The sequence below is a fragment of the Nomascus leucogenys genome, chromosome 12 (genome assembly GCF_006542625.1).
Source record: "Nomascus leucogenys isolate Asia chromosome 12, Asia_NLE_v1, whole genome shotgun sequence".
Taxonomy (NCBI): Eukaryota; Metazoa; Chordata; class Mammalia; order Primates; family Hylobatidae; genus Nomascus; species Nomascus leucogenys.
The window spans coordinates 12,334,675-12,452,069 of record NC_044392.1 but is presented as its reverse complement, the minus strand read 5'-3'; the positions used below and the strand labels follow the sequence as shown (position 1 = coordinate 12,452,069).

The 117,395-nt window shown below is 49.8% G+C and overlaps 6 protein-coding genes across 20 annotated transcripts; 3 read left to right on the top strand and 3 right to left on the bottom strand.

The window, feature by feature from the left end:
• Positions 1-237: 237 nt before the first annotated feature.
• HYI (hydroxypyruvate isomerase (putative)) lies at positions 238-3,055 on the top strand. Of its 2 annotated transcripts, XM_003278623.3 has the most exons (8): positions 238-647; positions 728-839; positions 1,898-2,012; positions 2,202-2,280; positions 2,368-2,417; positions 2,496-2,565; positions 2,669-2,803; positions 2,902-3,055. In XM_003278623.3, exons 1-8 carry the CDS (start codon positions 449-451, stop codon positions 2,973-2,975), a joined length of 834 nt encoding a protein of 277 aa, XP_003278671.2. In that variant the 5' UTR covers positions 238-448; the 3' UTR covers positions 2,976-3,055. The 2 variants fall into 2 exon arrangements, with proteins under 2 accessions (XP_003278671.2, XP_030679537.1); XM_030823677.1 differs by having other exon boundaries at positions 2,202-2,417.
• SZT2 (SZT2 subunit of KICSTOR complex) lies at positions 3,054-63,656 on the bottom strand. 7 transcript variants are annotated; one of them, XM_030823670.1, is made up of 72 exons: positions 63,560-63,656; positions 50,584-50,709; positions 50,112-50,285; positions 49,341-49,511; positions 38,864-38,995; positions 37,972-38,113; positions 37,432-37,538; positions 34,128-34,338; positions 33,749-33,919; positions 33,091-33,325; positions 32,771-32,900; positions 31,840-31,982; positions 31,433-31,585; positions 31,200-31,314; positions 30,767-30,984; positions 29,710-29,925; positions 29,275-29,353; positions 28,930-29,024; positions 28,496-28,664; positions 28,189-28,303; positions 27,987-28,100; positions 27,599-27,769; positions 27,329-27,423; positions 26,959-27,082; positions 26,693-26,857; positions 26,404-26,608; positions 26,020-26,135; positions 25,652-25,898; positions 24,305-24,446; positions 24,047-24,139; positions 23,818-23,908; positions 23,436-23,729; positions 23,143-23,284; positions 22,858-22,965; positions 22,707-22,770; positions 22,331-22,516; positions 21,804-21,971; positions 21,639-21,726; positions 21,442-21,513; positions 21,051-21,252; positions 19,723-19,822; positions 18,883-19,012; positions 16,854-17,006; positions 16,651-16,771; positions 16,477-16,582; positions 16,275-16,386; positions 15,364-15,482; positions 15,088-15,252; positions 14,732-14,816; positions 14,405-14,569; positions 14,126-14,293; positions 13,593-13,726; positions 12,798-12,964; positions 12,579-12,676; positions 12,362-12,494; positions 12,050-12,180; positions 11,820-11,920; positions 11,570-11,746; positions 11,102-11,369; positions 10,921-11,000; positions 10,713-10,838; positions 10,394-10,593; positions 8,248-8,338; positions 7,973-8,053; positions 7,816-7,890; positions 7,064-7,277; positions 6,542-6,695; positions 6,267-6,389; positions 5,754-6,159; positions 5,510-5,626; positions 4,042-4,110; positions 3,054-3,882 (listed from the first exon to the last, which is right to left on the bottom strand). In XM_030823670.1, exons 1-72 carry the CDS (start codon positions 63,584-63,586, stop codon positions 3,739-3,741), a joined length of 10,329 nt encoding a protein of 3,442 aa, XP_030679530.1. In that variant the 5' UTR covers positions 63,587-63,656; the 3' UTR covers positions 3,054-3,738. The 7 variants fall into 7 exon arrangements, with proteins under 7 accessions (XP_030679530.1, XP_030679532.1, XP_030679531.1 ...); XM_030823672.1 differs by having other exon boundaries at positions 16,669-16,771; XM_030823671.1 differs by having other exon boundaries at positions 23,830-23,908.
• Positions 63,657-63,752: 96 nt separating this feature from the next.
• On the top strand, positions 63,753-85,703 carry MED8 (mediator complex subunit 8). Of its 6 annotated transcripts, none has more exons than XM_030823666.1 (8): positions 63,753-63,797; positions 65,131-65,249; positions 65,912-66,056; positions 66,561-66,701; positions 66,889-66,970; positions 67,335-67,583; positions 68,460-68,520; positions 85,177-85,702. In XM_030823666.1, exons 1-8 carry the CDS (start codon positions 63,792-63,794, stop codon positions 85,391-85,393), a joined length of 1,020 nt encoding a protein of 339 aa, XP_030679526.1. In that variant the 5' UTR covers positions 63,753-63,791; the 3' UTR covers positions 85,394-85,702. The 6 variants fall into 6 exon arrangements, with proteins under 6 accessions (XP_030679526.1, XP_012366780.1, XP_003278668.1 ...); XM_012511326.2 differs by lacking the exon at positions 85,177-85,702 and adding an exon at positions 69,014-69,643; XM_030823668.1 differs by lacking the exon at positions 63,753-63,797 and adding an exon at positions 63,805-63,839 and having other exon boundaries at positions 65,952-66,056; positions 85,177-85,703.
• A 60-nt stretch (positions 85,704-85,763) lies between these two features.
• ELOVL1 (ELOVL fatty acid elongase 1) lies at positions 85,764-90,440 on the top strand. Of its 2 annotated transcripts, none has more exons than XM_030823669.1 (8): positions 85,764-85,942; positions 88,239-88,298; positions 88,471-88,661; positions 88,839-88,919; positions 89,053-89,109; positions 89,200-89,305; positions 89,387-89,523; positions 89,710-90,440. In XM_030823669.1, the coding sequence occupies exons 2-8, from the start codon at positions 88,253-88,255 to the stop codon at positions 89,929-89,931; spliced, it is 840 nt and encodes a 279-aa protein (XP_030679529.1). In that variant the 5' UTR covers positions 85,764-85,942; positions 88,239-88,252; the 3' UTR covers positions 89,932-90,440. The 2 variants fall into 2 exon arrangements, with proteins under 2 accessions (XP_030679529.1, XP_003278665.1); XM_003278617.4 differs by lacking the exon at positions 85,764-85,942 and adding an exon at positions 86,213-87,594 and having other exon boundaries at positions 89,710-90,433.
• Positions 90,441-90,645: 205 nt separating this feature from the next.
• On the bottom strand, positions 90,646-94,900 carry CDC20 (cell division cycle 20). Its single transcript, XM_012511325.2, has 11 exons — positions 94,823-94,900; positions 94,433-94,662; positions 94,191-94,339; positions 94,008-94,104; positions 93,736-93,864; positions 93,444-93,640; positions 93,240-93,334; positions 92,872-93,100; positions 92,594-92,719; positions 91,528-91,645; positions 90,646-90,895 (listed from the first exon to the last, which is right to left on the bottom strand). Exons 2-11 carry the CDS (start codon positions 94,611-94,613, stop codon positions 90,717-90,719), a joined length of 1,500 nt encoding a protein of 499 aa, XP_012366779.2. The 5' UTR covers positions 94,614-94,662; positions 94,823-94,900; the 3' UTR covers positions 90,646-90,716.
• A 5,573-nt stretch (positions 94,901-100,473) lies between these two features.
• MPL (MPL proto-oncogene, thrombopoietin receptor) lies at positions 100,474-117,164 on the bottom strand. Of its 2 annotated transcripts, none has more exons than XM_030823663.1 (12): positions 117,055-117,164; positions 116,751-116,883; positions 116,262-116,440; positions 115,412-115,710; positions 114,855-115,017; positions 114,472-114,598; positions 108,277-108,461; positions 107,972-108,114; positions 105,901-106,060; positions 105,553-105,649; positions 102,629-102,716; positions 100,474-102,414 (listed from the first exon to the last, which is right to left on the bottom strand). In XM_030823663.1, exons 1-12 carry the CDS (start codon positions 117,131-117,133, stop codon positions 102,160-102,162), a joined length of 1,908 nt encoding a protein of 635 aa, XP_030679523.1. In that variant the 5' UTR covers positions 117,134-117,164; the 3' UTR covers positions 100,474-102,159. The 2 variants fall into 2 exon arrangements, with proteins under 2 accessions (XP_030679523.1, XP_030679524.1); XM_030823664.1 differs by having other exon boundaries at positions 101,592-102,414; positions 116,751-116,862; positions 117,055-117,133.
• Positions 117,165-117,395: the final 231 nt, after the last annotated feature.

Below are 117,395 nucleotides of genomic sequence, written 5' to 3'. Positions count from 1 at the left end.
ACAGGCTAGTGGTGAGATAACTGGCGGTATAAAAGTGCTTCTTTATTTGGTCATACAGCTTTCAAATGTTGCTTAACGAACAGATAGCATTTTTATAATCAGAGGAAAGACTCAGTATTAAAGTGCGCGTCCCATCATTGCAACCGGGCCCTCGGGCAGCCAGCTCTCTCTTGCCGCGCGCCCGGCTCTCAGGCCCTGGAGCTCGGCCTGCCCACCTTCTCCCGGCGCGGGCCCTGCTCCTTTTCCGGCCGCCCTCGCTCCGCCCCTTCGCCTCTCTCCGCGCTCCCTCTCTCGCTAATGGAAGGCGCTTTTCGTGAAGACCCGGGTTTTTACAGCACTTCGCTTTTCTAACCACCAACAGTGCACGTTTGTTCGCAGGGCCAGCAAGGAGAGCCCCGTCCGCCGCCTTCCGAGCCTGCGGACTCCACCCGGCCCGACCTCCCCAGGCATGGCGCCGCTGCGCTTCTCCGCCAATCTGTCCTGGCTATTCCCCGAGCTCCCCGGCCTCCCCGCGCGGCTGCGGGCCGCGGGCAGCTCGGGCTTCGAGGCCGTCGAGGTGGCCTGGCCCTACGCGGAGCCGCCTGAGGCGCTGGCGCGCGCCGCGCGAGAAGCGGGTCTGCGGCTTGTACTGATCAACACGCCCCCGGGTGCGCCGCGGGCCGGGAGGGCTGTGGGGAGGGGGCCGGGGAGTGCCCGAGCCGGGGGCTGAGGCCCGTTCTCTCTGCAGGAGACCAAAAGAAGGGGGAAATGGGTCTGGGGGCCGTCCCCGGGAGACAGGCGGCCTTCCGAGAGGGACTGGAGCAGGCCATGCAGTACGCCAAAGCCCTGGGCTGTCCCAGGTACCCCGCTCCACCCCACCCCCACCCCCTGTGACCCATGACCCTGCTGCAGGTTCAGGGAGTCGAGGACGCCAGATCTGAGACGCTCAGAAGTCTGAGCCCACTGGTTTATCTCTGCCTTTGCGGTCCTGGTCCTTTGTAAATTGCCTTTTGTATTTTATCTGTCTTATGCCAGTCTGTCTGCCACTCTTTCATGCTCACCCCATGCTGGGATCCCATGCTGGGAGCTCAGTCTGCCTAGGGAGATAGGAGAGTAAATATATACGGTGATCCATTTGAGGACAGGCCTATTCCAGGAAGCTGTGGGAGCAGGGTAGGCACCTAACTCTGTCTGGATCAGAGAAAGCTGCTTACAGGTAGTGATGCTTGGACGGTCTTCAAGGAGTGGGCATTGCTTGATGGGCAGGAGGTAGAGTATTCCTGGCAAGGGTGCTGTGGCAAGAGGAGGCCTGGTATATTTGGCAGCGTTCCTGAGGCTGGACATGTATGTAGCCTGTCGGGGTGGGGAGGCCTGGAATGTCTGCTTGGAGCTGAATGTGGCTGATAAGATCAGGGGATGATGGGAGGAGGTGGGCTGATTCAAATGTCAAATCCTGCAGAGACCAAACAGGCTCAGAAGGAACTGGCAAGAGGGGATCACTACTGGTCAATCATGGGGACAGAAAACAGATGGGAAGAGGCTAAGAAGTAGATGCTAGGAGAGGAAGTAGAGACAGCAGCTTGGAATACCTGAGAAGGGCAAGCAAAGGTCAGGACAATTTTTAAAGGTGAGAATTTAGCAGGTTATAGGTTGAGGAGAAGGACTGAGGGAAGGAAAGGTTTTGGGAAGTACTGGAGGCAGGGGGCGGTGGGTGGACGCTGAGGTGTCTGGGAAAGGGCTTGCCCCTCGGCCGTCACTGAAGTGTCTCTGAAAGTGCCGGGATACCTGGGCATCGTGACCCAGGTGCCATGGACTGGAGACCTGGGGAGACAGACGAGGGCTGGCACAGTCAGGGAATCCTGGAAGAGGTGCAGAGAGAGCCAAGGGAGGCAAGGCCTCCAGTCCATCTTCCCCGCAGGATCCACCTGATGGCTGGCCGAGTACCCCAGGGGGCTGATCGAATAGCAGTCAAGGCTGAGATGGAGACCGTTTTTCTGGAGAACCTGAGGCATGCAGCTGGGGTTTTGGCTCAGGTGAGAAAGGTGGAAACACACGTGTACTTACATGTCTCTGTGGGTGTGCGGAGGAGGGGGTGCACAGTGGGGACAGCATGTGAGGCTGCCAGCCTAGGTCAGAGGGACAGGTGAGGGCCTTGACCAGACTGACTGATGGGGGACAAACTTGGGAAGGAGCTCTATTCACAGCACCCGACATGCTGCTAGGAGGACCTCGTGGGACTGCTGGAGCCCATCAACACCCGCATCACTGACCCCCAGTACTTCCTGGACACGCCCCAGCAGGGTACGACCCCAGCCCTGTGTCTCCTTCTGTCCCTTTTGATTCCTGTGCTCTTGAGGCTCACGGTCCCCTCCCTGGCTTCTCTTACAGCAGCCACCATCTTACAGAAGGTGGGAAGACCCAACCTCCAATTACAAATGGTAAGTGGAAGGGGGTACTTCGCAGATTGGGAGGAGGGCAGGGCCTGTGGTCTCGGACTGTAGTATCCTCTTCCCTAGGACATATTCCACTGGCAGATCATGGATGGGAACCTGACAGGAAACATCCGGGAGTTCCTGCCCATTGTTGGTGAGAGGACCTTCCTTTGCCCTCCCACCCTTTCAATCCCCACATCTGTCCTTCAGGCCCCGGCAGGAGCCTGGACCCCACATTTGTCCACATCTGTCCCCAGGGCATGTGCAGGTGGCACAGGTCCCAGGCCGAGGGGAGCCCAGCAGCCCCGGAGAGCTGAACTTCCCCTATCTGTTTCAACTGCTGGAAGATGAAGGCTACAAAGGCTTTGTGGGCTGCGAGTATCAGCCTCAAGGTGAGACGTGGCCCTGGGGAAGGGAGCTCTGGAGGGACCTGGACAGGGGCTGTTTTCTCCTTGTGGGCTGAGGTGCCGAGGCCTCCCTCTCCCTGCAGGAGACACAGTAGAGGGCTTGAGTTGGCTACGTTCATACTGGGATAGGCGGGGCCACCCAGAGGCTGGCCAGTGAGGGCCTGCACAGCACCCACGTGCCTCCAGACAGCGAGTGAGATCCCATCTCCTCCTCTGCATTAAAGATGACCTGCTGAACATTGTCATATGTCTCTCTTATGGGGTGGTGGGACACATAGTGTCTAACACTTCAGTTTTTCTGCTGCTTCCCTCCCATTGAGAAACCAGTGCCAGGGTTGCTGTGAAGATGGGAGAGCTTCTGAACCCACCTTCTCATTAAAGGATGAGAAACCCAGGGTCCGAGAGCAAAGGGACTTGACGGTGGCCACAAGTGCTTCAAAGGCAGAGCTGGGATTGGAACCCAGGTGTCATCTCGATGGGAATGTCCATCAGTGACGTCCAAGTGGGAAGTGAAGACCCAAGGGCTCAAGGGATACAGGTGGCTGACAGTGATCAAAGGCTAGGGGGCAGGATTCAGGCAGAGGAGCTCTAGGGGGTGAGTGTTTGCCACCCTGTGTGAACTCCCGAGACTCTACTGGGGGTCCGAAAGGAGTACCCCAGAAGGGCCCAAGGGGTCCTCGGGGTTGACCTGACCCTCTGGAGTCCTGGATGGGTCAGTAGCTGTGGGTGTTTGGGAAGGGCGGTTCCTGCTGCCAGGCTGGGGCAGCAGACCCCCAAGACACAGTTACAAAGCCTTTGGTGTCACTCAGTGTCTGGCTTGCCCTGGAGCCCAGAAGGGCTGGTCAGTCCTGCCTCTGGCAGGCAATCTTGTAGGCCCATGATTCAAGGAACAGTGACATTCAGTGGTCCAGTCCACTCCCTCAGAGGAGGCGGGTCCAGAGGGTGAAACAGGCTGTGTTGATGACAGACTCCAGGTGGTGGTAGGTGGAGACCAGTTGGGCAGGGGGGCTCTCGCTGTCCTGGGGCTGTACTGGGAAGGGCTCTCGGAAAACCACTGTCAGAGACTGGGGAACACAGTGGGGGTACACTGGTGAGAGGAGGGCATGGGTGGGGACAGGAGGCACGGCTCAGGGTGGGCACCCCAACCTCAGCAGGCTCCGAGGTGGAGTATTTGGGGTACGGCCTCCCATGAGGCTGACACAAAGCCCCCCACTCATTCTCACCGTCTTTCCTAAGTGGGAGTCCAGAAACACTAGCACAAAGCAGTCAGTGAACTTCTGATTCAGCACAACCTGCAGTGAAAGATGAGGAGGGGCCTGAGGTCTGTCGCCCCTGAGGTGACACAGACCCTACAGACCCTCCCACAGGGCATCCTGAGGTGAAGGGAGGATGAGGAGAGGCCTACTTCCATCTCCACATCTCACCCCGCCTGCACCCTGAGGTCACATAAGACCATGTCTCCAAATTGAGCCTCAGTCCTCATCCTCGCTGGCTTGCCGGTCAGCCTGTCTGAGCTGCGTCAGAATGAGGGGTAACAGTTGATCCTGGAGGCCCCACACAGAGCCTGGCACACTGAAGCCAATCAATGGAGAGTGCTGTACCCCTGGCACAACCTCCTTGCCTCCTGTCCTGGGACTCCTCTCTGACCACCCCTGGGATTGTCCTGTCGTCCCCTTATGTCGTCTGCTCCCTAACACTCTGCTTGGTGATCCACCCCGGGATGATTTGCTCTCCCAAGGCTTCAGTTACCGCCTGTTCACAGAGCTGCTGCCTAGGACTCTCCTGAGCTCAAATTCCTGATGCCCACAGACCTTGCAGACAGTGAAGGGCCTTATGGACCCCAGACTCAGCTTGCCCCAAGCTGGGCTCGTCAGCCTTCCCCAAAACCCACTCCTGCTCCAGCCTTCCGATCACCCGCAGGGGCACCCCCCTCTATTCACAGCCGCCGACACTACTGCAGCCTCATCCTAACTGACCTCAACTTCTCTGGGAGACCCTTCCTGCACCCTGAAATGAATCCTCTGCACAAGCACTGTGCTGCAGGACCCCTCACCTGGCTCCACCTCCTACTTTCTCACTTGAAGTCTTCTCTTGTATTGCCTCCTCTCTTGAACCTCAGCTCTGGCCGGGCCCATCTCTGCAGGCTCCTTAATGCCCCATGCTCGTGTCCACCATGACAGCTCTCTCTACCTGTCCTTTACAGCAGTGCTTTCATGCCTCAGTGTGCACACGAATCACCTGGGGAGACTGTCAACCTGCAGATCCCGAATCAGCAGTCTGAAATGTGGCCAGAGAGCCTGCATTTCAGCAAGTTCCCAGGTGCTGCGGCTGCTGGTCTGTGGACCACACTTTGAGTAACAAGGCTTCAAAGCCCAAGGGGTCCTTTCTGGGGCTCCAGCCTACTGACGAAGTTCTGAGAGCTCCTTGGGTTGTCAGTGCCAGAGCCTAGCCCTCAGGATCTCAAGCCAAGGCTTGTATTCTTGGTGAGTCTTTGAGGGCAGAGCTGCTCAGAGAATCACATGCTGTAGCTCGACGCCCAGTACTGGAAGGGTTTTACATGTATCTGTGTAGTCCCATTCTGTCTAGGCCTCCCTCCAGAGCAGAGCTTGTTTGGTCAGGCTGAGGGGTGCATCTATTTGGTGAGGATTTCTGCTGTGTTTCCCTTTTCAGAGGAAGCTCAAGGGGACTTACCAGGTACTGAGTTCCCAAGTCTGGGCTTTGGAAATGGCGACAGCTCTGGGGGAAGCGGCTTAGGAGAACTTTGATCAGGCTCTGGTACCAGGAGACCGTCATGGATAGGAAGCAGTCCTGGGGGAGGAGCCACAGGCCTGAGTCTTCTGTGCCAGTCACCTCAGATTCGTGTGCCCTCTGCCCTGGCTGCCAGTGGAATTCCTGGCACCTATCCCAGCTCTTTCGGGAGCCCACAGTTCCTTACCAGCTGGGGGTCAATGTCCCCAATGGATTTGGCATGGACTGCTTCTAGGAGTTCCTCCAGCTCTGCCAGGGCCAGGCGCCCCCCTAGCCGCAGCCGATCAGGCCCTGGTGGCTCCAGCAAGAAGAGGCGCTTCCAAAGGGTGTCCCGACGGCAGTGCCCTCCAGCCAGCCGCACCAGCTGAGCCAGCCGTGCTCGTGCCATGCCCACCTCTGCAGCCAGTGGTGGGAACAGAGGAGCTGGTCCAGGCGCTAGAACAAGCCCTGAGGCCTCCCCAGGGCTGCCAGCTGAACTCCCAGGAGCCTCTGGCTCAGGGGGCAGTCTGGGTGGCTTCCGGAAGCGGCGCATGTCAGCAGTGAGCCTGGGGAAGAGCTCTCGCTGGCTGGTGAGCACCACGAAGAACTGTAGCCTGGGGTGGGGAGCAGGGCAGGAGAGTGGCGGTTATAGCAAGAGACACACAGGGCAGGGTGGGGCAGGCTGGGAAATGGGCATGTTCAAGGTAGGGGATCTGCTGACCGCAGAACGTGCCGCTCAGCCTCTCCTTGCTCCTCAAAGGGTGCAGCACAGTGACAGACAAGCAGAGACACATCAAAGTCATCCTGGTGGCGAAGTCCCTCAGAGTCCAGGTAGGAGCCAGAGCTGTGCAGGACAGGTTGGGGAGATGTCAACTCTGGGGTTCTAATGAAACAAACCTCACCCCTGCCCAAGAAAACACTGATCTCCCTACTGCAAGTATGTCCCAACCCCAGCTCCTGCAGTGTGCATGCTGGATGCCCCTCCCAGCCTTTTACCTATGCCATGCCGACACCAGGGCATACTCATTGTGTTCTGGGCCCCCTGGCCGCGCCATTCGCAATGGCTTCATGTGGTAAGAGCTGGCATGGTCAGCCACGTAGTTGTACAGCTGGTGGGCAGCAATGAGTGGTGTGGGGAGCTCCAATGTCCCTGAGGGATAAGTAACAGGAGACAGCAGACACTAAGCCTAGGAGAGACACACTGATCTGGTGGGGCACAGGGATGGGAGTCTTTAAGGCTCTGACTGGCAGACAGAGTGGGTCTGCTTTCCTTAGGAGCTCCTGCATTCCTGTGGAACACTGAGACGGGACAAAAGTGAGCAGGGGACATGTGACATGGGGTCCAAATTCTGGTAAGAAACAGACACAGGACAGAAACATGGGGACATGGTATGTGTGACATGAGATGATTAACAACATGGGACCACTTGTCCAGGGAGGTGGTCCCACCAGCCCTGACCCGGAGGCACCTGTGGCCTGTTCTTTTTTGGGTTCACTGGCTTGTCCTTGGGCACTGACCCTGGTAAATGTGATTGCGGCCGAAGTGGGGTCCGTCAGGGTGGTGGGCCAGGAAGTGTCGCAGGAAGGTGGTGAGGTGGTAGCCGTGCCGCAGCACCAGGTGGGCGCCTAGCACGTGCTGGTGCACGAGGCGCAGATGGAAGTCATAGCTGAACGAGTGCACGTGCATCAGGTCCCGCACCTTGTCACACTCCTCTGTGAACAGCATGGACAGCTGGGGAGGCAGCAGCAGGAGACAGGGTTAAGGTGTGGCTGCACTGGCTGCCCAATACACATTTTCCTCCTTCCGTGGGAAGAAGCGCAAGATTTCCCCTGCTGCTGTGGCCCAGTGGAACGCCCTCTGCCAGAATGATTTCTGTGGGAAGGCCTCCCCATTCTAGCCTCCCTTTTTCATACTGTATTTTAACTATTTCCATGAAACTAGGGCCATTGTCAGAAACTGGGCCATTTTGCTCTATCCCAGATTCCACCAGGGTCTGCCACAGACTCTAGATGACTACAGGCCAGACCAGGCGCTGTGCTGCCTCAGGGCTACAGCTGAACACGCTTTGGATGACCGATGGGGTCAGCCTGGTAGTGAGTGCAGTCACGGCACCAGGATGAGCACTGACCTAGCCAGGCCATAGCAGTGGATCAGTCACTGGGGCAGCCCGCCCACTGCATTACTCTACTGCCCAGCAAATGGGACATGGAGCCATGCTGCCCACAGCACACTGGGGTGCACTGACTGTGCCCGCAGCTCATCCACATACCTGTGAGTTGACAGCCTGCCCCATTGGGATTCGGGAACATTCCAGGGCAAACTGTTTGACACAGAAGTAACAGCCCTGGAGGGAAGGTGAAGATGAGATCAGGAAGGTGAGAGACAGGTGGGTCTGGTTGTCTCCACTCAGTGCTCCTCCTGCTTACCTGGAATGCCAGTTCCATGAGGATGATGCCCCCAGGCAGTGCCCGCTGCAGGTGGTAGGTGGTTACTGGAGAGCTAGTGCTCTGAAGAAAGGAAAAAGGGGGCAAGGTTTGGGGGCTCACCAGCCTCGAATCAGTAGGGTGGAAGTCCCCTGGACCCTGACTTTAATGGTGTCAGTCTGGGATCAGTGACCTCGGTACATCACTCAGGGTCAATGACCTCAGGCTGTGGGAAAGTAATTCAGCATCAGCAACTTTACCATTACATGACAAGTTACCTTGGGGCTCCCATCAGTCTTGGTTTTAGGGCAGGAGAAGGAGCCTCGACCCTCTGTTCCAAGGACAGCCATGGCCCGTGGCCGGCTGGTGCTGTAGAAAAGGAGGGATAAGAGGATGAGGCAGGCTAGTGGCATGCAGTCATGGTGATCAGATCCAGAATCCGTTTTATATGGAATCATTTTGCAAGGGAGGAAACAGGCCCACAAAGGTGCCACTGTGAGTGGCAAGGCTGGGCTCTCTCCATAGCAGCTGCTGCTTCAAGGGAGGCAAAAACAGTGCTCAGTGGGGAGGTGGAGACTAAGCCTCTCTGCTACTGAGAGGGTGCGTGCTGGGCAGGCGAGAGAAGGGGGAGGGTGATGCCTGTCTACAATTTGATTAGGAAAATTCAAGGAGATGCTTGATGCCTGCTTAGGTACTTTCCTCTGAGAGGGCAAAGCTGCTGTCTTTTGATTGGGGGATGGCAGTTCCAGGCTTTCAGAGGCCTACTGCTCGTCACAGTTTAGTGCAGAGGATAGGGGAGAAGGGAAGCAGGGAAGGGACTGGGAAGAAGGGACAGAACAGAAGGGGTTGGGGGGACCCACTCACGCCAAGGGGCTATAAACTGCCAGAATTCTTGCTGGTGGTCAAAACCTCTGGTGGAAAAAATGTCCCACTTAAACCTCAAGGAAACTGGGACAAGACTTAGTGATTGGTGATTGTTAAAGATTGGTGGGAAGGGAAGGCCTGGCTTTAAATTTTGCTGTAGAAACATTTTTTTTTTAACCCAGTGTCTAAAGGAATTCAGATTTGGGGGGAAGAGCATAACTGATGGCAAGTGTGCAAACTAAAGTCCTTTAGAGAAGCTCCTAGAGCTGGGAACTGGCTGTCAAGGTAGCAAGCTGGGCAGCTCCTCCCCAGGGTAGGAGGGGCCAGCCTGGCCTCTGAGATGGGATCACAGGAGGGGCAGGCACGCCTTCTCTTCCTAATGCCTGGAAGAAAGGGAAACCTGGGGAGTGGAGAGCTGGTCACAGAAACAAGAGAGAGTTGGAACTGGCATTTCTGGACTACTGGCTTGAAAAGGTTCTAACTGAAAACAGAGGAGGGAGAACATGCCTTGATAAACTCACAAATCTGGAGATAGGAAAGTAGCTGTGTGTAAGGTGAACAGCTCATTTTTCGCATACAGCCACTGGGAAAGGGCAGAGAACACAGAATCTGGAGAGGAACATAGAGCAGGGGCCACAAACACGGGAATCTGAGATTTGACGGTAGATGAAAAGGTGGCTGCAGAGTTGTCCCTGAGGTCAGGGGAGATGGAGGTGGCAACAGACAGGCTGCTTACTTCCCAAGACTCAGACCTGTCAGTACTGGCCAGTGGGTGAACATGACCAAGAACAGGCCAAGGACAGTGATGCAAGTAGGCCTAGCACAGAGGTCCTTGGTGAGAAAAGGACTTCCCTGGGCTGAGAACCACATCAAATCTCAGGAGAGGTCAGTGGGATGATGAGGACAGGAATCACTAAGGCCTAGATCCAGAGGCTTAGGAGCATGTACAAGATTCACATGTGCAGGCCAGGCGTGATGGCTCACACCTATAATTCTAGCACTCTGGGAGGCTGAGGTGGGCAGACTGCCTGAGTTGAGGAGTTCAAGACCAGCCTAGGCAACATGGTAATACCCCATCTCTACTAAAATACAAAAAATTAGCCAGGCAGGGTGGCGTGCACCTGTAATCCCAGCTACTTGGGAGACTGAGGCACAAGAATTGCTCGAACCCAGGAGATGGAGGTTGCAGTGAGCCGAGATCGCGCCACTGCACTCCAGCCTAGGTGACAGAGCGAGATTCCATCTCCAAAAAAAATTCACATGTGGGGATGTATGCAAGCGTGTAAGTGTACAAGATGTGTGTGGGCATGAGCTTTGTGAGAATGGATACAGTTGTGTACGAGTGTCATGAGTTCCACAAAGCATACAACTCTGCAGGACACACATGAGGGCTGTGTGAAAGTATCCAAGACCCTCACATGTATGTGAGCCTGGTGGGATGAACATGCAAGGCCCAGCCCAAATTGTCAACATAGGACCTTGTAAAGAGAGGAAGGGCCTATGGGGCCTCACTTGCACTGCAGGAGGAGAAGACAGAAGGGAAAACAGGGACGGGCTTACCTGCGGGCGGGTGAGGGGGGCCGCAGTGGCACCAGCACAAAACCTATGCTCTGCAGATACTGCACATACTGCTGCAGGAAAGCCAAGCTCAGCTCCTTCAGCCAAGGCTCCTCACGGGCTCCCGGGGGCGACACATCCAGGGATTCACAGCTTGTGGGGGCCTCTCGGCTCCCAGACCCTGACTCAGGGCGATGGCGCCGCTGTGAGAGTAAAGATCAGGGAAGACTCTCCCCACTATCAACCATCCTGCTGGGGATGGAGGAGGGGGGTCACTGTGGGGTAAGCAAAGGTCTGCTAGAAGTCTGGGAGTCAGCCTCACCTGCCCGTCAGGGGGTCCAGAGGTCTCTGGGGGCCCATGCAGCCAGGCAGCTGGGTCAAAGAGCATGGCTGTTGCACAGTAATGCACCAGGCGGGATGACTGCTTCAGGGTCTCCAGCTCTCCAGCCTGGGGAAACGGCAGTGAGCATGGAGCAGTGACGGGGCAGGATCACAGATCCTCGAGGAAGATGCAAGCTGGGGTCACTCACACTGATGGGCATGGTGGCTGGGGTGGAACGCTGCTGCCAGGTTACAAACAGGTTTTCCATCTTCATCTGGCGCTCCAGCTCTGAGGGTTGAAGGCACTAGTAGTAGCCCCAGGCATTGTTACCCCCTTCCTCCCAGACTCCACAGATTTCCTGTCCCCGCTGCCTGGCCCAGTATCCTCACCTCTACGCTCTGCCATCTTGATCTCTAGGAACTGTTGTCCATGGTAGGTGACAGGATCAGGAGGTCTGGGCACAGGACCAAGTATGGAGCTGGGGCGGGCAGCCGTGATATCCCTTAGGGCCTCGTCAAAGGGGAATGTGTCCAGGGGAAGAGGACCCCCACCACGAGAGGACCCACTCAGCCGGCCCTGCTCACGGCTCAGAGGGGGACTTGCACTCCGGATGAGGGTCTCCACTTCCATGGTCGGCAGCAGGAATGGGTTTGGCTCCTGAGAGATGGAGCATTGCAATGGGTTCATAGCCTTTGCCCTCGGACCCTCTCTCCCGTCCCAGGGCTTCCTCTCTCAGACCCTCCCTCCCCACGACCTCTGCCCTCAGTCTGTCCCATCTTTCCGGCTTCTGAGATGGTTTTTCCTTTAACTGACCCCTCAGTAGCCAAAACTATAGGAAGAGCCAGAGCAGCAGGCACCTTTTCATCTCGCACGGGGAAGTCCAACTGGCCATAATGATGGAAGAGTCCAAGCTTCTGGCTGAGTAGGCAGAAGATGAGATGTGCTCGTGCATTCTGCCACTGCACCAGGCGAACCAGTGCTCGGCCCAATGCTGCCCCCAGGTCTGGAGCCCAGTTATAGGTCAGCAGCTGTAGCTGGAGGTCAGGGGTCAGGGTCAGTGAGATCATGGAACCCCTCTTCCCACCCAGTCCCTGGCCCCATATTTACCTTCTTGTCCACCACCTCTAGTAGCAAGAGCCTCTGCCGGGGAGCATTTCGCCCTGAGTTCCCATCACCTCCTGGCTCGAAGCGCTGCATGGCTTTGGCAGCTACAGGGTAGGGGAGGGGCATAATAGGGGCCTGGGAACAGATCCCCCTTGATCCCACCCTCCCCTCTGCAAGGTTGGAGACCCCACCAGTTACTCTTAGCCTACCCGCACCCCCGGCCATGCCCTCACCCTGCTGTGTTGGTCTCCTCCACTGCAAGAAGTTCCTTCCCAGAAGCAGCAGACGCCGCTCAGCTGCGGGGCGGGGAGAGGGGCCCAGTTGCCCAGGGGAACAAGGGCCGAAGATCTCTGGCTCTGAACCCCTATTGAAAGGGAGGACAGACAGAAAGGCCATCCATGACACCACTCCCTGGCCTAGCCTTCACCTCCCTGGGCCTTGTTTCCACCTCTCCTAGCTCAACTTCCTCAGGTTTGGCTTCCTATAGGCCCAGCTTTTAGGAAGTCTAGGGGAGTTCCCTTCAATTCTATAGGATCTACACTCACAAATGCTGCTCAAAGATGCGGACACTGGTGTCTCCAGCCATTGAAGTGACCAGTGTGGTGAACTCAGACAGGATGGATGGAAGGAGGAACCGGGACACCATGTGGGCGGAGCTTCTGGACACTGAGGCACAACCTGGGAGACAGAGGAGTCACTGTGGAGCTGCAGGATGGAGGCCAGGCTGGGGTTGGGGGACGGGAGGGGAGGCTGGGGTCTCACCAATCTGAACCATAAACTCCATCCAGCGCTGAGCAACACGGGCAAACACAGGATGAAGGGTCCCCACCTCACCCTCTTCTAGCTGTGTTGTCCGGCGTCTGAAGACAGTGGGAGTAAGAGCCTCATGTCCATACATGACACTTGTATGTTTATACAGACCAAGGCCCATCTGACTTCACAGCCATATCCTCCCAGGGTACACCACCACCACACACATACCTTTGTCTCTGGGCTCCAGAATCGGAGCCTGGTGCCCGCTCAGCTCCACCAGGAGTCCGAACACTCTCGGTTTTGTGACGCCTCCGGCCCCGAGTGTCTTCTGGCCGATCCAGGACAATGTCATCAGTTGTTTTGGGGGAACCCAAATCCCCACATTCTGTTTTACTCTGGGGGCAATGCAGTGAATGAGGAAGGGCTACTAGGAAGAGGAAAGGTTTGGGATGGAGGCACTATGGAACAGCAGTGAGCTAGGAGGATTCAGAGGTCTGGGTTCAGACCCTGGCTTCCCCAGGGGCTGGCTAAGGAGCCTTGGGCAGGTTACTCAACTTTCCTGAGCCTCACCTTCCTCACTGTAAAAGCTCTACTTATCTTGCAAGCTGTTGTGAGGATCCGACAAGAAAAATGGAAGTGAAGGCACATAGTAAGTTAAGGCTCCCTCTACATCAGTGAGAACTGCCACATTCTACAAACTCCAGTCCAAAAGACAGAGCAGTTTTTGTTTTGTTTTTTTTTGAGACAGTGTTTGTGTGTTGCCCAGGCTGGAGTGCATTAACAGGCATGATCACAACGTACTACAGCCTTGAACTCTTGGCCTGAAGCAAAATCCTCCCATTTCATCCTCCTGAGGAGCTGGGACTAAAGGTACATGCCATGGTGTCTGGCAGGACAGAGCAGTTTTATATGAAAGGACACTGTGGCAAGGCCTATGGGGGACTGGGAGGCAGGAGGGAGTGTAGGAGGAGCTAGGAGGCAGGCAGAAAGATAGATGCCCACTTCACCACTTCCTCCCATTACCAGCATATCCCAGAAGCTACGCCGGCCCGCTTTGCTGGGTGGAGTCACAGGCTCCCCAGGGACAGGGGCAGGGGGAAAGGTGCTAGCTCGGCCTGCAGAGCTCTTAGTTTCCAACGATCCGTTCCTGAGACTTCCTGTGGACATCAGACATTACAGACACCCATCACTGATTATCAATCCCCATTCTAGAAAACTGAACCTCAAGAGTGGTATGACAGTGACTTGCCACCTACTCTACCTGTCAGTAAATGACAGTATATACAACTAACTGATAGTGTGCTGCCGCATGTGTTTGTGTGAAGTGAGCCTCTGATGCAATAGCCCTCTCTAAGTGGGTGAGCAGCTGCATCCGTTCACTGCTGCCAGTGTAGCACCTGGATGAGGCACAGACAAGCTCACGGACAACTGTGAATAAGTGGTTCTGATGTAGTAGTTCTCTGTCATGCTTCCCCTAAACCCCACCTTTGCACCCTCACCTGCCACACTGTCCTGCTTGGATCTGTGACATTCTCTGGGCCTCCTGACTTGCATACCTGTGGGTGTGTCCTCTGTACACAGTGAAGCTGGCAGCAGCTGAAGCTCGATGATGGCATCGGCCAGGGCCTGGCGAGCTGCTCCTCGGAGTTTCTCCTCCAGCTGCACAATACTAATGTTCCCCTTTTCCCACACATCCAGTCGAAGCCGTGGGGCCCCATTCTGAGCTGGAAGGAGAACGGGGACACTTGAGGGTGTCCCTAGATCCCACTGTACTCACCACCCTTACCTCCCACAGCAATAACTGAACACCTCATCCTCTGACCAAGCTGTCCCACCTGAAGCACTGTCCAGAACAACCGGGCAGCGGATGACCTGGGTCAGTTGCTCAAATTCCTCCTCTCGCAGTGGGTCTGGCGGCCCCGGAGAGGAGGGGGGCCACAACGCCAGTGACAAGGGGGCCCCTCCTTCATCCACAAAAGCTAGAGTGATGCAGGCAACCCCTGGGTAGAAATCCATAGGAAGGCTCAGCTTTGAGACTTGCAGACCACCCCTCCCAAGACCCTCCCCTCAGCTGCAAGCCTGGGAAAGGTCCTCTCAGCAATAGGATGACAAAAGGCTTTCCCTCACCTGGTGGTGCCACAGGCCCGTGCCCTACACCGTACCTTTGCCCCCAGTGCCCTGTCCACCAGGCTTGTTATACAAGTAGATGTCCAAGTCAGGGAGGCCACCCTGTGGTGGGAGTGGATGCTGGGGAAAGAACAGCCACAGAGCACTAAGACCAAGCAAATGGACAAAACCCTCAGGGATGGGTGCCCACAGTGGGGAATGTGGTGCAGGTAGACATGGGAGCACAAGAAGACACAGGCGGGTAATAATGGTCCCCGGGGGGGCATGGGTGTACCCAGGTCCATGGGCAAAAGTACATATAGGGGTATCAGTAGGAAAAGAGTAAGTAAGGGTGTGCGTGGGGCAGGGGGCAGGGGTGCACGAGTGTGGAAAGAGATGAGTGCAATCTCACTTGGAAGTGGTTCCGGCTGTTGCTATCTGTGTACTTGGGAGAGTGCAGGAAGATGAGCAAGTTCTGCCGTAGGTACCATGCCAGAGCTGGAAGCCAGGGCCTGCAGGAGGTGGGTAGGGCCAGATGCAGCACCTCTGAGGGGAGACTTCCAGGGGGCTGGATGAACTGCAGAGTGGGAAGAAGAGGGCAGAGCTGAATGCAGAAGTTCCAGCCTAGACTGTCCCGGCACCTGTGGCTGAGTCTGGGAAGGATGCTGCTGCCTGGAGGGGGGCTGACCTCCACATCAGCTGGTGTCAGCTTGCAGTTCCGAACAAGCATAACTGTGATGACGTCCAGCGTGGCCTCATCCAGGCGCCGACATAGAACTCGCACGAGCTCATCCGTGATCTCAGGACCTTGACACAGCCATGGTGGGAAGGTGGGGACACTGGTAGAGGATCCAGCTACCCCCATAGCAGCCCTAATATGCCAAACTCAATCCCCTGTATACTAGAGGCAGTGTTAGGAGTGCTGGCTCTGGAGGTAGCCAGCACTAGGTTCCAATTCTGCCAAACTACTCGCTATGTGACTGTGGACACTTGAGTTTTACTCTCAAAACCTCTGTGCCTTCATCCATAAAATGAGAATTATAATAGCATCGCCCTCATAGGTTTGTTGCAAGAATTACACTAGAAGTTATTTAATAGTCTCAGCCCAAGACCAGCACATGTTAATTGAGCTATAAATATTAGTTGGAAAATCCAGTTGCCTACTGGACACCTTGGACAAAATATATCCCGAATAACCATCCTCTTCACCCCGAACCCAGTCTGGTATCAGGCCGGTGGCACCACCAGTTCTCCAGCCACCCCAGCTCCGCTTCCCCAAGCTGTGCCTCAATCAACTGCAGTCCTAACCCTGAACATGGCAGAAGCCAGTCCCTTCCCATGCAGCTCCCGCTTGAGGAAAGCCCCGAGCACAGCAGGAACTAGAGGAGGGGCCCAGGACAGAGTAATAGGAGGTTCTAAGGGAAGTCCCAGAGGGTCTGGAGCCTCCAGCTAATATTTATGGCTCACTTAACATGTGCCAGGTCTTGGGCTGAGACTGTTACATAACTTCTAGTGTAATGCTTGCAAGGTTCTAAGAGAAGTCCTAGAGGGTTCTGGAGCCTCATGTGGCCACTCCCCTACCCCCTCCTCAGACCTTACCTGCCTGCCCAACACCATGGACCAGCAGCTGGATATGTCTGTCCACTTGGCCCACAGGACGAGCAGCATCTGAACTGCGGCTGGAGGCCATGTCTAAGGGAGAACGAGGACCCTACAAGGAAAACTGTGGTCAGGGCCCCGGCTCCAGAGAGCAAAGGGCAAGGGGCACACAGGGGCATCAGGGAGTGGGAGTGATACATGCCGAGGCTTCCTCAGAGTAGATGGGCTCTTGGCTTCGGGACAGAGCGAGGGAAGGGGGCAGCGCATCCCCTTTCCATGGCCGGTCACTGCAGGATGTCTCTAGGAGCCTGGGAAAGAGCAGCATGTCTTTGGACATGCCTCCTCCCATGCCATCCTTAATTCATGCCCTACTCACCTTCCAAAGGCCACATACCGAAGATAGTACACAGCCTTCGTTGCTCGCTCCTGGTAAACAAACATGTTTTTCCGGTTCACCACAGAGAAGGCATTGAGCACAGAGCGCAGGGCCTGGATGGCTGGGGGAATAATATGGGCTCAGGAAACTGCCTTTTCCAGATTCTTCCCATGCTCACCTGCCCTCTCATGCCAATCACATACCCCGAGAAACCCCCATGCTGGGCCCCATTTTGAGGCGTGAATGGACTCGGATCACAGTTCCCCACACAACGTCACAGGAGAAATGGCCAGGGACAAACTGCATTGTGGCTGCCAGGTACCCTCGGGGTGCACAGCTCTCATCAGCAGCATAATCTGGGTGAGGGGGAACAGGGATTAGAAATGGGACACACTGCCCTCTGCCCTCCACAGACTTCTCACCTGGGAACTGGCCTATTTGTCCTCACTCCTCCAGACTCCTCCCTGACTATTGCAGAGAAATGATGAACATTCTGGGTAACACGACAGGGCCAGGCAGACGCATGCTCTTAGGAACACAGGTCATAGCACAAAGCCTTCTGGAACTATCTCAAGGAGACTTAGAGAAGGAGCTAATGAGAGGTATCAAGGCAGGCAAAGCATGAGGAAATCCTCAAGATCATGCCAAGAGATTCTGACCCTGTCACAATATATGTCAGTAGCACTCTATGTCCTCCAGGGAGTTGCAACAGTAACCTCATTAAAACCAAAAGGGTATGGCTGCTTATGCACACCAGCTGCAGAGGAGGGATAAACTGTGTCCTGGGCTTTGGAAGACAGAAACACCAATAAACCCAAAGGGTAGTGTGGCAGTACACAGGAGCCCATAGCTGCAGTACACAGGAGCCCATAGCTGCAGCACACAGGAGCCCATGGCTACAGTACAATGCCTCATTCGACCCTTTTCAGGTTTCCAGGGAGCCTTCCGGTGAATCAAAGTGGCAGTTTTGTTTCTCAGAGAAGCTGCTGTCAAGTGTGAACAGCACACAGGCTACCCAGGAGGCTGCAGTTTCTGTGTTGAGGCAGAGGCTCTGGAATGGAATACTGGTTGCTAAGGGTTTCAGGGAAAAATTCTGGAGAGACTAAAATGAGGAAGGGCTGTGTCTGGGTTCTGACTGGTCTTACGTCTCAGGACGCCGGAAGTCATTTGAAGTAAAAGTGTTCACCTGTCCTAGCTCATCTTCAATTTGCAGAAGATGCCTTTGAAACCATGGGAGTCCACTAATTATGGGGACTCTGCTTCGATAATGGAGGAGATCCCAGGATGTGCTGAGAGATGCATTCTCCTGGAGATGTCAGAAACATTTGTCTACGACTTGCTGAGAATGTTAAAAATAAGGAGTGGTCTGATTTTACTTTCAAACCAGAGGAGAACTGCAAAGGAATGTTATGGTTCAGCTTTTCCTCTATCCGTTTGGGTGAGAGGTCTTTAGGAGTAAGAGAAGGGAGAAGTGTTGAGTCTTCAGTTACCATCTCGAGTGGATTATCATGTTCCCTTACCATGACTAGAAATCCCAAAGCAGTCCTGTGGCTGCCTGTCTGGAGGAACAGCCAATCAGAAGGCAATTCTACTGGCCTTCAGGCTCCTCTCCTCTGGATTTCTCTTACTTGGGAACTGGCCTGCTTGTCCTCACTCCCCCAGACTCCTCATTCCTGTCTATTTCCCTGCCAGGGAAAGATGGTCATTCTGGGTAACAAGACAGGGCCAGGCAGAGGCAGGCTCTTGGGAAGACAGATCATGGCCTGGTGCCCCTTCAGTGATCTCTCCTCTTCTGTATTCTTCAACCTCTCCCCCCGCCCGGCTCTTTCCCTATAGAATATAAACATGCTCAAGTCTCTATTTTAAAGCTCCTTCCTTGCCCCCATCTTCCTTTAGTTACTGCCATATCTATTTCCTCTGTCTCTTCACTGCCAAGCTACTTGTAAGAGTAGTTATTCTCTGCCCCACTTATCACCCTCTTTCACTTTTCATTTCATCTGCTTTCTATTCCCATCTCTCTACTGAAATTACTTCCATGAAAATCACTGATGAACTCGCAGCAGCAGCCAAGTCCAGTGATCCTTTCCTGTCCTATCCTCCTTGCTCTCTCTCTAGTACTTGGCACTGATGACCAGGTAATGAGGATTCTGCCCTCAGCTTTCACCGGAGTATTTGGTAAAAGAAAGGGCGGCAGCACTGCTTTGTGAGGGAGGCTGCTGGGTGGGATCTCACCATCACTGGGCAGTGGTGCCCGCTGACGGGAGTGGAAGGGAGTCTCACTGCGCCACAGATCTTCTTCACTCTCGGCCACCAGAAGAGAGTTACACACGTGGCTGTCATGAAGGTCTTGAAGAAGCAGTCGCTAGGAGAAGGAGCGCGAGGTCAGGGAACTGAAATATCTCCTCCTAAGTGGGTGGTGGTGGTCAGGGGTGATCAAACGCCAGAGAGAACGACCACTATCACTGGGGATTGGAGGTCAACAAGAGTATCAGTCATCACAGAGAGGTCAAAGCTCAGGCCTCTGAGAGTGATTGTCAGGAACACTTGCCCCTTTGGTGCCAGAATCTGTTCACCATCCGTTGAGTCTCAGCTTAAAAATCACTTCCTCTAAGAAGCTTTCCCTGATACTTCAGATGGTCAGATCCCTGTTACATGCTTTCATAGCAGCTACTACTGTTCCTTTTAGGATTCTTCACAATTGTAATTGAAATAAGTTGTGTAATTCAGTTGTTCAACTGTCCCCCATTCTACACAAGCTCCACAGAGTTACAGCGTACCTCTGTCTGGGTCACTAGTATATCACTAATGCTAGCATAGTGCAATGAGAGGGAGTATCTCACGGTTACTGGGAAGGTATGAGAGAGTAACCCAGTGTTACTGGGGGTGGGTTGTGGAGCACTCCCAAGGCTGTGGGGGGCTGGGGGAGAAACAGCATCCTACTAACTGGGGAAGTCAAAGACTTTCCATAATTATTGATTCTGAAATGGACCAATAGCCTCTGAAAATCAAGTTCTTAGAAATTTGGTTCTCATCTGCTCTGTGTCTCCGGGCCTGGAGAGTCCTGCCCCTTACCTGGTTGACCTCCCTGCAGATCTCCCCAACTCGCCTCACCAGGAGCTGCTGCAGGTGGCGACACTCAGTGCCCGGCCCCCCATCCTCTCGAATCAGGCTCCTGGGAAGGAAGGATAATCTGACCAGAACTACAGTGGCGAGGAGTTATATGTAATGGCATGATATGTATATGATATGACATAACTGCAGTTATACGTATCAAAAAGGGGAGAGAAAGTCATGGAGGTGGGGCCAAGAGAAACCAAGAAAAGAGAGCAGGCTTAGACAGAGGTAAATCTGGTGGGAAATGGAAGAGACAGAATTCTCAAGAGCAGTTCTGGATGCCGAGGCTCCACGCTTGCTTCACCAGCTCCCATATGGGCACCACACTGAGGCTCCTTTATGCTGTGCACCTCTTCTTTCTTCTCAAGTCTTCTTCAGAATGGTGGTCTTCCTTTCTTCTCAGCCCCACCTTACCCTGCACATGCCACCCACCCCTGAGATGAGAGCAGTAGTGAACCGATGCCTACGCAGGAATCCTGGCTCTATCACTTACTATGGCCTTGGGCAAGTATTTAACTGACCTGTGCTTCAGTTTCTTCACCCATATGATAAGGATATTAATACGCCCTAGGGTTATGTAGATAAATGAGTGGATTCACGTAAGCGCCAGAACAGTGCCTACCACATAGTATGCACTTGATAAATATTAGCTATTATGCCTTTTATTATTATTATTATTATTATTATTATTATTATTTGAGACAGTGTCTCGCTCTGTTGCCCCAGCTGGAGTGCAGTGGCACAATCTCATTCACTGCAACCTCCACCTCCCAGCTTCAAGATTCTTCTGCCTCAGCCTCCCAATTAGCTGGGACTACAGGCGCCTGCCACCACACCGAACTAATTTTTGTATTTTTAATGGAGACGGGGTTTCACCATGTTGGCCAGGCTGGTCTCGAACTCCTGACCTCAAGTGATCTGCCTGCCTTGGTCTCCCAAAGTGCTGGGATTACGGGCATGAGCTACCATGCCCAGCCTTATTATGCTTTATTTTTATACACGAGCTTCTAAAGCTGCTCTGATCCTTAGATGTCGTTAATGCTCAGCTAGAAGCCAAAATCCCCATCAGCTTTTCGACTCTCATCTATAAGACAGTTGAATGTGACGTGCTTAGCTGTAAGATGTGGGAAGTGATCGGGAGCCACCAACCTAAGAATACAAGTTGGATCTCTACCCAAGCTCTCAGTCCCAAGTCTTACTTCTAACAACACTGGAGAGAGGTACTGTGGGAGCAGAGAGAAGAGGTTAACGGGAGCATGAGGGTTCAGGCCCTGGCTTCTACTTACCGTGCATGTGCATACACTTCCACACGGTCCTGCAGGACCCGGACAATGAGCCAGAAGTCAGGCAGGCAGGGCCCAGGGAGGCCTGAGAGTGAAGGCTGTGGAGGTGCTGGCCCAGGTGGAGTCCGCAATGTGAAGGGGGCCTTCTCACCAAGGGTGTCATTGGGACCCTCACTGTCTGAGCCACTGCTGCCACCATCATAACCTGTGTCAGATGCACTGAAGGTCAATCCCACCCGAAGCTGGGCCTGACTCATCTGATCCTCCAGGTGCATCTGGCTTGACGCACTTCAGATTAGTCCCTTCTGATGCCTCCTGCCCAGACCTTTCCCGGTACAGCCCTAAGCCCACCTCCCATCAGCTTAGAGTCCTTCACCCCGTCCCCCCAGCTTACCTAGGTGGTCTGAGTCCACACTGCCCTGACTGGACATGAGACTTAGTCCCCGGCTGGGCCCAGGCTGACTCCCTGGATAGAGAAGGAAAATGCCTGGAGTCTCTCTCAATCCTGTCTAGGGCCTCCCTCCAAAAATGGAAGCATGGTCAGGGATCTGGTCCTGGCCTCCTGACTTTGCTGCCCAAGTCCTCTCTTACCTCCCTGTGGCACGCTGGGCAGGCTGATGAGGGGGACACCCTCAGAATCCTCTGGGGACCCAGGTGCTTGGGGGCTGGCTGTCAGGGTCTGAGGAATAGGAAGTCAGGACTGAGGTATAGGCCCTACACACCCACCACCCCCCTCCATTCCCAGGTGAGACTCACCTCCCCTTCGATGCCTTCAGCCCTGTCCTCATGACTGTGCCAAGCCCAGGCCGCTGAAGAAGGCTCCCCATGGGACCCACCTGGCTGTTGGCCAGCTGCCACAAAGAAGAAGCCACTGTCAGGGTCTTCAAGAAGAACATGGCCAGGGAGATGGAGGCGGCGGAACTCCTAGAGAGCAGGAGCCAAGATCACAGTTCAGGCAGGGCAGCCCTCCCTACACACGGTGAGCTACGCTTCCTCATGAGACGCTCCTAACTACCTGGTAAAGCAGATGCTGGCACCCCCACTGCTGAGGTAAGAAAAGATTCGGTGACTTGCCTAAGGTTCAACAGGTTCAAGTGGGAGCTGGGTTTCCTTCCACTGAGTTGGGCTGCCAAGCACAGGGGTTAGGGCAGACGATGTGAGTAGGGAGACAGGAGGGATAACTCTATGAGCTCGAACTAACAGAGGGCCTTCCAGTCCTGTACCTGGGGCCCAGGGAAGGACGGGCCCCAAGGTGACCCTGCAGTGTTCGGAGGGCAACTTACCTCCTTGAATTGTGTGAGGGAACGCTCTGGCCCAAATACAAAACTCAGTGGCAGAGTTTGGCGAAGGCAGGTGGAGCGTCCAGGAGAGCTATGGATATGGGCAGCTGCACGGTGCAGGGCAGGGCTCTGTGGGATGCCCCCTCTTCGGAGTGCCCCTACCATCTCATCTTCCAACAACCAGCGGATCTACGGTTAGACAGCAAGTGACAAAGGGCAACTCCCTGGCTTCCTTGGGCATCCCCTTACTCCCGGACTAGAAGATACTTTACCTCACAGACTGAGAGGCCTCACTTCTATCCCAGAACAAAGGGGGTACCTTATCTCACTCATACGATGGAAAGGCAATCAGTTACAGTGTTGGGGGTGGGGGGCTCACCTCATTCATGGTGGTCTCAATAGCCAGTCTGTGGGGCGTGGCCAAATTGGATAGTCCTGGGTGCCTAATTGGAAGAAAGGTTAAGATATTGGTTTCCAGAAAATGAAATTGAAAAGCAGTAATGAACTCTGAGAGGGAGATAAGGAAGTACCTCTCTTCTTCTGGGGGTGGCAGTGGGGGCCCGAGGCCATCATCTGACCTTAAAGATGATGGCTGCCCTGGGGATCGTGGGAATGAAGCACTGCTTTCAGATGTTGACCTGAACAGGGTGGGAACAAAAGTCAAAGGTCAGGAGTTACTATCCTACCAGGGCCTCCTCCTTACTCCTTTCTTGGATTCCTCAAGGTCTCCTTAGTCCCCAAGTGCTCTAGATTCCCTTAGTGGTCCCCCTACCCTAACAAGGTCCCAAACCCCCCCACCAAACTTGCTGCCACACCGGTGGTGTTGAGCGTCCGAGGCCGTGGGGAGCTCCACTTCCAGGGGCAAAGTCAGCATGAAGACATCCAGAGTCACACTGAGGTCCCTCAAGGGAACTCGGCCTCCAACTGGGGGGCCCTCCAGACTGGAAAGCACCTGGCCTGGGAGAGGGGGAAAGTTAGCGGTTGCTGAGACAAGCACAGACTCCAAGTTCTATGTGTTAAAAGACATAACCCCTAGGCTCCCCTCCACTCCCACTTAGGCAGGCTGTTCCAGGACCTTTGGCTTTCCCTTGGGCTGCCTCCAACTCACCCAGGCAGGTAGGCAGGCTGCACACAGGTACTGAGCTGTGTTGCCCACGTAGCCGCACGGAGCACGTGAGGTGCAGGAAGAGCGGTGGCAGGTCATGAAGGAAGCTCTCAGGTCCAGTGGGTGAGTCGCCCCCCAAGATACTGAAGGAGTCTTCATCAGGATTCACAGTGTCTACGTCTGACAGCGAGGCAGAGTCTAGCCCAGCAGGCCCCAGGTCTGATTCACGGCTCTCCCGGTATTCCACCTCTAGCTCTGGGTCACTCTCAGTGACCACACAGCAGGCAGATGTGTCTCCTAGTAGTGCATGTCACATGGTCAATGAGAGGCTGGCAGTGGAACCCTTGAATCTTGGCGTGAAGCAACCTTCCCCACCTTGACTCACTTGCCCACACACCTTCTTCTCCCATAAGCTCAGCCTCTGAAAACTCCAGGTCACTGATTTTTCTGTCTACTGTGTCCCGAGGTCCCTCATCCTAGGCAAAAGAAAGAGATGGCTTTGATCTAAGGCAAGACAAGAGCCACATTCAGGCCTCAGGGAACCAAGAGTCAAGAGGGTCTGGGTGGGCCTCTGGGTTGAGGGCATGAGAGAGGTAAGGAAGAGAGCCACTCACTTCTCGCCTGCTGGATGGAGGGCAATAGAAGAAGTAGTGGGGATTGGAAGGCACTGTGCGGAAGTGGAGACGACTGATCTCTAGGAACTTCTCCTGTTGTGGGGTTTAGAAGGAGGTTAGAATGTCAGCCACCCCTCAACAGGACACTACTCTCTACCCTAGAGCAGGACACATGCATACCCCCAACCCAGGAGAGAATCCTGTCCCTCTGCACAGGCAGGACTCTACACCTCTTCTGCCCTCACCCAAGCTTCCCACCTGGATAACGTTATGAAGGGCACCATGGGCCTCTCCTCTGAGCTGGCAGACATCTGTCAGAGAGATCTCTGGCCCAGGGTCTGGAATGCCAGGGACACGGGTGCTCTGAAACTCAGGCTCGCTTAGGTCCTCGGTCTCTATGCTGAATGGTTGGGGTAAGGATGTTGAAGTGTTAAGAACCATCAAGTTCTGAAGTAGCCTGCCTCCCAACTGGGGAGCAGCACAGGAAGCCTTTTTGTCCATAGGAAGAGTACTTAGCGTAATGTCATGGGTGGTGAAAGAGGCAAAGAGAACCAACCTACACATTTTGGCTCTAACCTCCATATTTCTTTTTCTTTTTTCTTTCCTTTTTTTTGGGACAGAGTCTTACTCTGTTGCTGAGGTAGGAGTGCAGTGGCGCCATCACCACTTGCCCTCTGAGTAGCTGGGACCACAGGCATGTGCCACCATGCCCAGCTAATTTTTAAACTCATTTGTAGAAACAAGGTCTCCCCTGGTTGCTCAGGCTGGTTTTGAACTCCTGGGCTCAAGTGATCCTCCCGCCTCAGCCTCCCAAAGTGTTGGCATTACAGGAGTGAGTGACTGCACCCAGCCTTAACCTTCATATTTCTTAACGGATGGGGATTTCTATGAAACAGAGTAGCAATAACTCCCAGTTTTCTGACTTGGATCACTAGATTGAGGGTGATATTTTTCACCATGAATGAAGAAAAATCAAGGGTTAGTGGGAAGAAAATGCATTCATTTGGGGGGCATGAAAAGTGAGTATCTAGAGCTCCAGAGAGAGAACCAGACTGGAGTTCTAACCTAGGAGTCATCAGCATATCCATCCTTCTGGTTCCTCTGTTTCCCCAACGCTAACACACTGCAGATGCTAGACCCATAGCTGTCTGTCTGCTTGCCTTTCTCCTTCTCTCCTCCCCTTCCTCCCTTCAACAGGGACCTGTTGAGCCCCTAAGGTGAGCTGGGGACTTAGCAGTGAGCAAAATACAGTTTTGGCCCCCATGAAATTCACAGATTAGTTGGGGAGATTCCTACTATTGTGTGGATGTCCTCAGAACAAGTCTCTACGTTCACGGTTAGCACCAGGGGACTCCCTATCCCTGACTTAGCTCATCACTCAACACCAAAGCAGGGGAGATGGGGAGAGCCTGGGAGGGAGACTGCTGCCTGTGCCAAATCGGGGAGGAAGGCTGCATGGGAGTCAGGGAGCCGGTGACAAAGCACTACTGCTTCTCAGGTGCTTAGATACTACCTTGCACAGTCATTCCCCTGGACTGGAAGGTCCTTGTTTATAGGGATTTGGTCTGTGTACCCTCTTATCCATCATTCAAGTATAATCCTAACCTGGATTCAGAAGCTAGGATAGCTTGTTCCCGAGGCTCAGCACCCTCCTCCATGCTGCTGCTGAAGGGCCCAGGGCTGAGAGGCCCAGGACTTGGGGGTACATGAGGCAAACCCCAAGTGTGGCCACACAATGCAAGGAGAAATGGGGTGATGTCTATTTCTTGTAGTAGCTCCTCACAGGCATCTACTGCTGTCAGCAAATCCTGGGAGGTCACACTCTGTGCTTGCTGCAAGCTGCGGAATAGCCCTGATGGAAGTGGAAGGGGCCATGAGGCTCAAGCTCTGGAATGGCCTCTCCAGTCCCCACCCTGTAATCCCTGTATCTCCCCCAGGGCCCCACTCCTCCCTCCCACGGCCCTCCTGCTCACCACGGACATAGCACCGCTGTGCATGCTCCTGCAGCAGGGCACAGTGGTTAGCTGCCTCCTTGTACCGGGGTTCCATCCAGGCTGAGGATGGGGAGGGGTGGTCGAGGAACTGAGTCCTAGGAAGGGGAGGGAAAATGGAACTTGACCAACTCCCTTAAGTGATACCTCAGACTCATTAGCCATCCACACTCCAATGGATCATCTACAGACACATATCAAGTGTATTCATGGCCTAGCAAGTTCAAGGGTTTGCTGAGGGAAATCAAGCAAGGAGCCAGCAGGATATGGTAGCAACTTACCTGCCCATGCCTGTTAGTGTGTACTTACTTCTTGGTTGGGAGCCATGGCCCGGCGAGGACACAGGTCAACAATGAAGGCACTCACCGGAAGATGAGATCTCGGGGCGCCTGAGGGGGCTGCATGCCAACCATTTGTTCCCTCAGCGCTTCCAGTGAACAGTTGTAGATGTAGACAGGACACCGGGTCCGGGGCCCATCTGCACTCTCTGTCTGGGAAGCCTGACGCCCAGCGTAAGCCTGTAAGTCTCGACGGAAGGGTGGGCTTAGCTCTCCTTGATTCTGGGCGTTGTCTGTGAAGAAAAGGTGTCACGTGGTCTTCCAGCCCTATCTGTTTCCCACTCCCACTCCTGCCCACCTTGAGTCGGCAGCCTTACCACTAGCCAGAGTCACACTGAGGACAGGGACTTGGGACTTTGTAGCTTTGACCCCAGTTCCTCCTAGATCTTTCAGACTGGGAGCCCCACTCCAATCCCCAAACTTAGGCTTTGTCTCCTCTTGAGGGTGTCCCTCCAGGCCACAGGCAGCCAGACGCTGGACATCTGAAGAGGATTAGACATAAATCAGAGCTGCCTGGTGGGCCAGTGAGGGAGCTCAGGGGTTTGTATCTGAGGGGGTTCGTGAGGAGGTCAGCAGCTGGCACCTGAGAAGGTAGCTGGGAGAAAAGTCAGAAACACATGCTGGGGGTTCACAAGCCTTGCATAGCAGCGCCACTGAGGGGGCTGGGCAGAGATGAGAGGCTTGAGAGTTTCAGGAAGACCTACACTCTGTAAGAGAAAAACAGAAATTAGAGCAATCTATAAGGGAATGTCCAACCCCTGTTCCCCTCCTCCACCCTAGAGCTGACTCATCTTAGGTATAGCTTGAAAGATCCAGGACAATGGAAAATGACGGCATTGTGTCATTGGCAGATGCCATTTAGTCTCAAGGGCGATAGAAGGTTGGGGCCTGAAGATGTGGTGCTGGAAGGAGGTCAGTGTGACAAGGGCTCAGGGAGAAGAATCGGTGCTAACCAGGGAAGTAAAAGTGGAGTCTCCTGTGGCCTGGGTGCTGCCGACTGCTTGCTCCTTCGGGATCCCATGAACCCCCAGCAGTGGCCCCTCGGCACCTACAATGGGGGTAGAGATGGGTGAAAGAGGGCAGGGCCAGCAGAGAGGCAGGACTCTGGGTTGAAGAAAGGGGGAGGAAAGGGAAAGCCAAAACTCAAAGACAGAAACCACCCTGTGAGGGTGGGGGAAAAGGGCTGGGCCAGGTCTGGTGTCAGGAGGATGTGGGGAACTCACCTGGAACGTGGCAGGTCCGCCGCAGCACCTCACTCAAGAAGGCAGCCTGGTCAACGGGGGTCAGTGGGATCTCCCGGTCACTCAGCTCCTGCCCCAGGCAGCTGTGCAGCAGGCACAGCACCATGTCGTTGGCGGGACAGGACCCCTCGGCGAAAGGGACACCCTCTGGCTCTGCCCGACACACACTCTGCTCAGCACCAAGAGCCTCCTGTTGCCCGGTGCCCCCGGCTCAGCCCTGACCAGCAAGGCCCCTCCTTCAGCCTCATGGGCTCCTCCTGCCCCCGCCACTCATCTGCTCACTTGCTGACCCATCTGTTTGTTATTCTGTAATACTTCCAGGCTTGCTGGCCCTTTAGGTGTGGGGTGAAAGGGTACCAGGTTCACCTACCTCTGGCAAGCAAGAAGAAGAACATCTGGAGCTGCTGGCACTGTGGCAGCAATCCCATTAGGTCAAAATGGAAAGGGATCTCATGGACACAGGTGTCTCCTCCCTGATCCAATCCTACGAGGGAGGAAAGACAGGACACAGTGAGACCCAGATTACCCTACCCATTCCCCTGCTCCACCAGTGGGCCGCCTGCCCCACTCACCATCAGAGACCCTCGGCTCTGGGGGCAGAGGACCCCATTCCTTGCTCTGGCACAGCTGTATCAGGTATTCAAAGCTCAGCATGGAGCCTATGCAGGCAGCATCCCGTGGGTGGAGCTACAGGAAGAACATCAGAGGTCAGGAGTCAACCCCTCTTAGCCCAGGATACCCTGGGTTCCAGCTCTTCAGGAAGCTTCAACAGTCCCAGCCATTCAGAGGGACCAGGAAGCCCATAGACTGCAGTACTCCAAAAGAGATGGCACCCCAATCCAGTGAGAGAGGTGCGGGTACTGTTCTGAGGACACTCACAGCTTGCGGGATCTCAGAATATGTGAGGTCCTGGAGGTGCTTCCAGCTTCCAGGGCCAGGTCCCACTCGCCCATACTGTGGCTCCACCCACACCTCAGTGACCAGATTGAGCTCTGAGTCTCCCTCCAGGGCCTCCACTTCCACATCATTGTCATCATCTGTCGAGAAGCTAAAGGAGGAAGGGCTCTGAGTCCAATGCACAGCCTCATGGCAGGGAGTGAACCTCATGGAGGGAAGGAGGCAGGCACAGAGGACAGCCACGAGTCACACAAGGCCTTCCCAGACCAGCGTCTGCCTGATGAAGCATCTAAACACCGCACCCCTCCCTGACTTTGGGATCAAGATCATCTCAGGATATGGGAGCCAGACCTCTAGGGGATAGTGGGTAGAAGGCTGACTCTGCAGAGGTGGCCCTCACAGATGGCCTGTCTCACCTGTCTTTGGTGGAGGTAGAGTGTGGGGGGAAGAGGATGTACTGGACAACACAGGTGTGCTTCTCTTCAGCTGCAGCCTGCCCTGATGGTTCATTCTGTTGGCAAAATGGGAGATCTTGGGCAAATCCCAGCCAAGGCAGAGATCTGGCCTGGCCTAGCTCTGGCCCTCAGAATTTCAGTTTCCTCACCACATTGTCCTATGACTGCAGCCTCAGACCTTGAGCATCCTCTGGCCACATGGTCCCTCTGAGGCAGTTTCCAGTAGTCCCAACCCAGCTCAGAGGTGAGTGTCCCTGGGATTATGACAGACCTTGGCAGGGAGGTGTCATGGGGGATGGCATGTACCTGAATTGGAAGCTCCAGAACCATGTTGATGATTCCTTCTCCACTGCAGGCGAAGTGGAATCCTTCAGAAAGTCGGACTCTGAAGCCCCATAAAGGCCGGGGCAAGGCCAGGATAAGATAAGGGAAGAAGAGACACTGAGTCTACAAGCTCTCCCCAGATACACCCACCTCCCAGCAGTCCTCAGGGAGCCAAGTCTGCTGGTGGCCCTGCTTAGACTGGCAGTCCCTCAGGGTATAACAAGTCCAGTGAGGATGAGAGAGGACAGAACAAATTGGGTGATGGGAGGAGACAGGGAGGGCAGTAGCAGATGCTGCTCTATACTTCAGACTGGGAATTAGAGAAGGGAAGTGTGTGCTATAGGCTTTTTGCTAGTGTCCCAGTCTACACTTGCTCTCTCCTTGCCCTGAGTGGCCTGGCAGGCTTGGATGACATACTCAGTGAGGATGGAGAGGAGCTGGGCAATGGCACTGAGAGGCAGCGCAGGGGCCAGTCCTGACGGGACACTCCAAAGCCAGCGCTGATGGTAGAGGTAGCGGGATAGTGACGCCAGGCTAGAAGAGGCTGAGCGGCCTGACACCAAGGGCAGTGGACCTGGTGGCTCCAGTGTCAGCAAGAAGGGTGCCCGGTAGTCCAAGGGTAGCTTCTCATACCTAGGAAATGGGACAACTCCCCAGCGATCTCTCTCATCCCCGGCTAAGCCACGCCCTTTCACACCTCTGTATTACTCATACCCCGCTAAGCCACGCCCTTCACACCTCTGTACCACTCATACCCGGCTAAGTCACGCCCTTCCACACCTCTGTACCACTCATACCCGGCTAAGCCACACCCTTCACACCTCTGTACCACTCATACCCGGCTAAGCCATGCCCTTCACACCTCTGTACCACTCATACCCGGCTAAGCCACGCCCTTCACACCTCTGTACCACTCATACCCGGCTAAGCCACACCCTTCACACCTCTGTACCACTCATACCCGGCTAAGCCACGCCCTTCACACCTCTGTACCACTCATACCCGGCTAAGCCACGCCCTTCACACCTCTGTACCACTCATACCCTGCTAAGCCACACCCTTCACACCTCTGTACCACTCATACCCGGCTAAGCCACACCCTTCCACACCTCTGTACCACTCATACCCGGCTAAGCCACGCCCTTCCACACCCCTTACCACTCATATCCCCCTAAGCCACACCCTTCCACACCTCTGACCTACTCATTCCTTGCTAAGCCACGCCCTTCCACACCTCAGTACCACTCATACCCCGCTAAGCCACACCCTTCTGCAACTCTGTACCACTCATACCCCGCTAGGCCAGACTCACACCGGGCTAAGCCATGCCCTTCCACACCTCTGTACTACTAATATCCTGCTAAGCCACGCCCTTCCACACCTCGGTACCACTCATACCCCACTAAGCCACACCCTTCCACACCTCTGTACCACTCATACCCTAAGCCACGCCCTTCCACACCTCTGTACCAACCTGATGAGCAGTTTGTCCAGTGGCTTATGCAGGACCACAAGGCAGGGCCGGTCAGACAGGGCCTGCTGTGGCCCCAGCACCGGGGGTGACTTGGAGGGAGAGCTGCCCCCACCAGCGCCCCCTAGCCCTTTTCGTTTCACCTTGGGCGTTGGCTCCTTGCTTTGTACCCGGTGGGGGAAACGCAGCCGCAGGATCTCTTCCCTCAAGCCTGACACAATCTGAGGGGAAAATGTGGTCACATCCTCTTACTCCCATCTCCTACAGGTCTGGGAGAAGGGGCTCACAGACAAAGTGAGACACAGCCCTCTTCTCCAGGTCCTCCTTGGTCTGGGGGCTCCTCCCTCTATTAGACCTGGCCCTGTGGGGTTTGGGGAGAGGGAGCTAGTCTACACCCTAGGACTCCTTGGTCAGAGTCTGTCAGGGCCCAGCTCACCTTGTGCCGGGCAGGTGCTGGTGTGCCAATGGGAAAACCCAGGCGAAGAACCATGCATGGGGCCTTGGAAATGATACGGACCATGTAGAAGGAATTGGGGGGCTGGTCTGGGGCACTGGGGAGAAATGGGAGTCAGTGAGCAGCCCAAGGTTGGCAGGAAGTAGGAGTGAGGTCTGGGGTTAGAGGGAGACGTGGGATGAGGTTGGGGGGTGAAGGGACATCACTTTGCCCACCTGGAAAGCAGCTTGACATAAGAATAGCCCTCGACTAGTACGAAGCTGCTCCAGTCCCGAAGCAGAGAGGTCAGGGAGGAGTGGGAGATCCTGCACTGGATAGTGCTGTAGCGCCCATTGCTGCCCGGGGTGTGCAAGTGCTTGGGGATTGGTCTAGGAAGAGGGGTGTGGACTGAGGTTAGACCTCCCCGCCCCAGTCTTGGAGAAAGGGAATAGACTACTATCACTCTCTTCTAGGCCTTGCCTGAGGTTATGGGGACTGAAGAACAGGGAGGCAAGTAAAAGGCTGTAGTTTTTCCTTGTCCACAGTTGGTAAGAGCTCATCTGCTGCTCCCCTTCCCATCATTCCCTATCCCCCTGACCCCGATACTCCACCCCAACTATGGCCCAGCCCTAAGGGCACCCACGTGTCGTGCTCCAGGATTAGCACCAGGCGATGCATGTGCAGCCATCGCTGCCAGGAATTTGCATCCATGGACAGCACTGGCTTCCAGTAGGCAGCAAACTGGGCATGGGATGAGTCAGAACCACTGGGCTGGAGGGAGAGCACCTGAGGACAGGAAGGACAGCACTATAGGAGCATTTGTAGAGGACCAGGGTACAAACTCCAAAGAGCAAACAAAACCATGAGTGGACTCCGTTCAGAGAGTCAGAGACAGCAGTGGTTTAAGGCTACAGCCCAGCCTGAAGCACAGGCAAAAACTGTTTCCGCTATGAAGGCTAGATTTGGATGACTGGGCCCAGGGACAGACTGTGTAGCCCTTTAAAGCTGAATCCAGGAGAAGGATGGAACCATGAGCCCAGCTTATGTCACCGACTTGGGAGAAAAGCCCCTAAATGGTGGCAGGACCTCATGATGTGGCCACTCCACACTAGCATAAGCCACCTGCCCGTCAGTGTTAGGGTGACAGCATGGACTGAGTGTGGAGATAGCACAGGACCAAGGAAGCTGTGGTCTTCAGGGAGTACACAGTTCATGGTGGCTGGTGGTGGATGCACACAGGTGAAGGTGGCTGGAGGAGCCAGAGTATGCCACATGGAGATGGGGGCAAGGGCTCACGGTCTGCTGGGACTGGGATACCACCACCTAGACACTGTGTGAGTCTTTGCCTCTGCCACCTGTGCTCTGTTCAGGACAGCCTGTCTGTATAGATCCTCCTCTTCCCCGGGGCCTTAGGGTGAGGGAGAAGAGAAGCTCTCAAGGTTAAAGCTTGGGCTTCTGGCTTAGGTGCCTTAGACGTGAGAGAGAAAGGAATAGAAGGTGGTGGTCCTGGGCTCCAGATGCTGTGCAACCCAAGTTGGCATGAAATGGGGCTACTACACTTCAGAGCTACTCACCGGGGTGGTGGAGCCTGGAGGGATGTAGAAGAGTGGCACTCCGCTCTTGGTGCTGTCAGGAAGCGTGAAATGCTCAGGCACTGAGGAGAAGGACTGAAGGTGGGCAAGCATCTGGTCTGTCTGGTTGATGCTGTAGAATAAGGGCCAGGCCTGAGCCATATCTGACTCTGCTGGGTGCAGATGAGGGGAGCCTTAGGGGGACATGGGACCCTGGATATAAGCCTGGTTCTCTGGGTGATGCTCCCCAGCTCCCACTTTCGCAAATCTGTCCCTACACACAACAAATGGGGCAGCACTCATTGAGTGATGACTTCACTGACCTCTGCAGCGTGTTCCAGAAACGCCGGATAACATGGGTACGATACAATGAACGAATGGGCTGCCTTAGTGCACAGGACACATCATGCAAAATGTCGTAGCCGCCTTCCATCGTCACTTCCACCCGTGTTACTCGAGGGCCCTCAGGCTCCAGGGGCCAGGGTGCCATAGCCACATACTCAATGCGCATATTGTGTTTCCACAGCAGCACCAGCTTTACCTCCAACTGGGACCCTCCTTAGGGAGAAGCGGGAGGGCCAATTAGGAGAAGGCATAGGACTCTAGGCCTGGGATGGAGTTCTATCTGAAATCCCCACCTACTTCATGGAACCTAGCCCTGCCAAAGGTTCCAAGCATGGTTCCACAGGTTTCAGGCCGAGAGCTGGCCAACTGACACAAACACGTTTGCAGAAACAATCTGAAAACCAGGCCAAGTTCATGACCCTATACCACCCTCAGCTGGTTCACCTTGGGCAAAAGGAGATACAATTGGGAAGCTCTATGCTAAGAGAATCAAGCCCTGATGACAATTCAAAACCCACTGTCTCAAGCGATAAGGTCTTCACTGTGACACTCTTTCATGTGTGATACATGTGGGTCTTCCCACACACAAATTCTTGAGAGATCTGTGGGATTACAGCAGGGCCTAATGACCCTTACCTTTGGCCAGTGTGACCTCTCGGACACTGTAGCCCTCTCGAAGCCGCACGGACACGGTGCTGACCAAGTCGGCTGGCACCTCCTTCTCAGTGTGCTTCTTCCGGCGCAAGGCCAGGGCAGGATTGCTGCTTGCAGAGACCAGGTGCTCATTAAATAGGCGGTGCTGAGAGCCTGGAAGACCAGTGGAGATGGGGAAGGAGAAACTGGTTATCTGCCAACTGACAGATCTGTAGGGGGAAGGGGCTACGCTGAAATCACTGTGAGGTAACAGTGCCAGCAGAGCCAGCCCCAGTTACACTTTCAGTCCTCCAGGGCCCCATGATCTCTGGGCCCATTCTATATTCCCTCCTTCCCACACCCACCTCAGTGTGCCTCTCACCGCAGTAATATTCAGGGTTCAGTGCTTCCCCACTGCGCAGGAAGGAATAGAGGAGAAATGCCCGGTGGTAGACAGTCAGACCCAGGTTGCCTGGCTCCGGCTCAGGACAAGTGGACAGGTAGGAACCAAATGTTGCCATTGCGATGAACTTCATTAATTCCACATTGGGCACATGGCCAAAACTGCAGTCATAAGAGTAAACTCCTCCCACCTGGAAAAAGTGAGCAACTGAAGACCTAGCTCTCTGACAGAGGCATAGGAGAAGGAAGAACAGGAGAGAAAGAGACTGGGCTAGGTGGCTGCTCCCATTCCCTGGACCACAGAGTGGGAAGTAGGCCAGTGTTTTCCCAGGACAGACCACTGTCTGTGTCTTTCCTTCCTTAAGCCCTTCTGTCTGATGCCCATGCTAACCGGCCACAGCATCCTCTTTGCTTCCTCCTCGATACCTAAAAGGCCCACCACCTCCTTCACTAAAGATTTTGGCAACTGGTTCACTGACTTCCTGTCATCATCCTGAGAGACTTCAACACTTCTCAACCTTTAGGGTGTATGAAAAACACCTGGGGATTTTGTTAAAATGCAGTAGGTCTGGGGTGGGGCCTGAGATTCTGCATTTCAAACAAGCTTTCTGCTGGTCTGTGGACTACATTTTGAATACAATAGCTGTAGGCGGGAAATTAGCAAACTACATATACCCTGAGGGCCAAATCTAGTCCATCACCTATTTTTGTGAATCGAAGTTTTATTGGAACACAGCCACACACATTCATTTTGTATTGTCTGTGGCTGCTTTCATGCTTTAACAGCAGAGCTGAGTAGCTGTGACGGACCAAGTGGCCCACAAGGCTTAAAGATTGACTGGCCTTTGCAGAAAGTGTTTGCAGACCTGCTCCAGATTACTCATTCAAGTCTCTGCCCTCTCAGTTCCTTAACTCTCATCTCCAGTAACTTTCTCTATTACATTCACCTGCCTATAGGCTACACGCTGGCTCTTGGCTTCAGGTGGAACAAATTCATCTTTGCAATTTCAAATTGCCATAACCCACTGATTACATACAGCACTATTCCCGTAGCTTCCTCCCACCCTCCTCCTGCTGCTGCTCTTTGACCTCACTGAGACTGCCAGGCCTTGAACCTCTGCTCTCTCCAAATCTATCCACATTGTCCTGACCCTCCTTTCTTGACCCAGCTTGGACCCTACATTCAGACAACTTCATAAGCATCGCTCTCAAATCCCTGGCCCTCTTCACTCTCATCTGCTTCTTTGAAACCCCAACTAGGATGACAGCCTCTATTCTTGGCCAGTGGTGCCCAAACAGAGAAAACTGACAGTTGTGTAGGTTGGCACCACATCAAAACATATGACACCCAACTCAGCTAGTCCTTCAGGGCAGTCCTCAATACTGTTCCTTCTTCCCAACTCTGGCCTCTCTTCCTTACAGTACTCGGCTTCACCTTTTACTTCAGAGAGAAATCGGAGGCCCTTCACAGACATCTTCACTTCTACTTTCTATTTTCAAAGAAAGAAACGACACTTCCCTGCTCCAAAAGAATCCCTCAATCTGTTTCTTAAGACAATGCCCTCCTGTCAATTTAGAGACTTTACTCCACCAGCCTCCCTTTTCCTTCCTTTATTTTCAAACTCTTCTTCACTACAGATCCTTAGAAACATGCTTAAGTCTCTAGTTTTAAAAAGAAAACAAAACACTCCTTTACCCTGTACTTCCCTTTGGTTACCATTCTCTCTCTTGCTCTGCTCTTGATCTCAACAGCCAAATTTCTTGTGTCAACACTTGTCCCTATTTCCTTCCTTCTATCCACTCTTCAATCCCCTCACCACCTCTTCACTAAAATGGCTCTGAAAAAGATCCCCGTGACCTCCTAATCACCAAATCCAAAGGGCACTTTTCATTCCTCATTTTACTTGATCTTTTTGTTACTTCTCACAGTGTAGTTACCATTGTGAGAGGCAGCAGAAAGATCAAGTAAAATTTTCTTCCAAAAATTCTGACTTCTCTGACACCACAATCTTCTGGTTCCTGGCTGATTCTTCATTCCTTGCTGGACCCTCTTCCTACGAAAGACCTTGAACACTGGTGTTCGCCAAAGTTCTTCCTGGACCCTCTTCTGTTCTCAATGACCATCTGTACCCTGATAAATCTTAAATCTCTACCTCTCAAGCAGTGTTTGTCTCCTGAATATCAGGATCTGTGTATTCAACTGCTACCTGCTACAAATAGCAGCCATTTCTTAAGTGATTATGTACAATGCTACATACTTTAAATGCATCTCACCTCCCAGTGAGATAAGTACTTTTACAATCTCCATTTACAAATGAATCTGACCTAGAGGTGAAGTGATGTGCCCAATGTCACACAGTTAGTAAGTGCAGTCAGGATTTAGACCAGCATGCCTAACTCCAAAGGTGATGTTCTTAACTGTCTGTGTTGAACCACAGGCACCTCAAACACAACATACACAAACTTGCATTCATCATCTTATCCTCACTCTACCACAACTGCTTCTCTTCCTTTTGCTCTGCTGCTACCCAGTCATCACTGGAGTCAGAAACTTGGAGACACCTTTAAGCCCTCTTCTCTCTCATCTCCTACCCCCATCTTGCTAATCATGAAGTCAAGTTGACTCTGCCTCTTCATTTTTCTCAATCCTCTTACCCCTAATTTAAGCCCTGATCCTCTCACTGCAATTAGTAGCCTCCCCGACTTTCCCCCGTCCTTCACCCAGCAGCAAGAGTGACCTTTATAAAACATAAACCCAACTAATGACTTTCCTTCTATCTATCTGCATCACCCACAGAATTATGCTTAACCTCATTAATAAAGGAGAACCAGATTTTCATGTTCTGGCCTGTGCCTACCCCTTCAGCCTTGTTTCCCATAGCTTTTTACCTCCTTCCCTACAGTCCATCAATCCAAATTAGCTGCAGTCCCTGACTATGCCTTTTCCCCCTTTGGTTAAGCTAGTTTGAGCGGGGTTTTCTGACCCTTGCACTCAAAACAATAATGACTAATCTACAGGCGGAGGTGGGACTGGAAATGACTGTCAGATTTCAAATTCTGCATTCTTTTTGCTTAACAGCTATTTCCAAAATCCTAAGGAAAGAGGAAAAAAATGGGAGTCCTCTCCCACCATGCTACCTACCTTCTAGACATGACTCCTTCCCCCCATATAACTAAGTAATTGACTTTACCTGGGAAATCATTGCCTGTAAGAAAGTAATCAGCCATCCCAACTTTGTGTGAGATATTCCATTTCTCTCTTGTCCTTTCTAAAAAGTCCTCACCTGGACAAAGGAACAAGCCACAGTGCCACTGCGAAGCTGGTTCAGCAGCGTCTCACAGACAGCAACATCAGGTACACTGGTCACCCCATCGGTGATCACGATAATCCCTGGGGCAGGAAACACCAGATCAGACCTGGAGACACTGGCCAGACCAAAGTCACAGGGAGACGCCCAACTGACAGGGTCCTTAAGGGCTCAATGTCTTCCCACCAATGTGGGCAGTTTCATAAACTGTGAAGTTTTATAAACTTCAAACACCTTTCCTTCTCCCTTACCCTCCTGCTTCTTCCTCTTGAGTGCCAGATCATAACCTCCCCTAAGTGATATCCTTGGAGCTCTACTCCTTCTAGGGTCTCTCATGGTTGTCAGAGCCAAGGGTTCCTGATACACACTAATACAGACTTACATTTTGCAAACAAGGAAACAGATCCTCTTCCCTGGGGCCCACTGATTCCCTCGAACTGCTATCTTTGTTAGCAGTCAGCCCCACCCTTCCTGTATGCCTGCTTCCCCAGTCCCACCAATATTCCTTCTACTGACCTGCACTAGAGTTTGAGGGTAGTAACTGCAGCGCCAAGATGCCCTGACGAATCATACTGACCAGCCCCAGATCAGCTGTCACCATGGAGACGCCTACCTTCCGGCCCAGTAGGTCCCCTGAGTCTGGGGACTGGTCTTCTGCCTGCCCCAAGTTACAGAAAAGACAGAACGGGGCAGATGGCATTGCTGCCCCATCCATAGCAAAGCCAGAATTTACAGCCCAGCACTTCTCAGGCCAGACAGGCCGAATCCTGTGAGAACCTCAATTCCCCTACTATGCGGCTGAGTCTTGACTGTGCTCCCTCCCTGTGTGTGCTCAGATACTGAACCTCAGAGGTGAAGGGAGTTCGGCACCAGGTGAAGCTTCAGACTGCACTGAAGTAGGGCTTCTCCATCTTTTGCCAAGAAGGGCCCCTTTCCACATTTTTCCATCACTGTTACGAAATATTTTATACCTCAATCAAATTACATGACCAGTCATCAGGCACACAGAACTGCCATTTGCCTGGCTACTTCTGGGGTACCCAAAGGGATGAGACAGGGAAGTCTAGTGGGCCCAGACAGCTTTATCCCTGATTGTACAAAATGCTACCTAGAGGTCAGAGCCACGCACAATCACCTTCTCAGATCCACTGGAGGAGAAGATCTGGGGCTAAAAAAAAAATGCAAACAAATGGATTTCACATTTTCTCCCTGAAAGAATCTGTGTTTTGGGGAGTATATCTGAGTCCTGCTCCAACAGGGAGCGTGTCATGAGCATGCCTATCCTTGTCTCACTTTGCCCCAGTTCTTAGCCCTTTTTTGCCCTATTTGGACTATTCCTCCTCTCTGCCCTCTGTCCTTAGCTGCTCCTCTTTCTAAGTTGCCTCTGCCCACTTTCTCTCTTACATACCTGGCTCTGGGGATCGTACTGCTGCTGCAGCATGGTGGCCACCTTATCCTCAAAGAGGCAGAGCTGCTCATATATCTGCTGCAGGAACACCTCCCGCTGGGAAGGGTCCAAGAGGCAGCCCTGTACCAGCACCTAAGAAGCACAAGGGAAAGACTGAGACAGGACGGTCAGGGTGGCACAGACCACTACACTTCTGCTCTGTTTATTCTTCATAGCTCCATCTAGGCGATCCTGACTTCCTACCCAACCAGGGTCTTAAGGTATGACTCCACAGCCAATTTCCCCCTTATCCAATCTCCATCAGTCCTCAGCCCAGGTCCCCAGTCATTAGTCATCTTTATCTGGGGTCACAACTTCCCTCTGCTTAGGGTCCTCCACACTGGGCTTCCCCAACCCCCCACATGGGGGCACCATAAGATCTTCTATTAATAGCTTCTTCTACCTTGGCCTACAGGATGTCTTATGAGCTGCCCCTCCTCAGCCTGGCAAAGCCTTTTTTATTCTCATACTTTTTAATGCTTTTTTATTTCTAAGCATACTGACCAGCCCAAGATCAGCTGTCACCATGGAGACTCCTACCTTCTGTACACACAGAGGCTATTCTGGACCTTTTCGATTTTACAAAAATTAGCTGGGCATGGTGGTGGGCACCTGTAATCCCAGCTACTCGGGAGGCTGAGGCAAGAGAATTGCTTAACCGGGACCTGGAAGGCGGAGGTTGCAGTGAGCAGAGATCACACCACTGCACTCCAGCCTGGGCTACAGAGCGAGACTGTATAAAAAAAATTTTTTTTATAAATTTTTGTGGGTACATAGAAGGTGTATATATTTATGGAGCACATGAGATATTTTGATACAGGAATACAATGTGTAACAATTGCATCATGGTAAATGGGGTATCCACCACTTCAAGTTTTTTTGTTTGTTTGTTTTTTGAGACAGAGCCTTGCTCTGTCGCCCAGGCTAGAGTGCAGGTGCGATCTTAGCTCACTGCAACCTTCGCCTCACGGGTTCAAGCGATTCTTGTGCTTAGCCTTTCTCAGCTGGGATTACAGGCATGGGCCACCACACCCAGCTAATTTTTGTATTTTTAGTAGAGACGGGGTTTCACCATGTTGGCCAGGCTGGTCTCAAACTCCTGGCCTCAAGTGATCCACCCACCTCAGCCTCCCAAAGTGCTGCGATTACAGGCATGAGTCACCATGCCTAGCCCACCTTAGGCATTTATCCTATTTTTTGTGTTACAAATAATCCAATTTTACTCTTTTAGTTATTTTTAAATGTACAATAAATTACTGTTGACTGTAGTCAGTCTACTGTGCTATCAAGTACTAGATCTTATTCATTCTTTCTAACTCTATTTTCGTACCCATTAACCATCTCCCCTTCCACTTCCCCCAACTACCCTTCCCAGCCTTTGGTAACCATCGTTCCACTCTCCATCTTCATTAGTTCAATTGTTTTAATTTTTAGCTCTCACAAATAAGTAACATGCCAAGTTTGTCTTTCTGTGCCTGGCTTATTTCACTTAACATAATGTCCTCCAGTTCCATCCATGTCATTGCAAATGACAGGATCTCATTCTTTTTTATGGCTGAATAGTATTCCATTGTGTGTATGTACCACATTTTCTTCATCCATTCATCTGTCAATGAACACTTAGGCTGCTTCCAGATCTTGTCTATTGTGAATAGTGCTGTAATAAACATGGGAGTGCAGGTATCTCTTCCATATACTGATTTCCTTTCTTTTGGGTATACACCTAGGAGTGAGGATTGCTAGATCATATGGTAGCTCTATTTTCAGTTTTGTTTTGTTTTGTTTTTTGTTTGAGATGGAGTCTCGCTCTGTAACCCAGGCTGGAGTGCAGTGGCACTATCTTGACTCACTGCAATCTCCGCCTCCCAGATTCAAGCAATTCTCTGCCTTAGGCTCCCGAGTAGCTGGGATTACAGGCATCCGCCACTACGCCCAGCTAATTTTTGTATTTTTAGTAGAGACGAGGTTTCACCATGTTGGCCAGGCTGGTCTCAAACTCCTGACCTTGTGATCCACCCACCTCGGCCTCCCAAAGTGCTGGGATTAAAGGTGTGAGCCACCGCGCCCAGCCTATTTTGTTTTTTGAGGAACCTCCAAACTGTTCCTCATAGTGGTTGTACTAATTTACATTTCTACCAAGAGTGCACAAGGTTACCTTTTCTCCACATCCTCACCAGCATTTGTTATTGCTTGACTTTTGGATAAAAACCATTTTAACTAGGGTGAGAGGATATCTCATTGTAGTTTTCATTTGCATTTCTCTGATGATCAATGATGTTGAACACTTTTTCATATACCTGTTTGCCATATGTACACCTTCTTTTGAGAAATGTCTATTGAGATCTTTTTTAAGAAATAAAAAAAATCCCATTTTAAAATCAGATTATTAGATTTTTTTTTCTTACAGAGTTGTTTGAGCTCCTTATATATTCTGGTAATTAATCCCTTGTCAGATGGGTGGTTTGCAAATATTTTCTCCCATTCTGTGGTTGTTTCCTCATTTGTTGATTGTTTCCTTTGCTATACAGAAGCTTTTTAACTTGATGTGATCCTATTTGTCCATTTTTGCTTTGCATGCTTGTGCTTGTGGGGTATTACCAAGAAATCTTTGAGCCAAGCACAGTGGTACACATCTGTAATCCCAGCACTTTGGGAGGCCGAGGCGGACAAATCATGAGGTCAAGAGTTCGAGACCAGTCTGGCCAACATGGTAAAACCCCATCTCTACTTAAAATACAAAACATTAGCTGGGCGTAGTGGCAGGTGCCTGTAATCCCAGGTACTCGGGAGGCTGAGGCAGGAGAATTGCTTGAACCCGAGAGGTGGAGGTTGCAATGAACCAAGATCATGCCACTGCATTCCACCCCAGACGACAGTGAGACTCTGTCTCAAAAAAAAAAAAAAAAAAAAAAGATAGTGGATGAACTTTTCTGCTCTATCTTGTGGGCAGGTGATTTTGCTTTTGTTTTTGTTTTTCATTCTTCCCCCTCCACAAGCCAAAGTCATTTCACATGGTTTCCACTGTGTGGACAGTGCTGTAGCTCAGCACTTGATGGGGCTGGATGAGCCCTAGGTTGCAGACATGGCAAAGCAGAGAAACTGTTCTTCTGGTTCCTGCCCAATCTCAAAGGGGCTAAAGCCCTTCCCAGGGAGGAGGGTATTCAGGAGCCAGACTTTTGAAGAGGAGGCAGTTCCCAGTCTGCTGGGTGACTGTCATTCTGCATGTGTTCCCTGAGCTGGAAAGGGCTGGAAGCTTTACGTATGAACCATGGAGAAGTAGTCATCACCCCTGCCATGGGTAGAGGGGATCCTAACTGGGCCCCCTGGGTCAGGCTAGAACCAACACTGCCAGCTTCCCCCTCTGGCCTGCTGGCAATGCCACAGGTGCCCAAGAAGATGGGGGATACCTGTGCCAGAAGCCAACCTGGTCTTCCCAAGGGGCAGTGCCCCCCATGAAGACAGAAGTGAGAGAATAAAGTTCCCTGTAGATCCTCTACTTTTGGGTTGTGTTTTTCTTTTTTTTTTTTTTTTTGAGACGGAGTCTTGCTCTGTCGCCCAGGCTGGAGTGCAGTGGCGCGATCTCGGCTCACTGCAAGCTCCGCCTCCCGGGTTCACGCCATTCTCCTGCCTCAGCCTCTCCGAGTAGCTGGGACTACAGGCACCCACCACCACGTCCGGCTAATTTTTTGTATTTTTAGTAGAGATGGGGTTTCACCGTGGTCTCGATCTCCTGACCTCGTGATCCGCCTGCCTCGGCCTCCCAAAGTGCTGGGATTACAAGCGTGAGCCACCGCACCCGGCCTGGGTTGTGTTTTTCAAATGTTGACATTTCAGAGGGGACCCTACAGAAGCCCAGCTGGCTTCCCCCAAGGTCTCCCCCTTTGCTGGGAGTGGATTTCCACATGTGCCTTTGATTTCATATAGATCAGGCTTTACCGTCACCAATTCAGCTGCCAGAGTCCCTGGACTGGGGGTTGGCGTTTTCTACAGAAGAGGAATGGCCTCCCTCACCCTGCTCCCCACCCAGGCAGGGCAGCACAGGATCCAGCAACTCAGTGCTATCAAGATCCCCCCAACCCCCAAAATACCCCACCTCAGAGGCCTTGCCTGAGCATCCTCAAGCCCCCCTGTTCCTCGCCATACACTGATGCCTGGCAGCTACAGCAAACGACTCATGTTCTTTGTCAAAGGCCTGTAGTGAGATGATTTTGTTTCCTTTGTTTTGTGAGTTTGTTTAAAATTGAAATTAGTTATTTCCTTCTGTTGAACAGTATTAAATAGAGCAGGATATTGAGTTAATCTGCTAGATTAGACACAGAAAAGAAATCTTTGCCCAGTCCAGTGTCATGGAGCGTTTCTCCAATGCTTTCTTTTAGTAGTTTCAGTTTGAGGTCTTAGATTTAAGTCTTTTTTTTTTTTTATTTTTTTTATTTTTTTGAGACAGAGTCTTACTCTGTCGGTCAGGCTGGAGTGGAGTGGCATGATCTCGGCTCACTGCAACCTCTGTTGCCTGAGTTCAAGCGATTCTCCTGCCTCAGCCTCCTGAGTAGCTGAGATTACAGGCACCTGCCACTGCAACCCAGCTAATTTTTTTTGTAGTTTTTTAGTAGAGATGGAGTTTCACCATCTTGGCCAGGCTGTCTTGAACTCATGACCTCATGATCCACCCGCCTCGGCCTCCCAAAGTGCTGGGATTACAGGTGTGAGCCACTGCACCTGGCCAGATTTAAGTCTTTAATCCATTTTGATTTGATTTTTGTGAGATAGGAGTCTAGTTTCATTCTTCTGCATATGAATATCCAGTCTTCCCAGAACCATTTATTGAAGAGACTGTTCTTTCCCCAATGTATGTTCTTGGCATCTTTGTCAAAAATGAGTTCATTGTAGATATATGGCTTCTGGGTTCTCTATTCTGTTCCATTGGTCTGTGTGTCTGTTTTTATGCCAGTACCATGCTGTTTTTGGTTACTACAGCTTTGTAGTATAATTTGAAGTCAGGTAATGTGATTCCTCTAGTTTTGTTTGTTTTGCTCAGAATACCTTTGGCTATTCTGGGTCTTTTGTGGTTCCATATAAATTTTAGGATTGTTTTCTCTATTTCTATGAATAATGTCATTGGTATTTTGATAGGAATTGTACTGAATCTGTAGACTGCTTGAGGCAGTGTGGGCATTTTAACAATACTGATTCTTCCAATCCATGAACATGGAATATCGTTCCAATTTTTGGAGTCCACTTCAATTTCTCTCATTGACGTTTTATAGTTTTCATTGTAGAGATCCTTCACTTCTTTGGTTAAGTTAATTCCTAGGTATTTTATTTTAAACTATTGTAAATGGGATTACTTTCTTGATTTCTTCTTCACATTGTCTGCTGCTGGCATATAGAAATGCTACTGATTTTCTGTATGTTGATTTTGTATCTTGCAACTTTATTGAATTTGTTTATCAGCTCTAATAGTTTTTTGGTGGAACCATTAGGTTTTTCCAGATAAAAGATCATATCATCTGCAAACAAGGATAATTTGACTTCTTCTTTTCCAGTTTGGATGCCCTTTCTTTCTTTCTCTTGTTTGACTATTCTAGGTAGAACTTCCCTTTTCTCTCTTTTACGCTCAAAATCCTCTCCTTATCCCCCTAATGAATGCTCCTTCCTTCCCTTTACCCTCAGCAGATAACTCCTGCCCTGTGCCCTCTTCAAAGAGAAAGGAAGTCAGTCAACAGGAATGCCCTGCTTACCCCAAACTGGAGGGTACACTACTCTCTAACTCTCTGAAAGCACCCCAAAGTCTACTGAATGTTTACATCTGTGTCTTGTTCTTCCTTCGAGGTGCTGAAGAAAGGATTCCTCTTCCTCCTCTTTTTCCCTGTAGCTAATCTGTCCATCTAATCTTGAGCCTTTTGTCTCTCTAATGTCTTCATTCTTTCTCCACGGGCTCCTTTTCTTCTACTTCAAACGTAAGTGTCCCCATCCTAAAATTGTATATAGACCCAGCAGTCCCTGCGGTGGCCCTCAGGATCTCACCCCATCACACTCGTACAACCTGCCCCACATGCCCACTTCTCCCGGACCCTGACCCCATGGAACAACTACTTTTTTACTCCCTGTTCCCAGCCGGGTAAGTGGGTGGGGCGAGCCAGAAGAGGGAAAGTGGGACATTGTCTCACTCTACAGGCCCATGGGAAGGAAAATGAGCAGAAGTGGAGCCATAAAAAGGTGAGAAAGATGTTCCTATTCATATTGTTTAGAATAATGAAAATTGGGACAACTCAAGTGGCCAAGAAGGGGCTGGCTAAACATATGGTAAGATATGATGAAACAGTAAGTTAACAGGACATTAAAAATCACATTTTCAAAGAATATTTAGTGACACAGAAGATTGCCCATACTATATGTTAAAAAAAAAAAAAAAGCAGGACAGGCTAGGCACAGCAGCTCGTGCCTGTAATCCCAGTACTTTGGGAGGCTGAGGTGGATCACTTGAAGCCAAGAGTTTGAGACCAGCCTGGACAACATAACAAGATCCTGTCTCTACAGAAAAATTTAAAACAATTAGTCAGGTGTGGTGGCACGCACCTGTAGTCCTAGCTACCTGGGAGGCTGAGGTGGGAGATCACTTAAGCCCAGAAGTTGAAGGTTACTTTGAGCTATGATCATGCCTCTGCACTCCAGCCTGGGCGACAGAGTGAGACCCTGTCTCTTAAACAAAACAAAAAACAGGACATAAAATCATGTGTCTAGAATGAGACTCTTGATTCTCCCTTTCTCTTTGGGTAAAGAGATGGAGGTGAGGGAGGATAAAGACACACAAAATTAGAAGAAAGTTCCATAAAATGTTGGAATTTAAGCCAGGCACAGTGGCTCACGCCTGTAATCCCAGCACTTTGGGAGGCCGAGGCGGGCGGATCACAAGGTCAGGAGATCGAGACCATCCTGGCCAACACGGTGAAACCCCATCTCTACTAAAAATACAAAAAATTAGCCGGGCGTGGTGGCGGGCGCCTGTAGTCCCAGCTACTCGGGAGGCTGAGGCAGGAGAATCGCTTGAAGCCAGGAGGTGGAGGTTGCAGTGAACCCAGATTGCGCCACTGCACTCCAGCCTGGGTAACAGAGCGAGATTCTGTCTCAAAAAAAAAAAAAAAGGTCAGAATTTAATACGATACCCAGAAGCAACTACTATTGTTTGCACAACTCCTGTTGTTTCTGGGTATTGTATTATAGATGGGTTTTGTTTTTTTCTTTATATTTTAATGTATTTTTCAAATCTTCGTGGACATGTATTATATATGTGAATTAACTTTTTTCTTTTGAGACAGGGTCTCACTCTGTGGCCCAGGCTAGTCTCAAACTCCTGGCCTCAAATAATTCTTTCACCTCAGCCTCCCAAGTAGCTGGGATTACAGGCACGCACTGCTGTGCTGTGATTTAACAGGATGTATCTTGTTTTTTTTTTTGGAGACAGAGTCTCACTCTGTTGCTCAGGTTGGAGTACAGTGGCGTGATCTTGGCTCATGGCAACCTCTGCCTCCCAGGTTCAAGCAATTTTCATGACTCGGCCTCCCAAGCAGCAGGGATTACAGATATGCACCACCATGCCCAGCTAATTTTTTTTTGTTGTTGTTGTATTTTTAGTAGACGGGGTTTCGCCACATTGGCCAGGCTGGTCTCAAACGCTTGGCCTCATGTGATCAACCTGCCTTGGCTTCCCAAAGTGCTAGGATTACAGGCATGAGCCACTGCGCCCAGCCAGGATACATTTTGAGGGAGCCACAGAGAAAACGAAAAGGCTGGCTCACGGCGGCCAAGTGGCCCTGGGGCTTTAACTGATGAAATCCTCTCCTTCCCTATAACTGCTGTCCTTATGCAGGCCTCCTCCTCTCTCCCATGCTACAATAATCCTCGTCTATTCTCCCATCCAGACTTTGTCCCAAATCCATCCTCCATATTAGCCACAAAATACTGTGATCTTCCCAATGTACACATGTGATCCTGTTACTGTCCGTTTAAAATTTTCAATAGTTCTCCACTACCTATGGCTAATTATTTTAATAGCTAATATTTGCACATTTTGTATGTGGCAAGCACAGTTCTAAGTGCTTGACATGTATTAATTCAATCACCATATGATATAGGCAATGTTAATATCCCCTTTGGAAAAAGGACACAGATGCACGGAAAGGTTAAGTAACTCGCTCAAGGACATACAACCAGTAAGTGGTACAGCTAGGAAGCAAACACAGGCAATGTGATTCCAGATCCAGTGCTCTTATCCTCCACACTGAACTCCCCCACAGAATAAAGCACAAAGTCTTTAGCGTCACATTCATGGCCTTTCATAACCAGCTCCCACTTATGTCTACAGTCTCCTCTTTACCATCCCTTTCCACATTCAAATTTTACTCTGTTGACACTGAATAATATGTAGTTCCCTAAAACACCTGTGATTGAGAGTACAGGTTCATAGTACCACGTATTTGCTTTTGCTGGTCCCTCTGTCAGAAAAGTCCATTTCCCCTTCTTTGAATGGTTAACCTCAATTCTTTCTTCAAAACTCAGTTCAAATGCTGCTTTGGGCCAGGCACAGTGGCTCATGCCTGTAATCCCAGCACCCTGGGAGGCTGAGGCAGGTGGATCACTTGAGGTCAGAAGTTCAAGGCCAGCCTGCCCAACATGGTGAAACCCTGTCTCTACCAAAAAAAAAAAAAAAAAAAAAAAAAAAATACAAAAATTAGCCGGGTGTGGTGGTGGGCTCCTGTAATCCCAGCTACTTGAAAGGCAGAGGCAGGAGAATTGCTTGAACCCAGGAGGTGGAGGGTGCAGTGAGCCGAGGCTGCACCACTGCATTCTAGCCCAGGCAACACAGCAAGACTCTGTCTCAAAAACATGAAAAACAAATGCTGCTTTGTCCGAAAGACTTCTCTGTTGTGGCCCCATGCTTGGTTGGGTGCTCCCTCTTGGTGCTCCCATAGCACCTGAGTCATCTTATCGGTGTCCTTATCACATTCAACTACAATTACCTCCCTTTAATATCTATCTCCCCCACTAAAATCTCAACTCTTCCCATCAGGAGAAAGACAAGGTCTGATTCATCTGTGTCTTCAGGACCTGCTCAGGCCTGGTATAGATCAGGCTTCATTAAGTGTTTGCCAACGTGAACCAAGTTTTGAGTGATTACCTAACATCCATGCTCTCCCTGCCTTGGCTATCAGTGCCTGCAAAACCTGGCCCACATCTGGGGATGCAGCCCACAACTGATAGTCCTAACGGCTATACTAGGAAAGCACTTTAAACTAGGGCAGAGGGCTGGCAATCCCTGCCCTGGGATCCAGGTATGCACCAATTTTGTTGCTGTATGTTTCAGACCCTTAGATCATGTTCCCAATATCTTATCTCTCAAATCCAGTTTGATAGCTAAGGTGACAATGCAGCCATCAGGGACAGTTTCAGGGAAAGCCTTTACCAATAAGTTAAGGGTAGTTAAAAGCAGATTAGGGGAAACTGGGTCAATGCTTATCTAAGTCAAAAACAGATATTCCAGTAACAGACTTGGCCATTCTCCAAAAGGAGTGTCTTGTGATAGCCTCCTTGAATGCTGGATAAGCCCTGTAATTATCTGTGTGGTCAGCATTATACCCAACAGTTCACATGGCCCTCAAAAAAAAATGACCCACGCTGGGCACAGTGGCTCACGCCTATAATCCTAGCACTCTGGGAGGCCGAGGCGGGCAGATCACCTGAGGTTGGGAGTTCAAGACCAACCTGGCCAACACAGCGAAACCCCATCTCTACTAAAATAAATAAATAAATAAGCTGGGCCTGGTGGTGAGTGCCTATAATCCCAGCTACTCAGGAGGCTGAGGCAGGAAAATCGCTTGAACCCAGGAGGCAGAGGTTGCAGTGAGCCGAGATTGTGCCATTGCACTCCAGCCTGGGCGAAAAGAGCGAAACTCCATCTCAAAAAACAAAAACAAAAACAAAAACAAAACAACAAAAAACGACACTCCTCTATCCTTGAAACCAATTTCTGGGTTATTTGCTGTCTTTCAAAATCACAAAACTATTCCAAAAGACCATCTCCTGAGGGTACTAGCCGGAGCCAGGACATCAGGAAACCATCCAATAGAACTAAAGGAGAAGAGGGGAACGGAGAAAACAGACATCCAGTGGCCAGAACCAAAGAGATTTACAGGAGCGGTGAAAAAGGCAGTTGTCCAATCAACACCAACTGACCCGAAGTCTATAGGAAAGCCCTTTAAGTCCAGAGGAACTGGTTCTTCTCAAGGGCAGAGAGACTCATGAGGATGACTAGAAAACAGGTTCAAGAAGCCAGCAGAGCTCAGGACTTTGGGGACAAACAGCAGAGACAGGATAAGGACTTGGTCAGAGGACTAACAGAAATTTGGTCTGAGGGTACAAACTTGGAGAGATGATGCAATACCTGGTGGGACTGCAGTCCAATGATGGAGGAGTAGGCCTGGATAGTTACGTAGATCTCAGGCTGGAAGTCGATGCAAGATCCAGGCACTCGGAAGGGCCGAAGCAGCCCGCCTAGGCAGCGGGACAAGGCATGGAAAACTTCATCAAACAAGATCTCCCCTGTGGAATCATCCTGCGGGCAGAGAAAGAACACTCGAGGGGGTCCAAAGGCAGCCCTAACCAGAGGGCAGAAACATGCAGCTTCCATGGGTCAGTAGGACACTTATGGCTGATCGCACATCCAAATACAGTGCCCCACACGGAACAGTTTCTGGGGTGTTTTTTGGAAACAAAAACAGCAAAACCAGGGTCTTGCTTTGTTGCCCATGCCAGAGCGCAGTGGCCTGATCCCAGATCACTGTAGCCTCGACCTCCCGGGCTCAAGCAATCCTCCCACCTCAGCCTCTTGAGTAGCTAGGACAGGTGCATGACAGCATGCCTGGCTAATTTTTGTATTTTTTATAGAGAGGGAGTTTTGCCATGTGGCCCAGGCTAGTCTCGAACTCCTGAGCTCGAGCAATCAGCCCGCCTTGGCTTCCCAAAGCACTGGGATTGCAGGCATGAGCCACCACAGCTGGCCCAGTTCTGTTTTTAAACACCCACCATTCCTTTATGAGCCTGTCTTCTCTCCAAAGTGGTAGGCTGGGACCATTTTTCACTTCCCCGCAGGCCTCTCCCTCTCCTCACACCCCACCCCATTCTTTCTTCCTACAGTCTCCCTTCAATCCTTTACCACAATGCCAGTAGATGGGCTAAGGTCCAGCTCAATGACAAACCGATACTGCCAAGCCAGGAAGGTGACCCGGGTGGAAGGTACAATGAGGAATGGCCTTGGGACCACTGGTTCATCTGGCTGCCACCCAGGGGGCAGGACACTGAGGACTTCCAATTCCTGTTCAGACTGAAGCTGAAAATTAGGATGGAAAGAAAAGGAAAGGATCAGGGAAGTACCCCTTTCTTCCCAGGACCTGCCTTCTATATCCCAAATGACACATCATTGGCTCTACCTCCCTCAATCTAACCGTATACTCTTCCTCTCACTCTCTGGAAAAATTATTTTTTAAAATTTCCATCATCTTGTAGGCAGTCCCTTGCCCTAACCAGACTTAAGAGTTAGTCTCCCTCCCTATCTGTCTCTAGCACTCTCCTAAAAAACAGATCCTTCTGGGCTGGCCCCTCACATCTTTTGTGTGTCTAGGCCTCACCAGCATCTCCTGGGGTGTGGCCTGCACAGTTTGGTGCAGATGACTGAGGAACCAAGCCAGGCGAACATTTCGGGAGATTCGATAATCCTTTTTCATTAACAGGAACACCTGCCCAGCTTCTTCCACCTGGGAACAAAGAGACATTAATACATCTTTAAAAAATGGCACCGAGTACCTGGAACACACAGATCACTGTGCAAATAATTTGCCCAAGGAACTCACCATCTGTGAGAGGGAAAGCAGCAGAAGTGAAAAGTTTACCCCAACCTCCATGCAAGGTGTTCCCAGGGAGTCAATTCTCAACTCTCTGTTCCTGTTTGCCCGATACAGACCTCCATATAGATGAAGTGACCTTTCCATATTGTTTCCACAAAGTTTATGTGAGTTTCACCTATAAACTATAAGCTTTTGAGGGCAGGGGCTGTGTCTGATTCTATTTTTGTGCCCCTGTGCTTGGCAAACTGCTACAAACAAAGCAAATACCAGGACAAGTCCCTAATACATTACATGAATGCCAGTCAGTTACTCCTAACAAGTCTTGACAACAGCAGGCACTGAAGAAATTTTCACCGAAGGAATAGCAAGCCTTCCGAATACCTCAAAATCAAACCTCTGTTGGGTCATAGTCCCCACCCCCGCACTTCTCAGTTGTCAGCCCTCTAGTTCTTGCCTCCACTGCCTCATAGGTGGCCACTTCAACAATGCTCTAACAAGCATCGGTTCCCTTGCCCATGTCCTTGTCCTTCCACTACACATGTCCTGTCAAATCTTATCTGGGGATGAATCTGACATTTTCCCTTATCCAGACATATACTATGTATGGCAGCTGCACTTGGACAGAAAGAAACTTGTCGCCTTGCCAGCAGTGCCCACTCTAGCAGGCCTTTACCAGTCCTCTGAATTCTCCTGGCCAGCAGCCTTTCCTGTTCCCCACAGGAGGTTTTCCAATCTCTCAATCCCCTCCCAGCAGATAAACTTGCCCACAGTTCACCAAGGAAATAAAGGTCAATTGGTCTGAACTCCCCCATGTCTCTTCCTGATTAATCCTTATCTGTCACATTCCTTACTCCCTTTCTCTTGTCTGTCCTACATAAATGGCAAATTTCTCCTGTGTCCCTGATTAATGAGGGGAAGAACACCAGGCGGCAAGAACTGAAGAGCAAGTAGTAGAGGAGAAATGAACAGAAGTTAATAACTGCCTGTTGAGAAACATGATGTTGAAAGAAAGTGAAGAATTATTTTTTCCAAAATGGGGAAATATGCACCGAGAGAAGACTGAAAAAGCCCTGGAAAAGCAATAATGAAGAGTTTCTAATGTCAAAGTGTGGAGAACAGACACGATGGCTGTGAAGTTGTAGTCTTTCTTCTGCTCCAAGACAGAAGGAAAGGGTAAAAAGATACAGAAAGAAGTACTGGAAAGTGATAAGGATGATAGCAGAAGGCAAGAAGGAGGAACTCACATTTATTGAGCATCTAAAATATATGCAAAAGTACTATGTAAAAGAAAAAAAAAAAGGGCAGGGTGCAGTGGCTCATGCCTGTAATCCCAGCACTTTGGGAGGCCGAGGCGGGTGGATCACCTGAGGTCAGGAGTTCGAGACCAGCCTGGCCAACATGGTGAAACCCCGTCTCTACTAAAAATACAAAAATTAGCTAGGCGTGGTGGCAGGTGCCTGTAATCCCAGCTACTTGGGAGGCTGAGGCAGGAGAATCGCTTGAACCCAGGAGGCGGAGGTTGCGGTGAGCCGAGATCATGCCACTGCACTCCAGCCTGGGTGACAGAGTGAGACTCCATCTCAAAAAAAATAAAATAAAATAAAAAGTAAGAAAAAAAAAGTACTCTGTAGAGGCCAAGTTCAAGAATTTCAGTTTCAGAAAGTCTGGGTTTGAATCCCAATTCAGCCACTTATTAGCTGTGAGACAGTGGAAAGGTTGTATCACCTCTTTAAGTTTCAGTGTCCTCCTTTGTAAAATAGAGATAATTCTAATACCAGTCTAAAGTGCTGTTCTGTGGATCAAGGAATATCATGCATATGAAGTGCTCAGCACAATGCCTGGTAAGAGTAAAAATTAACAGTAACAGCTGGGCATAACGGTTCAAGCCTATAACCTCAACACTTTGGGAGATTGAGGTGGGCAGACCCTTTGCACCTAGGAGTTCAAGACCAGCCTGGGCAACGTGATGAAACCTCAACTCTACTACAAAAAACACAAAAATTAGCCAGGCGTAGTGGCTCGTGCCTGTAGTCCCAGCTACTCTGGAAGCTGAGATGGGAAGATCACTTGAGCCCAGGAGGTCGAGACTGTAGTGAGCCATGATGGCACCATGGCACTCCAGCCTGAGCAACAGAGCGAGACCCTGTCCAAAAAAAAAGTTAACTATTTATTATAGTTAACTATTACAACACTATACTAGGTTCTTTTTTTTTTTTTTGAGATGGAGTTTTGCTTTTGTTGCCCAGGCTGGAGTGCAGTGGCACGATCTTGACTCACTGCAACCTCTGCCTGCTGGGTTCAAGTGATTCTCCTGCCTAAGCCTCCCGAGTAGCTGCGATTACAGGCATCCGCCAACAAGCGCGGCTAATTTTTGTATTTTTAGTAAAGACTGTTTCACCATGTTGGCCAGGCTGGTCTGGAACTCCTGACCTCGGGTGATTCACTCGCCTTGGCCTCCCGAAGTGCTGGAATTACAGGCGTGAGCCACCACGCCCGGCCTATACTAAGTTTTTTACATAAGTAAGCTCATTCAGTATTCACAACAAAACATTTAACAGGAGAAAACAGAGGTCCAAAAAGTTAAGTGATTCAACGTAAGTAGTAAGTATAGGCTCAGAAGTCAAACCAAGGCCTGGTGAGCTGCAAAAGCCCATCTACTGAGAGTGACAAATGGATAAAACTGAGGGCTTATGAGCAGAAGAGATTTTAAGTCACGAAAAGGAGCACAATGGGGGTAATGAGCAGAAAGGATGTTTTGACATAATCAGAAAGATAAAGAGAGAATTTAAATATCAATATGTTGCGATTGCGTATTATATTCTCTCTGTAACATCTAAAATCACATCTTGCGGCTAGGCACTGTGACCCAGACTTGTAATCTCAGCACTTTGGGAGGCCAAAGCGGGCAAATCACTTAAGCCCAGGAGTTTGAGAGCAGCCTGGGCAACATGGTGAAAGCCCATCTCTAAAAAAAAAAAATACAAAAATTAGCTCGGCATGGTGGTGAGCACCTGTAGTCCTAGCTACTTGGGAGATTGAGGTGGGAGGATCACTTAAGTCTGGGAGGTTGAGGCTGCAATGAGCTATGATCACACCACTGCACTCCGGCCTGGGCAAAAGAGCAATATTCTGTCTCAAAAAATAAGTAAAAATAATAATAAAATGAAATTACACCTTGGGAGATACTACTCTCTACTACACTGCTTTCCAATACAGTGTTGAGACAGGCCCTGGCTAGGATTTTGGATTCATCGTTTGAGTGAGTTTAAGCTACTAAAGGGATTCCACAAGACAGTAACATTATATCTGCATTAAAAAAAATTCCCTCTGGTGGCCGGGCGCCGTGGCTCATGCCTGTAATCCCAGCACTTTGGGAGGCCAAGGCAGGCGGTTCATGAGGTCAGGAGATCGAGACCATCCTGGCTAACACAGTGAAACCCCCTCTCTACTAAAAATACAAAAAATTAGCTGGGCGTGGTGGTGGGTGCCTGTAGTCCCAGCTACTCAGGAGGCTGAGGCAGCAGAATGGCGTGAACCCAGGAGGCGGAGCTTGCAGTGAGCTGAGATCATGCCACCGCACTCCAGCCTAGCTAGACTCCGTCTCAAAAAAAAAAAAAAAAAAATATTCCCTCTGGCTACTGTGCGATTTAGAAAGCACCCCTGCACCGCCGGCTAACAACTAGGGGAGATGACAGTGGCTTAGACTAGAGCTACTCAAAGTAGCCATTCTGTTAACTGTGTGAGACTGGGTCTTGATGAAATAATGCCAGGATGCAAAACCACCACTATCTTTCACTGTGAAAGTCTTATCATGGAAAACAAAAAGTCAGCTGAACTAAACAGTGAACTTAGTTGCATTTCAAGGGATCTTTAGAACGGGACAGAAAAGAACTGGTGATTAATTATAAGTCAGGACATAGGAGGAAAGTAACAAAAAGGAAGATGTCAAGGATGATTAAAGTAGCATTGGAAACCAATATGCTGCAAAATGATTTTTTTTTTTTTTTTTTTGAGACAGAGTCTTGCTCTGTCGCCTAGGCTGGAGTGTAGCGGCATGATCTCGGCTCACTGCAACTTCCGCCTTCCCAGTTCAAGCAATTCTCCCACCTCAGCCTCCTGAGTAGCTGGGACTACAGGGGCATGCCACCATGCCTGGCTATTTTTTGTATTTTTAGTAGAGATAGTGTTTCATCATATTGGCCAGGCTGGTCTCGAACTCCTGACCTTGTGATCAGCCCGCCTCCACCTCCCAAAGTGCTGGGATTACAGGCGTGAGCCACCGCACCCAACCTACTGCAAAATGATTTCTAAGTTAGCTACAAAAATTAGATAGTTATTCCTGACTACCACATCCCATCGAAAAGTCCCATCAAATTGTACACTCTTATTGCCATGCTCCTAAAAACAGAAAAGGGGTCTATTTATTGGCAAAGAAGGAAATCACAGCAATTACTCACCCTTTCTTTCTCTGATCCTTGGTTTTAGGGTGGGATACTAAACCAGGCAACCTCTCCTTCAGGTTTGACTTAGCTAGTGTGGGTGGGATATTATGTGTTGACTATGCTGGATACTGCCAAAGTTCTTATCTAAAAAAGGATGTACAAGAGACTTACTGGAGTTTTAAAAAAGAATTTTTTTGTTAAGGGATGGTTTGGGGCTCAGAGCATTATCAGAACAGGAAGGCTATCCTAATTCAGCAGTCATTTGTTTATCACTCTATCTCCAGAGCCCAGTGCAGTGCCTGGCACATAGGATGTTCAATAACATTTCGCTAAATAAGTGAATTCGCTATGGTTTTTTCTCCCCACCACCACCTCTTCCCCTCTCACTATCTGTTCTAAGCATGGCAAACTGGACATTTAAAACTAATCATAATTATTGCAACTTTTCTCAAGATGAGATCATCTTAACACTAGTGTCAATACTACTTTCCTTTTGTTCTTTGGTATTAAATACTTTTTTTTTTCAAATGCTAGCCTGTTTCAGCTATGCAAGGAATAACCAAGGAAAAGCATTTTGGCCCACATAAGGCTAGGGTTAAAAGGGGAAGAGCACGTGGCCGTGGGTCAGCACTATAAGGACAGAGTTGGGCACGTGGTCACCTCATCTTCTAGGACTAAAATCATGGCAAATCTAGGTTTAATAAATGAACCTTTCCATGACTGTCTGCAATAAGTTAGGGCCCTATGTTGGGCATTCACACAGCACTCTGTATTTTTTCTTCATGACACCTGCCAGAGTTTATAATTAGGAATTTGTAGGGGCCGGGCATAGTGGCTCACACCTGTAATCCCAGCACTTTAGGAGGCCGCAGCGGGTGGATGACCTGAGGCCAGGAGCTCGAGACCAGCCTGGCCAACGTGGCGAAACCCCACCTCTCCCAAAAAGTACAAAAATTAGCCGGGCATAGTGGAATACATCTGTAGTCCCAGCTACTTAGGGGACCGAGGCAGGAGAATCGCTTGAACCCAGGAGGTGGAGGCTGCAGTCAGCCAAGATTGCGGCACTGCACTCCAGCCTGGGCAACAGAGCAAGACTCCATCCATCTCTCCATCTCAAAAAAAAAAAAAAGAATTTGTATACTTTAATGTTTGTTTCCTGTATAAGTCTGAAGATCTAGCGAGGTAGAGGCCATGTCTACATATTGTTTCTTTTTTTTTTTTTTTGAATTGGAGTCTCGCTCTGTCACCCAGGCTGGAGTGCAGCAGTGCCATCTGGGCTCACTGCAACCTCCGCCTCTTGGTTCAAGTGATTCTCTTGCCTCAGGCTCCTCAGTAGCTGAGACTATAAGCACGTGCCACCACACCCAGTTAATTTTTGTATTTTCAGTAGAGACAGGGTTTTGCCATGTTAGCCAGGCTGGTCTTGAACTTCCACCTCAGGTGATCCACCGGCCTCAGCCTCCCAAAGTGCTGGGAATACAGGTGTGAGCCACCACACCTGGCCTATACATTGTTTCTTGCTATAACCCTAGAGCCTAGCACAGTGCCAAGACATACTAAGTGTTCTAATAATAACTGTTGAATACATGTATGAACAAGGAAAACTAATCTCACAAGCTGTATTTATTCTGTTTCCAGCTATTCTTAATTTGTTACCAATAATTTCTAATTTTTCACTCTTCTATCAACATGGTTTTTGTTGCTGAAGAGTTCCTGTCCTTTATTCACTTCACCTTTCAATCATTTATGGACAAAGTAAGCTATTCTATTTTTGGAGTTTTTCCTTTGCTTCCACAAACATCGTTTTTACCATGTTTTTACCAGTATCTTCTTTTTTATTGTTCCTGGAACCCTGGGGGAGTGCAAATGGGGATTCCCACAGATTTGCTTTATGTTCCATTAGCTTTGTTTTAGAAAGAACAGTGTTACGGAAAGAAAGTGTTGTGATTTGATAGCTAAGACTGTGGGTGAGCTTCCTCCTGTATAAAAATACCAGCTAGCCCAATGATGTGTGAAAGCACCTTGTAAAAGGTAACGTGTATAAATGCACAGATTAGTAATAACAAAGTGTTGCTGTTTACCTCTCTTCTTTGAGTCAGAAGTCCTGCACAGCCATTCACTTGTGTTGTTTTTTTTGTTTTTTGTTTTTTTTGCCCATACCTGTTTAGTTGGCAGAGTTGGGAATGTCCTGACATAGAGCCAGAATCTGTCTTTTTGATAATATCTTGACCTGCTCTTAAAATCTGTTGTCTTGAAAATATCTAACCCACTTTTTGTTTTACCTTCTAAGGCCACACAGGGAGAATCTGACCCTCTGCCAAACGAGAGTCTATTAAACATGGGATGACAGCCCTGAGTCTTTGCTTTTCTAAAACAAACATCTTTGGGTTCTTTAAGTATGCCTCAAATGGCATGGTTTCAAGTTTCCTCAGTATTTTATATCTTAGATTATGTGCCCATGAATGAATTCTGGCTGATCTACTTTACAACTTAAAATGTGGGGACCAAAATGGAACATAATACTCAAGTGAGGTCATAGATTCAGATTCTCCTAGGTTATACTTGCTCAGGAAACCTCCATGACTTTCTCACTTGTGCTGCTGTCCAAACACATCTCCCATTTTATCCTTATTCAGCTGGCTTTTTTGGACACATACGATCATTCAATTAGTCCTGTCACTTGGATAAATTCAGCCTATTATTTTATGGTGAAGCTTAAGAGTGTTGTTTCTTCTTCTACTAAATCTCTCCAGTTCGATTTCCATGCTAATTTGTTCAGGGTGCCATCATGTCCTCACTGAACTCCAAAAAGAACAAAGGCAAGGTAAGCATGCGTGCATTCACTCAACAAATTTATGAAAAGCCTGGTACATGCTAGGCACTGGGCTGGGTCCTAATGATACAATGAAAAGCAAAAACATGCATTCCCTGCTCTCATAAAACGTACTCTATAATGAAGGACAAAAACATTGATCAAATAATCACTGTAACTGTTGTATAATTACACACTAAGTGCTCCTAAGGATAAGAATGTGGTTCTACAAAAACAAGTAACAGCCACGTGCAGTGGCTCATGCCTGCAATCCCAGCACTTTGGAAGACCAACGCGGGCGGATCACTTGAGCCTCAGGAGTTTGAGACTAGCCTGGGCAACATGGCAAAACCCTGTCTCTACAAAAAATTATGAAAATTAGCTGGGTGTAGTGTCATGTGGCTGTAGTCCCAGCTTCTCAGGAGACTAAGGTGGGAGGATCGCCTGAGCCCAGGGAGGTTGAGGCTTCAGTGAGCCATGATCGTACCACTGCACTCCAGCCTAGGTGACAGAGCAAGACCCTGCCCCACTCCCTGACCTCCTCCTCCTCCCAAAAAAGCAAGCAAGTAACAAAGTAACCTGATTCAAGCTAATACCTTAAGAGAAAGTGATGCTGAAGGTTGAGCAAGGCTTGTTAAGTGAGGAGAGAATGGGGGTAAACGAGACGGAGGGCACAGACTATTAGAAAGCTTTCTTCCGATTACCAGTTAGTAGGCCACTAAGTTTTACTACTGTACAGCTTCCATTTTTTCCCACCTTTTCTTGAAGGTTATTTTGAATGATGGACTGACTCTCCAAAGGCACAATGAGGTCTAGCTCATCAATCAGTTCTTACAGAATCCACCTTCCTGAAATCAGGAACATTTGCTGAACATTTGCCTAGCCTTCTTGCAACATCCCCCTTTATATATGATCCTTCAAAGTCAACAACTATATTTTCTTTTCTTTTCTTTTTTTTTTTTGAGATGGGAGTTTTGCTCTTGTTGCCCAGGCTACAGTGCAATGGAATCATCTCAGCTCACGGCAACCTCCACCTCCTGGGTTTAAGCGATTCTCCTGCCTCAGCCTTCCAAGTAGCTGGGATTACAGGCATGCACCACCACGCCTGGCTAATTTTGTATTTTTGGTAGAGACAAGGTTTCTCCATGTTGGTCAGGCTGGTCTCAAACTCCTGACATCGGGTGATCCACCCGCCTCAGCCTCCCAAAGTGTTGGGATTACAGGCATGAGCCACCGCGCCCAGCCCAACAACTATATTTTCAAAACATCATTTCTAAGTTCTCTTCACTTTCAAGATGTAATTTATCATAACTAGAAGACTTAAATAATTTAAGCAGCTAGAATGGTATTTTTCAAAGTGGGATCCAAGGACCAGCTGCATGAAAAATCACCTGAAGTGCTTATGAAAATACAGCGTTGAGTCCCAGGCACCACCCCAGACCAACTGAATTAAGAGTTGATGGGCTCCAGACTGGGTGCTGTGGCTCACACCTGTAGTCCCAGCTACTCGGTTGGCTGAGGCACAAGAATTGCTTGAACCTGTGAGGCAGAGGTTGCAGTGAGCCAAGATCACGCCACTGCACTCCAGCCTGAGTGACAGAGCAAGACTCCATCTCAAAAAAAAAAAAAAAGAGTTGATGGGCTCCAGAATCTACATTCTAACAAGGTCTCCAAGTGATTCTTCCACATTAACATTTGAGAATCCCTGAATTAGTTCTCAGAGCATCCCACCCACATGGAGATTCAAGTCCTCATATTAATCCTCCTTGAGTCTGAAGTTCATTACTCTTGGAGTAGTCTGACAAGGAAGACAAAGTAGAGTTTCGGGGTCAGGGACCTGGATTCAAATCTGATTCTATCATTTGCTATATAGGTGACCTTGGACAAGTTACTTAATTTTTCCAGGCCTCAGTTTCTTTATTGATAGCATGTGGATAAGAATATCTTCATAGGGATGTCGTTGCAATTAAACAGGAGAGGAAGGCTATCATTCTTTGGAACATTTATTGAGGCCTACATACCATTTATACCAAGATGAATAAAACATTACCAGGCACTGTGCTGCATACCATGTATACCAGGATGAATGAGGCATGGCCCATCTCATTAATTTGTTGCTTTGTCTTTTTGTACCTGTCCCTTTGTGATTAAGGTCTGATTTGTTCAGCCTTTTCTAACCCTTGTGCTGTCTTTTGTTAACACATTCCCACAAAATAATGTGGATTATTTCCCCCTCTTAAACTGGCTAAAATCTTCTTACCACTATACATCAAAGTCCTGAGCCTCTAGCATGGCCTCAAGCTGCATCTTCCCCAGCCTTATCTCTCACCAATCCCCACTCCGTTAAAAGCATGTATTCCAGTGCCAGAGCACCTAGGATAAATTGCTTGTTCTGCTGATTATTAACTATATGGCTTTGGCAGACTTACACTCTCTATGCTTCAGTTTCCTCATCTGTGAAACACGGATAATAAAAGTGCTTATTTTCAGATAATTTTTGAGTATCAGATGATACTCAGTAAGCATTCAATAAGTGCTAGCTATTCTCATTGTCATACTGCATCCACACTAGGAGTTGCTTCCTCTTAGTTCTCTGAAGGCTCCACTGGGCTCCTTCTCACCTGAAGATCTTCACTATTCCCTTTGCCTGCAATGCTGTCTCTTCTTTTAGAAAACTTCTACCTATTCTTCAGGCTTCAGCTTAAATGTCATTCTTCTGAGTCTTCCTATTCACGACCCCTTGCCTCCCCATTTCTTAACAAGGTAGGTTGAGAACCACTGTTAAACACCCTAATTCTCTCCTTTACAGCACTTATTATCCTAATTCAATCCTTGTTTACTCCATAAAGATAGGGAGCATGTCTGTCTTACACTGCTCTGTATCCCCGATACTCAGCACAATTCTGACTCCTACCAGCACTCATAAGATATTTCAAGAGTGTGATGAATGAACGATTTCCTAAATCTGACTATACCCAATCTTTCTCTCTTGGGATCCTAACAGCCTCTAAAAGTCAATAACTTTATTACACCCAGGGGCAGAACTCTTCAATCTCTTTACCTTCTGATAAAATTTTCAGAAATGCAAATCAGGAAGTTAAAAAATGCTTAACTTAGGCCAGGCGCAGTGGCTTACGCCTGTAATCCCAGCACTTTGGGAAGCTGAGGCGGGTGGATCATGAGGTCAGGAGATCGAGACTATCCTGGCTAACACGGTGAAACCCCGTCTCTACTAAAAATACAAAAAGTTAGCAGGGCATGGTAGCGGGCGCCTGTAGTCCCAGCTACTCGGGAGGCTGAGGCAGGAGAATGGCGTGAACCCGGGAGGCGGAGGTTGCAGTGAGCCAAGATCGTACCACTGCACTCCAGCCTGGGCAATGGAGCGAGACTTCATCTCAAAAAAAAAAAAAAAAAAAAAGCTTAACTTTTGGCTGAGACTCCCAGGATTGTGTGTCTTGACTTGAAATTACTTTAGCTCTGTACTGCTCTATATGGTAAAGACTACTATATGGGGCTACTGAGCACTTAGAATGTTGCTAGACCAAAACGGGATGTGCTATCAGTGTAAAATACAACACTAGATTTTAAAGACTTGGTACCAAAAACAATGTTAAACATCTCACGATGTTTTGTATTTTATTACATTTTGAAAATTTGGGGAGTTTTGGGTTAAATATATAATTAAAATTCATTTCATTTGTTTCATTTTTTTATGTGGCTATCAGAAAATTTAATATTACACATGTGGCTGGCTTTAGATTTCTACAGGATGGTGTTGTTCTAGACTATCTGCCTAAAAGGTATGCTGTATTTCCCCACATCCCTCCACCTCCTTTCACTTTAATCTATAATGAAACATCCTCTAAACTGTTTCATAGTTTTTCTTGTATTAATATTTCTGATTGATCTTGATTGATATTTCTGATGCATGGGCTATTCTACCACCTCTGTGAACATGACTATTTTAAATAAGGCATGGTTTCCTACCACCATATTCAATGTTGGGTCTTACCACACCAAATCCCAGTGAACTGGAGATTTACCATTCTGTGGCTACTTTATTATTTATACTATGAACAATATGGTTAAGAACACAAGGACTGGAGCCTGGCCATCTGTTTTGGAGTCCTGACTCTAATACTTAATAGCTGTGTAACTTTGTTATTTATTTATTTTTTTTTGAGATGGAGTTTCACTCTTGTTGCCCAGGCTGGAGTGCAATGGCATGATCTCAGCTCATCGCGCAACCTCCACCTCCCGGGTTCAAGCAATTCTCCTGCCTCAGCCTCCCGAGTAGCTGTGATTACAGGCCTGGGCCACCATGCCCGGCTAATTTTGTATTTTTAGTACAGACAGGCTTTCTCCATGTTGGTCAGGCTGGTCTCGAACTCCTCACCTCAGGTGATCCGCCCACCTCGGCCTCCCAAAGTGTTGGGATTACAGGCGTAAGCCACTGCGCCCGGCTTACTTTGTTACTCTTAATATCTCTGTGCCTCAGTTCCTAAACTAAAAAAAGGAGATGATAACAGTGTCCACTTCATAGGGCTGAGGATTAACTGATACTGGTAAAGAGCTTAGAATGGTGCCGAGCATGCAGTATGTATGCAGTAATGAATACTATTTGTATCATTATACACATCTCTCACCCTTCCCACCTACTAATATATCGGCACCTTTCCTGGTGGTGGTGTTTTATCCAAATCTGAGATTTTAAGCTCAGATCTTCTAACTCCAAACTGCTACTTCCTGGATGAGTGGCATTTGAGTAAGGTACTAAATCTTTCTCATTTTTCAGTATTCTCCTCTGTGAGAATGCCATCTTCCTTGCACAAGTCTGAATGACACAACATATATAAGGTTCCCTGCATGTTCCTTAGCATTTAACGAATATATCACATGACCTTTCTGGTTTATTACATGTGATCCTCACAAAACACTATAAGACAGATATTTCATAAAGAAGGAAACAGGATCTGCGAAGACTCGCCTGAGGTTGCACAGATTAGCTACATGACAGCGCCAACATTGGAACGAGGTCTCAGTCCGACTCAAATGTTTTTTTCATGAAATTAAAGCTGTTTTTCTAAAAGCATGAGCCCTAGAACTAAATGAATCCATGCTGTTTACGGCATTCCAATGCCTAAAGAAATGCAAAAACCGGCAAAGTAAATCTACTGCCGTGTTGCCCACTGGAACTGCAACAGAAAGTCAAAATACAAGTTTTGTTAATACCACTATTAAGTCAAAGAGTCGACGACGCGGATGACATGTCAGTAAACAAAACAAAGCGAAGAGTTACTTCTTTAGCTCCCCGAGGAAACTGCGGACCGCGTCCCATAGTCCGCAGCGGTGCCACAGTCGGGCCTTCCGGGCTGGGCTGGTCCCTGCCGAGGCTACGCAGCCCGGCCACCCCCAGACCTAGAGGAGGCCAACGCCACGCCTGCCCGCCGGACCCTCCCCCTCGGATCTCCGGGCCCAGTGCTGCGCCCGCCCGCCCGCCCCTCACCTCCGGCTCGGGGCGCTCCGAGGCCATCACACAGCCCTCCAGCGCCGGCCCGGGCCAGTGAGGGTGTTCCACTCTTGACCCCTGACCTGGCTATCTCGGCACCCAGAAGGAACCGGAAGTCGGTGGGAGGTCCGAGTTCCAGTTTTCTGATTGGTGGACGAAGCCTTCTCTTAGGCGTTTGCTGACTGGAAAACCGGAAGTGGAAATCGTTGCTGCCGCCTGGGCCGCCGCAATGCAGGTGAGAACTGCGTTGGGCGTACTAGCGGCTGGCAAGCTTCGGGTACGGGGACCGAGAGTGGGCTGGCTAAGGAGAATGAAGAGTTGGGACTGAGAAGAGAGGGCAGAACCCACGGCTGATAAGGGAACGTGGGTTGGGGGGCGAGGCTAATTGGAGAGGGAGCGGCGGAGATCAGAGGTGGGGGTGGAGCTTGCCTGACCGGAGACAGTCGGGCTAAATCCGGAGGGAGGAGGCAGCACCGATTTGCTTGGTGTGGGAAAGGATTAGGTTGTAATACGGGGAGGCTGAGATGCAGTCTAAGGAAGACGGCTCAAGAAGGTGGTGGGGTGGCTCAGGCCCTGTCCTAAGCTGCTGGATGGAGGCTGTTGGATGCCGATATAGCAGGGGATCTAATTGGAAAGAAGCCCAAGCAGTGAGGGAATTGTGGGCCGCGGTGGCCGAAAGCTAAGCAGCTTATAATCAGAGGCCATGGTGGAACCCAGGATCAAGTTCCTGTCAGGCAGGTTCGCAAGACAGTTTTGCATCACTCTTCCCAGCCTGTGCCCTATAGTTGTTAAGGGTGAAGAAATGGAGTAAAACAGGAGACCACCACCGATGGGAAGGAAATGCGTTGCAGACCCCCAGCATTTTAATTTGTTTGTCCAGTGCTTAGAAGCATGTGTGGTTTTTGTTTTTCATTTGTCACTTAGTTTCTTGCAGCTAGTAGTCTCAATAAATGTTAATGGGTTGACCGAGCTTGTGAAAGAGGCACGGAAATATTGACACAGAGATAGATGAGTGCATATGAATTCAGCAAGGAGAAGGTTGAAACAAAATGATGAGAGCAGATGGAAAGCTGGAGTCGTTGGTGCGGGGAGGGAAAGGGGAGAGCAGGGCTGGTATTCAGAAAAGTCTTCATGAGTAGGCAGATTTCCCAGAGACTGACAAGACAGCCAGGCTCACAGATGCTAGGATGGAGGAAGCTGGAGTGCATGTGCTACAGAGGTGCACATGAGAGAATGATCTCCTGGCATTAGGTCTGTCGAAAATGTCTCAGTGAGGGAATGTAGGGTGTACCTAACACAGAGAAAAACGAGGCATAGATTAGGAGGTGATGGGGAAAAGGAATCAGTTGGTGGAAGGACTTGGGGTCAGGCAAAGAGGTTGAAAGGTCTCAGGGTTGATGCTGTCTATAACCCAAATACCAAAGATAGAAAACAACCTGGCTATCCTATACCAATGAGATCCTGTGTTACCTGACTGGTGTTGCACACCATCTCCTTGGCTTTTCAGCCCTCCTTTCTGTGTGTCATACTCGTTTATCTGGGTAACCAACCTGTTCCTATTGGTGCAGAGAGAGGAGAAGCAGCTTGAGGCATCATTAGATGCACTGCTGAGTCAAGTGGCTGATCTGAAGAACTCACTGGGGAGTTTCATTTGCAAGTTGGAGAACGAGTATGGCCGGCTGACCTGGTAAGAGTTGCCAGGGCAAGCTAGGAAGGGCTTATGCGTGGGGGGGCCTAGCCTCCTGATGAATAGGACATTTCTAATGATGTAACCATTTATCAGTTTGCACACATCTTTTGATTTGGAAAGAGCTGAGTTTCCTAACATTTAGCAAGTGGCTTCCATGGCAAGGAAGTAGAGAAATGCTCAGTTTCCTAACCCAAGTTCTTTCTAGCTTTCAATTCTTACCCTTTGACTTCTCTGGTGAGGAGGTCCTCCCACTACAGCTCTATTTGTGCTGGATCTCTTGCCACAGATGTGGCTGAGTCTTTTAGAGCCAACCTACTCTGAAGTGTGGATACTATTTCCAGGCTGGAAAGGAGGCTTTTACCCGGTTTCTGAAGTTTTAGTTATAACAGTGTAGCCCTGGTTCCTATTTTGCCACTGTTCCTCACCCCATTCAAACAATGAACTGGATTTTTTCTACATCTGTTTCATAAACTGAAACTGCGTCCCTCTTTCATATCCCTGTCATCCCTGTTAGTCTGTTCCCACTTAGGCTAGTCATAGGGCTATGAGACTTTTGGAGGTGAATCCGAGTGTTCCTAGCCTGAAGGAACTAGGACTATTTTACCAAGAACCACCCAGGGAAGGGGTACAACATTCTGACACCTTCTTACCGCCACCAGGCCATCTGTCCTGGACAGCTTTGCCTTGCTTTCTGGACAGTTGAACACTCTGAACAAGGTCTTGAAGCATGAAAAAACACCGCTGTTCCGTAACCAGGTCATCATTCCTCTGGTGTTGTCTCCAGACCGAGATGAAGATCTCATGGTAAGAGGAGAAAAAGAATACAACTTGGGAAATTAAGGGGTTTTTTAGGCTTCTTTAGTATTTAGGGAAATTAAGTTATTAGCTAAGAGCCTAGAAATAATTTTGGAGGCCTTGCTTTTTGTTCTTCTGAAGGCAGGAGAGCCACTCCCAAATAGTGCTGTAATAAGCTGAGGGGTATGTCACCAAGGCTGATACCTTTCTTCTCCAACATCTGTCTCAAGTCGCAAAGTTTGCCCTTTTGTGACTTTGTCTATTCCAGTCTTTGAAGCGTGGCAGACAGTGATAGTTTAATTTGCCCCTAGCTCTGGTAGAGATAGGGATGTGAGAAGACACAAAAAATGAAGGATGGAGTAAAGGAGAGTGTGTCCTAGCAAACTAGATATTATGTCTCAGGTTGTATTTTCCTTGAAAATGCACTGTTTGCCTGTGGATGGGACTGTATATCAGGCCAGATAGAATCTTCTTGGAGTACATAGTAGGATCAATAAAACCTGTGTGTTACAGCGGCAGACTGAAGGACGGGTGCCCGTTTTCAGCCATGAGGTAGTCCCTGACCATCTGAGAACCAAGCCTGACCCTGAAGTGGAAGAACAGGAGAAGCAACTGACGACAGATGCTGCCCGCATTGGTGCAGATGCAGCCCAGGTTTGACTGAGTCACTGCCTTGCTGCCCCATCCCCATCCCATCATGAGAAGCTAGGCATTACCATTCCGGTCTAGTAGGGATGCATAGTTGGTTGCATCTAAGTTGCTTCTGGCAGAACCCAAGGAATAAATTTCTCCATATCATTTCCTCGTTACTCTAATCTCTGCACAAATTTGTGTGTTACAGAAGCAGATCCAGAGCTTGAATAAAATGTGTTCAAACCTTCTGGAGAAAATCAGCAAAGAGGAGCGAGAATCAGAGAGTGGAGGTATGACGGGACTGGTGGTTAAACAGAGAAGGAGAGGTGTATAAGATCACTGGAATGGGAATGGTTGTTTTGGGAGTAGTGAAGTTAGGACACAAGAGTGAACTGCTTTAGGGTTTGCATTCATTCTGTTAGCCTTTTGTATTTAAGGCTAGCACTGAAGCAGGTGGAGGAAATGGGCAAAGTAAGAAGAGAGAATTCTGAGATAGGCTTGGGGGTCCTCTGGCTCTTTTTCTGGGCTGTGAGGGAGTCTCGATGTTGCTGAATTCAGAACTCCAAACCCTGGCACTCATGCTGGTCTTCCAGCTGCCACGTTCAGTCATGCATCAGAAGCATACTTCAGGATCCCCACTTACTTTTTCTTCAGGTCTCCGGCCGAACAAGCAGACCTTTAACCCTACAGACACTAATGCCTTGGTGGCAGCTGTTGCCTTTGGGAAAGGACTATCTAATTGGAGACCTTCAGGCAGCAGTGGTCCTGGCCAGCCAGGCCAGGCAGGAGCTGGGACGATCCTTGCAGGAACCTCAGGATTACAGCAGGTGCAGATGGCAGGAGCTCCAAGCCAGCAGCAGCCAATGCTCAGTGGGGTACAAATGGCTCAGGCAAGTCAACCAGGTAAGGTGGCAGGGGTTGAAATGAAGCTGACTTTGAGCAGGGGAGTGGGAGGGAATAAGCGAGATTATCTGGGCTTCCAGCATCTCTAGACCTAGAGGTTTTCTCTATTTCTCCTTTGCACTGTGACCCAGGAAATAATTTTCAGAAGTAAAAAAATCTCATCTGAGACTCTGCAACAGGCACCAGAGAGTGAGGAAGAACTTTGAGTAACAGAAACTGCTCTAATTTCTCATCCGCATCTCACATCTCTGTGTCAACTATCCTTCTATCCCATTTATTCTGGTATTAGATATGTTGTCAGTGTCTCTTGTTAGGTAGAGAAATCAGCAGTCAGATCTTAAGACCATTTGGTAGGTGCATCAGGAATTGACACGCAGGCCAGTTTTCCAGTCCTACATGTGTTCTTTTCTCTGTATCCTGCCTCTCTTGCTCTTGGCTTCCTGCCTTCTCTCCTACTCATTTTTAGAACGGTCTAGATGCAGGCAGCTAGAAGAGTTGTTTCCTCCAAGCTGTCTAGGAAAAGGGACAATTAAAGAGAGATTCTTCACTTCTTATGATATAAAAAAAGAAGAAAAACAATGAGAGAACATAGTACTCTTTTACCTGTGACATTAAATGGGAGTCACACAGGTTTAGCTATCTTTTCTAGGACTGGATGAACAGACTGTTCTCCCATGTCACTTCTTTCCTCCTGGACACCTTCAGGGAGACAGCTGGGTGAAGAATCATACTTCTGACCTCTGTCAAACAGGGTCAGATGCCACAGAGGTTCTGAGATGATAGAGGAAGTGACAGAGGGAGGCTGAGATACCACATTTCTGATTTGTCACGAAAGTCTTACCTTGCTTGAGATGACTTTTTTCATGTTCCTTTCAGGGAAAATGCCAAGTGGAATAAAAACCAACATCAAGTCGGCTTCCATGCATCCCTACCAGCGGTGAGTGTGGCTGGCAACCTCGACTCCCTGGTGCTCTTTGCAGAGTTGGGAAGTGAAATTACCTTTTGCTCAAGGCTCACCTAGATGGGTACAATAAAAAGAACATGGGCTTTCAGCAGCAGACAAATCCCACTTCCACCACTGACTAGCTGTGTGACCTTGGACAAGTGACCTAATTTTTCTGAGCCTGTTTCTCATTTGTAAATGGTGATAATACCTACCTCATAGGGTTGTTGTGAGGATTCAAATGAGGAAATGAATGTAAAGCACTTAGCACAGTATATGAAATAATGGGTATTCAATAAATGATAGTTTCTACAGATCCTTCTCCCCACCACCCTCCACAGTCCTTGATCCAGAACTTACCCTGATCTGATACTGCCTCACGTCAATAGTGAGCTGATGGACACAAGATCAAATAAGGCTATGCTTATTTTGTGCTGCCAGAAACTGTAGCAACCTCTGTGTTCTTAGAGGCACACTGTCTTTTCAGGCCCTCCTGCCCAGGTTTCATTCTGGCTATCCCTCTAAGGTGCAAGGTGAAGAAGCTTCTGGGCCAGGAAGAAAAAAAAAAAAAATGCCCACCTACAGCTCTGGTGAAGCTTGGGCCTGCTCTCCTTTCTATCCTCTAAGGAGCCAACTTGGCTTTTACCTGGCAAATAGTCATAAAGTCCCCTATCCTTTACCTCACCCTATACACACGAGGCTTTCTCAGGAAGTGGCTCTGCCAGGCAGGACTATGTGGAAAAGGGTTTTTCCTTAGCACATGAAAAAGCCCCTTCCCCTGGACTCATGTTTCTTACTTTGGAGGGAGAAGGGAATTGCACTTCACACTGCCATCAGGGTTTAGTTGACCTCATAATGGTGCCCAGTTTCTCGACTTTGGACAGGATGGCTTTCCTTCATTTCCCTAATCCTGTGGCCCAAATGGTGGACCAGATTGATGGTGGGAGGGGGCAACCCCCAGTAGCTTTGCCTGCTTTTATAAAGTTGAACAAAGTGAATTCAGACATTCAGGCTAACCTGCCTTTCTTAGTACTCCTTTGTTGGCATGCGCAGGGGTTGAGTCAGCAGAAGTGGACCAAAAGATTCCTCTGAATAAAGTTATTTAAATTGATGTTCACTGGCTCAGGGTTGTCTGACAGTAATTTATGAGAGCACTACATAGGGATCAGAGGGGCAGTTTCAAGAGTGCTGCAAGGCAGTTCTAATTTGTTCTCCATAAAAAAATTTCTGTATCTTTAATTAGCTTTGATCTAAAAATCCTGCAACTTCCCTCCTGCTCATACCTTCCAGCTGCCTTTTTTCTGTTCTCTTCTGTCACACACTGGTACTTTGGCATTTGTTCAGTGCCAAACAAAGTTCTGCCAGGCTGTGGCAGCAAAGGACTGGAAAAGTGGTCCCAGATGTCACATCTGTTACCATTCCATCAAGATGAGGAATGGTATCCACAAAGCTCACTGACCACAATACATAGCAGTAGGGGAGTCTGGTCACCAGCTCTAAGGCAGTGCCAGACCTTTCCCCCACTTAAACTGTTCTGGCTCATCAGCCCACTCAGGTGTTCTTTATCTTCTCACCTCTTCCCTTCCCACTGGAAATGTCAGTTAACTGGCATATTGGGTAGAGTTTGAGCTGTGCTTCTCTGAAACCCCTGGAGCATCTTTTGGTGACTGTTGTCCTTTACTCCACCAAAAGATTCCCTCCTATTGAATGGCACCAACCCCAAGTTTTTTTGTGTCCCAGGCAAATACTGACTTCATCCCCACCATACTATTAAAATGGATTCCTTGTCATACAATAATGGAAATATCCTCTTGCCCCAACAGGAACATATGCAGGATGTCACCTACATCTTGTTGCCCTAAGCAAACACTCCTTCCTCTAGAGGGACTCCTCTACATTCATCACTGTAGGAGCACATGCTGTTGTTTTTATCCCCCATCCTCAAATCATCTGGAGTACACAAATCTCAGTAGTGTCTCCCACTTTGGGGTCCATACAGCCTAGTAAATGCCTCAATAGAGAGTATGTATCTCCCACCCCTAACATACTCATTCCCTCAGGAGGGAATACATATACAGTTTTCCTTTGAAGAAGGGGACATAACCTATTTACTGGCTCAGATTTAGGATTTGCAAGAGGTGACTATTGGCCTACTCTGGTAACATTCCTCTGTTTTTGCTGCCCTGTTTTGCTTGGAGATCATGCTTTCTCCTATTCTTGGGTCCCCTGGAGAAAGAGATTAGGCCATTGTCTCCTAGGTTTGTGTCTAGGATGGAGAAAGAAGCAGCAGCTGTGAAATGTCAAAAGCTTACTACAGGACAGAGTTCATCCTGCTGAAGGCGGAAGCTTATCCAATCAATGTCAGCATAAGGCCCATTTCCTAGGACCTCTCCCTCTCCAGCCCTGCCCTGAGCCTGGGATTCAGTCATTGCTGAACCTCTCTTTTGCTCATTGTGCCAGTCACCCCATTCTGTTCCCCTTCTAGTGTTTATTCCTCCCTACTTAGCTGGTGTACCTCATTCAACCCTGTCGTTTTTTGGGAAACAGCCAAGATAGATAGGTTGTAGCCAAGTGCTCCTTACAACTCCATAATGGGTCCCAGCATTAGGATTGAGCTGGAGGGGGTGTAATTGCCCACCTCCTGTTGTGCTGCCACAGAGAAGCAGCTCAACTCTGCAGGAATGCCCCAGTGCAAGGCTGGTCCCTTTTCCCACCCCCTCTCACCTCCCCCAGGCAGCTGGAAACAACCTCTCCCTTTGTCCGAGCTTCTTGTACAGAATAATCCTCCTTATGGACAATGTATTCTCTGTGCCCTGTGGACACAGGAGCTGTGTAAGCTGATCCCAGCACCAGGCAGGACGGAGGCTGAGTCCTTCCAAACGCCCACCCTGGGTCAGCTCCTGATTACTGTCCAGATGAACTACGAAGGGGTGTACATTCTCTTCCATCTGCGTTTCCTATCTGCTCCAGAATTAGGGGAATAGCCTACTGAAGTTTAGCATTGGGCCAAGAGTAGGAACGGGCTGTGGTCCTTTTCTGTTCAGTCTTGAGGGTTCACAGTGCCTGTTTATTGAGGCTCGATGTGGCTCTTGCCTGGAAACCTCAAACACATGGGGACTAACCCTTGGAAAGGGCTTGCCACTGTGCAGATGGGGCTTTATGATTGGAACAGAAGGCAAACTCCAACCCATCTGACGGGACCATGGTGCCCTATCACTTCAGCATGTGTTTTGTCCCACAAGACAAAGTTCCTTTCTTCTTCCCTTTAACCTCTATCTTTTTTTTTTGAGCTCCATGTGTCACTGAGGCAGCTCTTGGGTTCCTGTTGTGGTCTCTCAGTGAGTCACATGCCATTTGGACGTGGCAGCTTCCCTAAGTACATCGTGGACAAGGCACCTCACTTCCCTAAGCCTCAGTTTTCTCACTTGGTGATCCCAGTGATCCTTTTTAGGTCTAAAGTCTGTGGCAATGATTTTCAAACCCATTTATCCCCAGGCATTTTGTTTGGTTTTGTTTTCCTTGGTGCATGACTGTTACATAAATAGGCCAAAATTTTCCTAGATCAGCCCCTAAGTCGCTCAAACTCATATAAACTGTTCCTGAAGTTCCCTCGCTGTCACCTACACCTTAACATACCTACATCCTTCTAGACCATAACCTTGAAACTGTTTTCTAAAACATTTTTCTCTAAGTGAAGATTCATCAAAGAGATGGTAAGTTACCACAAAGTTATCACAAGTTACAAGTTCTGACATACCTTTTGTGTTAGAAGTCACCCTCCCCCTCTCAGACATCTCTCTCTCCTTGGGCAAGATACATGTACCAAAGAGACTCCTCCAGTATAGGCAATAAATTATACTTTTTCCACATGAAGATAACCTTTCCTACTGAATCAAATATAAAGTGCCTTGGGATGCTCGTCTTCCTGTGTTTTCTCTGCCATTCCACTGCTTTCCCTAATTCTCACCCTAATTTCCCTAGTTTGTGGTCATTTTGATTCTTCATCTTTTCTTGCCCACATTCCCCACGTAGATATCCTTTGTTCATTTTTTTTTTTTTTTTGAGACAGGGTCTCACTGTCATCCAGGCTTGAGTGCAGTGGCACAATCACCTCTCACTGTGATCCTGCAGCTCAAGTGATCCTCTAGGCTCAAGTGATCCTCCCACCTCTCAGCCTCCCAAGTAGCTGGGACCACAGGCATGTGCCACCCTGCCCAGCTAATTTTTAAATTATTATTATTTTTAATGGAGACAGGGTCTCTATGTTGCCCTGGCTGGTCTCAAACTCCTGAGCTCAAGCCATCCTCCCACCTCAGCCTCCCAAAGTGCTGGGATTACAGGTGTGAGCCACCACACCCAGTCTATCCTTCATTCTTTTTGCCAATTTCTCTGGGCTACATTTCATGGCCTTAGATAGTGGCATTTTAGTGTCTCTTCCGTATTAAAAGATCCTTCTTGACCCTACATCCCCTCCCACTGACTCACTCGCAGCCATGCTCTTGAAACAAAGTGCTTAGAATCATTGTTTCTTTTACCTCCCATTCACTTTTCAACCCCTGTGTTTGGGCTTCTACTTCCACCATTCCTCAGAAACTCAGAGATCACTGTTGACCTAATGGCTAAATCCAGAGTTTTTTCAATCCTCATAGTAATGTATCTGCAGCATTTAATGCTGACCATTTCCTTCAGTCTCTTTCTCCCCCATGGCTTCTATGGCACACGCTCTCCTTGTTCATCCCCCTATCTGGCCATTCCTTCCATGCAGCTTTTGGACTTTTATACTTCTGCCTGCTTCTTAAATGTTATTCTCTAGGACTTGTCCTTAACCCCCTTTTCTTCTTATTCTACCTGCTTTCTGTGACCACCACTTTTATGTGCATAATATAAGTGAGTTTTATTTTCAGCTCAGACCTCTTTGCTGAGCTGCAGATTCCTGGTGGATATCTCTACCTATATGATCCACACCTGGTTGAATGTCCCAATCCAGTTATTCTAGCCTACACACCTGTTTCTCTTCTAAACCAGGAATATGGAAACCATTCTAAACTATTCTCCCTTTGGGTCCCCAACCCCCTCATACCTAATCAGATACTAAATCCTACCAATTCTGTCTCCCCAGTGTCCATCCACCTTGTCCTACAGTTTAGGCTCTGGGCCTCTCTTACTAAAAGTATTGTTCAGACTCCATATCTCTAGCTGTGCCCACTCTAACTCGTCTTCCAAAAAGCTATAGATAGGTCTTTCTAAACTGCAGATCTGATCACATTACTCCCCTGATTAAAATCCTTTATCTCCAGTCCTGCCCACTTTAACTTGTCTTCCAAAAGGCTGCCAGATAGGTCTTTCTGAACTGCAGATCTGATCACATTATTCCTTTGATTAAAAGCCTTTTGATAGTTTACTCCCAATGTAGGGTGGGTGTGCCAGACATACTGAAAATCACAAGATAAAATCTTCCTGGAATGTTCATTTTAAGGGTAATTTAAAACAGAATACACATTTAACATGTATTATTATTTTATTATTTTGAGACACGGTCTGTCTCACTGTCACCCAGGCTAGAGTGCAGTTGTGCGATCTTGGCTCACTGCAACCTCCACCTCTCAGGCTCAAGCGATCCTCCCACTTCAGCCTCCCAAGTAGCTGGGACTACAGACATGCACCACCATACCTGCTAAAAAATTTTTGTATTTTTGGTAGAGATGGGGGTATATGGACAACATACCTGGTGGGCGAGTTGGTAGGGGTGGGTGTGCCAGGCATACTGAAAATTACAAGGTAAAATCATCCTGCAATGTTCATTTTAAGAGTAATTTAAAACAGAGAACACACATTTAGCATGCATTATTATTTTATTTTGAGACACGGTCTCACTGTGTCATACAGGTTAGAGTGCAGTGGTGCGATCTTGGCTCACTGCAACCTCCATCTCCCGGCTCAAGTGATCCTCCCACCTCAGCCCCCAAGTAGCTGTGACTACAGGCGTGCACCACCATACCAGGCTAATTTTTTAATTTTTGGTAGAGATTGGTTTTGACACATTGCCCAAGCTGGTCTCAAACTCCTGAGCTCAAGTAATCCTCCTGCCTCAGCCTCCCAAAGTGCTGGGATTATAGGCATGAGCCACCACACCCAGCCAGCATGCATGCATTATTAAGAGAAAATAGTCTTCAAAGAATTCCTACTAGTCTGAACAGCTTCAGACTAAGCCACCAGATTCCCTAGGGATATTTATTTGCTCTGTTTGGCCATTACATTTACTTCATTGGAAAAGCTTAAAAAATAGCTCAGATTTTCTGGAAAGGCAAGTAAGATTCTGTGTGATGCAGCCCCCTTCCTCCTTCTTATTGTCATGCCACCCACTCAATTCCCAAGCCATCCACATCGCTTGCAGTTTCCTGAATGTGACAGCTTTTTCAAACCTCCATTCCTTTATTCCCACTGTTCCCTCTGCATGGAACAGTTTGCCCTATCATTCTGTCTGATGAATACCCAATCATCTTTCAAAAATCAGCTCACAAGTCGCCTCACTCTCGCCGGTACAGTGGCTCACGCCTGTCATCCCAGTACTTTGGAAGGCTGAGGCGTGAGGACTGCGTGAGCCCAGGAGTTCGAGACCAGCCTGGACAGCACCGGAAGACCCTGTCTCTACTAAAAAATCGGCCAGGTGTGGTGGCACACACCTGTGGTCCCAGCCATTTGGGAGGCTGAGGTGAGAGGATCGCTTGGGCCTGGGAGGTCAAGGCTGCAGTGAGCTGTGATTGTGCCACTGCACTCCAGCCTGGGCAACAGAGCCAGACCTTGTCTCAAAAAAAAAAAAAAAAAAGTCACCCCTGTGTGAAGTTGTGAAGTTTTCCAGTAACCCACAACTCAATACCACTCCCACCAGGTAAGATTAATTACCTCCTCTTTTATGCTCCACATTTGTACCTTGTACAAACTTATTCTAGCTCCTGGTGCACTTTATTGTCTCCCAGGTTCAAGCATCCTGAACTTTGAATCCAGCTCTTCCACCTGAGAACTGAGTGATCTTAGGCAAGATAATGTGTGTGCCTGGCATACTATAGCATCTAGCCCATCATAAGCACTATAAATGGTAGTGCTACTATTATTATTACTATTATGATTTCTTTGTCTTTGGAGAAGTAGTACAAAATAACATTTTGATTTAAAAAGCAGGTTTTCGTGTCAGACTGCCCCAGCTCAAATCCTAGCTGTGCTACTTACCAGCTATGTGGCCTTGGGCAAGTTAGTTCACTTCTCTATGCCTTTGCCTCCTTATTCCTGGGGTCGATAATAATGGCTATTTCATAGCGTTGCTGTGAGGTTTAAATGGGTTAATACATATAAAGTGCTTAGGATAATGCTGACAACAGTAGAAGCACAATACATATTATCTATCCATAGGGTAACATCTGGGAATCTCTGCTCTCAGTGATTGTTGCTTGAATAAACGATTCAGCAATTCCTCTAAGAGGTCATAACCTCTCCTTCCCTCTGCAGCTCCCCTGTGCTCATGTCTCAGGAGCTTAGCCTCAGGAGACGCTTTTTGTGCATATTTCATCCCCCATGGTATCTCCCTAGTAATGTGCAGAGTAGGTACTGGAGCATTTTTATATTGGATTACCTGACATGTTAAGTCAATTTCAAATCTAGTTTTGTGAATTGTATTTCTCCCACCTACATTGTTGTTGCCTACATTCTTTAAGAAATTGTGTCCTTTTGACTTGAGGCCAAATGATAAGACCTCTCACCTGAAATACTCTTTTTCATGCCTTCTGAACTGTATCTCTTCCCTGTCTAAACTAGCTAACCACTCAGTTCCATAGTTTTTCTACAGTCTGTCCCTAAAGGAGGCCCTTCACCACTCATAGCTTTCTCTGTGCGGTTGTGATGAATTCTTGCCTCGCTTGTCTGTGCTTGCTAGGTCGGGCTCAGTTCTTCGTGGGTGGCTGTGTATAATTCACTGGAGATCAAAACCGGAGCTCTTTGGTGCCATGCTTGCCTCTCTTCCCGCCACATTGACCACCAGTCCTTCAGACTGTTTTGTCATGGCATACTCCATGACTCTTGCCACTTTGCCATAAGTGCTCTCAGCTGTGCCATAAGGAAATAGCTGGGAGTCAGGTGTTGCCTCATACCTCCGTGGCTTACGCATGCTCTGCCCTATGCAGAATACCCTCTCTCTTTCCTGCTCCAACCCCCTTATTCACCTGATAAACAATTCATCCTTCCAGTTCACATGTCACCTACTCCTGTAAAGTCTTTACTACTGCCTCCCCTGTACACTTGACCATTCTTTTTTTTTTTTTTTTTTTTTTTTTTGAGACGGAGTCTCGCTCTGTCGCCCAGGCTGGAGTGCAGTGGCGCAATCTCAGCTCACTGCAAGCTCCGCCTCCTGGGTTCCCGCCATTCTCCTGCCTCAGCCTCTCTGAGTAGCTGGGACTACAGGCGCCCGCCACCATGCCCGGCTAATTTTCTTTTTGTATTTTTAGTAGAGACGGGGTTTCACCATGTTAGCCAGGATGGTCTCGATCTCCTGACCTCGTGATCCGCCCACCTCGGCCTCCCAAAGTGCTGGGATTACAAGCGTGAGCCACCGCGCCCGGCTCCACTTGACCATTCGTAAACTGTACCTCTCCTGTGCCCTGTACGCACTTCCATTCTAGCACCCATAGTTCTATTGCAGTTTATTTTCAAGTTCATATCCTGGTTTGGACACTTACCCATTGTGTGGCCTTAGAAAGTTACTTCACTCCCAAGAACCTCAGTTTCCAGCTCTATAGAATGGGATTATAGTACCAACTTCAAAGAGCACCTTCAACAAAACATATTTAAAGTTAAATTTAAATCTTTAAGTAGCTCTTAATTTTCTACCAGATAAAGTCCAAGCTTCTTAAAAAGGCTCTTCAGGCAAATAGTCAACACTCAAGTGGTAACTGTTAGTCTCTTTTACTTTCTCCTGAGCAATCTCATTTTTATGTGATGGTCTAGTAGACTGGATTGCAAGACATTACAATTAAACTAGCCTAATCAAAATTACAATTAAACTGGCTTAATCAAAAAAAAAAGGAGAACCAGCTGTATTTGGGTTATGTGGATGCCTCTAGGTAGGCTTAGAGGCTCAAATGTTGTCTGGACTCTCTGTCTCTGCATTTCTCCACTCTACATTATTAGAACTCATCTCATGGGAGAGCTCTGGTTTTGCCTGGATTATGTGCCATTAGGAGCTTGGACTGGGAGGAAGTAGGGGAGAATACCAGCATTAATGAGCCAATGGGGTAGGGAATTTCTCAAAGGAAATGAAAGCAAGGGATGGGAAAGTTTCTGAATACCGCCAAAACTAGAGCTACCACACTCTAGTCCACTTTGTGTGGTCTCACCTCTGTATAGAGAATCCTCACATTTTTTTCTCAAGCTCCGTCCTTTCTCCTGAATGCACAGTATTGTGTTTTAGATTGCTTGTTGAATGGGCCATCTCACCTCAAACTCAGGATGTCCCAAACTGCATTCATTTTCTCCATCCTGCCCCACCTGAGTTATCCATCTGGACATCTGCTGTCAGTTCTGGGTCCTCTTTCTGCTATATCCCCTTTTCTTCCTTCTCACTGCCATTCTTCTAGGTCAGGCCTTTGTTATGTCACACCCAGACCTCTGAGCTGGCTCCCAGCTGGTATCCCTGCCTTCTTCTGCTTTCCTCTTGATAATATACCTTACTGTTGCCAAGTTTGTCTTTTTTTCTTTCTTTCTTCTGAGACAGTCTTGCTCTGTCGCCCAGGCTGGAGTGCAGTGGTATGATCTCAGTTCACTGCAACCTCCACCTCCCAGGTTCAAGCAATTCTCCTGCCTCAGCTTTTCAAGTAGCTGGGATTACAGGCATACGCCACCACACCCACCTAATTTTGTATTTTTAGTAGAGATTGGGTTTCACCATGTTGGTCCAGGCTGGTCTCCAACTCCTGACCTCAAGTGATCCACCCACCTTGGCCTCCCAAATTGTTGGGATTACAGGTGTGAACCACTATGCCCGTCCCCGAGTTTGTCTTTTTAAGGTATAGTGGGGATCATATCAGCCTGCCACTTAAAATCTTCAGAGACAGGCCAGGCGTGGTGGCTCACGCCTGTAATCCCAACACTTTGGGAGGTTGAGGCGGGCGGATCACGAGGTCAGGAGATCGAGACCATCCTGGCTAACAGCAAAACCCTGTCTCTACTGAAAATACAAAAAATTAGCCGGGCGTGGTGGCGAGTGCCTATAGTCCCAGCTACTCAGGAGGCTGAGGCAGGAGAATGGTGTGAACCCAGGAGGCAGAGCTTGCAGTGAGCTGAGATCGCACCACTGCACTCCAGCCTGGGCAACAGAGCGAGACTCAGTCTCAAAAAAAAAAAAAATCTTCAGAGACACCTCAATGTAAAGTAAACTCCTCAGTTTTTAAAATTCAAAACATTTCATGATCTGGGGCCACTCATTAACCTTCTATCATATGAAGGCCTTTCATTAGCCATAGCCTTTAGCCCAAGGGTCCCCAACCCCTGGACCATGGACCAGTACTGGTCTGTGACCTGTTAGGAACCAGGCCGCACAGCAGAAGGTGAGTGGTGAGCATGTGAGCAAGCATTAATGCCTGAGCTCCGCCTCCTGACAGGTCAGCAGCAGCATTAGATTCTCATAGGAGCGGGAACCCTATCGTGAACTGTGCATGCAAGGGATCTAGATTGTGCACTCCTTATGAGAATCTAACGAATGCCTGATGACCTGAGGTGGAACAGTTTCCTCCTGAAACCATCCCCTTGCCCCTTGCCCCTTGCCCCCCACATCACCACAAGCCCCCATCCTGGAAAAATTGTCTTCCACAAAACAAAACTGGTCCCTGGTGCCAAAAAGGTTGGGGACTGTTACTTGAGCCAAATGGAATCCCTTGCAATTCTCTACCTGTCCTGTGTTTTCCTATATCCATTCCTTTGTCTGTGCTTTTTCCTCAGCCTGAAACACCTGTATTGCTTTCACCTTACCCAGTCTGTGACCTTAAGCAAAGCATTCAACCTCTGATTCCAGTTTTTTTTTATCTGTTAAGAGGTGATCATAGAACTTACCTTACAGGATGGAAACATTTGAACATAGGGAATGCAGCTGGCTTCATCCTTGCCAGAAAAAGTACTAATAGAATAATAAGCTTCTCATTCCCCTCTTGGTCCTTCTCACGTGTCTTCTGGATCTTGCTAACTCCCTTTCCTCCATCTTGATAGCATCCCCTGGTTTGCCCCCTAACAAAAAGCCTCTCCTTTTTTCTCTCTGGAGCTTTTCCTGCAGGTTCTATCACATCCCTTTCCCCCTTCCTAAGTTTCTTTTGTTCAGTTCAATGAACAGTGAATGATACCCATAGTATGTAGGCACTGGTTACCCACTGATAGATCAGACGTTGGCCCTGACCTTTCAGGGTTCCAGGCCAACTCTCAAATTCCAGAAGATACACAGAATGTTTGCATGCAGTCTTTCCCCTCTGCCAGCCCGATGTCTTTCCAGCCCTGGTTCCTTCAGCCAAGGTCCCAGCCTGCTTCGGAAGAGGATACCAGCTAGCTGGCTGGGGCCCAGGGACGTGCAGAATTATTAACTGGCAAACCCTTTGCCCTCATCTTCACTCTCTCGTCCTCACAGGCTAACCTTCCCATCAGCTCTTCTGTGTGGGTACTGTGTAGGAAGTGTCCTTTGTCCTTTACAGGTTGGAGAATGGAGAAGCTTGACACAGCCCCCAGGAGGCTGCTTCCATCTCCACCTGCCAGTTCTGTTGCCCCTCAATCTGGACCTTCAGTTCCTATTCGTAGCTGATACCCCGTCTCTTATTGTCTTTTCCCTCCACTCTTCCGCTCACTCACTCATGAACATGCAGGCATACCTTTTCCATTTTTTTCCTCATTGCCATTTCTGCTTCTCTATCCTACCTCCATTTAATATTTGTGCTGAAACATATAAAGCCACAAAAAATCATGGGAATTGAGTTCATACAGATAGTGGTTTTCAGGCTGAACTTTTGGAGAAACAACATCCATGGTTTATCTTCTTGAGAAAGAGGATGGAGACGGGCCCTTTGAAGAGCAGTAAGTGAGGAGTGAGTCAGACAGGGTGGGACCCGGAGGAAGTCGCCACCTCATTTCCTATTAGTCAGGAAGGCTCCATGAAAGGGATGGAATTTTAGTTGTTGGACTGGGTTTTCTTTCCCCACTACACCTGGCCTTCATCCTTATCAAATCTATGAGTTCCTTGACCTCTTCAGTTTATCCAGTTCATCAATGTACCCTTGGTTTAGTTTCATCTACTCAGCCTTCACTGAACCCTCTCCCCAAGCAAGGCCTTCCATCTCGCTTCCCTGCAGATCCCAAATGGTCCTATTTCTGCTCTCCTGACTCCCACTCACTTAGCTCTGCTGGAAAACATCACAGCCTTCTAAACTGGTACACTCCTTATGGTCTCCCACCCAGCGGGGCCTTCCACTCTGTTCACCAAGCTTTCCCAGCATTCCATCATCAGTTACTCCAGACTGTACCACTTCCCTACAATTCTTTATCCCATCACCTACCCATCCCTCATGTTCAACAAATACCTAACATCTGACTGAAGGAAAAAATAGACTCCTTTAGACAAAACTCCCTCAATTCCTCCCATTCCACTGACGAACTTACTTATTTCCGTTCTCCTTAGCCAGAGGCTACCCTCTTCATGTGTATGCTGGATCCCATTGTCTCTCTCCACATAGCATATAAACATGCTTCAGCCTCTTCCCATTAAGAATGACCATCTAGCATCAATGTGGAGGTGAGAGCCAGGCACTGATATTTTAAAAGCTCCCCAGTTGATTCTAGTTGCAGCCAGGGCTGAAAAACATAAACAGAATAAAATCCAGTCTTCTTACTGTGGCATACAAGGCTCTTCATAAACTGACTCATGCCTACCTTTCTTGCCCTCCCATATGCCCTCTGAAATGGAGTAATACCAAACTACTTAGTGTTCCCAAACCCACCACATCTCTTGCTTCTATGCCTTCACATACATGCTTCGCTCCGCTTAGAATGCCTTTCCCTGCTTTCTAGAAAGTGTCCTTTTTTTTTCTTTTTTCTTTTCTTTTTTTTTTTTTGAGATGGAGTCTCACTCTTGTTGCCCCGGCTGGAGTGCAGTGGCACAACCTCAGCTCACTGCAACCTCCGCCTCCTGCCTTAAGTGGTTCTCCTGCCTCAGCCTCCCTAGTAGCTGGAATTTTAGGCGCCTGCCACCAGGCCTGGCTAATTTTTGTGTATTTTTTAGTAGAGACAGGGTTTCACCATGTTGGCCAGTCTGGTCTCGAACTCCTGACCTCAGGTGATCCACCCACCTTGGCCTCCTAAAGTGCTGAGATTACAGGCGTGAGCCACCTCACGCGGCCTAGAAAGTGACCTTTAATGCTCAATTAAGTGTCATTTTTGCGTCACCTTTAAGAATTAGCCTCCACACTGAGTTAAGGTGCCCCTGCACCCCAGTGCTTTCATAACCCTCTGGGTTTATCTCTATGGGAACACTCACCACATATATAATTGTTCATCTATATGTCTGTCTTTTCCATCAGACTGAGTGTTTTGCAGGAACCCCAGGGCCATGAAGATGCCATTTGGTAGGATTTGGGGCTAAGTGGTCTATATCAGATATTTGAGCATCCACAAGTATTTGGCAAACATCCATTCACTGTTTGCCAAACTGAACAAAAGAAACTCAGGAAGGGGGAGAGTGGTGTGATAGAACCTGGGACAAGAGCTGAACAACTGTCTTTGAGCATGTTCATTCATGTAGTCTGTCAGCATTTATTGAGGGCCTGCCATGGTCATTTACCAACGTGGTCCAGGTAAATAAAAACACAGTTGAAGTTTCCTGTCACTACTGTGTTTGGCCTCTGGGACAGTTTCATCATCTATAATAGTCCGCTTTGTCTCTAGTGCACTCTTATGATGGACATTTAATCCAAAATCTCTCAATAGTGCTCTCACAACAGTGGTTTGCACACAGTAACTGTTTAGGAAGTGTTATTAAAAGAATGCTCATGAATCTACATATAAGTATGTACCTTCCTGATATTTTGGGCACTTTCCCACCTTGTCCATTAAATATTGAGACAGAAACAGTGCTAAGCACTTTACATATGTTATCTCCTTCAGTCTTTACAACAATCCTATGAGATAGGTACTCTTATTGCTCCAATTTTATAGAGGTTCAGCAACTTACATAAGGTCACACAGGTACTAATTGGAACATTTAAACTCATGGCTTTGGAGTCAGGTGTGAACCCGAAGTCATTAGAGTATACCTGGAACACAGGCTTTCAATAAATATTTATGGACTCCGTGATACTGTTCCCAAGGGAAATGGAAAGGCTTTCTAATTCTCATTGTCCTCTCCACTTGACTCTGGTTCCCTTGGCCTCTCTTTCTTTCCCACGTCATCCCATTCACACTAACATTCATTCAACAAAGGTAGAGGGCCAACTGAGTACCAGATAACGGGCCAGATGCTGGAGATACAGAGATGACAAAACATGGCCCATGCTGAGAGGAGCTTATAGTTTTGCAATGCAGATAAGCAGATAATTACAATTGTGGGAGCAAGAGGAGGGAGTGATTTACTGCCTAGGAGACCTGACTGTTCCTTGTGCTGAGCCAGGGGGCAAGGTTTGAGGGTTGAGGGGGGTATGAAAGATGCTGACATCCTCAGGGAATGGTTAAAGCACCAGGTGGGGCCCAGGAGAGTGTCACAAGTAGAATGAGAGGACAAGGCAGGGACCAGATCAGTTAGGACCTTAGTGTTGGAGCCTTTTAAATAGTGAATTCTTCTGCCATTTCCTTTCAAGGATGGGTACTAATAGGCTGGGTCATATCTGTACTTTGGCTCAGACCTCTTACCTAAACTCTAGGACTAAACTTTCACATAGCTATATCCCACCATTTGTGGAGTCATTTATTTATTTATTTAGAGACAAGGTTTCTATCATTCAGACTGGAGTGCAGTGGCGTGATCTTGGCTTACTGCAACCTCCACTTCCTGGGCTCAAGTCATCCTCCCACCTCAGCCTCCAGAGTAGCTGGGACTATAGGCATGCATCACCATGCCCGGCTAATTTTTTGTATTTTTTGTAGAGCCGGGGTCTCACGATGTTGCCCAGGCTGGAACTTGTGAGCTCAAGTGATCTGCCTGCCTCAGCCTTACAAAGTGCTGGGATTACAGGTGTGAGCCACCATCCCCAGCCTATCCTACCATTTATGAACATCTTTTTTTTTTTTTCTGGAGACGAGTCTCACTCTGTTGCCCAGGCTGGAGTGCAGTGGCACGATCTCGGCTTACTGCACCCTCTGCCTCCCAGGTTCAAGCAATTCTCCTGCCTCAGCCTCCCAAGTAGCTGGGACAAGAGGCGCACACCGCCGTGCCCGGCTAATTTTTTTCTTTTGTATTTTAGTAGAGATGGGGTTTCACCGTGTTGCCCAGGCTGGTCTCCGAATTCCCTCTTTTTTTTTTTTTTTTGAGGTGGAGTCTTGCCCTGATGCCAGGCTGGAAGTGCAGTGGCTCCATCTCGGCTTACTGCAACCTCCGCCTCCCAGGTTCAAGCAATTCTTCTGCCTCAGCCTCCCGAGTAGCTAGGATTACAGGCATGCGCCACCATGCCTGGCTAATTTTTGTATTTTCAGTAGAGACGGGGTTTCGCCATGTTGGCCAGGCTGGTCTCAAACTCCTGACCTCAGGTGATCTGCCCGCCTCAGCCTCTCAAAGTGCTGGGATTACAGGCGTGAGCCACCGTGCCCGACCTTTTTTTTTTTTTTTTTTTTTGAGACAGTCTTGCTCTGTCACCCAGGCTGGAGTGCAGTGGTGCGATCTCGGCTCACTGCAAGCTCCGCCTCCCGGGTTCACGCCATTCTGCCTCAGCCTCCCGAGTAGCTGGGACTACAGACGCCCGCCACCACGCCGGGCTAATTTTTTGTATTTTTAGTAGAGACGGGGTTTCACCGTGTTAGCCAGGATGGTCTCCATATCCTGACCTCGTGATCCGCCCGCCTCAGCCTCCCAAAGTGCTGGGATTACAGGCGTGAGCCACCGCGCCCGGCCTTTTTTTAAAAAATGTGTTTATTTTCCTTGCGGAGCAGGGCTGCCCCATAAGCAGTGTGCCCAGAGTAGCCCAGATTCCCTAATTCTGTCCGCACTTACACCATCCAATCCTACAAGCAGTTATTAGATCGTTGTGTGCCAGGGGCCGCTGGAGGTAGAAATTCCATTTCACTAAAATCTAGTCCGTCCTTTGCCCCCACTAGATGAGTCCAGTTAGTGAGTGTGGAGGTGGGGGCTGGGGGTGTAGAATAGATAAATAAATATATAGCGAGCCAGTCCAGCTGTCTGGAGGAAAGCTCGACATTGTCCGCCTCCTCCGATCCAATCAGTTGCCACATCTTTGGTCAGGCTGGCTTTCTCACCTGGTCTCCTTTGTGTTCCCTCCTCCCACTGGCTGCCAAAGTGATTCAGCCAGATAGACTGCAAGCCCCGTGAGTGCAGGGACGGTGGGTGGTCCATAAACGTCTGATGAACTAATGATACAAGCCTGATAATAGTCTCCTAAAAAATCTTTACTGTTTCTCCTCTACTTCTAGAAAAAAAATCAGATCGCCCCATTTGGCCTTCAAGACCTACTACATTCAGCCACAGTCAGCTTCATTTCCCTTTTTTCCTTTCACTACCTCGAAGGCCAGTTTAGCCAGTGATTCACTATGCTTGCCCCGGGCCACTTGTATCCTCCCACCTCCATTCCAGGCAGCCCTCGCAGCAGATCCTAACGCTTGGGGCTCCTCCAAGTGTACAGGCTCGTGAGGCTTCCCTCCCGCTAAGAGCAGTGCGCCCTCAGCACACGCAGTGTGGTCTCGCCCGCCGCTCTGCGCTCACCCTGCAGGAGAGGGAGCTCTTTGAGGGCAGCCGGCCGAACCCTCCCCCGAGCCCTGAGCTGGGCCTGCCGCCACAGATGTGCAGTCCTGCCGGGGAGCAGTCACCCGGGGACAGGGCCGGGCCCCGGGCTGCACGTCGGGAAGAGACGGCGTGCTCCCGAGTGGCCAGGCCGCTGCAACTGGCCAGGGCGGGCCCGGGCGGCGAGGGAAGGGGTGGGGAGCCCGGGCCGCGGCGCTTCCTGCTGGGACCCGGCGGCCCGCCCCTGCCCCCGCCCCGGCCGAGCCTGCGCTGCCGGCCTCCGGCCCCGCCGGCCGCCCAATCAGCGGGCGCCCCCCGCGCGGCCCGCCCCTCCCCCTCTGGTGACAGAAAGTCGGCCCAGCAGATGAGGAAGTGGCAGGCAGGCAGGCTGGCCCCGGGGACTTCTCTCTGGCCCTGCTCCCTCCGAGCGCTCCGCCGTTGCCCGCCTGGCCCCTACGGGTGAGTCTGGACCTTCCACGGGCTCTCCACGTGCCGGCGCCCCCTGCCTGGCCAGCCCGGCCCAGCCCGGCCCAGCCCTGCCCTGCCCTGCCCTGCCCAGGCTGTGGGCGAGGCTGTTCCCGGGGCCAGTGGGTGGGAGGTCCCAGCTCCCTGGGGCCGGGCCTCGCCAGCACCCTCCCTCCCCCACACCCCCGTCTCTGGCCCCCATTTGCCTACACCCGGGCTTTCCTCCACCACCCCTGCATTTACCCGTCTCCCTCCTCCTCTCCCCTCCGTCTACCCGCTACCCTAACTTTGCCAGGCTCCTTTTCCCTTCCATCCATCTTAAAGGAAGGAAGGGACGGGCTGAGTTCCCCGACGAGGGACACACCCAGATTTTCCTGCAGCCTGGGGAGAGGTCCTCCCAGGAGCCTTGGTCCCTCCTGGCCTGCTGGGTGTGTGGGTTGATCTTGGGGGCTGGTGGTTGAGAGATAACAGGCTGGCTGGCTCCCATGTGTCGGGGAGGAACCGGTGTTGGCGCCCTCTCCTCGGCCTGGGCCCTGCCGGCGATGGGAGGCCAGCAAGCCCGATGGTGGGGGAGCAAGTAAGGAGGGGATCCGAGCGTGGCCAGGCAGCGCGCACACGTGTGTGAGTGGCCCCGCGGGTGAGCCCGTGCGTGTACCTGGGCGGTGGCCGAGCTGCGTGAGGGCTGGGAGCCATGCGTGTCAGCCCACGGAGGTGTTGCGTGGTGTGTCAGGCAGGAGACGTGTGTGCCAGCTCTCGGCGTGGTGCCTTCGCCGTTGAGGGTGGAGAGCTGGGTGAGAGGTGGGTGTGGACCGCAGGCTTGGGGCCTGACCACGGTGGGCCTAAAGAAGCCGGGCCTCCTGGAGGTGAGGGGTGTGCGGGGCGGGGAGGTGTCAGAGATGCGCCTCTTCACTTGGCACCTGCACAGGTGCTTCTCTGGAAGCAGGGAGTCTGGGGCACCTGCTGCCCTGGGCCCTGCTCTGTTCCAAGAATGCCTTGTCCCTGAGGGACTGTCAGTATCATGCTCTCCTGGGTCTGGCCAGAGGCTTTTGTGTCCCTGGGAGCCTTCCCCCGACATTCCTTCAGGCCCTGAGGGGGAGGGGGCCTAGTCCAACGGGGCCCCTCCCTGAGAGAGGGGAAGATTCCTGCGACCTGCCCCACTCCCCAACCCCTTCACATGCCACTGGCTTCCCTGCCCTTCCCAGGAAGGGAAGAGTGATTGTACCCATTCTGAAGTAGGACAAACTGAGCAGTTATGGCCGGCTTAGGAGAGGATGCTGGGTGTGGATTTTCAGCAGTGCTTTGGGAGAGGGCTGGGGCTGGGGCTGGGGTCGGAGGAGGTTTCTGGCTCAGAATCTAGGACCTTAGGTCACCAGGCTGGTCCCACGTGGGTGGATGGGTGGTGAGTCTGGGGCTTTACTTGGCTTTCCCAATCCTGGTGGGTCCTGCTCCCCCAGGCACTGACCTGTGGCCCAGACCCACCCTCCACCCCCTGCACAGTACAGCGGGGGCGGGCAGAGGGCGGGGCTGCTGCCAGATCTAGTCAGACAGGTGGAGCCGCCGGGGCAGGAGTCTGAAAGAGCCAGGCTCCAGGAGAGGAAGGGCTCTGCCAGAGGAGAGAGGAGAGCGCTGGAGAGGAGAGGCTGGAGGTGAGAGCCCCGGGGAAGGCAGAGGAGAAACGTAGGGAGATAAGTGTCCCAGCACAGGCAAGGAGGAATCCCAGGATAAGGTTCTGGAGGGACAGAAGGGCCCAGGGAGGTGAGAGTCCTGGCAGGGACAGGAGGGACCCTGGGGAGAAGAGAGTTCCAGGAAGGGTCCAGAGGGATGGGAAGAGGAGAGGGTAGGAGAGGAGAGGTTGAAGGGGAGAATCCCTAGAGAGAAGAAAGACCCAGAGCTGGGGAGGTGAGGGACTCGGGTGAGGAAGGGAGATGGAGTTCAAGAGCTCCCTGTTGGTGAGAAGGTAAGTCTCCAGTAAGAGACCTGGAATTGAGAGTTATCTTGTGGAGGAAGAGGGGAAGGGAGGCCAGGAGGTAAAACTGTGGAGAGGAGAGGAGAGTAAGGTGTGGAGAGGAAAGGTGGAACAGCTCTTCCCAGGCAGGCAGGATGTGTGGGGAGCAGATGCCTCAACCAAACTGCCTCCTCCCCCTAGTTCCCAGTAATTCCTTCCTTTCACTGTTCTGTCCTTTCTGCAATGAGGCATTGGGAGTTGTCTTGTCTGGTTCTGTGTCTTATCTCTGTGGGATGGGGGTGTGCAGTGGGCTCTGTCTGACATCTGCCCTCTGTACCTCCCCAGAGTCCTTAGCCAGGATGGAGGCTGTTGTGAACTTGTACCAAGAGATGATGAAGCACGCAGGTAAGACGCTATCCACCAGCCCTTTCCTCCCTTCTTTCCCGGGATCCCTGGATCTAGGACTGTCTTCTAATGGAGGGTTCCTATGAACCCCTTGACCCTGTGACCTGACCTCATGTCTGTAGACCCTTCGAATCCTGTGACTCTTCCTGATTCCTTTGACCCTTATTCATAGATCCCCGGATCCAGGGCTACCCTCTGATGGGGTCCCCCTTGCTAATGACCTCCATCCTCCTGACCTACGTGTACTTCGTTCTCTCACTTGGGCCTCGCATCATGGCTAATCGGAAGCCCTTCCAGCTCCGTGGCTTCATGATTGTCTACAACTTCTCACTGGTGGCACTCTCCCTCTACATTGTCTATGAGGTGGGCCCCTGGGATGCCAGGCTTTAATTTCTGTCAGCAGGATAAGGAGTAGGCCATAGAGCCAGAGCATGGCATTTCTCCTTTCCAGAGAGGTTCAGATCCATGTCCTCAGCTAGCAAAGGGGAGGGATGGCTAGGAAGGGAGAACTCTGGTGGTCTAATCCACATCCCTTCCTAGTTCCTGATGTCAGGCTGGCTGAGCACCTATACCTGGCGCTGTGACCCTGTGGACTATTCCAACAGCCCTGAGGCACTTAGGGTAAGTAGGGGCTGGGGCTAGGTCATAAGCAACCTGGTAGATAGGACCAGTTTGGGGCCTGTGCTCAAGGCCCAGTTTAGGGAGGCTCTTAGAATAGTGTATGAGGTCCTAAGGCTATCCCAACTTCTTGCAGATGGTTCGGGTGGCCTGGCTCTTCCTCTTCTCCAAGTTCATTGAGCTGATGGACACGGTGAGTAGTTACATGAGATGTGAGAACTTGGGGGGAGAATGAGGTGGAGAAACCCAGGTTCTGAATCCCCTTCCCTCACTCTTCTCTCAGGTGATCTTTATTCTCCGAAAGAAAGACGGGCAGGTGACCTTCCTACATGTCTTCCATCACTCTGTGCTTCCCTGGAGCTGGTGGTGGGGGGTAAAGATTGCCCCGGGTGAGTGGTGAAGGCCACTATGGGAAAGGGTGGGCACCAGAGGCTGGACTCTGCTGACCCTGTCTTATTGTCCACTCACAGGAGGAATGGGCTCTTTCCATGCCATGATAAACTCTTCTGTGCATGTCATAATGTACCTGTACTACGGATTGTCTGCCTTTGGCCCTGTGGCACAACCCTACCTTTGGTGGAAAAAGCACATGACAGCCATTCAGCTGGTGAGGGGCTTGGCCTGACTTACCTATAACCATCCCCCCACATTCCTAGCCTGGATCCTGCCTTTATCCAGTCTGTCTCACCTTTGACCCCATCTCTCCCTACTCAACGTTTGTCTCTTTCTCTACCCTCTCTTTCCCTCTAGTCCTCTCACTATTCCCTCTGACCCTGGTCTTTCTCTGTCCTAGATCCAGTTTGTCCTGGTCTCACTGCACATCTCCCAGTACTACTTTATGTCCAGCTGTAACTACCAGTACCCAGTCATTATTCACCTCATCTGGATGTATGGCACCATCTTCTTCGTGCTGTTCTCCAACTTCTGGTATCACTCTTATACCAAGGGCAAGCGGCTGCCCCGTGCACTTCAGCAAAATGGAGCTCCAGGTATTGCCAAGGTCAAGGCCAACTGAGAAGCATGGCCTAGATAGGCGCCCACCTAAGTGCCTCAGGACTGCACCTTGGGCAGCGTCCGTCAGTGCCCTCTCCACCTACACCTGTGACCAAGGCTTATGTGGTCAGGACTGAGCAGGGGACTGGCCCTCCCCTCCCCACAGCTGCTCTACAGGGACCATGGCTTTGGTTCCTCACCCACTTCCCCCGGGCAGCTCCAGGGATGTGGCCTCATTGCTGTTTGCCACTCCAGAGCTGGGGGCTAAAAGGGCTGTACAGTTATTTCCCCCTCCCTGCCTTAAACTTGGGAGAGGAGCACTCAGGGCTGGCCCCACAAGGGTCTCGTGGCCTTTTTCCTCACACAGAAGAGGTCAGCAATAATGTCACTGTGGACCCAGTCTCACTTCTCCACCCCACACACTGAAGCAGTAGCTTCTGGGCCAAAGGTCAGGGTGGGCGGGGGCCTGGGAATACAGCCTGTGGAGGCTGCTTACTCACTTGTGTCTTAATTAAAAGTGACAGGAAACCACAGAGGCTGTGTGTATACATATGTGAATGGAGGAGGTGGGGGAACACAACATGCTTAGCCCTGTCCACAAACAAAAGGGATGGATGGTCCAGGCTCCCACAGGACATATCTAGCTCTCTGATCCCAGTAGAGTAGAGCCCCTAGGAAGGCTGCTGGGACATGGAAGGTCATGAAAGAAGAAAGGCATTAGCTGAAACAGATTAAAAAAAAGAAAACATGAAGGGAGACATGACTTTATTAGAAAAATAAAAAACAACTGAGGTGATGGGTTGGTCTTCAGCGGATGCCTTGGTGGATGAGGCTGCTTTTGGCTGCACTGGCCTTCTCCCGCTCCCGCCGCCGCGCAGGGTCCAACTCAAAACAGCGCCATAGCCTCAGGGTCTCATCTGCTGCTGCGGATGCCACTGTGGCCCCATCTGGGCTCATGGTCAGACTCAGGACCCGGGATGTGTGACCTGGAGCAAATGAGAACAGTACATACGAATGCTGATGTGGCCATAGCCCTCCCATAAAGGAGGCACTGGGCCACCGGCCTTTTTGTTTTTTGAGACTTGCTCTGTCACCCAGGCTGGAGTGCAGTGGCACGATCTCGGCTCACTGCAAGCTCCGCCTCCCGGGTTCACGCCATTTTCCTGCCTCAGCCTCCCGAGTAGCTGGGACTACAGGCACTCGCCACCACGCCTGGCTAATTTTTTGTATTTTTTAGTAGAGACAGGGTTTCACCGTGTTAGCCAGGATTGTCTCTATCTCCTGACCTCATGATCTGCCCTCGGCCTCCCAAAGTGCTGGGATTACAGGCATGAGCCACCATGCCTGGCCTCCTCCCTTTTTTTCAATGGTGTTACTGAGATATAATTCACACGCCATAAAATGCATCCTATTAAAGTGTACAGTTTAGTGGTTTTTAGTATATTCACAAAATTGTACAACTGATAAAACTTAAGACATTTTCAACACTTCCCATTACCCTCTCTCCTCAGCCCCTGGCAACCATTAATGTTTTTTTTCCTCTGGATTTGCCTATTCTGGACATTTCAGTCATATATTACGTGGCCTTTTATGTCCAGCTTTTCACCTAGCCACTTACCTTTGAGTTCAGCCACCTTGGCCATGGTTGGGTACTTCCAAATAACTAGCTGGTTCTGTGCAAAGCCATGGCCTGAGATGAGCTCCTTGTAGTGGGGAGACCAGAGGATGGAGCACACCTGTGGAGAGGAGCTGGTATGGGCATGACATATAGCCAAGGCTACTTAAATCAGAACTGAGCCCACTCTAGTGTTAGGCACCCTGCCACATGCTCCAGACTCAGAGTTGAATGATCACAGTCCATACAAAAGTTCCTTGAGAGGCAAATTATAGACACTCCCTGACATAACCATTTTTTAATTTTACAGTGGTTTACTGGGACTTAAATCAGGGAGCATCTGCATTATCCATTGTATAGATGAGGAATCAATCAGAAGGAAGTTCAGTAGGTTGCCAAAGGTCACATTCAAGTTTAGTAGATGGCAGAGCCAGAATTTTAACTTGGGCCATCTGGCTCTAGAGTCCATATCTACAGTGAAGGCTGAATGTGGGGGGAGTGGAAGGAGACAGCCTCAAGTATCTTTCTAATGGATTTGGATTATATGCCATAAGTGATGGGAAGCCATCACAGGTTTAAGGACAGTACAGTATAACAGACCACAACATGGAGGATGCATTGCAGGAGATAACAAAGAATGCTTGACACCAATGAGGAAGCCATTGTAGTGGGCCTCCACTTGGAAGGATGAGGTTGAGGGGAGGGGACAGATGTCAATGATATTTTGAGGTAAAACTGATAGATCCTGGTGAGGAGGATGAAAAATTCTAGGAGGTTTTTCAGATTTCTGAGCAGGTTCTGCCATTCCAAAGCAATGTGAGACAGGAAGGAACACATTTCAGGGAGGCAAGGGGAAGTGACAAGGTTAATTTGGGACAGATCAAGGTGGTGGTGCCTATAGGACATAGGATTGGAGATAGCCACAGACTGCTGGAAATGAAGCTCATGAGTGAGAGCTGAGTTAGAAGTTTGGGAATCACCAGAGCATAGAGTTGGTGAAGCCATTGGAGTGAATGTAGTTGCCCAGTAAGAATGCATGTGGGAGAGGCAGGAATAGGCAAAAGATTACCTGGGAATGGGCATCCACGGCACTCAGACAGGCCCCAGAGCACACGTTCCAGATGCGAATGTGTCGATCACTGGTGCCCCCTCCTGTTGCCAGTACATTGGACTGCCAGGGACACCATGCTACGGCCTAGATGGAATAAAGGTGGGGTCAGCAGGTACTAGGAGCTCTAGGGGTCACAGATTAACCTAACCCAGTCCAATCCTACCATCCCTTCTCCCCTTAACAGTCCCCAGGTTATAGGTGAGGGTCTGCAGAGGCTTCAGCCCAACCCTACTCACCTTGACAGCCCCTTGATGCTGGGTGAATGTCTGCAGAGGAACCCAGCCACCCTCTCCAGGAGCACTAGGCCACACATTGACCAAGTTATCATTGCCACCACTGGCCAAATGTCGTCCATCTGGGGCCCAGCGCAGCCCACACACTTCCTGGCTGTGGCCACTCAGTGTGGCCACATGGTGTTCTGCTACCCGAACATCATGGTGGTGGATGTGGCCAGAACGTGAACCACTGGAGGAGGAAAGAAGGGAATCAGGTTCTGTGGCAGCACCAAATGCAAGCAAGCCAGAGCTGGTTCAGTTCAGGGGTGTACAGTCAAGGGTAGGGTGGGCAAATATCAGACTACCATAGACCAACAAAAACCACTGACCTGGACAGGATATAGCTGTTCCAGCTTAGGGAGCCCACTCGGGCAGAGTGACTGGTCATATTTCGAAGCCGTTTCTGCTGCTGCACATCCCATAGCTAGAGAGAGAAGCCCACTAGGATCAGAGATTGGGACTTGGCATTAATATCCTCCAGCTGTGCAAGCCCATTGGGACTGGTGAGAATGACAGCACAGGACACGTCTCACCTGCACCTCAGCACTGCTGGTGCCCACAGCCAAGTAGTTGCCCTCTTTGATCCAGGCCACAGAGGATACATATTCCCCAGGCTGCTCCATTTGCAAAAGCTGCAGGATGTCACCAGAGCTTGCGCTCCACAGGTAAACACTGTTGTCCAGTGCCACGGCCAGTACATTCCCAGAGCTCCAATCCACAAGGTTCAGGTCTGTCAGAGGCAGAGAGAAGAGCATGAGCTTCCTTGTTTGTGTGGTCCCAGGCCCTCTTTCTCCATCCACGAGGCGAGGAAAAGGATGCACTTACAATAGTCATTTCGGATTTCAGGCGCATCCAGGATACGGTCTGGCAGGGAAGGAATGTAACGGCAGGTCTTCCGGCTGGAGCCAGGAGTGGCCTTTTGGCTGTAGAGTACTTTCAGTCTGTTCTGGTAACCTGTGGCAACGGAGTGAGTCTAGACGCTGGGAAAATCAACACCTCCCTTGCCCTCAATCTTAGGAAGAGCAGACAGATATCTGTGCTCAGCCCTGGAGATGAACTGACACCTCCCTCCAGGAACCAGGAACTTCGGGTCTTACCCTCTGGCGCATTTTGTGGTTTTCCACTGAGCCGAAGGATCTTGGCTTCCTCTACATCAAAACCGTTCAGGTTCAAAGCCCAGGCTTTCTGATGTTCCTGGCATAAAGGGTAGTGGAGAGGCAAGATGGTATTATCCAAAGAACAGTCAGGTCTCGTGCCTTAAGCCCCTCTGGGACACATACCTTCTTGGTGGGCGTCTGGCTGTTTTCAGGCTGGTTCTCCTTGCTCAAGAGGAAGCTGGCCACCTCCATCTGGGCAGCACTGCGATGGGGGATATAGCGGTCACCGCCAGGTTTGCTAGGAGTGGTCTGAACCTTGGAACTGGATTTGCCTGGGGCGGAGAAAGAGAAGACAGTCTGACCAGGCTCCCCGGGGAGAAAGTATGAAGGCTGCTCTCACTCAGTCCCTTTGGCACCTCACTGACCAGGAGTTCGGCCCGGAGTCCTGCCGGCGCTGTGGGATCGGTTGGCAGCCCGCATGGGTGAGGGGGCCGGGCCTGCGGCTTCCTTGGCTTTGCGCTGCCAGCGCGCAGGGGGTGCATTGGGGATGGGTGCATCCAGCTGAAGCAGCGAGTGCAGGTCACTCTCGAACGCGAACTGTGCCATGAGAGCGCCCGCAGGGGGAGGGGTCCTTGCAGTTGGTGCCTACGGAGCCCTGGAGGAAAGGAGGCGACGGTGCTCAGGGGACAGCATGGGACCCCTTCGCTCCTGGCCGGCCACACAATCAGGGCCACCCTCGGCTGCAGCCCCTTCCGGCCTAGCACCCCCTTCCCCCGGCCACGGCCCCACCTCGGCTCAGCCCCGCCGCCTCTCACCGTGCCCTCCGGAGCAATTCCGACCGGCTTTAACACGCCTGGTTTACGCCTCTTAAACTCTCCGCTCCGAGCGCCTATTGGCTCCTTCAAAACCCAACCGTCGCAACCGTTGCCCTCGCCCATTGGCCTCTCCAGCGCAGGGGGCGGGCCTTCCGGGGCAAGTCTCAGCTATCACGAGAGTCTAGCCGCGGAGCGCGATTTGAAGGGTGCGAGAGAGGCTGGGAGCCGGCGCCAGAGGACTATCGCTGGAAAGCCGGCCGGGGCCGGGTGGGGCCGGGTGGGGCCGGGTGGGGCCTGCGCTGCCTCAGCGTCCTCGAGTCGTCTCGGTTCGCCCTTCTGCGTCCCCTCTACCGCCGCGAGCTCGGAATGTCTGGCCCCGGGTGCTTCAGGGTCCGAGAACCTGCAGAAGTTCACACTTAAATCCTACACGAGGGTCGTATTTATGATGCAGAACTCGGTGCAGAACCGGATGGAGTGCCCAAGGCGCTTGAGCCGTTCCTAGAAGGGGAAGGAGAGCCGCGGGCGGCAGCGGGGCAGGGGACGGAATTGGGAAGCTTGGGAGCAGGAAGAAGGCCAGAGCTACTTAGGGTACATTCCACTTTTGCTTGGCGCCGGGTGGGAACCCTGCTAGAAAGGAAGTAACGTGTGTTTGTCTCGTTTGATGTTGTTTTACAAACAGGGAAATGAGGTTGAAAAAGGTGAATGAATTCCTTAAGGTCAAGAAAAAGGATCGGTATTCAAACCTGCCTATCTGGAAGATAAGCTTAGACTACCCTACAGGAGGCACTGTGGCTTACCCCCTTGGGGCTTTAAAGATGTGAGGACTTTAGAGATCCATTAGTCTAACCTGTGCGTGGTGCACCCTCCCCACCCCGACAACAAATCCATATTTTACAGATGGAGAAACGGAGGCCCAGGGAAGGGATGCGCCCGAGGACATACAAAGAAGTTTGTGGGAATCCAGGTCTGACTCCCACTCAATCTAGTGCTCTAATAACGACTTGAGTGAATTGTATGAATGTGCTCAGAGGTGGAGCAGCAATCATAAAAATAATAATGGTACCATTTATGGACCATCTAACTACTGTGTTAAAACAGTTTACAGGCCAGGCGCGGTGGCTCACGCTTGTAATCCCAGCACTTTGGGAGGCCGAGGCAGGCAGATCACGAGGTCAGAAGATCGAGACCATCCTGGCTAACAGGGTGAAACCCCGTCTCTACTAAAAATACAAAAAAATAGCCGGGGGGGAGGTGGGGGCGGCGGGCGCCTGTAGTTCCAGCTACTCGAGAGGCTGAGGCAGGAGAATGGCGTGAACCCGGGAGGCGGAGCTTGCAGTGAGCCGAGATCGCGCTACTGCACTCCAGCCTGGGCAACAGAGCGAGACTCTGTCTCGGAAAAAAAAAAAAAAAAGTTTACATACATTATCGAGTTCAATCCTTAATCCCATAAGGCAGATAGATACTCTATCTTCCCTTTACAGAAAAAAGAAACTGGGTCAGAAAGATTAGAAACTTGCCCAAAGGCATGCAGCCAATAATAAGTAGGGGAGCCCAGGATTCAAACTATCTGACTAATCCCTGCAATCTTAACAATACGCTATACTGTCCCAGAAAGAGGCTGGAAAAATCATTTTCAATCATTAGCCTAAAGTCCACTCCGATGCTGACAGATAATGTTATTATCTTTGACTTGAAGCCTTTGCATTCTCTATTTCCAATTACCTTGGAAAATAAGGAATTGGATATGCTTAGGTTAGAGGTGGGGAGTTCCCAGAAAACATAGAAAAGGTTGTCTCATGTCAAGTTGGTCAGGGTCTTAAATGTTAACCTAAAGACTTTGGACTTCATCTGCTAGGCATTGTGGTACCTGTGGGGTTTCTGTGTAGCGAAGGATCAAATAAAACATCTGAGAGGGGGAATATGGCAATAATTTGCAACTTCTGGTGGTAGCTGTAGAGAAGGATAAAGGGTATAGCCTCAGGGAATTTGTACATTTAAAAATAAAGGATTTGGGCCGGGTGTGGTGGTTCACTCCTGTAATCCCATCACTTTGGGAGGCCGAGACGGGCAGATCACTTGAGGTCAGTAGTTCAAGACTAGTCGGGCCAATGTGGCGAAACCCTGTCTCTACTAAAAGTACAAAATTAGCAGGTGCGGTGGTGCACGCCTGTAATTCCAGCTACTCGGGAGGCTGAGGCAGGGGAATCGCTCGAACCTGGGAGGCGGAGGTTGTAGTGAGCGACATTGCGCCCCTGCACTCTAGCCTGGGTGACAGAGGGAGACTTTGTCTCAAAATAATAATAATAATAAATGAATGAAGGAAGGCAATGGAAATTATCCAGACATGGATCTTGAAGTGGGAGATACTCTAATATATGTAGTCAAGTGGAATGATGACAGAAAGGGTCAGATTTGGCCATTGAAAATCAAATCACCGATGACTTTGGAGAGAACAGGATCAGGAAAGTGGGTGCTTGAGATCCATTTTGGAGGAGTTGCAGAAAGAATGAAATAGGGAGAACAGGAAGCTGGCAGATATAGGCCACTTGCGTAGCCCATCCCCTGATATCCTCTGTATTCGTTTGCTAGAGTTACTGTAACAAAGTACCACAAACTGGCATACATGTACCACAAACTGGCTTACATGTACCACAAACTGGCTTACATGTACCACAAACTGGCTTAAATGACAGAAATTGGTTGTCTCACAATTCTGGAGGTTGGAAGTTCCAGATCAAGGTGTCATGAGAGTTGTGTGAGAACTGTGAGGAAGAATCTGTTCCATGCCTCTCCCCTGGCTTCTGGTGGTGGTTTGCCAGCAATCTTTGTTATTCCTTGGTTTATAGAAGAATCGCCCTGTTCTCTGCCTTCATCTTCACTTGGCTTTCTTTCTATGTGTATATGTGTCTAATTTTCTCTTTTTATAAGAATACCAATCATATTGAATTAGGGCCCTGACCTCATCTTAACTAATTATATCTGCAGTGACCCTATTTCCTAATAAGGTCATATTTGAAGTACTGGGAGTTAAGACTTCAACATCTGGCTGGGTGTGGTGGCTTACACTTGTAATCCCAGCACTTTGGAAGGCCAAGGCCAGAGGATTGCTTGAGCCCATGAGTTTGGGACTAGTCTGGGCAACATAGTATCATCTTGTCTCTAAAAAAATACAGAGCCCTTCCTTCCTTCCTTCCCTCCTTCCTTCCCTCCTTCCTTCCTTCCCTCCCTCCCTCCTTCCCTCCTTCCTTCCCTTTAGGGACGGCCTCCCTCTGTTACCCAGGCTGGAGTGCGGCAGTGTAATCTTGGCTCACTGCAGCCTCCCTGCCTCGGGCTCCCGTGATTCTCCTGCCTCGGCCTGCGGAGTACCTGGGATTGCAGGCGCACACCACCACGCCTGGCTGGTTTTTGTGTTTTTGGTGGAGGCGGGGTTTCACCGTGTTGGCCAGGCTGGTCTCCAACTCCTGACCTCGAGTGATCTGCCCACCTCGGCCTCCCGAAGTGCTGGGATTACAGACGGAGCCTCGCTCACTCAGTGCTCAATGTTGCCCAGGCTGGAGTGCAGTGGCGTGGTCTCGGCTCGCTACAACCTCCACCTCCCAGCCGCCTGCCTTGGCCTCCCAAAGTGCTAAGATTACAGCCTCTGCCCGGCCGCCACCCCGTCTAGGAAGTGAGGAGCGTCTCTGCCTGGCCGCCCATCGCCTGGGATGTGAGGAGCCCCTCTGCCTGGCCGCCCCATATGGGAAGTGAGGAGCGCCTCTGCCCGGCCGCCACCCAGTCTAGGAAGTGAGGAGCGTCTCTGCCTGGCCACCCATCGTCTGCAATGTAGGGAGTGCCTCTGCCCGGGCCGCCCCGTCTGGGAAGTGAGGAGTGCCTCTGCCCGACCGCCACCCCGTCTGGGAAGTGAGGAGCGCCTCTGCCCGGCCGCCCCACCTAGGAAGTGAGGAGCGCCTCTGCCTGGCCGCTGTGCAACCTTCCAAGTGTGAAGTGACAGCCTTCGTTGTAGAATGAATGAAGACACTGGCACTGATTATATAATAACACCTTGGCAGCTATCTCAAGTCGTTGATGGTGGAGGTATTGGAATTATAGAAGAAAGCAAACACACAAATTTGACTAAAGGCGATTTTGTGACTTCTTTCTATTGGCCCTGGCAAACCAAGGTTATTCTGGATGGAAATAGCCTTGAAAAGGTGATATATATATGAACGTATCTGAAAAAAAAAAATACAGAAAACAGGCCTGCGCGGTGGCTCACGCCTGTAATCCCAGCACTTTGGGAGGCTGAGGAGGGCAGATCACGGGGTCAGGAGATGGAGACCATCCTGGCTAACATGGTGAAACCCCGTCCTACGAAAAATATATTAAAAAATTAGCCAGGCGTGGTGGCGGGCGCCTGTAGTCTCAGCTACTCAGGAGGCTGAGGCAGGAGAATGGCATGAACCTGGGAGGCGGAGCTTGCAGTAGGCCGAGATCGTGCCACTGCACTCCAGCCTGGGCGACAGAGCGAGACTCCATTTCAAAAAGAAAATACAGAAAACATTAGCCAAGCTAGCGGTGCACACCTGTAATTCCAGTAGCCCCAGCTACTTGGGAGGCTGAGGTGGGAGGATGGCTTGAGACCAGGAGTTTGAGGCTGCAGTGAGCCGTGACCACACCATTGCATTCCAGCCTGGGTGACAGAGTGAAGACCCTGTCTCAAAAAAAAAAGACAAAAGTCTTTTTTTGTGGTGTGGTCTTGGCTCACTGCAACCTCTGCCTCCCAGTTTCAAGTCATTCTTGTGCCTCAGCCTCCCAAGTAGCTGGGATTTCAGGTGTGTGCCACCACACCCGGCCAAAAAAAAAAAAAAAAAAAAGACTTTAACATGTGAATTTGAGGGAGAGGAGAGGAATAGAATTCAATCCATAATATCCTCCTATTGTTGGAACCCAAGCAGAAACCAAAGCCCAGGAGAATGCTTGGATGCCGGCCATATGAATCAGCCTTCCTAAGCATAGGACAAGATGGAGAAGGATGGAGAATACGTCTGGGTGGGACAAATGGATGACATCCAGTATACCCAGTCTCCGTAATTCCTCCCCAACCACGTGAAAGGCTCTGACTTTACTCCTAGGGACCCAAGACTGGAATGGGAAGAGCATGAAATTGAGCTGTCTGTCCCCCTGGCTGTCTCATTGCCACCTGCCCATAGGTTGGCTGCACCCCTCCACCAAAGAAAGGCCATGACTCCTTCCTGGCTGCCCTGTCTTACAGCTACTCTCTGGTGATCTGGGAAGCACTCCCTCCCTTACCCCTTGATGCCTAGGGCTAGTGCCAGCACCTTGTTGTTGTTAGCCTCAGAGGCACTCGCACTGTTCCTTGATGGTTTTCCCAAATCTTGCCCTCATCTTTGTAAATACTGTGTGCCATTTATTACACTGTCATCATATTACCCAATTTGAGTGTGTCATCTATTTCTGCCAAGACCCTGACTGATACAGTGGGTATGTTTGGAGCCAAAAAAAACAATGACAACAAAACCATTTGCATGAGAATTAGAATGTGTTAGGAGAGTCCATAACCAGAACTGTCTGAGCACATTTACTGCTGCCTATGAACGGTTTAGAGGATGAGGACAGCTGGCATGGGATTAAGGTAACCTTGTCCAGAAAGATTTCATTCACTTAGAAAAAATTTATTGAAGGCCTACTATCATGCACCAAGCACTACTCTAGGTGCTGGGGGAAAAGGACAAATAAATCATGGTCCTTTCCCTCAAGGAGCTCACAATCTAGTAGCAGGGGACAGACATGTAAACAGTTAGTTGCATAAAGCATCACAGTGCTGTAGTAGATGTCTGAGCTAGAGATAAGAACTTTGGAATGGTCAACGTATGGTAAAGGCAGAGAATAGACGGGATTGGAGACTGTTAAGAAATGGAATCTTGAAGGACTGTAATAATTGGAAGAAATGCTAGAAGAGGAGAGTAAGAAGGAATAATTACAACAGTAGTTCAGATGTATTAATCATTTACTATGTCCTAGGGACTGTGCTTTACTTAGATTATCTCAATCCTCGTCACAACTCTATGGGGTGCTGTTATTATCCCTGTTTTACAGATGAAAAAACTAAGGCTCAAAGACATTAAGTTATGTGCCCAAGGTTGCACAGCTAGCAAATGTGAAGGACAGGAATTGAATCCAGCTCTGATTCTAGATCTAGTTTATTCTCTTAACTACTAGTACACTCAGCCGGGCACAGTGGCTCATGCCTGTAATCCCATCACTTTGGGAGGCCAAGGTGGGTGGATCACCCGAGGTTAGGAGTTCAAGACCAGCCTGGGCAACATGGCAAACCCCTGTCTTTACTAAAAATATGAAAATTAGCTGGGGCCGTGTGCAGTGGGTCACACCTGTAATCCCAGCACTTTGGGAGGCCGAGGCAGGCGGATCACGAGGTCAGGATATCGAGACCATCCTGGCCAACATGGTGAAAACCCGTCTCTACTAAAAATACAAAAAAATTAGTCAGGCATGGTGGCAGACGCCTGTACTCCCAGCTACTTGGGAGGCTGAGGCAGAATTGCTTGAACCCGGGAGGCGGAGGTTGCAGTGAGCCGAGATCGTGCCACTGCACTCCAGTCTGGCGACAGAGCAAGACTCCGTCTCAAAAAAAAAAAAAAAAAATTAGCTGTGTATGGTGGTGTGCGCCTGTAATCCCAGCTACTAGGGAGGCCGAGGCACAAGAATCGCTTGAACCTGGGAGGTGGAGGTTGCAGTGAGCTGAGATCGTGCCATTGCACTGCAGCCTGGGTGACAGAGTGAGACCCTGTCTCAAACAAATAAAAAAAACCTACTAATATACTCAAAGAGGCAGGACCAAGGTAGGAAGGAATTTAAAGGAGAAGTGAGTAGTCAGTCTTGACAAATCTCACAGAGAGATCAAAGGAACTGATGATTAACGAGATCCTATTGGACCTTGGAATTAGAAGATTTGAGGTGCACTTTGCCTGGGCAGTTTCACTAGCAAAGTGTAGCAGGGGAACTAATTGAAGTAGTCTCAAGAGTAAATGGGAAGTGTGGGGAAGTGGAGGCTTGTTTTCAAGGCATTTGACGTTAAAGAGGAGAGAGAAAGTAAAGGAGTAAAGTGAAACGAGCCTGCCTGTGGAGAAAGGGTCCTGGTTTCATGTCAGCAGCAGTAAAGTAAGATCAGTGCTATGAAGCCTAATTGTGAGGGCAGACAGAGGGGGATGGAGGTGAGGTCTGGGGTGCTTGTGTTGTGGGGGTAGGGGTAGGGAAGTTCACAGAGAAGTCTCGAGAGTTTAGCTCTGTCCAGGGAACTGGGAGTGAGGAGCCTGTCCTCAAGGCTGCTGCCAATAGCTTAGTGGTAGGTAGGAATGGTTGGCAATGTGGGTGGTACAGCAGGACCCTGACTCAGCCATGGGTGGGCACACAGACAGGGGCATGGTCCCCAGGCAAGAAGGCTGCAATCTTCGGTAGTCCATCTGGGCCTGGGAGGAACACAGGGGCAAAGGAGTCCTCTCTGAGGACTTGGGTAGGATTTCAAGGAGGCTGGGTTCCACTTCTTCACAGGTATCTGAGACTGTGGCCTTGGGCTGGGAGAGATGAGGAGAGGCGCTGGATTAAAGCAGATCCTGTGGGAGGAGGGGCCGGACTGTACAGGAAGGAGAAGGGCTGGGGTAGTGCTGGGGTAGTGCCTGGGGATGGCACACTGGTAGGGCAAGGACCTTGAACAAGTTGTGTTGTTGGGGCGAGGATCCAGTACCAGGCAGGGTTGGTGGTGGGCACAGGGGAGGGAAGCACACTCACCGGACTCAGGGCTGCAGTGTCCCTAAGGTACTGGCCTAGGACCCGGTGCAGGTCTGGAAGTGAGGGCCACAGGGCATGCCTCAGTCTCCTGGGGGAGAAGGAAGAGAAGCAGACTGAGCCATGGCAGTGAATTGGCAGGGAGGAGGACAGCAGTTGGGGTAGGGGAGCAGTGAGGCCAGGGAGTAAGGCTTGGAGATATAAGAGCATGGTCAAGGCAATAAAGTCAGGCAGGGGAGTAGAGTAAGAAGAAAACCTCAGGTAGGGGAGGGAAGTCCGTGGTGGGCAGATTCAACAAAGGGTGCTGCAGTTTCCTCAAACACTCCAATGTTTGTTCTGTCTGGAACACTGGATTCATTCCCTCACCTCATTGTAGGCCTCTGTTCAAATGTCATCCCTGACTACACTGCCTGAAACACAGTAGTCCCCCTTTATCTGCAGGGGATATGTTTCAAGACTTCCAGCAGATGTTTCTTCTATACGTACATGCCTACAATAAAGTTTATAAATTAGGCACAGTAAGAGATTAACAATGACTAATAATAAAATAGAACAATTAGAACAATATGCCAACATCACTACTCTTGTACTTTGGGGCCATTATTAACTAAAATAAGGGTTACTTGAACATAGCACTGCAATACCTCAACAAGTCAATCTGATAAGCAAGACGGCTGCTAAGTGACTATGAGGCAGGGAGCATATACAGCGTGGAGATGCTGGACAAAGGGATGATTTACATCCTGGGTGGGACAGAGTGGCATGGCAAGAGATTTCATCATGCTACTTACAATTTAAAATACATGAATTGTTTATTTCTGGAATTTTCCATTTAATTTTTTTTGGACCTTAATTGACTGCGTGTAACTGAAACCACAGAAAGTGAAACTGTGGATAAGAGGGGACCACTGTAGTGCCACTTCCTTTCCCCATGACAGGCTATCTTCTGCTGTACTTCATTTTTCTTTATAGTACTTGACTTGTTGTACATTTATTATATTGTTATATATATTTCTTTTTGTCTGTCTCACCCCACTAGAGCATATGGTCCCCGAGAAAAGAGAGTTTGTCTATTTATTCACTCCTATATTTCTAGGGTGTAGAATAGTGTCTGACCCCATAGTACATGCTCAGTAAATTAGCTGAATGAATGAATGAAGAAAACGAGTGGAGCTTATTAGCAAGTTACTGGGGAGGGTAGTCTATCTGGGAAGAATATGGATTAAGGTGTGTTGAAGGAGCCTTAATTTTTTTTTTGTTTTTTTTTGTTTTTTTTGAGACAGAGTCTCGCTCTGTGGCCCAGGCTGGAGTGCAGTGGCGTGGTCTCAGCTCACTGCAAGCCCCGCCTCTCAGGTTCACGCCATTCTCCTGCCTCAGCCTCCCGAGTAGCTGGGACTACAGGTGCCCACCACCACGCCTGGCTAATTTTTTTTTGTATTTTTAGTAGAGACGGGGTTTCACTGTGTTAGCCAGGATGGTCTTGATCTCCTGACCTTGTGATCTGCCTGCCTCGGCCTCCCAAAGTGCTGGGATTACAGGCGTGAGCCACTGCACCTGGCCAGAACCTCAATTCTTTAGCCTCATATTTCCATGTGGAGGGAAATCAGTAGAACATTTCAGGCCGCTTCAGTGACCTCACTCATGTCTCTCCAGGGGAGGCGGTGTGACTTACCTGGTAAATTGGGGAAAAGGAACTGAGTATGCCTGGCTCAGCAGACCACCTCCTCCTACTTCTCCAACTTTTTTGTTGGATCTAGCTACCTGCATGGAGGCTACCTTTCAGTCTGCTCATACGTATGGGCAGATTAAAAGTTCAAAGAGAGGTATGTTCAGAGGGAGATGGTAGCCCACGAGAGTGGCACCTGAACCAGCCCAGGACCATCAGAAGACACCATCTGGAGGAGCTGACTTCTGAGCTAAGTCTTAAAGAAGCAGCAGATGAAGGACGGAGGTGGGATGCGTTCTACCCTTCATGTTTATAGCCACCAATGGCATTTCTCCTCAGCCTTCGTCTTCCCACATAAATGAGTCACTCATTAATAACATTTATTTAAGGGCCTGCTTTTTGGCAGGCACTGTGCTAAGGATTTAAAGATGACCAAGTAAGGTATAATAGGGAAGATATATAAAGAAATAAACACAGTAAAACACTACTGGTACTGTATTGGAGCACAAAGCAGCGGCCAAAAGGGGGAGGGTCAGGAAAGGTTTCTTAAGAGTTGGTGAAGAAAGTTATTTACAGATGAATGGGTTTAGTCAGACAGGGAGGCTATTTCAGGCAAAGCGGACGTTATGTGCAAAGGCACTGAGAAATAAAACCTGACTTGTGGAGAAAACCAGTTTGGAAAGGCTGATGCACAGGGGAGAAGAGGCTGAAGTGCTTGCTGGCAGGGGCCGATTTTGCAGAGCCTCGCTTGTCATCATAGGGAGCCTGGACTATAACCTGGGAGCTATTAAAAGGATTTAAGGAGGGAATTGATAGGTTCATGTGCGCATTTTAGAAAGATTATTCTGGTGGCTGTGTGAGGCTAGACCGGAGGGGGAAGAGGTTCTGTTTCAGTGAGTCCGGTCGTGTCTGTAGGGCTAGAGAAAGGCGGCCATTGTTTGGACTAGGTTTAGGAGGTGGGACCTGATGGCCGATTGGATGGGAGTGGACTGGGCAGTTTGGCTGAAGGGTGGACGGTGGCCTAGTCGCCGAGGTGAGCAGCAGGAGGCGGGGCTGTTCGAGGTGTGCGGTATAGTGGGCGTGTTAGAGTGTAAGGAGCAGCGGCGAGTCCCAGAGGTGACGTGCAGGAAGTGGCGAAGCCGTAGGTGCGCACGGGCGGTGGCCGGAGATCTGGGGTCACAGAGCGAACCAAGAATGCCTGTTTAGAGGCCTTCGGCTCCACCCGGTCCACCGCCAGTCTCCTGCCTGGCGGGGGCGGTACCTGTAGTGTGCAGGAAACTGCCACCTCAGCAGCAGCAGGCCCAGGACGGCGCTGAGGCCCAGCACTAGATGCAGAGCGGTCACCAAGGAGATCCAGGCTAGGAGACAAAAAGGGTCAGACCTCGGCCCACCCGGGCCGGAGCCCCGCCCTCAGCCCGCCAGCCCCTGCTCTGGCCCCGCCCCTCGCCGCCCCTGGGCACTGCGGGCACCCGCGCAGCTGTCGGCCCTCAAGGCCAGGTCCCCGCCCCTCTCCGCGCCCCGCCCCCCTCCGAGCCCCGCCCCACTCGCACCGGCTCCCCGCCCTGGCGCAGGCGCTGTGCGGCTTTGGCGCGGCCGGGGCATGTCTCACCGGTCTCGGTGGCAGTCTCCACTCTAGCTGGGTCGGACCACGAGCTCCAGGGACCTTGGTAGGTGGGGCCGTTGAGCCTGGCGCGCAGCTGTAAACGGTAGCGAGATCGCGGGCGCAGCTCCAGGGTCCCTCCTCGGGCCCCGAGAGGCGGCTCCAGCACCTGCGCAAAGAAGCGTGCGGTGGCCCGGCGTCGGGGCTTCGATAGCCCGGCGTCTGTTTGACCCAAATCCTACAGCTCCGAATCCCCAGGCGGTCGGAGATCCCCACAAAGAGCCCCACCGGCAGAAAACACGCTTCCCGGCAGAAACAGGATAGAGCACCCTAACCGAGAGCCTCTCCCTAACGGGGTCACGCTCTGCCCGAGAGAAACACGCCAGGCCCACCTCCTGAGACACAGACCTCACCTCAGAGAGCTACGTATCCTAACACCCACACCCAGGTACACCCTCGGCAGGGATCCCGGTACACACACACCCTGCCGGGTGTTCTCACAACTCCAGGTCGGGCGATGGACACCCCCAGAAACAGATATATTCAGAGCCACACAGACCATGCCACAAATAATACTCATGCTGCAGAGGATGCCAGATTTGCGTTAGGCGCTGGGGTACAAGCATCATGTGTACAAACAGGAAGACAGCAAACGTATATGAACTGTGTGATACTCCAAACATTGGGTTAGGCACTGGGGAGAAAGCAATAAAACACTGTCTCTTACATATCTAATGAGAGAGACATCCAAACAGGTAAATAATCACAATTAATTAGTGCAAGGCACCGTGGAAGTCCAGAGAAGCATTTAATGCTTGGTTTTGTGCCACAGAGTAGTTTAGTGTGCTAAAAGCATGGATGACACGGCTGGATGGTCACAGATGAGTCTAAGGCAATCCTGGTAGGAATTTGAGGACTCTTAGTACGTTATTGCCATGAACTTAGTTGTTGATGAATAAGGGGAAGGGATAAGGGAAGAGCAAGAAGAGTCAAGTGTGCTTCCGGGCTTGGGTACTGGGTAAGTAGCGGTGCCATTGTCAGAGACAGGAAACAGAACAGAAGTAAGTTTGAGGAAGATATACTTTAGGGTTCCATTTTATAGAGTTCAACAACAGTCCAAATGAATCAATGGTAATGTCAGGATGGTGATTACCTTTGGTGGCGGGGGATGTGTCCGAGCATTGGGAGCTTCTGAGGTGCTGGAAATAATTTATATCTTGATCCTGGTTATGGTTACATGGATGTATACAAAAGTACAGACTATATATTTAAAATTTGTACACTCTGTTGTATGTAAGTTTTATCACAATAAAAACGTAAAGCTTCAGGAGGAAGAGGAGTTCCATTCTGGATAGACTGAGTCTGAAATGTCCAGGGGGAGGAAGTTTTGGTAGAACCATAAGATGTTGTACATAGTTGTATATATGTGTGGCAAATGAGAATAAAAGTAGACAAACTAATATTTAAGTAATGTATATTGAGCACCTTCCTTATGCCAGGCAGTATGGTAGGTATTTAGATATAGTATTTAATCTTTACTATAACTCCATAAGGTAGATAGCTTCATCCTCATTTCACCAATGAGGAAACAGACTTCAAACATTTTGGTAATTTGCCTGTGGTTTGTAAATTCCTTTCCATATGGGAGTTAAAATGGTAAAATTACGACTGTTAATGTATGGACATTGAAACTGTGGAGTTAAAGCACTCACCTGGGAAGAACATATTTATTTTATCAGAGGAGAAAAGAGCCTAGGATGAGACTCTAGGAAGCACAGCATTTTGTGGAAGGCTGGAAAGGAGGAGCCAGGAGAGGAGAGTGAGAAAGTTCAGTCAGAGAGGTAGGAGGAAAATCGGGGAAGACTGATATCCCAAAGACAAAGGGAAGAGAAATGTTAAGTAGGAGTAGCCAGAAGTATCAGATGCCCAAGAGAGACTAAGATACCAGTTAAATCTGATAAACATAGATATACTAGCAGAGACTGGATACATATACACTTTCACTCCTGCTAACAGGCATGGCCAACCCCAGGGATCCCCTGCATAGTGAGGTCTGTGGGCATTTGTTGCTTGACCATACCTTCCAGTCCTGATGGCCTTCTCCTGTGTATCGGAGTTGATAGCAGGTCTCTTGGGCTGCCCAGGACGACGGGTGCTGCCACTCCAATTCCAGATGCCCGCTGGAGATCTCCCTCCAGTGCAAGTTTGGGGTGGGGAGGCGCACTACAGGGATGTCAGCAGGGAGCAGCTTAAGTCCTTCTGTGCACGAGGCATCGTGCCACCAGAGCCATCGGTCAGAAGAGTCAGAGTTGGGGATCCTGGGCACAGGGTCAGATTCAGTGAGGGTGGGAACTATGTGGGAAGAATGGGGAAGAAAGTTCTTACCAGCCTGGTGGATCCAGAAAGGGGAGCCCAGGTAGCTGTGAACAGCACCCGGGGCTGTGGTCACCTCCACAAGGATGTGAATAATGCTGTCATTTCGTGACTTGAAGTGGCAGCGAGAGAACTGTGGGGTCTGTAATCCTGGATTTGTTTTCTCTTCCTCTTCGCAGTTCTCCCAGATGGGGTACCTAAGACCCAGCCCCACAGAGTCATTGAATCAGGCCTGCCCCAGAGACTAATCCCAAGGCTTCCCATCCCACAAGAACGATGGCCTGCAGGGATTATCATCTAACTCCTTCCTTCGAGGGGCCTCCAGAGCTTTCCCTCTGTCTTTATGCCATGATGTTTTCTTTTTGTTTTTTCCTTTGTTCATTTGTTCGTTTGTTTGTTTTTGCTATTTTGCCATGATGTTTTCTGAAGTCAGCTTTGGTGTCTGGCCTCTTCCCTTTGAGGAAAGACCTAGCATGATATGTGAAAACAGCATGGGTTTTCACCACGAGTTCAGGTCTTGGCTTACCTTTGTATAACTTTGGGCAAATTACTTGGTTTATCTCTGCTCCAGTTTCCTTCTATTTGTAAAATGGGTTAATGATACCAACCTCACAGGATTGTTTCAAAGATTAAAGAACCCTCATCTTTCTGGAGAAAAATATCCTCTATTTTTAACGTGTTCCCATACGTCATTCCTCCTACTCTGCCCTATGTGTTATTTTGCTATTAGATTATTACAATAGTCTCCTAACTGGCTTTTCTGCTTCTGTTTTTGCCACTACCTTCAAGTTGTTCTCCACACAGCTACCAGAATTTGTTTCCAAAAATGTTGATGTGATAATGTCCAGAATATAATGTCACAAACTATTGATTTTGATCTTTACCACTGCTATGTTAGATGAAGCCACTATTATTCCTTGCTTGGATTAAGGCACATTTCTAACTGGTGATCCTGCTTCTACTCTTATTTATTTATTCACAGAGAAACATATCTTTTAAAAATGTAAGTCAAATTGTCATTGTTTACTGCTTAAAATCCTTCAGCGGCTCTTCATCCCACTTGGAATAAAACCCAAACTCCTTGCCAGGCCTACGGGACTCTGTGATTTGGTTTCTCCTTGCCTCGCCATTCTCATCTCTTACGATTCTCATGCCAGTTTATCACCCTTCATCCGCACAGGCCTTCTTTCTGTGCCACAGATATGCCAAATGCGCTATCTTTGCACTTTGCCTTTGCCCTGGATTGCTCTGACTGTAGGTCTTCATGTGACTCATTCCTTCTTGCCATTTAGATCTCGGCTTATCTGTCACCTCCCTGGTGAGGCTTTTCCTGGCCACTCAGTCTAAATTAGCAACACCCACCCCCCCACCCACCACACGCCCCCCTTTAGTCTCTATTATAACTTTGTTCCTTTATTTCTTTACTTACTTGTCTCCGCCTCCTTTTCCCCTCCCCTCTACTAATGTAAGCCCCAACAATGCTGGAACCCTTTCCATTTTATTTATTTTTAAAAATGTTTTGAGACAGTCTTGCTTTGTTGCCCAGGCTGGAGTGCAATGGTGCGATCTCAGCTCACTGCAGCCTCTGCCTCTTGGGTCCAAGCAATTCTCCTGCCTCAGCCTCCTGAGTAGCTGGGATTACAGGCACCCGCCACCACACCTGGCTAATTTCTGTGTTTTTAGTAGAGATGGGGTTTCGCCATGTTGGCCAGGCTGGTCTCGAACTCCTGACCTCAAGTGATCTGCCCACCTTGGCCTCCCAAAGTGCTGGGATTACAGATGTGAGCCACCGAGCCTGGCCCCTTTTCCATTTTATTTGTTGCACTATTTATCCCCAGTACCTTGCACAAAGTCACCCTCAATAATTCTTTATTGAACAATTGAATCATGTCTCCCTCTTGATTGTCACCCCTAAGGGGCTCACTGTCACTAAAATGGGTATGTTTACCCATTTAATCAACAAATAATTGATACTATGTGTCAATTGGTACTGTGCCAGGCCCTATGAGTGCATAGAGGAATAAGCTTCAAAGAGCTCTAATTTCAGTGGGAAAGACAGAAAAACAAACATGATATTTTTCTGTGATGTGCATAGACTGGCTTGGGAGCATCAAAGGGGAGCATCCAACACAGACCGGGAGGGTCAGGGAATGCTTCCTGGATACGGCAATGTTTAGACTGAGTTTTGCACTAAAAATAGGATAGGCAAAAGGGACAAACAGGCATCCCAGGCACATGGTTGTGCATAGATAAGAGAGTGTGGTGCTTTGGGGGAAATTCTAAGTGGTGCAGATGGTTTTCGCATAAAGGGCCTGGTGGTAAGTGGTAAATGTGAGACTGCAGACCATGTCATGGATGGCTTTATGGCCTTTCTGGGGAGCTTGAACTTGAATTACTACTAACCGTGTAGTAGTTATGTAGACATTTAAGGATTTTAAGCAGGGAAGTGCCATAACTAGCTTTGTACTTTAGGAAGATCATTCTAACTACAGTCTGTAGAAAGGATTTGTGAGGGCCGACTAGAAGCAGAGAAATCCATTACGACACTCTTGTAGTTTTTCATGTGCAAAGTGATGAGGATGTGAAAATAGGGTAGCAGCAGTGAGACAGAGGGAAAGAGATGATTGAAGAGACATTGAAAAGGTAAAAATGAAAAGACTGTTTCTGGTTAGGCCTGGAGGGTATAGGAATGGGAGAAGTCCAGGATGATTTCTATTTTTCAGTCCAGGAAAACTGAATTCATGGTAGGATCGGAGACAATAAAGAAAAAGCAAGTTTTTTTTTTTTGTTTGTTTTTTTTGTTTGTTTTTGAGAAGGAGTCTTCTCTCTGTCACCCAGGCTGGAGTGCAGGGGCACAATTTCGGCTCACTGCAACCTCCGCTTCCCGGGTTCAAGCATTTCTCCTGCCTCAGCCTCCCAAGAAGCTGGGACTACAGGCACGTGCCACCACACCCGGCTAATTTTTGTATTTTTAGTAATGATGAAGTTTCACTATGTTGGCCAAGCTGGTTTCCAACTGCTGACCTCAGGTGATCCACCCACCTCGGCCTCCCAAAGTGCTGGGATTACAGGTGTGAGCCACTGTGCCCAGCAGGAAAAGCAAGTTTTGATAGAGGAAATGATGACTTCAGTTTTGCTACCCTTTAGTCCACTCAGGCATCTCAATCCTATGGATATCTATGCACTTATTAAAAAGAATGAGTTACATCTTTTTGTAATGATCTCTGAGACATGTTTTTAAGCAAAAAGGTGAGTCAACAAACCATATATGTAATGTAATCCAATTTATATTTAAAAATTAAATATTAGGCTGGGTGTGGTGGCTCATACCTGTAATCCCAGCACTTTGGGAGGCTGAGCACATTTGGGAGTGAGGAACACTTGAGGTCAAGCGTTCGAGACCAGGCTGGCTAACATGATGAAACCCCGTCTCTACTAAAAATACAAAAAATTAGCCGGGCATGGTGGCGCACATCTGTGATTCCAGCTACTCGGGGGGCTGAGGCAGGAGAATCGCTTGAACCCTGGAGGCGGAGGTTGCAGTGAGCTGAGATGGCACCACTGCACTCCAGCCTGGGCAACAAAGTGAGACTCCATCTCAAAAAAAAAAAAAAAAAAGTAAATATTAGGCTGGGCGTGGTAGGGGGCTGAGATGGGAGGATTGCTTGAGCTCAGGAGTTTGAGACCAGTCTGGGCAACATAGGGAGACCTTGTCTCTACTGGAAAGAAAGAAAGAAAGAAAGAAAGAAAGAGAGAGAGAGAGAGAGAGAGAGGAAGGAAGGAAGGAAGGAAGGAAGGAAGGAAGGAAGGAAAGAAAGAAAGAAAGAAAATGCCTGTAGTCCTAGCTAATCAGGAGGCTCAGGTGGGAGGATCGTTTGAGCCTGGGAGGTCGAGGCTGCAGTGAGCCATAATCATGCCACTGCACTCCAGCCTGGACAACAGAGCAAGACCCTATCTCAAAAATAATAAAATATAAATGTTGTATAGAGATGTATGTAAGTACATAGAAAAAAAACTGGAAGAATACATTTAGTTAATAGTGTTCAACAATTTTTTACTGGGCACCTACTATTGGTTGGTGAGAATATATTGGTGAATAAAAACCCACTGATCTTGCCCTCATGGATCATATGTGATCAAGATCAGCCTTTCTCAACTGGAGTTCTGAGAGATTTTTTTTTTTGAGGCAAAGTCTTGATCCGTTGCTCAGGCTGGAGTGCAGTGGTGCAATCATAGCTCACTGTAACCTCAAACTCCTAGGCTTACGCCATCCTCCCACCTTAGCCTCCCAAGTAGCTAGGAATACAGGTGCCACCATGCCTGGCTAATTAAAGAAATTTTGTAGAGACGAAGTCTCACTATGTTGTCTAGGCTGGTCTCAAACTCCTGGCCTCAAGTGGTCTTCTCACCTTAGCCTCCCAAAGTGCTGGGATTACAGGTGTGAGCCACTGGCCCTGGCCAGATTTTTATTATCAACCAAATAATCATATTAAGTATAAATATAAAAGTGTGACTGTGATAAGTGCTTAAGAAGGAGAGGTACGGCTGGGCGCGGTGGCTCACACTTGTAATCCCAGCCCTTTGGGAGGCCGAGGTGGGTGGATCACGAGGTCAGATCGAGACTATCCTGGCTAACAGTTACAGTGAAACCCCATCTCTACTAAAAATACAAAAAATTAGCCAGGCGTGATGGTGGGTGCCTGTAGTCCCAGCTACTTGGGAGGCTAAGGCAGGAGAATGGCATGAACCCGGGAGGCGGGGCTTGCAGTGAGCCGAGATGGTGCCACTGCCCTCCAGCCTGGGCAACAGAGCAAGACTCTGTCTCGAAAAAAAAAAAAAAAGAAGCGGTACATGGTACAACAAGAATGTATAATAGTGCTATTGGACTTAATAAAGAAGGCCAGGGGAGGGTCCCTAAGAAAGTGACGCTTGAGTTGAGATTTGGAGGATAAGTAGAAGTTAAGTAAAGACAGGAGGGCTGGGTAAACAGCAGTGTAAAGACTTAGAAGCAGGAGGGAATATGCCAGATATGAGGGGACCACAGAAGCCCTGTGCTGGAACATGGGGATCAAAGGGCAGCATAGCACAAGATGAAGCTGAAGAAGAAGGTAGGGGCTGAGTCTCAGAACTTTTCAAGTCCATGGTAGAGGTTTTTTTCTTTATCCTAAGACTAGTGGGAAGCTATTGAAGATTTTTAAGCAGGGAGTGTTACGTTCATTTTTGCACTTTTAAAAGATCCCTTCAAGCTAGGTGCGGTGGCTCACACCTGTAATCCCAGCACTTTGGGAGGCCAAGGCAGGTGGATCACCTGAGGTCAGGAGTTCGAGACCAGCCTGACCAACATGGTGAAGCCCCCTCTCTACTAAATACAAAAAAAATTAATGGAGTGTGGTGGCACATGCCTGTAATCCCAGCTACTTGGGAGGCTGAGGCAGGAGAATCCCTTGATCCCTGGAGGTGGAGGTTGCAGTGAGCCGAGATTGCACTATTGAACTTCAGCCTGGGCAACAGAGCGAGACTCTTGTCTCAAAACAAAACAAAACAAAACAAAAAGATCCCTTCAGCACCTATGTGAAGAATTACTTGGAAGACTCAGGGTGATCAGTTACTATGTCTTTTCAGTAGCCCAAGAGATAATTAATGATGGGTTGTAGTAGGATAATGGCAGTGATAGACAAGTGGGCAGATTCTAGAGATAGTTAATAGGTAAAATCAATACAACTTGGTTATAGATTTAGATACGGAGAGGATGAAGAATTAATGAGGTGCTTGGTGGAAGTCTTTGAAGGCCAGTCTAAATTTTTTATGGCTTTGATAATGAGAAATTGCAGTACATGTTTGAGTAAGGGGAGACCATGCAAAGTTAGAGCTTTACAAAGGTCATGCACAGTTTGAACTTAACAAAGATCACTCTGTTAGCAGCATGGGGAATACATTGGAAGTGAATTAGACTGTAGGATGTTGCAGTGGTCCCAGTGACATGATTAAGGCTGAACTAAACCAAAGCATTCCCAATGGGAACAGAGGGGTTGAGAAGATAAAATATCGATTGGAGGATGAGAGAATAGATAAGAGAGCATTGAAAGCTGTATGGTTTGGAGACAAAGGAAGGAGAGTGAAGAGGACCAAGAACAATCTCTTCCTTTTTTCTGCAGGATTGTGGCTCACTCCCACGACACCAACCTCAATCAGCAGTTCGGCTCTCACCTGTCTCTGGGGCAGCACCGTGCCCTGCTGTGGTAGAAGAAGCCTTGGGAGCTAGCATGGTCCTGTTGCTGCCATTGACAGGTAACATTCTTCAGGTCCAAGGTAAAGCATTGCAGTCCAATTGCCACTAAAGTCAAAGAAGTAAGTCCCATCAGGGTCTGTGTGCCCCTACTGTATAGGGTGTTCAGATAATTTCTACACATATAACTTAGAACATTGACTCCTATTCTCTCTTCTTTCCCTGAACATAGTTCATCCTGTCCAATGGCAAGTTCGAGATCATCAGGAAGGACCATGGTTCCCAGAGCTTCAGATCCAGCCCAGGCTTCCCTAGAGATATTCTTTTATCTCCTCCCCATCTCCCTATTCCTTTGTTGACTCACCTGCATCTCCAGGCAGGTCCACAGTCACAGGGAGGGACCAGGATCCCCAGGAGCCACCGAGGGAGATCCCATCAGGTTCGCTGCGCAGCTGCAGCCAGTAGGAGTTGCCAGGCTGGAGTCCTGAGATGAGGCAGCTTCCACCCACTGCTGTCAGAGCTGAAGCCTTGGGAGGAAAATCCCAGCTTCACAATCTAGGCCTGCCTGTCAGCTGAGAGAGCCTCCAACCCTTATATTTGCACAGCATTCCTGTGGAGAGGAGCTCAGCTCCTTGCTGGATAGATATGCACACAGACCAGGGGCCAAGTTGGTGGGTTTCAGGTGGTGTTCAGGGTTTTGTTGGGAAATCTCCATTAATTTGGAGGCCTGAAAGCCTTTGCTTTTATCAGTGGGAATGACCCAAAGTAGGAAGCCCCTAAGTAGGCATGGCTCATATCTGAGCCTATACTAACTTTTCAAGGATGAACCCAGGTCTGGAATCCCCAAAGTATGGTCTGTCCTTTCCTGGGGCAAGATTGAAGGTAGGAGAGAAGAGGTGGGGCAGAAGAAGGTCAGCATACTTCTCTACTTGGGGAGGTCTGCTTTGGTCCATCTTGCCAGGGCACTGCGGGCTGAGCACATGGAGACTGGTCCAGAGCAGAGGCTGAGTGTGGCCTCTGCAGAACAGGGCAGCAGGTTTCTGTGGCGATCAGCTGTATGACCGTGGGACCAGTGGAGTTCTTGGGATCTCTGGGGCCATAGCGGAGTTCGTACCTCAGGAAATCACTGATTTCTGGAGCTGGCTCCTCCCAGCTGATCTGAAGTTCCCCTGGCTGGCTCCCACTCATGGCCTTGATGATACTGGGGGGAGCAGGCAGGCCTGAGGGCAAGACAGGGCACATCAGAACTCTGAGTACCACAGTCTATGGCTCAGCCCCTGGACTGCAGAGAGGGGTGCTGGGGGCTGAATTGGGGCAGCTTCTGGATTCAAAAATTGTAGGGTGTCATTCTCCTGGAGGGCAGGCTAGGGAGGCTCCTGATTCTGCTCTTCCCTCATGAGAACAGTGACTTCATTGCAGTATGATGGCTTGCTAGACTCAGTGCTTCTTGGAAGCAGGGATCCCTTTTTCTCTCCATATCCCCATCACCTAGCCCAGTGTCTGGCACACAGTAGGTATTCTGTAACTCTTGAATGGATGAATAAATGATTTGTTGACGATGGGAGGGCCAGGGTGTGAAATGATTTGTGGGGCATTTCTAGCTCTAGATGCCAATGCTGGGAGGAATGACAAGGGAGTCTTAGGGTGCCTCTGGGGGTCTGGTAATAGGGGTATCCGTGCTGAGCTGGAAGGGCACAGGCAAGTCTGATTCCAGGAGCTGGACTGGGGGCAGCAAGTGGAGGGGGCAGGGTGACAGGAGGATGGCTCTTACCTACACTGTCCACAAAGAGGACTCGCTGAGTCCGATTCTGGTTTAGGAACACATTCTTCACCCAGAGGTGCAGCGGAAAGAAGAGACGCACTTCCTCCTGGTCTGGAAACTGGCACACGTATCGGGTTCCAAAGTGGGGCACACTCTGGGAACTCAGGGGGCAAGCACGGGGCTTCTCCCTGTTGGCATAGAAGAGGTCCCTCCTACACAGCCACCATGCGGAGCCCTGAGGACCCAGACCTGGGCCCATGCCCAACTTCTGTCTCTAGTACTGCCACTTTTCTTCTCACTGCCTGGGATAGGTGGCATTAGGGGTTATGTAGGGCTGGAGCTGGGGCCCACATACATCCAAAGCACATCTGTTCGAAAAGTAGGTACTTAGGGCTTGTATTCAGAGTGGTGCTCGGACAGGCAGGAAAGCTGCTGAAGTGAGACTCAGCTAAGTGCAGGGACAGATATATGGGGAGTGGGGCACAGTCCAGCACCTACCCCGGGTAGGCATACAGCAGCTGGTATGTCCCATTGGGCGCTGCCTCTTCCTCATCCCAGAAGCAAATGAGGTCCTCAAATGTTCGGGAGAAACACTTCAGGGGCTCTGAGTCTGATGCCAGCAAGGAGACATCTAAGGAACAGCTGGTGAGTTGGCCCTGGGTCCTCCCAGGCATGTTTATGTGGAAGGGGAGGGGACCAGCAGGAGAGCCTCTTACTCTTCCTCCCCTCCCAGGGCCCTGCATCACCTCCCAGGGCTCCCTCTTCCTGGGCATAGGTGATTTCCACCCTCTGTGCACCTCACCTTGGCTGCTGACTTGGGCCAGGTTTTGAGGGGCCAGGAGGAGGCAGGAGGTGACCATGAAGAGGGCCCAGGAGGGCATCTTCTCTGCCACTGTGTGCCTGCCTTAGCCCATCCTCCTTTCAGGAAGCCGGGCCCCAATCCCCTCCCAGGCCAGCCCCTCAGGTTCCTGTCAGATACAGCCCCACGTCCTGTCCCTGTCCCTGCCCCTCTGGGGCCCATCCAGACCACACTGGGGCCAGGGGCCAGGGGCCAGGGGAGGGGGAGTGGGCAGGAGGGAAGGAGGAATTTGAAAGAGAGGACATAGGCCTTTTGGTGGGAGGGAGATGGGGGTTGTATATTTG

Coding starts and splice junctions, on each gene's coding strand:
- HYI (XM_030823677.1), top strand. CDS start 449: ATGGCGCCGCTGCGCTTCTCCGCCAATCTGTCCTGGCTATTCCCCGAG. Junction 2,013..2,201: donor CAGCTGGGGTTTTGGCTCAG/GTGAGAAAGGTG, acceptor ACATGCTGCTAG/GAGGACCTCGTGGGACTGCT. Junction 2,566..2,668: donor GGAGTTCCTGCCCATTGTTG/GTGAGAGGACCT, acceptor ATCTGTCCCCAG/GGCATGTGCAGGTGGCACAG.
- SZT2 (XM_030823670.1), bottom strand. CDS start 63,586: ATGGCCTCGGAGCGCCCCGAGCCGGAG. Junction 28,304..28,495: donor ATTCTGAGATCCCGCAAGCT/GTGAGTGTCCTC, acceptor TTCTTCCTGTAG/CTCCACCCACGGGATGCTGC. Junction 6,160..6,266: donor GCTGAGCGGCACGTTCTGCG/GTCAGCAGATCC, acceptor TCCCCACCCCAG/GCTACAGTTCTTCGTGGTGC.
- MED8 (XM_030823666.1), top strand. Junction 66,702..66,888: donor TTGGTGCAGATGCAGCCCAG/GTTTGACTGAGT, acceptor TGTGTGTTACAG/AAGCAGATCCAGAGCTTGAA. Junction 68,521..85,176: donor TCCATGCATCCCTACCAGCG/GTGAGTGTGGCT, acceptor CTCTACTTCTAG/AAAAAAAATCAGATCGCCCC.
- ELOVL1 (XM_030823669.1), top strand. CDS start 88,253: ATGGAGGCTGTTGTGAACTTGTACCAAGAGATGATGAAGCACGCAG. Junction 88,299..88,470: donor AGAGATGATGAAGCACGCAG/GTAAGACGCTAT, acceptor CCTTATTCATAG/ATCCCCGGATCCAGGGCTAC. Junction 89,110..89,199: donor TCATTGAGCTGATGGACACG/GTGAGTAGTTAC, acceptor CTCTTCTCTCAG/GTGATCTTTATTCTCCGAAA.
- CDC20 (XM_012511325.2), bottom strand. CDS start 94,613: ATGGCACAGTTCGCGTTCGAGAGTGACCTGCACTCGCTGCTTCAGCTG. Junction 94,105..94,190: donor GCCAGACGCCCACCAAGAAG/GTATGTGTCCCA, acceptor CCTTTATGCCAG/GAACATCAGAAAGCCTGGGC. Junction 93,335..93,443: donor CCAGCAGTGCTGAGGTGCAG/GTGAGACGTGTC, acceptor TTCTCTCTCTAG/CTATGGGATGTGCAGCAGCA.
- MPL (XM_030823663.1), bottom strand. CDS start 117,133: ATGCCCTCCTGGGCCCTCTTCATGGTCACCTCCTGCCTCCTCCTGGCC. Junction 115,018..115,411: donor AGACCTCCCCAAGTAGAGAA/GTATGCTGACCT, acceptor TTTCCTCCCAAG/GCTTCAGCTCTGACAGCAGT. Junction 106,061..107,971: donor AAGGCCATCAGGACTGGAAG/GTATGGTCAAGC, acceptor TTCTTTGCGCAG/GTGCTGGAGCCGCCTCTCGG.